We start from the raw sequence: 121896 nt of genomic DNA on the forward strand, positions 1-121896 counted from the left end.
GCCCTGTTGCCAGCTTGGGCTGGAGGTGGAAGATCTTATGAAGATATCAGCACAGAATGAGTATGTTCTACATGTGAGCCTTTTTGTATTAAAAAGTAGTGTTGATGGTGCTCCAATCTACCCGATGTCAGACAGATCGCCATGTTACATACAGCTCCCAAAGAGACTAACACAGGGCAAAACTTGGTCACAAAACTGCATTTTATTTTGCCTACAAGAGGCTTCAGAAAAGACATGCAATAAGGGAGGCTGTCCAGAAGTTGCCTGCAGATAAACTGGATAAATCATTTGATTAGGTATTAACAACTGCTAAAGAAAAGTACAGAAAGCCAAAGAAAGTTCAGTATCTCTGGGAAAAGTACCACCTGAATCTCTCCTATCTTGATCAATGTGGAGCTCATAGGCTTACAGATTTATGACTTCTTTGTTATAATAAAAATAACTTAGTACGAACATATTGCACATATGAACAGCAGCAATTACAATGGAAGCTGATACTTGAATTCCTTAAAAAAAATTAACATATTAAAGAAATAAGGCTGCAAGAGTACCTAGGCTTTGACAGGCTCCCATATTGCATCCTTCCTCTAACTCCTGTGGGTACAATATACACTCGAAGTAATGTTCTCCACCATAAGTGATCCAAATTAGGAAAGATGAAGGAGTGAGTGGAAGGAACTAGAAACATATTTGCAATACTAAGCAGTATGGCAAAGCTAAGCTGGAGGCAAAACTCCAGTCCCTATTCAATGACAAACATTTCTGTGCCATAGATTCCCTTCTGAGATCTCACCCAAGGAAGGTCCTTGAGATAACCTCATCATTTTAGGAAACTTTCTTTCAGAACCCTATGCCTGCTGGATAATCTGCATATTTTTTTTTTTATTCTGGGCCATTTAATTCTTTGGAGGGCATTGCATCTGTAACCAGCCAGATGTTAAAACTGACTTCACACAGGATTCAAACACCATTTGTCTTTACTTACTATGCTGCAGTATTTTTGAGAAAGTCCCTAGAGAATGTGAAATCATCGCAAATACTTTGGGATTTGTTCTCAGAAAGAGAGAGTTGTTTCAGCCCAGCTTAGCTCACAGTCTTTGACCCTGGTCAACAAAACCACCTCCCATCATATAAGCATGCCTGCATTTTCTCTCTTCCTGCTGAAAGTATTTTGTTGAATCTCCTCTAGTCTCTCTTACAACATCTGGTTTCTTTGTTCTGCCTTTATTAATTTTCCACTACTTCAAACCTCCTGCCTGCAGATAGGAAGAAAAAAAGCCCTGGCTTTCTCAGCCCGTTGTCACAAGCTATTTCCATTCTCAACAACTAACTTCCACAAGGTATCCCTGGTCTGCAAGGAATGTGGTGAAGCCCTGGTCAGCAGCATGAGAAACACATTTGAAAGGGATTTTTTGAAAATTAAAAAGTCTCATAACTCCATGAAGTCATCCAGAACATATCAGCTACACACAGATTCTGCAAAGTTATCAAAATCACAAATACTCGTCGTATGTGGGAAAGTTCAGCCCCCTGGGAAATGCCACTGATTTCCCTCCCAAACTTTATAGAAGCTTTATCCATGTGGGCATGAATAAGCACCAATTCCTGAACAATGAATACGCAAAGACAACCTAAATAAGTTTTTGCAAATCACTCACGAGCCAAAAGTTTTTGTTTGAAATGCTCTCTCAGCAATTTCAAAACAAGGAACAAATTCATAAAAATCTAGGTCTTGCACTTAAATAGACCGCAAACTGAAAAAGGGCAACATTTGCATGTATTATTTACTAGAAATGGACCATCCTTGTCTTGACAAAACTCTTAGGATAAACTGACCTTTTGTGCCTTTTCAGCTTCTTCCTCCATTTTACAGAACAAGGGAACATTTGTTCATGCTTCAAGCAAAAACCACTAAGGACCAGATTCCCAAAAGAATGCTGAAAACCCAGGCTGTGTGCATACAGACAGAATGCATATATGCAGAATATCTTTAAGGTAGGTTGCTCAACAGTCTGCTAAGTAGAAACAGATACGTGTCTGTAGGTACACACCTGTGTTCATGCCAGCGTGACATCAAACTAGAGATATATGTACCTCACTTGGTTTCAGCATAGTATTGCTATAGGAAACAGCCAAATCAGGCACATGTGCCTGGCTGTGGCACTGGAATGTGGACAGTGATGAATCCTGATGTATAAAGTGTCCATTCAGCTCCCCAAATATGCATGTGGAAGAAGTATGCATTTTAAATCTAATATATTATTGTTGTATATTAAAAACATATTTCCAGCATTTACAATATATTGTAACTATAATTAACCTGCCACTTTTAAATAATATGAATAATGTATGAGACAATGCTATATGGCACACATGCTTCCTAGAAATGAAAACAAAATAGGTTGGACAAACTGGCTTAACTGTTTTCCTATTCTCTCACTACCTGGCCAAGTAATGATTGAAACTGATAGGAGAGGACTGGGCCAAAAATAGCAGTATGTAGGTAACAGTACATAGGTATATGCAGGTAACAGCATGAAAAAAAGCAAGCAGAACATACACCCCTTGTTGCAAGAATTATGTGGGTACTCAATAATATTAATGTAATTGTCAAAATGTATGACTACATACAAATATTCTGACTATACTACAGTGCTTAGTATTGACAGTGTATACATTTTAGCAAAAAGAGACTCTGAAACAAAAATTTCTGTGCTTTTCAAGAAAATCCCCTACAAATACAAATCTGTAGAAATGTGATATTCCTATTTCTTCTCTTAGGGGAGAAAAAGACAACCCCAGAAAAAAAAAGCTATATATATTTTTTCTGGAACAGTGGGAAAACTATTTGGGGCAGAGCCTACTTTTATAAAGATGAATGAAAGAGTGGAGAATGAAGTGTAAAACAGATTAAAAATGTTATAAGGAACATAAGGCAGACAAAGGAATATGCTCTGAATGATAAAGACCATACAGTCCACCACCACTTCTGTTAGTATTGAGAGAATATTTGAAGGAGGAAATATTGGGAATCGTATCATTGGCGTGGTAAACGACACCTTATAATCCGCATTATTAAGTAATGATTAAAAATACATGTCAAGAGCAAAAGCTGAGCACCAGTTATGATGCACTATTTACACCTGCATCTTTGTAAGCTCCATGGATTCTTGTTCATTAAAGAACTTGTTTCTTTTAGGAACCAGCTGCAGCTGGTTGCTTGTAAAAGTAAGAACAATCAAAATTGCTAAGTAAACTCTTCTTCTTCCTCTTTTTAGAAAGAGATGATTTTCTGATTGTCAACATTATTTTTATGTGCCAAGTTTTCTATCATTTTATATCATTGACATTTCTGATGGGTTTTTTTGCTTTGCAACCTACCCAATGACCTAAAGTAAACAGAACAACAAGAAATACAACACTAAAATGGGTGAAGACTGGAATACAGACAAAAAGTGGAAAACAGATAACTTGGTTTTTTTAGAGGAGATGAGAAAGAATAAGAACTGTTGGTCAGATACAATTAAATAAAAAAAGGCAGAATCCCTGCTATACTTTTCCCATCTTGGAACACACCATTTTCTTCATTAACATTTAGATTTGAAGAACAAAGCCAAAATGAACTGGATGATAAGCTCATCAAAAATAAAGCATTACTTGCTGAATATTCTACACCAAAGTGTGAATTTTGGCATGGGCTTTTTTTTTTCCCCACTTGATTTCCTGCTGAGCTGGTGCACAATTAGAAATTCTGAAATCTGACTACGAATCATGGGCACAAGCTCGTCCACACTGCTCTTGATGAATCAACAACATGCTCTTTATCAGCAAAGCTCAGAGGCTGACAACACAGAGCTAATCTTGGGCGAGCACAGATAGACATACAAGTTTATTTGAAAGAATTTGACGTATAATGTGCAACAGGATCGTCCAGATAAAATATCTGAAGTTTTGCATTTCGTTTCTTTACAGGAATATGGTCGTAAGATTATGTGTTATCATGCACGACTGTGTAACTGCTACATCGTTGTACCAATTACACTATGTCAATGCTATTTTTCACATAAACAGTGTTGACAGAAATGTATACTGCAGCCCTGAGGCTGTAGAAATGTGCAAACTCCCAAATGGAGCTCTTATTTTATCCACATTGCTGTTTGATAACTCTGCTATTTGGTTCTTTTTGTTCTCTGTCTCTAGCCTGTATTTGTGCTTAAAGTACAACCCTGGCCATTACGGAATATTGTTACACAAGAGAATTATCATCTCAGGGAGGAAGATGATTATACAAAAGACATCATCGTTGTAAACTGAAGTGTTTGATTGAAGGTATTTTATTAATACAGCTAGGAGTCCTAATTTTCATAGCTTAAGGCTAACTCTAAAAAATTAGTAAATCTAGGAAAATATATTAAGAAAACAGAATCTCAATTCACCTTCTCTTCACTGTTGCCTTGTCCATGATGCAGGAAGCCTAACAAACAAGTATCTATTAAATCGTTCATCTCTGTAATTGCTTTTGTGTTTCTGTGAGACTGGAAAATGTTAAAATTGGGATTTTATTTTCTTTTTAATTTGGAAAACCATGTAATTTTTTCTTATTACTGTAGACCTAGGTCCTGCAACTATCTCTGAAACCAATGAAATACTATAAGTACATTGAATGTTGGATCAGATCTCACATCAAGGACTTCACCTTCTTTGATTTACATTAAGAGGAAACAATTGGTTTATGACTTCAGTGTCATAGTATTTGAACATCAAAATGCTAACTTAAGTTATAGTGCAGCATATACCTAGCAGGTAACTTTGGAATGAAGGATCAGTCCCAAGATCCAGCAGATCAGTATCCTAACATTTACAGTCACCAGCACCTGACACAGCAGAGTGGGGAAACTTTCCTTAAATCCCCTCATTAAACTAAGAGGATTCAAGCTTATACTTCCTACCCTCCAGCAAAGTGTCATAACACCTGCACTGGGAGACACTGGGAGAAAAAGTGCCATTCAGCATCCTTTCGAAGCTGGACCTCTGTCCAGTAAAGAATGCATCCAGAAGGTTGGTATACAAAAAGGAAAAACAATCGCTGGGCATATAGACAGCAGCACTGTGTCCTGGTCTAGGTTCATGCTCCCAGGATTTTTTCATCCATTTACTGTTTCATACAGAACTGTAAATAATCTTTAAAACAGGGAACAGAACCTTTACAATTACTGAAATCAGATCAGATAACTCTAAGTCATTTTGTTGTCTACATAAGACATGCCCATTCTTTTTTGACTCTCCACTTCCGATTTCCACGACTTCTTATGGTGGAGTTCCCAGTCCAACCACACATTTTGCTGGTATTTCTTTTCATCAGTTCTGAATTTGCTTCCTTGAAATTTCATGAATATGCCCTTGTTGCACTACCCTCTCAGAAACCTTCTTTCATTGTTTTATTGTAGCTATTTCACTTTTGTTTAAGGCAAACAATTCTAGCCTTTTCATTTTCATTTCTTTTACTTGCATGAGTAATTTTCCACAGGATAACTAGCACAAAGCATTATTCTAAATGATACAGCATAGTAGATTTCTATAAAGACATTTAATATTTTCCATATGATCCTTCACCCTTTTACATTCTAGCGTACAGCTTGCATTTTCAAACACAGCTGCATAATAAACTGTCTATTGTGACATCTTGACGTCCCTGGACCAATCAACACAAGCTATTAATACATATATTGAATGCAGTATTTTTGAACCCAGTATTTTATCAGATTCATTAATTAATCCATTCATGCCTAAATTTCTTACATTTTTCAGGTTTTCTCCATCTCTCCAGTAATTCATTTTTACCAGTCTATATAGTACCACTATACTCCGCCTGTTGATCCCTGTCATCAAATTGAATTGGAAAACCAAACTGTCAGCTCACTATATTGAATATAAATCCATTAGGAGGTGTAAATGGAAAGGGAAGGGCAGTCACTTAATCCTCTTCTATGTCTAGGTTGCAGATTTCTGATTTAAAGCAGAAGTTTGCTATGGAATAAAGCTGCTCCGGGAAACAGAATAGCTCGATTGCAGAATAGAACTGCGTTCCTTTTGCACTGGAAGCACACAGACTATGAGCACACAAGGGATGAAAGAGCATGGTTTGTGTCACTCGGGAATTATTCCATCGTCAAAGAAATTCCTCAGGAGCCACTGCCATTGTGTTCACAGACCCTCTGTGACAGGGCAACTAAACAAAGAATCAGGCTAATAAATTATGTAAAACGCATTCAGCTGAAATTGCCTGTTCAAAGATATAGGAAAAACACAGACTCACACATTTGACAGAAAATGATGAATGATGTGAAATTCAGTACAAACAGGGAAGACCCACATGTTCCTCAGCTGTTGTTACCTGCAAAACTCATTTGAAAAGGGTTTCTGATCTAATATCGAGGAGGTGCAAAATAAGGATATATTCCTACAGTTCAGAAAAGAAGAACCAGAAAGAACTAGTGCTGAGTCTACCCTTCTGAGTGATGGACCACCACGCAATAAACACCTTACACAAAGATCAAAATGTGCCCTACGTTGCACTGGCTGCTGTGTCCATAGCTGGTGATCAATGAGAGTTCTGGGTTGAATTTGATAACTGTGAAATAAACGTGTGTGTATTATTGCAACAGCTATTTTTACAACTGTTTGTGGAAAAGCTTTGAAGAAAGTGAGGGATCTGCAGGTCTCACTCCAGCTGCTAATACCAGTTCGCAAAATACCAGTTGGCCAGAGCCAGAATTTTACAGAGGATGTACCAGTCCTGAGAGGAGCCAGAATTTTAACCATTAACCATGTATACTATTTTAATATGCTCTCAAAAACAGAAATAAAGTTTTTGTTTGCAACTAATTTTTGCAATAATATGCACTCAAGACAGTGCCCAAAAAGCTTGTATAATTAGAACAGCCATCATACATGAGAATTTTCTAAACTCTCTGTACATGATGAAGTGCCTTATATATTCCTGACCTACCAGAAGAATTGTGAGCTCTCTGAAAGTTTATGGGAAAGATGTGTAGAAGAAAAGTATACAGCCAACTGGTGGAATTTACAGAGCTATAAATGCTCTTGAACTTAGTAAAATGAGAACCTCAAACTGCTACACTTCAGAACAGTACTTGTGCTGCTTTGGATCCTAAAGAAATCATTGATACAGAATAACAGTGAGAATTGTTGGAAACGCATTACTTGGGTAAATTGCTGAAACCAGATTCTATCTTTGTTATTTTCTATGTGGAGTGTTTAGTCATGTGACATATAGACAAGCTATTCCAGAAATTAATATATGAAACAATTGAAAAACATCAATGTAAGAAAAACAAGCCTAAGGGGCCCAGAAAGATAAACCAAAGAGAACACACTCAGATAAATGCCTAGACATGGTACAAGACCATGTTCAATTTTACCTGAGCTACTCAACAACAATTTGGCTGGGATAGAGTTAATTTTCTTTATAGTAGCTAGTATGTGTTTTGGATTTGTACAGAAAACAGCGTGGCTAATACAGAGGTGTTTCCGTTATTGCTGAGCAGGGTTTACACAGAGTCAAGGCCTTTTCTGCCTCACACCACCCACCCACAAGTGGGCTGGGGATGCACAAGAAGCTGGGAGGGGACACAGCTGAGAGAGCTGATCCCAACAGACCAAAGGGATATTCCACACCATATGACATCATGGTGTCATATAAAGATGGGGAAAGAAGGATCAAGCGATCAGGGATAACTCGAGACTTGAAAATTATCCAAGAGCGACACATACTGGTATGTAACCCTATATTTTCTCCGAGGTAAATTTCCCACTGACCTCAGGGACAGATTTTTCCCTCAATAAGAGGGAGAACCTCCTACAAGAAAGATCCTTAGTTGAACAATTTCTCTAGGGACCGAGAGGTTAGCAAAGGTTCCCCATGAGACCTCATCCAAATAATACGTCTCTGATATTTTAGCCTGAAGTAAATACCATACTTATTTTGAGAAACAGCAGCCCTGTGATATTACTGAGTTGCTTTTTAAAAAAAAAAAAAATTGAAACAAATGCTATTAAGGATTCAAAATTATGGCTACTTACATTACAGGACTAGCAAGAACATAACCCTGTGTGTTAGTATACTATTTTAAGTCATAACTTTCAAAGATGACCAATTATTGTGAAGTGTTTATTGTGACATACTTAAAGCATGCATGAAAAATCAAGCAAGAAAAATACCTAACCCTGAACACCATAAAACTAGCATGAAAAATCTCTCCCTCAAACTAGCATCAAACCCAGTCTGCTAGGCAAGGATCTCCAAAAGCAGAGTAACATCACAAATTATCTCTGAAAGTCTTTGCCTGAGTGATCTTCCTCTGCTAGAATTAAAGAAAACACTTCAACGCATCAGAATCTGTAACAAAATATGCTGAACACCAACACTTAAGCAATTTTAGTAGGAAAAGAAGTGACAGCAACTGACAGGAGGAGCAAAGTCCATTGCTGCTTTGAGGTATTTGATATGTACTTCACATAGGTGCAAAAGTAGGCTGGGGTAGTTTGTACACTCAAGTCACATTCTTGTCTCTTCTGTTTTCAACCTGATCACCTCCTTATGGACCTTTCAGCTGGCCATGCATTTTACATTTAACACAGCCTGGACTGTTCCTACATTGTCCCATTTAACAAAACAGTGTGCAATACCCTGTGATAAAACACCAGACATTATAAAACTTACTCATGCATTTTAAATATAAGGGATGTTAATCTGGTGGAAGAGGCTCCTATCCAGAATGCTACCCTTAATTAAATTGTTTTAAAATCTATTTACAATGCAAAGCTCATGTCAAAGAAGCAAAAAGACAAAGCAAACCTGTCATTATCAACAAAAAAATAAAAAGAAAAAGACAACTCACCACCATCCATCGCTTGGTTTCCAGGTGTCATTTCCTTTCCTGTTGAAACAAAAATGTCACCATGTCAGACACCTGACTTGACTGCTACACAAAGCATTCAATGGCTAAACATGTCTTGCTATTGATCTGTTTCCAATTTATTGTACTGCTTCTGTCCAGATTATTCTAAAACAGCTACAGAAGTATGGTGTCATCTGTTGGCAAACAGTGGACAAAGCCAATAGAGCTGAAGACATGATCAACCAGTATCCTCAGATAAGCATTTCCAGTTCCATCTCTTTCATTCAGTCTTCACATGGAGCACCCTCAGATCTTTCTTGCAAGCTTTCTTGTAAAAAGAGTTCTTTCTTAGTACTGCACTGTTGACAGAATGACAGAGCCTAATAAGTTTTTATTACAATTTGAGCATTTTCACCTAACGAATTCTGTGCAGCAACACAGAAGATTGGTGATGCCACGCTGTGTTCTTTTTCTACCATCTTAATTAATACAGAAGACCAACAAGCTAGAAATAATAATAGGAAAATTATGGGTCTTTTTATGCTATAGGACTCTAGTCCACTGCCCTATCTGTGGCCACAGAAACAAAAGAAAATTGTTTGTTTACTTGCTTGGTTTGTGTTTTTACCCTGACAGACGTTTCACATACAATAAAAATTCCTTGTAGAAATGTGCTGGTAGAATAATTCTTGCAGTCTTGGTTAAACACTAACTGTTCAAACTCAAATGCAGATCTGCACACCCCACCCCTCATTGTACAAACTACCAAGCTTTTTACATTGTTTTACATTTCCTTTATAGTTTTCTATCATTATTTGTTCAAATTTCTACAGTCCTTAATTATCCTATTTTTCACAGGCATCTCAACAGAATATTCTGAGGAAAATATATACCCAGATACACAGCTGGAGATCCAGGTTCATAAAGTGGATTCAATCGAAATTTTTGGTCACAAACATGATTGAAAACTGAATTGGAGAGCAGAATATAGGTATTAGTAACAAGCCAGTTCATTAAGAAGTATATTTAGCTCAGCATTATCTTTGCTGACAATTGCATCAATGCCTTTCAAGACATGGGAAAACTTTCAAGTGGAAAAATTCAAGCCTAGAGAGAGAAAACCTGCTCTACAGTGTGATGCATGAAACACAAATGAAAATTGAATTCTGACAAGTGCAGACCAGAATAAGAAAGCTCACTGGCATCTATAGTTGTGAATACTACCTGACCTACGAGGTTGTTTTTGCATGAGCCAGGAGAATAGCACATAGAGCTGAGACAGGTTAAAACAGTTGCACATTTCCATCCCTGAAGGTTTTAAAGAACTGTCCAGGTCTGTAACAAGTGCTTTAAATAGAGCTAACCCTAGAATCATGGAATCATTTCGATTGGAAATGACCACCCATAAGAACTAAGCCCCTTGCTTGCCACCAGTAGGATGACCCAGCTGATACTCCCAGGACCCTCCTGGCACACCCAGACTGGTATCTTGCCTGAAGTTGATATTTCCCTGTCACCACCACATTGTGTTTTCCCCAAATACGTCATACTTCAATACCTGCAAGACTACTAGAAATAAGTGGTTCTGCTACCACTGATCAAACCTTCCTACCCAGGAAGCTTGAGCAGACCCTGGCACCCAAGGAGCAATCCTGCCCTGCTGAAGAGCTCTAGCTGCAGTTCTTCGGCATCTGCAGCCCATTCACAGTATTCCCAGAATCACAATGAGACTAGAAAACTCACACCACTTTCAACAAGTCTCCCTGGAGTAATTATATAAAAAAAACCAGCAATGCACAAGATAAACAGTCCCCAGTTCAATTCCTGAACAATTACCGTTGCAATAATGGAATAGTAGAACTGAGATTTATGAACAATAATATTCAAGTCCCAAGAGATAAAGAGAAGGAAAATATCAGATAAGTGCATTAGACTAATTCCCTACACTCAGGGAAGCACCCACATTTGTTCTTGGCTTTTCATTAATCATATGCTCTGATGTATTCTCATCCAAGTAGATTTTGTTCTGAATATAGCATTTTTTCATGGAAAAGCAGAGACATTCTTAATAAGTGAGGTTTCACTTCTTCCTGAATCTTCAAGTGTTATATTTGCACATAGAACGTTCTTTGAAAAAAGGAAACGGAGCGAAACAACAGCTGCCAGGAAAATGAAAACTTTTGGAGTTAAGCCATTGCAATGTCTTTATTTTCCTAAAAATCTTTTGATGAATCATTACTAGTTTTAATTGGCAGTGGCACTGATAAAAATTATGTACTTTGAACAGCAAAGTATATCTAGAGTCTTCCATCAGGGACCAGGTGTTTTAAAATATATTCAAGGTGTATCCCATATGTAAGCTGTTTGCTGTAGATTAATAAAAGCATTCAAGGGGTAAAGGTAGGCAAGCACTATAGTGCTAAGAGACTATTTTTTAAAAAATAAGAAATTGTAATTTCCACACACTTATGGTGGTGTTCAATCAAACTGTAACATCATTTAATCCAACATAATAATATAAATCAGTCAAAGCAGTTGTCAGGTAGTTATGGATCTAGTCACTCGAGTAATCAAGGTCATTTGACCCAGGGAGCCTTAGAACAAGAAAATTATTAATAGATTACTTTGTTTCAACTAAAAGGACAGTAAGCCTGATCATTTTCTGTACTGCAGATTAAAACAGTTTCTTAAAAATACAAATGGATTCTTCTTCTTTCATGGAATTATGTAATACTACTTTTTAAAAAAAACAAAGGATAAGAGATTCAAACTATTCAAACTATAGAAGAAAGGACTCTGGTATCACGTGATTGTAAAACCTCATGTGGGCACTGTTTTGACTTCGTTTTTCATCACATTGTATGTTGCACACGGGTATTCACAGATATAAATTTTCATCTACGAAAATATTCTAAGTTACCTTTTCTACCTATAGGATTTATTTGTAGGCTCATATAACTGCCCAAAGATATCCAACCAAGAAAATAAGGTCATCTCATTAATTTTAAAATTCATATGAAGCAGTTCACACTCTGATGAGTGAAAATCCACAAAGAGAAATGAGAGCCAAACATGACAGTGGGAAAGACATGCTTAGCTCTTGCGTTTAAAGTTCTGAAACATATGAATTGGCCGTTTATCTTCCAAAACTCTTCATAGAACACCAGAAGACTCTTAAATTACTCGAAGCACTACTGCCATGTTTTCCATTTTGGCTCTGTACAGAGTATAATACCAAATATGCAAAGTTTCATATATGCAACCAAGAAACAATAAAGTCATCCCAAAACTGTCTACACTCATGTTTGAAAGTTCTAAAGTAGGCAGCTACAGTAAGAAAGAACAAAATAAAAGAGGCAACAAGTTGTCCTTTTTAATGAACTCAAGATCCTTCCCACTGAGTATTCAGGCTCTTTTTTCTGCTACAGCTTCAGTTCCAGCAGAGAGGAGAGAATCAGAAGTAGGAGAAAGGACCACCATCCTGAAAGCTGGAATGAGACGAAAGATGAAAGGCATGTGAAACTGGAAAAGGGCAGAGGAGCAGAGCAGCTCCTGAGTCAATGGCTATAGTGGCAGAAGTTTAGACTCTTGGTTTTCATTTCACAGGCATAAAATCTTTACTTCCTTCCTTAAGTCCATGTTTTAGACATTGTATTCAAAGGGTAAACACTAACATTGCTATATTTTACGTAAGAGGAAACAGTGTCTAGAAGAGAATCTGAGAAGCAGAAAAGGTCTCCTCCTGGCTCTGAAGCTGAATAGCCTTTGTACCACTGTGCTATAATACAATCCTTTGACTTTCCCTCTCTTTGAAGCCTTAATGTGCCTCTGTGACAGCCTATGAATGCTGCAGGTATTAATTTGGAATTTGGCATTTAAAAATTATTGTGCATAACTTGCATATTGCCTCCTGCATTATTATCAGAGCTACCATAGAATATTACAGGAGCCAAGCTACACAGTGAGAGAGCTTCTGGAAATAACCTCCCTAAGGGACCACATGTAACATTGTTACAGTTCACAGGGCTAGACCATCCTAGAAGAAGCAGACCCATTATTCCACACATTGTGGGTTCATTTTTCAAGTCGGTTTAGTTATGGATCACACAAATCTGCAGCTTTACCAAGTCCCCACGACATCTATCTATGCTGTTGTTTCCTCCTACAGGGAGAAAAGAGAAAACAGCCAAGGAGTGAAACTGATATGGCTCTGAGCTACCACCCTTAGAATTGCTTTGGTCCCATTCCCTGCTCTCCTAGTCTCTCATGACCTCTCTGCACCTCTTCACCTTCTTCAGGAGATTAAGTATCAAAAATAACACCTCATTATCTCTAGGCATGCTTGGGAGGACAAACATACTAAAGCACTGGGAACCAAAAGGTTCCAGGCTGGCTGCTCTGTATTTCGTAACAGTGGGATAAACTCTGTATGGATTTCATCTTACCCTAAGCAGGTTGTTTCAAATGCCTACACCCTACAACAGGCAGCAGAGAGGATGTCTCTGGGTTTGCTCCTAATCGCACTAGTGTGTTCTGGAGAACAATGGTTGTGAAATGTTTTCTTAGTAATACTTTCCATTTGATCTGCCACTGTTAATAGAGGGACCCACGATTTCATTACGATTCCCTCCCTGGCAGCCTGCTCAGTAATGGCACACAGTAGCTAGAGACAAGTGGACTAGCGGTTCTGGAATTGTGAACAGGAAAGATGAACGATTTGTAAATTAATCTCTTCTTCTTGTGGTAACAAACAACTGAACTATTTATAAAAAAAGCAGTTCTACACCAGTTCCATTTTGATGCACACTGAATAATGTCAACCTATTATGAAAGGTTTTGTACTATTCAAATAGTAAATGAGCTCCAGCTCCTTCCTGGAGTTCATTAGTCCATAAACTTGACTTTCATGGAGGTCCAAAGGAAAATAAAAAGATTTTTGAAGAAGCAATGCCAATTTCAGCTGGAGATTAATGTGCTTTATTCCTATTGTAAATGACACTGGAGAAGGAACTCCTAGATTAATTCCAAAATGTGGTTTGTTAGTGAGGTTGCACTGCTTACAGTATGTAGCATGAAAGTCATGCCTGTGAGAGGAAAAAAAAAATATAACCCACAAAATGTGGACACAAACTGTTTTTCCTTACTATAAACGTCAATCCTATTATTTCCATGACAGCTACTTATTTTTCTTTTGTTTTCCTGAACCAAACCTTCAGAAGGAGAATACTACTGATGTTTATGTGCAGGTGTCCTTTTTTTTTTGTTTTCCTAATGGAATAAAGCTCTCATGTTAAAATGCAGAAACTAGTCCTCACTTCAGCATCCAGATCAGTAGATGGGTTAATACATGTGAGGTGCCAAGCTCTTCAGAAAAGACAAGTCAGATAGGCAGCACAAAAGTCCTTTGCAGAGGAAGAAGAGAAGGTATCTTAAGGAAAAGACTGATGGTATCTTAAAAAACAAAACAAACAGTAAACCAAGCCTCCTTCTTACTGTTTTAAGCATCCTATTTGAGCACAAAATAATACACATTTTTATCAGTGTTTAAACCTTGACAGAATAAAGGACCAGCAATACAAAAGAAAGTACTCCAAGCATGAGCCATAAGGCATAGAGTGTTCTGGATAAAGGCAATCAGCTCTTCCTCTCTCCAGGACTCCATAATTGGACCCCTGTTACGGCTTTCTAAAAGGCAGAAATTTAATCCTTAATAGTATTTTTTTTTCTTCAGCATTTTGCTGAAAGTTCTATCTATAGGTATATGAAACTATACTTTCAGTTACTTAAAAGAAAACCAGTGCATGGTGTAAAGAATTAGGATGCTGTTTATGCTTGAGTGTTACGCAGGTTTGATGCAACCTGGAACCCCTAAACATCTACAAAGTGATAAATCACAACAACAACATTTAATTATTGATCTTGTACATATGCTAAGAACAGGTTGGAACTCAGGTCAGTGTATCCCCAATTGTGCAAGATTTCCTCCATACACATTCTATTTTTTACAACCATTATTAAAAAAAAAAAAAAAAAGAAACCTCAGATGACGGGGTTTAATCAGGAGAAACTATTCCACAGTATAATATATCTCACCATCAGGAAGTTTTTCTCCACCCAGATATTTTGGCTTGAATTTTTCAATTCCACTATTCCCAGTTATGGTTCTCTTTTTTTCCAACACTGAGTTCCTTGCCCTCTCTGGAATTTCCATGTAATAAATACAAAGCCATCATGATCTGTCTTGGAAATTGTTTGGCCAAACTCCCATGTTTCATTGCTTTTATCTTAGTATGTTCTTCCACCCCCTTGAACATGTTTAATTCTTGATGGGCTGAGATAAAAAAATGCAAGGAAGAAAGATGGTCTAAGATAACATCAAATTTTTTCCAGCTAAGTCCATAATTAGAACTTGTTCAAAACTGTCCTAGAATAAAGTTTTCTTAGATAGGAAACCATTGGTTATGAAGACCAACAACCAATATAAAACAAAGCAATTTATCCCTTTTGTTTGAAGCACTTCATCCTAACTACTTCAGGTGATTTCTGCATAGGAAACCAATGACATACGTGCTGGCTCTAAAGGACTGTGTGATGGAGAGAGCCAAAGGAAAGGGTCAGCACCACAGCAGTGAGGACTGGTATCTTAAAGATGGAGTGCATAGTAATAGTTATTCATGAGACAGAGGAAGAGCAAATATCTTGAAGGCAGATCAAATTATTTGTAGGGGCGGAACATTAAAAGCACTAAACCTCAAAGATAAGTCCAGTCTTCAATACAATATTAAGAGTTTATAACATAGAAACTTCAAAACTACATGTCAATGCTGTGTTGTGACAGATGTATTTTAGATGTCCCTGAAGCAGCCAGCTTTATCCTAGCCAGGGTAGCAAAGCATAACGATACAGCAGACCGATAAAACCCCAGCATATATTCAGCATGGTTCAAATATGTAACTCTGAGCCACGGAGTTTCAGATCCAAATCTGGATCCAGATACTTCATTTGGGGAAGTGGGTGCAGTGAACAAGAGGATTCAGAGCTCTAACGTGCAGCAATATGGGTAGTATTTGTGAAACTAACATGAATTTCATGCAAACAAAGAAAGAAAACAGGTATATTTACATTAAAACTAAGGAATAATAATTTTGATCACTTTAACAAAGGAGAAAAACTTCAGAGCAATGCTGTACAGGTGCCAGGTGTGTTCTTAGAAGAGCCATCTGTTTAGACTCAGAGCTGGATCACCTGTGAAAACTGCTCTTTCAATCAACTCCCAGTAAAATCACAACACACCCTTTGTGTACTGGTGGGCACAAGCAGCATTCCCATACTGTGGTTCATTTCCTTGAATGCAGGGATTTCTGCTTCCTACACCTGAACTGGGCATCTCTTAGAAATACTTAGACTACCAGGAAGAAACCTGCACATTATGCATTTTTTACACAGTGATACATTAGGCAAACATGATGTAGGACTGTTTTACAAGAGGGCAGAATTTCTCTCCAGTGTAACGGGCCACATTACACTGTTAACCTAAGGCAGAGCCAATGTCTGCAAAACATGAAGTCTCAGCATGATCATTCTTATTCCTTTTTCCAACCTGTTATCTACATTAAAAGAAGTAACAAGAGTCAAGAGGACTGTACCTAGGAATATACAATATAGTATGTTTTTAAAAAGCAAGTTCTTTTGAATACTATTCATCTTAAGTTTCCCTCTCTCTGGGCACCAGCCTCGGAGGTTCAGCACTGTGACAAGGATTACTTATGCTGAAGCAGCAGTCCATAAAGATAAGTGAACTTGAAGTCTTCATAAATAATTTTTTAATGGTGAGTTCCTGAATTTGATCTACTGATATACTGATACATTATAGACACAGTCTCAAATACATAAACTGAAGTTTCTTTCTCACCTGGAATATATGTTAAGAATTGGCAGAGTGTATTAATTCAGTATTTTAGCCAGTTTATTAATTGGCTAAAGCAGGAACCAGTGTTACAAAGTAAGGCAGAGGAATAATTTCAATATAGTATATGATCTGCAGTCCCATGAAGCAGTAAAAATGTCTCTAAATTTCTGCAGTGCCAAATTTAGGACCATCAGCAGGAGAAACACATGGGATCTGAGTTAGGAATACAGTCTTACACAGGAACCAATCAAATACATAAATAAAACAGGTGAGATTTGTGAAGATCAGAACATAGACAATATGCTTATTTACCAAGAACTATTATAGAAAAACACTTTAGAAGGAAATATGCTACTAAATACACGGCCATGGGGATGCTCTGACTTATCACATCAGGCTGTTGTTTTTAAGAGCCAAGACACAGCCCTGTAAAACCATCACAATACTTGAATGCAATTACTGGCAGGAGCAAAGAGATTCAGGATATAACGTGGAGTTGAAAAATATCCCTATAAATTTACAGAATGCTTTTAGCACCCTTTTACATATTGAGGTGGTATGCAGGACTGTAGTGTTATGTGTACACTTGAAAAACCTTTTAATGCCACTCAAAGGTCCTTATCACTGGACATAATATCTTCTACCAGTTCTTTATTGAAGAGCTGTACATGAACATCTTTCTATTATTGGAGTCATTTGCTGAAAAATATCACAGTGTCAAAAAACCTAAAGACAACCTGTGCAACTTTCCCCCTCCTCCCTAACACCTCCCCAGTGTTTGGTGGCATCCAACAAGTAAGATCAGACAAGCCCAGTGAAGGATTCATAAAACAAACATAAGATGTCTTGTGCAGCAGTATGAAGCCATTCAGTAAAAGCAGACGCATCAATAACATAAATGTGGGTGTTTGACAAAATAAGACAGATTTTTCTCCTTTCTGACCTGTTAGTTTTACCCGCCAAAACATAAAGCATTGTAAAGCACCCAAAGAACTAATGGACACAGCTAATCAAGAGAATGATAAAAGGACAGAGCAGGTCCACATGCATACACAGAACTGCAAGTAGAACACTAGAGAATCAAGAGCCTTTTCTCAAAACTGAGCTGAAGCTGTGACTAGCATAAAGACTCCTTAATGTAAGTTTTTCTGTATTAATGAGATCCAGCCTAATTTCAGCAAAACTTGGTGTGTTGTGTTTTTTCTTTTTTCTTAGTGTAACTTTGATTCAAAGAAATTGGAAAAAACACTGTGGTTTCTAGAGCTATTTAGTCTAACCAAATGTGGGCAGATCCTGCTGATAAAGGAATGATTTAACTGGAGTGAATTTCTATAATCAAAAATAAACTAGGCTAGAGAGCTCCAGAGCAGTCTGAATTAAAGAAAAGCTCAAAAACATCAATTATTTGTTGCCGCACAGTTAAATATTAATGCATCCTCTTTAAACTCTGTCCAGTCAATCATTTAAAAAATGACAAAACATGTGGTTAGAAGGGAAATACAATGTAACGTCTGGCTAACTTCCCCTCTGTGTTCTGTCTAAACATTGGAAAGGCCCAAATAATTCACACAGATGTAAGAGGACAGAACCCAAACACAGAGAAACCCAAGTTTAGTCCCTTTTTGTGCTATCCTGCTGCAGCAAGTCTTAAAGACAACTTTTTAATTCGGTTCCATGGTACAAAAAAAACACGGCCACCTTTCTGTCACCCCCCAAGAATCACAGGAGAAGTAAACCAAGGCAAAAATAAACCTCAACAAACCTCTCTCAGCATGCTCATGAAGCCTCTCCTCACAACCCAGCTTCCACACCACACTGCTGGCTGCAGCTGCTCACAGCTGAAAGCTGTGAAACGAGATGGGGAACACCTGGTCCCCCCTCCCCAGCTGAAACCTATCCAGTCTTACCCAAAAGGTGCCCTGCAGGGCATTGGTTGCTGTCCTGTAAACATTTTAGATGCTCTTTGCATGTTCAGACTAAGGTATTTTCCCCCTTTCCTAACCAAACCTCCAAGTTCTGTGAGTTAGTCATTCCCAACAGTGGAGAGATTGAGTAGAAGGGTGAAACAGGTCACTGTGAGAAGGTAGTCTTCCAGTATTACCTGATGGGAGGTATCACATCACTCTTACAGTCCAGAAACCTCAAGAGTTTCTTAGAGCTGTTTGTTTGTAATTTCGTCAGCCTATTTCAGCTTCCTGGTTACATCACGTTTGCAGGAGAAAATATCTTCAAAGCATTCCTTACCCTGTGAGCTATTTGGCAACAGGAGAATGATGACAACTCTTCTTTCTCTGGCTCATCTGAGAAAGCCTCTGTTTCCTTTGCTCTTTAGATGTTCTGAGAGGAAAAAAAAAAATAAAAATGAATTGTTCCAAACTTCTCTTCTTTCACCTGCAAAATTAGGGTAAAATCTAAAGTCTATGAAGACATTAACAAGACATTTTCAAATACATGTTTTCACATATGTAAGATAACATCTTCTAAATACATGTATTGCACAGATTACCCTATGCTTTCCCAGTTTTCACGTGCAGGATCATGTGTCTCATCAATGTTCCCAGTAACTGCCACTACCCCAGAAATCCTCCCACAAATGCAGCAGCCAGCTTGTCCTTCCACAGGCAAGTCAGAGGAAAGGCAGCAGCTGTGCCATGAGCTTTTTACTATCCCATCCATCTCTCGCTTTCAGCAAATTCCTGTTGTCTCGGTACGTACTTCTGAGAGGCACATGTAGGCAGCAGGTACCTCAAGCCAACTCAGAGGCCATCCTTTTTCCTTAACCAAGAAAAACACTTCAATTCTTGTCTTCTGTCTGTCTTTGGCCACGGGGACAAGCTTCAGTTTTCTTATACAAAGCATACAGCAGTGTGCCTGCACCAAATAGCCAGGGGTGCATCCGGGCTGGCAACTACAGTAACAACATAACAGGATTTTTACCTCCATCCGCTACCTTGAGCAGTATTGTCCTCACAGAAACCACTGCCTGCCTCACAAAATGGAAAGGGAACACTTTTCCCTGATGTACATCTCTGACTACCATTGTAGTAGCATCTCCAGGACTCAAACAGATGCTCTAGAATAAAGGAAAATATTATTTAAAAGTGTGCAGAAATACAAAGCAATGCAAGAAGAAAGGAATAAATTAAAAGTAAAGATGCCTGAAAGAGGTCAAGTGTTCCTCCATGTGCAGTAAGAATCCTTGGACTAGACCATTGAAACATGACCTGCAGTGCAGTGGAAATATCTGTTCTATTTTTTCACAGACTAAAGTTTCCTGAGTCAGCATATATATTCAGATATATATTCAGTTTTCCATGGCCATTTGCAAACAATAAACATCCCCTTATCCTGAAGACTCTTCTGACATAAGAATTTCACTTCTTGAATCTCAGTTAACACCTAGGATGGATTTGCCTTCCAGATCACATTGAAATTGTGATTTCCTTCATTTGAAACAATGTAAGAGTAAAACATTCTTCCCTAAATACCATTTCTAGAAAATTTCATTTTTTTTTCCAAAACAAACACTTGAGCAATATTCTCACATCAAGCAGTGAGGACTAGTTAGGTCGTTATAGATACACAGGTGCTCACTAAGAAAGGAGTAATTATCTTCTATGTTTCTAATGTCATCTATCATCCTTAATGATTTTTCCCAAAACCATTTTTGTGCAGATGTTACCATTAATTATAAGTGTCCTCTTAGTGCAGTTTCCCAGAATGCAAAGCCATTTATCTACATGTTGTTAACATAGGAGACTACATTGGTGTATAAAATTGGAGCTGATCTGAGCTGACTTTGGGCTTATCATTTCAGTGACGTTTTCCTGAATCAGACTAAAGGGGTGTTTTACATTAGCAGGGACCATTGAGTAAAAAAAACCAAGTAGCCTTCTCATAATGTTGTGCTGTCTCAGCACAGACTCTTAACAGTGCGTTTTGTGGAATGATTTATTCATTTATAATTGGATGTTGCAGCCAGCTGTAAATTTTTGACTGAAATCTTTATTGTGTTGATTATTATGAAAAAATTTCCTTTGGGGATTTTAACTATTTTTTTTTTATTAACTCAGAATTGTTTAAGCTATTTATTTCACACTCTTTTCAAATATCACAGCAAACATAAAACATCCTCAGATACAAATGTCTACACTTTTCCAATATGTAAAATCAGTCTTACAGTACAGTCCATGCAACACATAGACAATTTAATCATTTTTGCCTCATTTCTTCAATGTCCACAACTTACATCTTATAGTAAGGCAGTTCTGTTGTTATTTCTTTCCATAATATGCATACACCTCCACAATAAAAACATTCATTCCTATCAGGTGCAACAAAACAAATAAACATACCTCCATTTATGGCCAGTTTACCATATTTATTAGTCACAACTGACATAGTCACCATAATGCTAACATCTATTAAGTGCTTTGAACAAGATAAACCTCGTTCCTGGTCTACCTGCCCCAAGTCTTCAGATGCGTTTTCCTTTCTTGTAGTTAATTGTCATTTTGACATCAATTTTCTTAGTGTAAAACAGAAGCAAAACTGATTCTCCCTGGCTTCTCAAAAGAACAACCTGCTAGCAATGAATATGAAGTATGTCAGGCAACAGTGCATTGAATGTAACAGATGCACAGAAATCCCACCTTGCTTCAAACGGGGGGTTGGTCTCAGGACTCTCTCTGGAGCCTGAGACTGTGCCTTATTTCTTGGACTATAGTGCTGCTCAGCAGGAGCTTCTGCTGTCAATGACAAAGCCAGAGGACAACCAAACTTGAAGAACAATTTCCAACATGACATACGAGTCTTCATTTCCCTATGTTATACATTCTTCCACGTATATTTTAATAATGCGACAAGAGCAGGACTGTCACTCACTTTTGATCACAAGAAAGGATTGGTTTGGGGTCAACTCAGCTAAAGATTCAGTATTAGTCCCAGCTAAGCCAGAATCTTTCAAGGTCTTAAAGTTCAAAAGAAAATTAGCAGGAAGATAAGACTTCAAAGTTTCTTACTGATTAGATTACTGATTATTTTACTCATCTTCATTGAAAGTTCTATTAAAAGATAAAAAGTGCTGTCTCATAGAAGAGTTTGGGTTGGATGGGACCTTCAAATGTCATCTAGTCCAACATGCCTGTCTTTAATGGGAGGAATTTCAAAGCTTCCTCCTAAATAAGTTAGAGACAATGACCTTGCTGAGAGAGAATAGTGAGGAGACTGAAAGTACATGATGTCTTCAAATAACTTTGAGAAAAAAGAGCTGCTATGAAACCTCAATATTTCACCAGGAAGGGCTGCTTTCTGAGAAGCTCAGCCTGACACAAAATCAAGGGAAGGAGAATTGCTGACTACTTACATCAATCCGTTCAAATTAAAAAGACAATTCATAGGTTTTATTGTGGTGCAAAATACTTGAGATTTTCTTATATTCCTTAGCCTAAATTTTTTATAAAAATCTTTACTTGTGTTGTCTCTTTCAAATATTCTGCTTGCATATTACTGTATCATAGTTTGAGTTAAAAATAATGGGATAATAACCATTTGTTCTTCAACCTATGGTATGGAAGATGTCAAAACAGGTGAAGCAGGACCTATTAACAAGCGTTCAGCTCCCCTCCACATCATCCTAGCCTGTCCAAAACCTGTAGTAGCCTGTAACAGAATAGTATCTGTACAGACTGATTGTAGAGCTGGTGTCCCAAGAGTCATATGCAGAAAAATAATTTTCTAATGACCAGCAATAGTCAAGAAAGCCAATGAGCACATGGCAGAGATGTGAAGCACACCTGATCCTATGGACTCAAAAGGAAATTTGTAACATTTGAATTCTTGGGACCAAGGAGACCTCCAGGTCAGGTGTCATAAAACCATTTTTTTCCACAACTTGGACTGTGAAAGACTCTGTGGGAAAAATTCTACTGCCTCACAAATCACTGAGGAATACAGGACCTACTTGGGTTCCTGTCACTACAAGAGCCTCAAATATTGCTCTTTTCTGCCTTGAGTTAATCTCCTGCTCAGTCTGAAATGCGTTATAGGAAGCATTCAGTCTTGAAAAGGGATATTTGGGTGAGTACATCTCCTGCGATACACCAGATTTATGTCAAAATATTCTAAAATTTCCTTCTGAGGTGGGACCTTCTGAAATCCAAGCTACCCAATATGAATCCATGAGGCTATATAGAGCACTAAGTCTCCTCATCTTCCTCTTTCCAGGTTGCTGCCAAATTGTGATTCTACCTTTCTTCAGCCATAGCATGTGCCCAGAATTGTTGTTGTTCTGAGATGGCAGAGATCCATATAAACAGCTCGAAGTACTATTGTAGCAGGTAGTCCTAAGAAAGGATCATGGTCACCAGTTATTTAGAAGAATGGACTAATCTGGGAATGCAGCCTATGTGCCAGCACTTGCCCTGAATATATCCTACCTGAATGTTCTAGGTTAACTTATGTTGAAATCATGTAGATAATATTACAGAGTTAAAAATGAAGCTGTCTTGATAAAACACTGCTAGCTTAAAGTAAAAACAAATAAACTAATAGACTTGTTTCACACTGTTTAACAGTGGAACGATTTCTGTGCAATTGTTTTCTTAGATAGGATGGGTGCTTTACACTTCCTCAAAAACCCTGATAGCTTAACGGTTTAAGCATTATTCATTCCTTTCTGCATTGGGCTGGTAACAGCCTTGGAATGTGAGATCTATTAAGATTCTCAAAAAAATCCTGGATTTTGCTTTGTTCAAACTCTTCATTATGTATTCATTTGGGCTGAATAATATCCATGATATGCTTGGAGATTTTGCTGTGGAAAATCCTTTTAATAAAAATCAACATCTGAGATCTTAAAATATGCAGAAATATTTTTGCAGTCCCCAGAGTACAGAAAGCCTTGAATGCTTACCAAAGAGGGTGATGCATGTCTATTCCATCTCCTAAAAACAATTCTTCTTTCAGATTTACAGTCACTAAGAACACAGAGCAATTTTGATCAAAGCAGCAGCAGCTGTAAGGGAAAAGTGTTCATTTCTGATTGCCTCATCTGGACTAGAAGTGGGTAATATTGTAATTTTATTACACCAGATGCAGTGAAAGGCTTTATTTCCTTTAGTCTGGAGAACAGAGGAATTTGTCACATAGAGAAAATGAAAATAATCTTGTTCTTGTAGCCACCATCCAGGCATGACGGTTATTGACTGAGTCCACAGAAGAAGCTGGAGTATATGATGACTATTTACTAACTTTCTTCTGCATCACTGTCCTAAGAGAGCTGGTATTCTTTCATGCTCCAGAGACATCTTCTGTTGAAAAGTTATTCTTGTTTGGTATTTGGTGAAAAGCATTTGTTCTGGGAATGTCTGCTTCTGAGATTTGTGGCAGGCTTGAAGTTTCAATGCCACAGCATAGCATACTATTTGTTCCTTGGTACAGGCTTTATATTTAAGTTGGAATTTATTAACAGTTATTCTTGGAACCTTCTGTATGCTGAAGCCATTCTTGACTGGTGATGTACACTAAGAAACAATGGCCACAGATGTTTGGGTTTGGGGTTTTTTTTACTCTGCATCCTTTCAGAGATAGTACATATATCATGTCATTTATTTGTTTGAACTTAGTTTTGAGGGTTGTATATTCTGTAATTATATTTAAAACATTAATTCAATATTATGGTTCTGGGTAAAGTCCTTTTTGAGCAGGAGATTTGAGCATAGTTAAAAGATATGATCCATCCATTACCCATTTTTTTGGCAAATATATTTTAAATGCCACTGTTTCTGACATGTTAACATATCATGACTTCTTAGGACAAGGGACAATATCTATACAGAGTGGAAAGCAGGGGATAATTAAGCCCAGTATTTATCAATGAAGGAAGTCTGGGCAAAAGTATTAAGTGTGTTTTTTAGAATACGGAAAAGGAAAAGCAAAAGTTATTAATTCTTTTTTCCCCTAAAAGTAGAATGATAAGTAATAACTTGTTTTCAATGGACTGGCAGGTCCATTAACATATATTTGGCCCACAATGCACCCAGGAAATTAAGATCCAGATCATGTCCCTTCAAGTAGACTGTCCAATGTCATGATACCAGGTTGCTCCCATTCCAAGTCACAAGAGAGAACATGGCGGGCAAGTACTTCAAAGTTAGACATAAAAATACAGTTGTGTGTCTCCAGTCTAAAAGTACACAGACATGAAGTGACAGACAATAGACAACTTTCTGGAAGAAAAACAGACTTTATGAAGATGAGTGTGTAATGGCCATAAATGGTTCTCATGCAGAGTTAATGACACAATGCTAGGAGAAAAGAAGAAGGATTTTGCCAGACAGGCAATTTAGCAGTTAGACACTTGCCTCAGTTCAGCTCTGTCACCCATCAGCAGAAATTCTCTTAGTACTCAGTATGTTTCTAGGACATGTTCCTCCTGTTTTCTGGTGTCTTGACTATGGGACTAGAAACAAGCACTAGTGATAGAAATCGCACATAAACCACCCTCATACAGACACTCACAAAACATGGTGAGGCATAATTCTTTCCAACACCTCTTTATATCTCAATTTGCAAGAACAATCCTGCCTCGATGCACTACTTATGGTATAGCTGGAATCCCACTTGTTATTATGGCTAATGACATAAGAGCCACTTCACCTTTGGTATCTTCATAGCACTTACATTCTTCCCAATCTACTTAGTTTCCAAGGCCACAGAGGTGAACTTTGATTACAGGGGCTTCATAAGTATTCGGACAGGAGGGACGTTTGATGGCCCCATAATGATCTAATATCACTTGAAATCCCACCCTGTCAGTGTTTTTGTCATTGACTCTGCTTGCAAGTTTTATTTTTAGACCCAGAAAGATTACATCCTCTTCACCCTTTTTCACTGAAAGTTCTAATTTCATTTTCCTATGGTGTCTCTATTATTATAGAATTAACTCTTTATCACTAGTTACTAGTTGAAAGAAACAGAACATCTATATAGAAAGATGAGAGGGGTTAACAAAAGCACTGGGAGGCACTGGCTGCTAGTTCAGATAACAGAAAAATACAAAACAAACAGCTTCTGAAATATCCATCCATGGTGCAGTGTCCTGTGCCTGAGGAACCACATCTACTTTCTCCATTAACTGCACAGACAGTGGAGGTCTATCAGGTATGCATTATTAATGCTTCAAATCATACATTAGGCCCTAAACATCAGAGTTGCCTGACTCTGTTTTAGTTACTAGAGTATGTAGTATAAAATCACTGCCAAAATCCCAGTGTTCTGTTAAATAGTGTAAAATGAAGTCATGCTCTTGCTAGATTAAACTGAAAAGTTAGCAGCATGTTCTTACCTGAAATTATTTTGTACTTGGCACAGGAGAACTGAAAACCATTCTTAAAAAAAAAAAAAAAAAAAAAAAAAGATAAAAAAAAGATAAAATGCATTAAAAAAATCAGTCTGTAATTCAGTAACGCTTTTGTATAAAAAGCACTGGCTGTTTCTGCTTGTCCATAAGCTAGTTATTTCCTTGTACTGATTTCATTCACATCGGTATAAAATTTTGTTATATTTGAATGCATTTGTTAGGAATGCACTTCCCATCTCTGGAAGGTGCTTCCTACTGAGAATAGGATGTTAAGAGCAGTAATCACATCCTTTCCTGGACCATAGCCATTCCAAGGAAACTAATAATCGTCCTTATACCCAACCTAGCTTCACTGATCCCAAATCTTCTTTTCTTCTTATTATTTATTCTCCATCTCCCCGGTTTCATGGGCTATTACTCTGTTTTTAATCCCTGTGCATGAGAAGACGCTGATGCTACCAAGGCATCTACCGCAGCTTACACAGAACCTGTGGTGCAAAACTGAATCAGTGGTGACTAAACAGTGTATTTCGGGGATTTACACAACACCTGCTGTGGAGGGCAACAGGCACCATGGGAGCATCAAGCGGGCATTTGTCAAAGCTGAAGTGCCACTTTCCTTTCTGAATGTAAGAATATCCATACAAGCATGGAGCTGGAAAAGATGACCTCCTGCCGGCCTGTCCAACTGAAATTATTTTATCATTCTAGGAACAAACTGTCAAAGCAAAAGTATTCAAAGAATGACGATGTCCCACCCCCTAACTGTCAGTGCTATAAAGCCTCAAAGCCTGCTCTAGATGTGAACCTCTAGTTCTTTGTTTCTTTCCCTATACTACTGTGGCTAACAAAGATTTTGAAAACAGAATTTAGTAAACAATTGATGATACATGAGCCAAGAAAATATCAAATTAGGTATGTTCCACGGATTGCAGTTCTTGGAGAAAAACTTCTGCTGAGTACCACTTATCCAAAACTGTGTGTCTGGAAAGAAAAACTTTAATATTAATCTCTAACTATGAAGCCTCAGGTTGGGTTACCAGTTTCATGAGCGAACAGAGCACCTTCAAGAACAATAAATTTCTCATCTTTCCAGCTGAGACAACTGGATTTACTCCATGCTGAGGATGTATTTGTTTTCCACTTTCATTTCTGCTGAGAAACTGAATTAATCTGATGAAGAAGATACATTACAGAGTCAGAAAAATTGGTGGATGCCCACATGACTCAAAGAAAAGGAGAAGTTACACTGAGCCTGTTGAAGCAGATGAGCATCAGGTAGAAGGTAAGTCCAAACTAGTGATGAGAAGAGAGTAATCCTTGCCTAGGAAGGACTCTGCTTGGAAGAGGCTCTCCCAGGGCTGTGATGCGAAGTTTCCATGTCTCTAATTAGCCATATCACTCAGTGAGAGCAAAGAAGTGAAAATGAGTGACATTCGAGAATAAGCAGTAGACTGAGACAGGATTTTCCAGTGGTTCTAGAAGCAGCAGAAAGCAGCTGATGATAAATAGTTTTAAACACTGGAAAAAACCTGGAAGAAGCAACTGTGGAATAATTTTGAATTTGCTAATTGATATACTCATAGTTCTTTAATCTATGGTGAGCAGGCTAGTGCCTGAGCACAAACGCTGACTCACTGCCATTTCCCTGTAGGCAAAGGTAATACAGTAAGACATGGCCACAATGTAAAAACAATTCCCAATCAGAGAGGGAGAATTCTATCCCCTCACTTTGTGTTTTCACCTCGGATCCTCTTCTGAGAATGGAAGAACCACGTACACCTTGTTTCAGTCTCCTACCCATGGATAAACTTCATTCTGTGAAAACATAAAAATGAAAATGAGTAACACAAACCTGCCCAACAAATTTGCCTTCTATACTATGCATGTAGAAGCTACTTCCATGGTTGCCTTGGAAAGAGTTGTTTATCTTTCCTTTTAGGCTCTGAAGAAAATACATATTTGGCTAATTTTTCTCCAGACCAAAAAGATACATCGTCAATCCTCAGGGAGTGAGCAGCGGTGGCTCTGACTAATGACAGCAGACCTGAGGAACTAGAGGTTCTACCTGCTGGAGAGCTCTTCCAGCAAACCACTCACAGCTACAGCAGATGCTAAAGCTTTACAGCCACATTAGTTCTCTGTCCAGCAGCAAACTCACACAGTGTGCAGGTCTGGAGAACAACGGGGCACTGATACACGAAGAGCGCACAGGATACCATAAAGGATGTCCAAAGTCCTGCTGATGTGCTATTCAGCGCCACGCTCAGCCCAGCCTTCTGCACACTCAGCAGTTTCATGGCCGCACACCGAGAGAAACACACTAAAGAAATGCAATTGTTGCTTATTCTTCATTAATTTAACCAAGGAACTAATTACCATTCACTGGTTTCAGCACTGATGGTGTTTTATGTTTCTGAAAATGCCTTAAACACTTGCAAAGTAAGCTTTTGGTAGATGAGCTGGGTTTATGCTACCTTATACAACTTCACAGCTAGAACATTTAAAAGCTTTACAAGATAGGAAGCTGAGAGAGTCTAAAAACACAGACCCTGCATTACAGTCACTGGAAAACAAAGTGCACAATTTCTTAATGATATTTGAGTTCTATTAGTTTTAGGTGCATTTGTGTCGTCTTCTTCACAACTCACTTTCCATTGATACTCTAGCAAAACGTTTAATGGCAGACACAGCCACCAAAACAAGGATTTCCAAAAAAGAAGTATAGAAAGCACGCCTAATGTATTTTAAAGTGGCAGTTCCAAATGTCAGTGCTGAAAAATTTATTCTAGAGTTTGTTCTGAATACCGCTGAAGTCTGTGGAGATCATGATGGAGGGTTTGAAGTCAAGCTATAGAAATATCATGATTCGTGCTATTAGTTTGCATCACACTAACACTTAGAGGCCTTGTTTGTGATCCACAAACTTTTTGGAGTAAGGTATCATACACAAAGAACAAAATTTGATCCCCATATTAACATCAAATAATCTTCATTTGAAGTACATTTTGAATACTGACTACAAATTGCTTCCGAATAAACTACAAGCCAAACTACTCTGCAGACACTGTTTGGTGAATAATGCTGAATAATGAATAAATTCTAGAAAATTGCTAGCAGAAAGGCACAGCACAGACCAGATAATTTTTTCCTCATGCTTTGTTCATCCATCTCTCCTCAGCAGGTACTTCTGGGGCAAGTTGCCATGTGTGGTGTTGATTTATTTGATTAATAAATGTCTGTTCACTTCCTAAGCAACCAACGAAATAAATTCTCCCTGCGATAAAAGTATTTTATGTATTATAGTGAATTAAATGGGGTCTTTCAATGCCTCAAACAGTAATATATTTTTAGTAATCATGTTCCCATCACATAATTTTAGTGTAACTAGTTCCATCTTCAAATAATTTCTAAAATAAAATGAGATAGAAGTATAATGTGCTACAGCTGGTAAAAGAAAAGTTATTCTGTTCCTCCCATACTAGGTCAGTACTTTCAGGGCCTGAAGCATGATACAGGGCAATACTCCGTATCACCTAAGCATGATACAGAAGTCAAGCCATAAATCCAGTGCAATAGTTTGTTTTAGCATCAAAAGCACTTCCAGGTTTATTGTGAACCACACTAAACTTTAGCAAAGTCACCTCAAAATCTTCCACTTTTAAGTGTTCTTTTAACAAGAATACAGTGGGATATTGCAGATCAGAGATTAAATACACATCAACATTTTAAAACCAAAACATTTTAAAGAAGGAAAGTTGTATAGAAAATAATTTGTTACACATGTTTTACACATACAACACAAAAAGGGGTTTCTACAACAACATATGGAAAGTATCTGAATCATAAGACAATGACCTTCATAAATCACTCTAGGTTTCAACTTTAAATTATGTCTTGTTCACTCTCTCATGGGATATTCATTGCATCTCATACAAACTCATAGTTATGTGTACACAGTATTCCTAGATTGATAGGGAATGATGTCATATCAACACATACAGGGTATGTAAAATGAAGAGTAAACACATTTTTACATGACCCTGACCAGATGAACCCATATACTCCACTCTACCACTTCCCTTTGCCTTAAGGGATTTTTTTTTCTTTGTACATGATTTATTAAATGGACTCACCAAAACTTTTGGGGTTTCCTCTTTAGATTTTATTTATGTAGCAGCACACTGTGGGTGGCAATGGCCAAGATTAATGTGGGACAGAAACCCCATCTCCCTAACCCCAGGTATGCGAAGGCTTCAGGCTCATGCAAGCCAAAATACAATTGCCCATGAATAAAATGAGGATTTATGGGATTTTGATCAAAAGCACGTTACAATTCAGTTAAGACAGTTGCTTGTGGCTAGTCTTACCTTTCCCTTCTGGTCACAGATACTTTTACTGCACAAATGTAGTCTATAGTATTAGCCTTTTGTTTTGTCTTCAAAAGCTACCACTGGCCATATTCGTCTTCTAAAAATAATGTAAAAAGACAGTATGTAACTATGTTTTCAGTAAATGTCTACCTGTTCATCTTGTTTGCATAGTGTCAAATGACCACCTCACACTAGCACAACTTTGCCCAGTGATTTTAGATAATTACAATGTAGGTTTAATTGCCTGTTCAGAATGCTCTATTTCTTCCCTAGAGTTTTCTTGTCCATAAAGATCTCCATAGAAAACTTGTAGTAATTTTAGTCAGTGATAAAGCAGTCAAGTTGTTGGAACTTAGAGAAATGAGGTGCCAGTCTGCAGTACACAGATTATTCTGGTGTCTAACCTGAGACCAGAGATTCTCATAAAATAGCATTTGTCCTCCCTTTCAAACCATATTCTCAGAAAAAGTTAAGAATATCAAATACCAAACAAAAAGAAAGCATGATATTCAGAATCAAATCAAGATATAGTTCGGATGCACAGTATATAGGCAAAGCACAGCCACACTGCAATAAAGACAAATTAATAAACCACAAGTATACAGTGCAGGTAGCTGTGAAGAGAAAGAAAATACTACCAGTGCCATTTGTTAAGCAAGATAGAGTATTTTTTACTTTACTGGTGGTAGACAATTTTCCTCCAAGGGTGGCAGGATGCATCTCTTATTTTCAGAAACACAGATCAACTTTCTGGAAGTAACTAACAGAGCTTCGGTGGAAACATTGTGCCCTCTCCCAACAGCTGAGCGGACAAACACTATGAACAGCTGGTGAATGCAAAACTAGCCACTTGGAAATGGAAATTCTTGTTCATGCAGGTGGGTGCTAATGATGTTCTGAAGCATAGCTTTGAAATTCACGTTGCAGGTCTGCCTCTCTGCTTTTCTCTATGCAGAGCCAAGTTTAATCCCTTGGAAAACTCCCTTGGCCTCATTAAACCATAGAGAATGAAGTAAGGAACAATTTTCCTCTTTTTAACCTAACACAGATGAATTTTTCTATATATATCACTCAGTTAAATATATACACTGATTAAATAGCCAAAATGTAGAAGCTGGATTTACATTGCTAAAGGGTATATATATATATATAAGATCACATTTTTTTTAAACGCATTTAAGTTAATGGATCTAGAAGATTCTTCTTTGAGATTCATCATGACTAAATAAGGCAGTTCTGCCTTTCTGATGTCTGTTTCCCTTCACTGAGACAAGTCACATGAACATCACCAAATTTATCCCTTCTTCTTGGAATGTCTCATTTGTATCCTCTACTGCTCATGCATGTGCCAGAACAATGGGATCAGGACTTTCCCCACCAGCTTCTGCACTGACTTCCTCCCCTAATGTGAAGCGAACAGAAAAATCCCTGAATGTAACTACTAGTAAAAACCCTTTCCAACACACTATAGTGAGCCCATGCCAAGAATGGGGAAAGAAAAGGAATGGGGAAAGGAAAGGAAAGGAAAGGAAAGGAAAGGAAAGGAAAGGAAAGGAAAGGAAAGGAAAGGAAAGGAAAGGAAAGGAAAGGAAAGGAAAGGAAAGGAAAGGAAAGGAAAGGGAAAGGGAAAGGGAAAAGGAAAGGGAAACAATGAGAAATCTGGAAGCATAGAGATGGGGGGGTAAGGGGGGTGCTGTTTGAAAATTATAGTCTTTCTCTTTTCTCCCCCCTACCACCCTCTATTCAAAGGCTAAAGAACTTCAGAGATTAAAAGCTTTCTATGTAAACCAGTCCTCAATGAGCACAAAGGACTATTTCCAACAGAACGAATGATGTGGATATATGTGAAACAATCGGCACAGGGAACAAGAGCTTCCCTGACATAACTGACAAAAGTTACAGTCTTTACCATGCTTTATGTAGATTTCTCATATTTGTGTCTTATACATCTACACTTTGTCTTCAAGGACATGTTTGCTTACAAAAACAGTAGCGTGTTTGGTCTGTACAGCAGCAGGTCAACACCTGCATCACTTAAATGGCAACGATTTGGATATGCACCATCTTTGAAAAAATACTGTTAGTTGTGTTTTTAGGGGCCTAAATTCAAGCAATTGATCTGTTAACTTTTTATTATGCAAGTAAATCATAGCATATAACCAGCAGCTCAACTTGTAAATCTGTCACAGATTCTTTTTTTTTTTTCCCTCAAGACTCAGAGATGGTTCAAGTGACCAAACCCACATTTACAGTGTGAAGTAGCCCAAGTTCTACAGCTTTCTCACAAACCGGCAGGGCAGCTATCACATGTTTGGAATTCTCTGCACAGTGGGTGTGATCAGAAGGATCTGGACCCATAGATACAAACTCTTTCCCAGTGAGCACCAACCACCACTGCCAACAACTTCAATGCCTCCACCAGCTAGGAAGGTCTGGTAGGGAGAATATTTTCTTAAACTATAGACATCCAGAAGTAAAACTGCTGTCCTATAGACTTTTTTAGTTCTTCTGGACTGTCCAATGGCATGTGGTCTGTAGTGCTGAAGAGGAACCAATGAAAATGGATCAGATGATCATCAGTCATTTTCTCAAAAAAAACACCAAACAATTTCTCCTGTATAAACAACAACCCAAAACAATCAGGGGCTCTCCTAAAACAAATGTGCAACGCAAAATATCATGTTGCACATCCCAAAAATAACCTCCTTACTCTAGTATTTCAGGCTATTGACAAGTACCCTCATAAAGCACCACTTGCCAGCAGCATCTGGCAATTTTTAAAGTTCTGTAATAAAAACAAGAAAGGGTTGATCAATTTACTTGACACTTCAAAATAAATCTAATTTAGCCAGGGATTAACAGCATAATTTTTACCCCAAATAATTTGCCAGCAAGAGTTATACAGAAATAAATACTGACAAGTTAGATTTCTAATGAACTCCTGGTCCTAATTTTCATTTTACAGAAACTACGATATCTAAATAACACAGATTTCCTTGAGTGTCATAGAATCAAAAATAATTTCTTCTATGGGTGGGTGCTTTAGGGACCCTGGGTTCTGACCATGTGCAATTTATTTTAGGCTGTTTTTAAGCACAGGTTTTGCCAAAAAGTTAAAAGCCTCATTAGTTAGGCATGAAACCTGCTTACAGAAGTTGCAGGCTTCACAGGTCATGCCAGAAAAGCTGGTAAACCTCTGTGAGGCCTACAATACTTTTTTTGCTCATGCTGGTTAGAAACTTGTGAGGTCCTGAAAACTATAAATGGTGCCTTATGGGACGCTACCACTCTTGACAGCCTTTTGGAGAGCTGTCAGTCTCAGGCGAACTTCTGATGCAATGGAAATCTCCCTAAACCTAGAATTGCAAACTGTTCAGTCATTTCTACCATTTTAGTAAAGACAAAAGCTTTTCTTAACAAAAATGCTTACGTAAAACTGAATAAAGGCTGGTGATACATTTTCCTTTAAAACACATATCTCTTAAATGTCAGATAATCTGGAGATTTGTAGATAAGCTCCTTATCTCTGATCCTGTAACTTCACTGTTCTTCTTTCTCAAACCGTTTATGCTCAAGAAGTGGGACCATGCAAGACTCATGAGGTTCCACAAGGCCAAGTGCAAAGTCCTGCACATGGGTTGGGGCAACCCCCAGTACTAACACAGGCTGAGGGATGAAGGGATTGAGAGCAGCCCAACAGAGAAGGACCGGGGGGTACTGGTGGATGAAACATTGTTTATGAGCCAAAAATGTGCACTTGTAGCCCAGAAGACCAATTGTATCTTGAGCTGCATCAAAAGGAGCGTGGCCAGCAGGTCAAGGGAGGTGATTCTGCTCCTCTGCTCTGCTCTGGTGAGGCTCCACCTGGAGTCCTGTGTCCAGCTCTGGAGCCCTCAGGACAGGACAGACATGGACCCGTTGGAGAGGGTCCAGAGGAGCCACAAAAATGATCATAGGGCTGGAACAGCTCTGCTATGAGGACAGGCTGAGAGAGCTGGGGTTGTTCAGCCTGGAGAAGAGAAGGTTCCAAGGAGACCTTATTGTGGCCTTTCAGTGCTTAAAAGGAGTACTTGGATATCTTGACCTACATGTCAAGAGACTTCAGAGCCAATAAGAAAAAACATGCCAGAGTTAAACTGAAATGAAACTGGCTACATTACTTGTGTAGCTTTTACATTTCTCTCTGGCTGTCTTGCTGCTGATTGCTACCATTTGGTTTCAGCTGCTCCATCCAGTTCAAAATTAATTCTCACAGTGGCCAAAAAACTTAGGAGACTTATTCGGTAGTGGGGTCCCCAATCTGTTTCAAGAGATCCCATAGGCTCAGATCAGCATCTGCACTTTTTACTGCTATCCAAACTAGAACAAACCTTTGAATATTTTGAGATTCACACATCACCACTGTACTATTATTGCTCAGACACTCAGTGTTGTAAGTAGAAATTAAACGAGCTTTGTAACCTATAGTTATGGCTATCCTTGAAATACACAACATAAAGTACAATGCAGGGAATACAGATGCACTCACTTTAGTTCTACAGGTCTACACATTTTTGGCAGATTCTGTGAACTCCAATTACACTGAAATACCTTTCCTCTTGTTCATGGTCAGAAGTCTTTCCCTATGTGCATTTGTTCCTGTAATACACCGCACCTAGGGGATAGAAGGAGGATGACTGTCCCAAGAGCGGAACAATGGCTCATATCATACTGCAAACAGCAGTTTTATGGAAACAGGGTGACCCCCTAGCCTAGTAGTAACACACTATTTACCTGAGGTTTCTCAGCTACAAAGACTAAATCCAAAAACATCCAACAAGAACCTGTTCATTTTCTACGATTTTCCCACACCGGGAACAACTTTCTGGTTGACATGTGGGACATGATACTAGACACCTTCAGCAAGGAATGTTACACACATAAACACCAAGCAAAATGTGATGAGTAAGTAGGACATGGATCTTGATCTGGTGTGGGGAAAGCAGAGCTGAACAGCCACCAGGTTACTCGTCTCAAAATCAGAACAAGCAGGGAGCACAGCTATTAACTCCCTAAGCCGATCATGTTGTCTTTCACCTACTAACCACCACACTTCTAACTCGGCTTTTGAGAATAAGGCCAGGGGAAAATAAAGGGGTTCCAGCTAGTGATGAAACTCACCAGCACTGAAACACGTTGGCTTAAAGCACGGAAGGCTGGTCACCACCCAAAAGCACTAAAATTGTCCTCCCACCACCTTCCCTCTTGCATGTGGAAGCAAGGTGCACCGGGAACCAACAGAGGTTATGGTTTGTCCCATTCCCTGCTATTGATGGGACAGTTTGTGAAGTGATGTGGGTAGCAAGACTGGGAACCATGCACATGTGCTTGGGTCAGAGACCACCCAAAAGCTTGTTCTCACACCGCAGGCAGGTAGAGAGCAGCCAGTACCTGACATGGGCCTGATGAACACTTCTGAAGTAAACCAGCAATTTAAAAAGGGATGGGAGAGCTCTTTTGGAATAGGGATTTTTTTTTTTTTTGGATGGGTTAATGTTTTTTAAAATGACACTTCATATATAGAAAGCAATAATTTCCTATTCTTGTATTAAAGAAAATGGTCTAGATCTGTTGACTTCAAAGCAGCAGCATCAGTTTACACTGAGCAAGAACTATTTAAACTGTTTGTATTAAAACCGTAATAGTTTGAGCTACAGACTTCCTCATTTTTCCTGTGATCTTGTTCTAATTGCTCACTGATTGCTAATTTAAAGTGTTACCAGTCTGGGTTTTGTTACTCTCTTTCCATTTCCAATCAACATGATAAAAGCAACTGCAGTTGAGGAGAATATTTTTACGGTAAGTAAATGCAAAAGGCTCTGAAAGGCTCTAAAAAAAGCCTTTCTAAAAAGTGAGGTAGACATTTCTCTATCATTTAAAGTACTCATGGCTCAGAAGTTGACATATTTTTATGTGTTACCTTATTGGATCAGACATGGAAGCTATTGTTAAAGAAAGTGGAAGCAGATTGTGGGAAAGAATGTCATAACTGCAGACAAAAAGCACAATTCACTCTCACTGAAGTTTGTGGTAGTGATTGGTCTGACCCCAGGGTGTTACATGTACAGTAAAAGTGGACTGAAAGCATCTGAGACTGGTTTATACCTAAAAAAAATAGGAGATCTTCACTGGACCAGAAAAAAAATAAAGAACGAGCCTGAACCTTATTGTGAAGGGAACATAATGCAATTATCATTACCTTACACTAACTTCATGCAGATTTCACAAGCCAGTATCTTGTATTGATTTTTCAGCAAAATTAAATGTACAATTAATAAAAAAACATTTTGAGGCACTTGTATTATTTCATGGATCTATACATTAACAGCATCTGAAAAAAAGACAATTCCTGGTTGCAATTCATCCTATGAAAGCAAAATTCAACCATTTATAGGCTTAGCATAGCTTTTTCTCAACTTTTCATATGATCTGTGGTAATAAGAATAATAAAGCTTACCCTCATTTTCTTTTGCTCCTCCAAAATAAGTGAAAGCATTACATTAGCCTCCTCCTGAACTCTGTAGCTGGTGAAAAATAACCCAGGAGACATCCCTAAAATTTCTTTCCTTACAACTGGTGCACCAATCATACTGTGATTGTAATAAACTGTTTTGACTGAGACAGTTTTAATAAGAATAATCTCCTTCCAATTTTCTTGTGGTTAGTGTAAAGAAAAACTCTCTCATTCTATACAAATTAGGTTTTTATAATGAAGAAACTCAAGGCTCCATAAAGAAAGGAAGGCACGTTCCTCCACATAGTCACAAGACTGAAGTTTTGGAACAATACCCAAATAAAACTGGGAACATCTATTTCTAAAGGAAATTTATAGATACAAATGAATCTGCACCATCTGAATTACTTATGCATTCTGTATGATCTGTGTCTAATTTAAAACATAAAAATCACTAGTACTCCAACTCAGCTTTTTTTTTCTATTCCATTTAATGTAGTGTCCTGCTCAACTAGTCTGAAACTCAGCAGGAGCAAACAACAGTGACTCGTTAATGATTTCTAAGACATACCTGGCAAAAAAGTTTTTAAAAATAAATTTAAAACATTAAAAATCACAGCAAAAGTCATTGTCAGAGGTAGACGCAGGAATTCTTGTTTGTTTCAGAAAGCTGTTGTTCATACTAAATCTCCTTCACCAAAAGATTTGTTCCTTTCCCCCTCTTCTGGGTAAAACACTCATTAGAACGAATAATTTTTTCACAGTATGTACTTACATTAAAAAAAAATCATTTCACAAAATGCAGGAAAAAGTGAAAAACTTTCCAATTTTGACTCCTTCAGTGTGTAAGCAGCCTGGAAAAGAGATGACATGGACTTGATTGCCTGAAAATGAGAAAAGAAATCAGATTCTTCTACATGTCTCACATTGGAAACTTGTGGACTCTTTTAGCAAGACATTCAAAATCACTAGTCACTTTGGCAAATCAATGAGCCCCTCTAGAGTAGAACCATAAGACAAGCCAGTGCAACCGCAATCAAACTGAGACATCATGAGTGTTCTTTTCAAGTTGCAACCTTTCCATCCAAGTTCCTAAATGGGATTTTTTCATGAGGATGGATGCAATCATTTTTCACTATTGGATTGCAACAACCTGACAAACACTCCATGGTGCCTACATAGCCAGGTATTTATCTGCAGTATAATGACACAGAAATTATAAATCTGTCCCTTTGCGTTCTAAGAGATGCAGCAGATTCACTCACAGGAAGAAAACAATAAACAAAAATAACTTTGGGCATTTGATTTTTTTTTTTGTTTAGTTAACGGGGATATTACTTTTTATTTATATACATATATCTAGAAAAAATTAAAAAACACTAAGTGGGTAACCTTGTCATAGGAGGAGATCAGGTTGGTCAAACAGGACCTGCCTTTCATAAACCCATGTGGGCCTGATTGTCTGGCTGTCATAGACTCTGTTTATTATCCAAGCCAACAAAAATAGTAAGTAAACTTTATGACTTCCAATATGAAAAGAAAATAAAAACTGCCATTATAAGCTTTGTAAATAGCATTAGCAACAACTGTTCCATCTCACTCACTGAAGAATCACAGGTTTACAGATTTCTTTTTTCCCCCTGTACTCATAGAACAACTATTTTCTTAGTCTTTAAATAATCTAACCTTGAACTAGATAAAAGCAAAAAGTAAGACCCCTGAAAACAACACAGTGTACAATGTCATTTGTCCCATTCGAGAAAAAATGGCCACTGTTTCTGCAAACATGTTATTTCATACCCATTTGTGAAACAGAAAACAGGTTACCTGAGTGTCTCAAGCATATTTCTGTTATGACACTTAGGTAATGAATAAAATAAAACTATAACCTCGCACCACACAGGGTATGAGAAAACAGGCAGCTTTTCCCTGTATTTTCAGCTCAGCAACTGCTTTATGGATTGGCTCTATCACAAAAAAATTGAACGTTTCCAATAAGAACACTCAAAAAAGGGTTTTCCCTTCTCAAATCGAAGGTGATTTTTGCACAAGTACAGTTTACCTTTAAGACTAAGCCATAATGAGGCATGGATGACAGCATCACCCATGGTTAGAGTTGCCTCTCTATTTGCGCTATGACTGTTGAATACAGCTGGATTGCAAGGGAACAGCTACGAAAACGAAATAAAGATGCTTCTGCAAGCAGGTATCAGCAAGCTTTTATAAGAAGTGAGATCTTCCTGAGAAACACTCATGACAGAGATGATGACTAAGAGGAAAACTCATGTGACACCACAGACAATGCCACACTTCTGCCATCCACCATTTGCTTCCATTTTCACAGATGGTCTAGAATATGAAACAAAATAATTCACAATGATCACTTCTCATCCATCTTGTTGACAATGGCTGTAAGGAAGGGGACCTATCACATTACCTCTGCCCTCCATGCAAAAGACTAATAAAGAAGAAAAAACAATTGCACTACTCCACAAAACATACTTTTATAGCTTTCTACAAAGGCAAATCTGGGAGAATAAATGCATATGCTAGCTATACAATGCATGATCTCGTTTGCAGTGCATTAGAGAAAATATGCCCAGCAGCATATTGTTTGGACATATGGGTCACATTTACTTTTTGGCTGCTTAGCATTAAATGCCAAACATGGGCATGCAGAATAACATTTGCTGCTTTTATTTTTCATCTAATGAAAACCATTTCCTATAGGTACTTAAAATATAAGGATCTTAAGGAACACTAAAGGTTTCTCCTACTGCAGGATCTTCTTTTAAATGTTCTTTTTTTCCCTAAAAGGCCTGATTCCTGACATCAAGAAAGCAGCAGAAAAAAGAACAGAGGCCTCATTTCTGATTAAAGATGATAAATTGTCTGGGGTTTAACAAAGACAGCCCTATTTTCTAGATTAATTTTTAGTCTCTAGAGTGGACAGATTTTGCAACATAAAATAGAAAATGCTGGTTGCAGATCATATGCACTGTTTGGCATCATTTTTTCCAACCTATGGCCTGACTTGTGTTAGGATATGCCATTATGTCAGTGCATTCAAACAGGATAAGAGGCAATTCTTGCCACTTTTCAGCTTCTCTGATATTCTCTTTTGAGCCTGTTAGCTTTCAATTTCATTATCTGTGAACAGAAATATGTTCATATAATACTAGTGGTCTTCCAAAGAATACACCCAGTGCTTTCAACATGTTGCACAGATTCCAAAGGTGGTCAAATGAAAGGGAGATACAATGGTTCCTGTTTTTTCCTGCCCAGCTGAAGGAAGCAGGAGTGACTGCAGTCCAGCTCTTCATGTTACATATGTTTCTTCTTGTTGGCTCAGTTTCTGACATTTAAGGAGAATTATTATTATTTTTACCATGCCTTAATTTACAGAACAGGCCATTTATGACAGTTTTCTACATATTACAGTGAATCCATGTTGGTAAACATATTTATTGTAATAAATGAGTTATGACTAAGAACTTCAGAATGAAATGGTAATACTATGTAAGACTTTCTTCTTCAAAGCACAAGCCTTTATTACTCAAGCTAATGGAGAATCCCCATAGCCTCTGACAGCTACACAGTTACAACAGAATCCAGCCATAATCTCCTCCTGTTTAATAGGATTTCAGTCTCAAATATCACTGATGCTGTGCCTTTATGGACATGATAAAACAGATTTAATTAGTCATATAAGAAAACTTTTGGGCTTTTGCTCAACATAAAAATAACTTCCAAGCCTGTCTCAGGGTATTGAATAAGGATCTAAGCAATTAAGTTTAGATATTTAGTGCAGGAAGATCCTGTATTTTCTTTAGATTCATTTGCATCGTCTTTCCAACTGACTTTAGTCAAATTACAACATCAAACTTTTTATCCCTCAGACCCCACCCCATTCTAAGAAAAGCACTATCAGGTTAGTTGGCCGTGACCTACATTTAGTAAACCCATTTTATACTTAATTCCATACTCCACTTGCCTTCAAATTATTCTTTCCTTTGGAATTTGTTCCAAAGTATTGAATAGTATTGCAATGAAGCTCATAATCATCTCAAGTTTCCTTTCTGCCTTGCCTTAAATATGCATACTATCTGAGATTTTCTTGAGGTAGAACCAGACTAGATAGACATACTAAAAATACTTGGTATTGTACCTATAGTTTTAGAATCATATAATCATTTCAGTTGGAAGAGACCCTCAGGATCATCGAGTCCAACCATAACCCAACCAAACTCCAGCACTAACCCATGTCCCTGAGAACCTCGTCTAAATGCCTTTTAAACCCCTCCAGGGATGGTGACTCCACCACTGCCCTGGGCAGCCTGTTCCAATGCCTCACAACTCTTTCCGTGAAGAATTTTTTCCTAATATCCAATTTAAACCTCCCCTGGAGCAACTTGAGGCCATTTCCTCTTGTCCTATCACTTGCTACTTGAGAGAAGAGACCAACACCCTCCATGCTTTTAACATGAGCTTTTTCAGAACTCTGTGAAACATACAATCTAATTCTCCTCTTGGTTCATTAAGACCTGAATTTCACTTTTCTTTAATTATTGGAGCTTCTATATCCTCAATTCTATTTTCTTTCTTGCTTTTATCCCTTTGTTTCACCTGAATTTTGATGCAAGCTAAGAAAAGTATACTCTTGGGAAATTCACCCATACAATCTGTTAAACTCCTCCTCTACCTCCTTTGCACAGATGCGCAGATGTTGGGAAATTTATGATGCTGGTAGAATGTAAGAGCAGCCGTATGGGGTCACATCAACAGTCCATTGAGCTCTCGACCCTTTCTCCAAAAGTGGTCAGGTCCATGTTGAGAGAACAGCACAAGAACACAGCAAGCAGCTGGGGACACTGTTCCAGAGTATGCTTTCAGCTGCTAACATCCCTCAACTTGAGAGACTTCACAGGCAGTGTCTTCATAGTATGTTAAATTACTGTTTGCAGTAAATGATGAAGACCCACTGACCCTGTTGACTAATACAATAATCTGCTCTGTGACCATGCCAAGAAAAATGTTGTCCTGTATAACTTACATGGTACAGACTTCACAGGCTTGGATTTGATGTAGCTTCTTCCATATTAAGAGGGTAAAGTTACTCTCAGGCACATAACCACCAACCTAAATGACATCCTAAGCAAGTCTCTATTACTGTAATCAGAAGTTTTCCAGGAAGCAGAAGAAAAATAAAAGCCAGAAATACATAAAGTATCACAGTGGATAAAAATGCTTTATATCTCCATTTTATATTTTATAATCTATTTGTCTTTGAACTTGCTAACAACAACAAAGAAAAAATCTAAGATTAGATTGATCTGGGATATATTCTGAACGTCATTAACAACAGAGAAATCACTTACAAAAGACTTAGCGGGGTTGTAAATGCTGACATAAATACAGAAGGGGGGAGAGGGATGGAAGCTAACATCATACAGTTGGAGTAAAAATAACTGGAAGAAGAACGTATTGTCAAAGACAGTTACTATTATTATGTATTGCTATTGCAACAGTGCCTGGAAGACCTGCTGAGAACACAACCCTACTGTTTCAGTTGTGTAAAAATGAGAACAAAACCAAACCAAACCAAGCAGCTCACATCCAGTCCCCAAAGACTTCTTTCTCTGACAGCAAATCAAGAAAGCATGGCTTAAAGTTACATCATGTCATGGACCAAAGAGGTGGTCCTCCACTGTTAATTATGTACAAAGTCACAGCTGTTAACCATGCACACTTACACTGTGCCCTTAACAGTTACACTACTAGAAAAATATGATTAAACGGGAAAGAAATGTAAATATGAGAATTACAAATAATTTGGGGCTAATTCATATTGAAAAATTCAGAGTGCTAAACATTAAGAGTAGAGTATGATTAAAAGGTCTCTTCCAACACTGACAGTGAAAACTTGGAAATTTGAATGGAAATAAATTTCCGAAGTACTTTTGAAAGGCAGAGAGAAAACAGTTGATGTATTATTCATGTGAATAGACTGTCACCCTCAAGGGCAAACATCTACAGTACTAGGATGCCATGAAGCCATTAGGTTGCAAGTAACAAGATCAACTGCTTCATATCCAAGAGTAGGAAATTCTAACTGCTTTAGCAGATAGGGAGCAATGACTTCATAATCGAAACAAAAACAAATAAAAGGAAAAAAAAATCACCAAATGTTACAGAATCTGCCTCAATTCTGCATGACATCAAGAAAAAATTAGCTTATGTTAATAGAAAATTGCATTTTTCAACCCATACTATAGATCCCTTCCAGTATATTTATGTATATTAAAGCAGATCATGTGAAGCTTTGCTATTAGCTGTCTATTACGCAAACGATGCGGTATAATTTAATGCTTAAGTAGCTTTGAGTCACTTTGCAATGAGGTATTTGGGTTTGGAATTGTGCTGATCATAGGTTTGGAAACTGATTTAAAGAGAGATGTTTCTCTTGAGTTTTACTGCTGTGGCAGTTCTCACCCCTTTTAAGCTAGGCCTTATTTATTCCTGCCAAAACGTGCAGTTACATGATAACTAGCAGAATCTGACTCAGACTTGTATCCTCAGTGCTGACTTCCCAAGTGGCTATCACAAATAGGCACTGGAGGATGATTAACCCAACAACATTGCAGCGAGTGGAAAGCTTGCTTATCTTGTACTTGTCAGCATGTATATAACACAGCTTTCCTCTCTGCCAGAAGCCCCTAAAGCTCCGCAAAATTGGAACCTCCTGCTTCAGCTGATTGTTTGGCAAATTGTTCTTGTGCTACAGCTGAGCGCACTTTTTGTTGTTGTTATTTGCCACAGACTATTTTTACAATATTTTTAAAACACAAACCACTGACATAGAATTTTTTAAACATGCCATTTTCGTGCACTGTTGGCTAGTTTTGTGTCTTTATGCAAAGGCCATTCCAACAAAAAGAGCACTGTTTACTCCAACGGTTTGGATGTGGACTGAATGAAAATATTTATTTTCTGAATCACCAATCATTCAAAACACTTTAGTGAGGTCCATCCACTGCTACAATCTTTCATGAATATTATGAATTATGCAAAAGAAGCTGTAATGCTGTTGCAGGCCAGTTTTTTAAAGGAAAATCTATTAGAAACAACTCTAAAGTCAGTATCAAAGACAAGGGAAGATATTTTTAAATGTTGAATTAAATCACAAAAAATGTCGCATCCTCTGATCTTCACTCAAAGAAACTTCAGTGGAAGTTTTGCCTGAGAAAGCAGTTCAGGATTTGGTTTATTATTGGTCTTAGGATCCATATAAAGTTAAAAACTAGTGGGGATTATCTGCCTTGTCTCAAACACTGACAACACTATTTATGGCTTTCTGGGGCTGCAGAGAGTCAGCTTTCTGAACAGATTTTTAATACCTGATAAACTTTCAGATTCTTAAATGGTATCTGCTTTTCATGTCCTTTATTAATACTATAAATCAGTGATTATTAGGCAAGCGGATTAGAAAGCAAAGGATCTGGCATCTATTCTCACCTTCAACTGTTTGCTACGTATCATCAGTAAATCACCTCTTTTCCTCTATTTCCCACTCATTCATTTCAACTGTTAAGGAATATTGAAGAATGTAAAGAACTGTTTATGTTTGTATGATAGGGTTTTAGTTTTGCTCTGGTCATCTGCATTGTACCATTACACAGTGAAAGTGCTCAAGATCTCTGTATTTGCGTCATGTTCACAATTTCTCTGCTTAAACAAGAGCAAATGTAGCCCAAATAACCTCATATTCTAACGTGTCAGTGAAGACCCCTGGTTAGGTTTGAAAACTGTCTGCACTTAGGTACAGTGATTGCAGGTTCATGTTTTTCATTAGATTCTCTGAATAAACACATATATTAGGAAGCTATACTGAGATAAATATACCTGATATGTGCAGCAATACTCTCACAATGGTTTTGATCTAATCATAAAATCATTATTGGTGGAAGAGACTCTCAAGATCATCTAATAATGCAATTTTTCATGTCACTGGCTTGTAATGGCCACCAGATACAACAACAAGATGGCAAATCAGATGGGAGATATATTCACTAAGAAACTTAAATTTTCTAAAAAATAACAACAGCATTGTTAACAATAGGGGCTAACATCACTGCTAAATTTATATTGACCCTCATAAACTAACAACCAACTACTGTCAGTGGAAAACCTCCAGTAAATTCAAAATATATTTCTGAAGATAGGCAAGATACCACAGAAATCTTGTTTTGACACCAATACCGCAGTTTCCCATCCCTCTTAAACCTTTCCAAGCCAAGATTAGTAGTGCTTCAGGCATATTAGGGAACTTCTTTTTTCTCTATGCTGCCTAGTCCCATGTCTGTTCCCCAAAACTGTCCCTGAGGAATATCATACACTCTGAAGGTTGTAGGGATTCAAGATGAAAGAAAGGGCTGAGCCTGTGCCCCTTAGGGATACGCAACCCCCTACACTGACACAACTCCCACCAGCAGAACTGCACTGACCACACCAATGGAGCAGTTCTACTCCGAGTCTTTGCCAAAGAAAGAGGAGCTATGCCAGCTGTGGCTGTAAAAAGAAACATGTAAAATATCAACACACATCGTTTTGGGAGGGTTTTGGCATGAGCACAGAGAGGAGTAGGGGCATAACAGGGCTAAACCAAGCTTTAGAAAGCAAAATGTGTTGTAAATACTGTACTATTACACAGCTACTACATTAAAGCCACAATACCACTGTGATACTGATGCACTATTCATCGCTAGTTTGAACTTGAGAATCCTGTATATTTAGTGAAATAGAGTATAGAAGAGTTAAAAATTACTGAGGAGGCAGGAATAGTATAGTCATTTATCCTCTGCATTAGCTTTGCTAGATGTGTCTTTTAATTCAATGACATTAAGTGATGATCGTTTGTATTACAGCATTCAGTAGCAGCTACAGAAAAGTGGGGTCACGCCCACACTGAAAACTCAGCATTTAAATAGGGAGGAAAAGATTCCTTCTAGACAGAGGACGAAGAGACAGATAATGCAAGGCTAGGAACAATGAAACCAGTAGGAGATAGATGCCTAAGGAGGGATGGGTTCACCAACACGGCAGAAGCAATAGCTGTGGTAGGACAGAGCAGCAGGAGCTCTCTGTCCCGTGGGACAGCTGTATTCCACTCAGCCAGGCACCTCTGAACATCTGGCCACACTGTCTTGCTTCAGGTCACATGCAAAAGAGGCAGCGAAGCCAAATGCATTTCTTTCAAGATCCAGCCTGGTTCTTAATCATAAGACAGCCATTCTTTTGGGGGTTGACTTTAATATGTTTAGAATAAGAACAGTGTACCCAGAACGCTGAGACAAGAATGACACAGGAATCCTAGGACACATATGTACTTTTTATCCTCTTGAAGCAGTTGCAATTGCAGTCAAAAGGTTTAGGGTTCTTCCGTTTCAGGACTGTTGTTTGGCTGGGGAGAGGGAGGCTGAAGGGGTGAGTGGGAGTTGTTAATTTGTATTTTAACTAATGCATCTGATCTGAAGTTTTCAGCCATTAAAAGGTACAGTAAGCCAGTTCCAGACTTATTTCCTATGCCACAAATAACAAATGATACTTGTTATCAACAAGTAATCCACACCAAACAAATAAAGCACTGCAGAAGGACTAGTTCTAGTGGATACACAAGACATTCAGAGACATTACACAGACAGAAACCCAAACCATTCAGGCACTTGATGCAAACTCTTCACAGGGTTTAACGTTCATTGTCCAACAATTAGGTTACTAATTTATCAATATACATCGTGCCAGTTGTACAAAATTTCCTGTAACTATAACTTGGACAATAATTTTATGAACTATATGATTCATTAAATTCTGTCTGTTTTTTCATGTAATAATCCATATGACTTCCAAAGTAACAGGGTACTCGGTGTGACTGATGATGACAGTGACTTGCTCTTAGCAGAAAAATAATCTTTCCATTAAATTGAAGGGGTTTGGAAACGATAGGTTTCCTAGCAAAATGCAAAACCAAATGGTTTGATCCCCGTCCTCCTGAAATTCACTGTGGAACAAGTCAGAGATTTTGCCAGATGAGCTTAATAACTTCATTTGGAATTATTTATCAGCACTGATCCGAAAAACTTGTTGACATGAATCTGTATGTCACTGCTCAGGAGATTATCTACTTTTCTCACTTCCCCCGTTCCTTGAGCTTTCTTGCCTTTAAGCCATACTGAAAAGTTTATCAGCATAACTTCTACCTTTAGATCCTTCTCCACCAGCAGCATGCTTTCAGTCTCCACAATCTCCTCTCAGTAAAATGGTGGTTAAAATTGTTTGCAACAGGATTCACAAGTTGTTCTCATTGGTTCCTTCCTTAATGCCAGAACAACTGATAGCTGAAGTACCATATTCTCAGTCTTCATATGTAACATGAATTTAGTTTTGCCTTCCTTTAAAGATGCCAAAAGCTGAACAGGTGGTTTCGATCCATTACACAATTTATACTTTGGCTCACTCAGACAAAATTCAAACAGAAAGGTAATGGACATGGTATATTAAAATACTCAGGAAGCAACAGGCAAACCAAGAGTAAAAATATTTTGCAAATTAACTAAACTTTTCTCTAAGCTTTAAGATAGTTTCAAGCGTGACCCTGGCCCCCTTATTTCAGCATAAGCCTAACTGGGTATTTGTCACAGAACAAAGTTTAGGCTTCACTTGCATCCAGCTTGCTTACTACCTACAAAAAAAGAGCAAGTTGTACATTTTCATTGCTAATTAAAAAAACCAAAGTGTTCACAAGTCTTTGAAATAAATATTGTTCAAATGAGTCAGATAAATTCACACTAAGAACTAAATTAGTACTGTTCATGGTATTTTCTTAATTGTTTTTCTGTGTGAATACTTTCCAGGTTCCACCCAACTTCAGGATCTGGCAAAGATATTGAAATAAAGCCAGGAAGGACACTTTCATGCTTTTTCCAGCTCCCACCAAGCTCCTGGCATGTAACCTTTTCAGCTGTCTGTGGGATGAGAAGGAAAAAGTAGCAGTGAAAAGAGAATATGCATGACAGCAATTAATCAAAGTCAGCCCAATGAGCCCAGTTATGACATTCAAAGTAACAGGAATAAGTGGAAGAGAAAAACACATCCTAATCCAGTGCAGTCATCCTAAAATGTGATCTTTCTGAGTTGCCTGTTGTTCTATAACATCAACTGGGACAAGACCTAAGCCTTTGGCTGCTTTGTGCAACAAATGTGTCTGTAATTGACATTTTGAAGACACATTTGCAAAGGTTTGTTTTATATACCTTCATAAAGCTGATTCTGCATGATGTTGAGTGCTTTAGCCACCCTTGAGTTCATCAGAAATCAAAAATATCCAGTGCTGCTTTGGATGAGATGCTCTTAAGAAACTCAACAAGAGCTGAGAATTTGGTTGAAAACAGGTAGTAGCCTGACGTAGCTGCTATGTAACAGCTCATTAGTGTTTTCTGACTGCTCCAAGACAAGCTGGTAGATATTTATTTGGAATGGACACATGTGGAAACAATAGAATCATAAAAAAGGTCAAGAGAAAAATTAAATAATAAGACCTTGTGCATACAGTTGTCTAATACAGTTGTGCTCTGGTACAAAATACACTTGATGTTCCCTTTCCTGTAAAAATAAGAATATAGGTGACAGGAGTTATTTCTCTTCTTTACATTCCTGAATACAATGAGTTTCTAGTGGAAAACAAGTAGCAAAATATTAATTACTGTTTTTGACTTAGAGGTGCAGAAGAAACTCAGCTGCCCAACAAACAAATTAAAACCCTCCTCAAATTCAGATTCCTTCCTGTGCCCACAAAACGAGATGATAGCTTAATGTCCATTTTTCCTCTTCATGGGAACTGTACAGTGCCCTCTTGTGAGCTTCTCTTTACGGAAAAAGCCCATGCCAAGAGAAACTGGATTTATGCCTAAACCCTCTGTGACAGACAACATGATGGTTTTTTTTCCTAACATTTCATTGCTCCTCTAAGAAATCAGGTGGACAACATAGGGAGGGATGTAGAAGACTCTGCTTGGCAGACACAAGGCAAGATTGAAGGAAGAACGCAGGAGGGATTACAAGATGCGGCAGGCCAAAGAGTTGCAGGAGGAAGCTTCATATAGGGGACAGAGTCACTGAACTGACAAGGGTCAGGATGAGCCTGCAAAAATAGAGCAGGCAGGAGATTTGGGAGGGAGTGCAAGCAGGAGAATCTTTAAACCTGTCATGCCTCTCCCTGTCAAGCAGGTTTAATTTACTCAAAAAGTTAATTATTCTATTTTTTATTGTAGTAAAACTGAGCCTTGAGCTTAAAACCATTTGAGTCCATTTTATGGAAATCATAGGTCTAAGGCATGCCAACACTGAGCAACATTTGGCCTCAAAGCCTTTTCTTATAGTTTGCATGGATAACATTTCTTCCCTAAAGTAAGAGAAGACTACAGTGAGTAAACAATTAACAGTAGTTTTTGCCTTAGTTTTTCCTGAAGTTCACCTTTTCTTCCTTTCCTTTTATTTTTGCCTTTTATCCCCCCCGCTTTTTTTGCCACCTGAAGACACAGATTAACAGAGATGGTAACGCCCATGGAACACATGTTCTTCTACAGCTGAGGAAGGTGATACAGTACAAAGATAAATAATTCTGTTGTCTTATAAGATGGGGAAAAAAATCATACATGTATCTTTGTTAGAAAAACAGAATCAATTCTTTTTATTCCAAAACATATCCCTCAAAATGTCCAAATTTTCTTCCATGGGTCAGTTGTAACACTGCAACAAACAGTTTTCATAAAAGATTATTTTCTTTTCCTAAATAAACCCTTTTGTTCTTCCCTCTTCACCCCCAGGGTTCCTAGAATAATCTGGGTTAGAAGGGACCTCTGAAACTCATCTGACTCAACCCCCCTTTTCAAAACAGGTTACTCAGGACCTTGTCCAGTTGAGTTTTGAATACCCTCAAGGATGGAAATTTCACCTCCTCTCTGGGCAACCTTTTCTAATATTTGACTACCCTTGCTATGAATTTGCTTCTTCTAACAACAATTTCATTTGTTGACACTTGTGTCTTTTGCCTAAATACCTCCAAGAAGATTCTGTCTTCATCTCCTCTCAACCCTCCCATTAGGTGGCTGCAGACAGACACAAGGTCTCACTTTTTCCTTCTCAAAGGCTGAACACAACCAGCTCTCTCACCCTTCCCTGGTGCTTCACGTGCTCCAGTTCTCTGATGATCCCGGGCTTGCTCCAGGATGTCAATGCACGGCCACAGTGCCTCATGTCCTTCTTGTCTCCTAGGAATTCCAGGTCCTTTGGGGCATATTTGTCCCAGATCTTAACTTTAAAGCAAAAAAATGAGTTAATTTTCATAATTTTATGTAGGCATTCTAGTGAAAGATCCTAGTGTTTTACTTTACCAGGGTCTTAGAACTCTATTGGTTCTCTTCCTGAAGAGATTGGATTCAGTCTTAAATTGTGAAAAGATTCAGAGTGTGTTACAAATGCCCTTAGAATATAAAACCTACAATTATAGCACTCTTGCATGTGTTATTGGGGCTATTCTACCATAACCTTGCATGATGAATAATGAATCAGGTATCTTTACTTCTCAGTCCCATGTTGCATCTTAATAAATAATTTTTATGGAAAAAGGAATTGACTCAATGTGAATAATAAATAAAAGCAATAATTGCATTTTATTCATTTACAAATAACTTTGGGCTGAAATGAAACTATTTAAACCGTTGTTTAAAAAGGTTACCTAACCAATATTTATTATAGCTAAGGGACTCATAGCTTACATAATACCAAGACACAGGAGGAATTTATAAAGAAACTCTTTTGAAAGAAAGGCCTTCTGGGCAAAGAATTTTGCTGTCCTCATCATACCAAAAAAAAAGTCACTATTATTAGTTAAAGATTTAAGCAGCCTTTACAACATATTTTTAAAACATTTTAATTTTCTGAAAGCCCTGTATCAGAGAAGACTACTTGTAGCAAAAATAATGGATCCTAGTGGTGTTTGTGTAAATCTCTGACCTTCTCCCACAATTGTATCTAGCATTACTTATCAAGACTAATCAGATGACCTCCCCAGACCTTGTTCTTGGGGTAAATAACAGTACAGTTTTCTTTCAAGCATGGAAAGAGAATAGAAATACTTCAGCAGACTGCTTCCCAGTTAAATACACAGCATGCATTTCAGCAGGCATGTGCAATGTATGCCAGCAATAAAACAGCCATTGAGATATCTACAATTCCTATCACCCTCAACAATCTGACGTAATAACAGCACACTTTGTACCATAAGATTATAAAATGTTATCTTCAGATGTCAATTTAAAAACATAAATAGATACAATAGTCCGTATGCTCTGAATGGACTTGCCAGTATATTGAGTACAGACATGAGAAGTATTAAGTTAATGTACTTCAAAAGTATACAACAGTTTATGTGTATTTTTATAGAGATTTTTAGAGAGATTTTATGTAGATTTTTTTCAGATCTTTTAACGCAGATTTTTAGATATATCCTAATAGTCTACATTTCTAACATTCTGTGGCAAAATAAGTTTTTTTTTCAGAATTAACAGCACATTTAAACAATTACAGTATTCTATACAGGACAGTCGATATCAATTTGTGTGTGAGACAACTATATAGTGGGCAGTAATCAGACACATACATCCATTTGATATGAATATCAATGGGATTTTATACATATTTCATTTTTAGCCTGCTAATGATCCAGCCTTCAGATGGCAACTCTGTGATGATGAGTGTGTGCCTGTATGTCTGAATACAAGTACATACAAATGCCTTGAAACCATCTGAAAAATGGCCACCTTCAACCTTGGGTGTTTTTTGACTTCACTCCCCCCTGGACTTTCTCCTTTGTACCTATTAGTAGCACTAATGGCAACATCCAAATTCATACTTCAGAACCCTCAGGATTTTGATGAAAGGTTGTAACTGAGGATTTATTCAAAGTACAGTGTTAGGTTAGCAATGGAAATACTTCAATACTTTGTAAACAGTGCTCGCAGCGCAGAGTTTTTGCTTCAATCAGACTGGAAAGGTATTCTGATCACAGCAGGAAGAGGAGTTACTTTATTTCCCATCTCTGTCTCCTTGCACATACTCTCTGTGTAACAAACAGTAACATCAAACTGGCATAAGAGTACATAGGGTAGAGGATTTATATATATATACAATTATTTACATTCTACAATTTTTTCTACCACCAGATAACAAAATGACCTTGGTAGGGGCTGGACTGTGTGGTTACAACAAGCCTGCTGCTCCAAAAGAACTACGGATGTACACACATAACTTGGGTTACTCCTTTCAAAAGAGAAGTAACTTACCACGAGGCAACAGAAGCAAGAACTTGCACACACAGGCAATTTCCAGAGGGCAGCTTGCTCTCTCACTGCCAATATCACTGTTTTCCACCACCAGTTTGTGAGTTTGCACCGTTGACCTCTGTGGGCGAATCAGCCCTTTCCTCTTGAAGACACTTCGTATAATACAAGTTGTCATGCAGCAGTTCCACTTAAAAACATTAGTAAGAAGAATATGCTAAGAGGAAGAGTCACACTACTTGATATAAAACACTCAAGGATTTTTATTCTTCTTTCAACCACAATGAATAATAATTTGCAGTTTATGAGCAAGAATTTTCCAAAAATGAAGAGTTCCAGCCCTCTCCCAGCAAGAAAAATCACAGCAATCAGGGCTGGCAGCTGGCATGCTACATTTCAGCTGGGTAAAATTAGAAATGCCTCACATGTGGGAGCTTAGGAATTGAATTTGCCCAGCAAAAATGCAACAAATCTGCATACAAACACTTCTGTTCTAAGAGGGTTTAAAGTCTCTCAGTACAACATATGTTTATTTCCATCTTTATAAACGACAATGCTACTTTTTGTACAAGGCTTGTATTAATATCTTGTTACAAAAAAAAAGAATTGTCCTAAAGTAATTTTTTCTTTGCTATTACAACTTCTGTTAGGATTAGGTAAACATCTAAACTAAAAGTACCTTCCATCTTCATACATTTCCTGCTGAAATAAAGGAATGCCTCTCCTAGGTACTCTTGTTCATCTGACATTCACAGTAAACGGTTGCTGACACCAGTCACTGGAAACTGGCAAAAAAAAATGCAGGTGATTAACTTTCAACACAAAGCCAAAGGAGTGTATTAGAACCATCCATACATGTGCATTTCACACTTGCCAAACAGAAATGCAGAGTGGATAATACTGGTTAATAATAAACATATTTTCAAACTTCTAATAAGCTATTACTAACAACTGTCGGTAAACAAAAATTTAAACTTGACAATAGTGAGCAGCATTGTTTTTGAAAGAAGTCAAAAGAGCTAAAACAAAGTTTAGCAGTTTTAATCATGAAATGAGTTCTCACTAGAACTGCCTGCCTGCCTTCCTGCTGTTTATGATTTCCATATTCCGAGAGTTTTTCTGCAATGAAGCCACAAAACCACCAGGCATTTACCCCTATTGGCTCTTTTGGAGTTCAGAGATCCACCAAGCGGCACATTCAGGAAATACGTTGCTCCTCTTTTGACATCATTACCCTGCTTATGTTCCCCTCAGCCTTAAAAGGAAGAAGAATCTGGTGACAGCTGAACGCTTCTGCAAGTCACGTTCCTCTGTCACTGCAGTCAGAGCACCATATGCAATCTGGGAACATCTTGTTCAGGGCAACTTATAGTGCAGATGAACATATTCTGGAGAGGGCCCTTCCTGTGGATCAGCTGTATACCTTTGTACAGCTCCTCCACTTACCTATGGTATTTCACCTGGATACTTCTACATCATGCCCAGTTTTGCCTACAGCACCTTTCAAAGGCATATGGCCTTTTTATGAAGTAAGAAGAAGAGAAACCGTCACATCTCTAGGTAGTTTCTCCCAACTGGTAATCAGCTCACTACAAAATCCAGCCTTATTTCTCATCTGAATTTCTTCAACCAGCCACTCTGTAGATCAAGGACCTCTGTTCCTCCACAACTTTAACCTAACTTGGGCACTTCTCGGTTTCTTTTTGAATTAATTGAATGAATGGAGCACTTCAAATGTCTTTCTGTAGAATGTTTCCCTTTCTAAGTTTATTTTTATCTTACTCTGTTTTGGTTGGTTGGTTGGTTTCGGTTTGGTTTTGGTTGTTTTTGTATTCTTCCCTCCTGTGCTGACCTAAGATAGACTCTGATGCCAGTCGTCCCAGGTCCATAGAACAGAATCCCACACCCCATCCTACTGTTGCTCCTGTTTATAAAAATCAAGAACCACAATAGCCATATAGTCTCATTGCAAATAAAGTTTCAACATTTTTCTTCCTGCAATGCCATGATCCCTTTTAGCATTTGCACCCTACAGAATTTGCATGCTGTATTGATCTTTCAATTGTTTGAACCACAGCCCCTATAAGAAATAAATTATTAATGTACTGGCTCACATGAAAAAACAAATGTGCAAAGACACCAAAAAAACCAACCCAAACATCAAAAAAAAACCCCATAAGATGAGCCTCAGAGAAGGTTTAAAGAAAGTTCACTGCTCCTCCTGAACTTGGTAACTATCAATTATGAAGCATCAATTATAAAGAGTCATTTCCTGAAACATAAGAAACTTGCATTTTGTCATTGCTCTATAGAGAAGGTAGATCAGCTTTATTTTTAGAAGGTAAAAATCTAAACAAGGGCAATGAAATAATTTAGTAGAGCTCATAGTTTTGCATTGCAGTAAGGCCACCTTCCAAGGCTCACCTTGTAAGTTACATTTCATTTATTCTAAGACAAAAATCACATCAGCTCTCAATGAAGCTACGTGTTGATACTATGGTCAACTAGAAGACAAACTACAGCAATGGTGTTTAAAAAAGAAACCCAAACCACCACACTAAGTCTCGGATTCCCTTCCCTATAATTTTTAGCTATAGGAATAGAATTAATATCTTCTAATCAGACCCATATTCTGTAGCCTTGAGCAGTACAGGGACTCAAAATGCAAATGAAACGTAGAGTTCATACATGCTTTCAGAGGTCATGTGTTTTGGGGGTTGTTCCTTTTTTCTTATTTCTAGTAATCTACAAGACTCCTGGCTATAAATTGTTCCTTCTAGCAACCACATGCCATGATTTTGCTGGCTATTTTTATTCATTAATACCAGCTGCTTCACAGTGCCTGGAGGTAACAGAAAAAATATGCATATGTGTTTTAACCATGTGGTAAAAACTGATGAAGGCCTTTTATGTAGGATAACCCATATACCCGGGGTAAAATTCACTCTTATGGAAAGACCCGGCTAAAAGGCCTGTTCTCCATTTGAACCTTCAAGGACCAAATCATTTCAAGTTTCTGAGCCAAATCCAACTGTGTAAGTTTGCATTTGCTCCCATGAAGTCAGCAGAGTAACAGCCATTTCCATCAGTGCGGATTTTGTGACCAAGTGGTAAGCAAGTCTCTATTAGCCCACCATACAGGGACAGATTTAACATTGTGCCTAAAGCCAGAGAAGCATAAGGCTCCTTCTAACAGCCATTAGTCATGCTCCACTTTGGTTCCAAAAGTGTTCTGTTGCTACCATTGCTAAACAAATAAGGTTTTCTCTATCAAGTTTAACATATAGACAAAAATTAAAATGGGGATGAGAAAGCTGCAGAAATAATATATTCAAATGACATGTTGTAATCGTCAAAAGTATTAAATAAAATCAAGGACATTAAGTGCTAGCACATAATCAAGTGCAGAAGGCTTTACTTCGGCACATAGTAAGCTTGTGCACAATAACAAGTTTCATACTTCTTAACCACAATAGTCCCAAACACAGAATCACAGGGCACATCAGAACAGAATACAAGAAGATTAAAATATAGAGGGAAGTGGGGTTGACAGAAGAGTAACAACAAAAGCAGGTGGAAAAGAGTAATGGACAGATTTATCCAGGGGTACTATTAGGACCCCAAGTTAAACAAATTCCAGGAAACAATCTTGATTTCTTTTTCTAGAGGTTACAGACTATTCTATGTGACCCTTTTTCTTCCAGGATGATCTGCCAGTTCAGTTAATGGATTATTTCTAATTCATGACATTTCTGTTACATAGCAATAAAACAGGCTTTTTTTTTAAAAAAAAAAAAAAATACTACATACAATTGTGAATTTTCTTTCATATCAGTCTCCTATTTTCTCCTTTACTACTGCTTTCAGGTATGAAACATTTTCTTGTTAATGTTGCCAGCACATTCTCTGGCATAAGAGAAAAGGGCAATGAAGTCCTATGAAATCTTGAGCACTCATTTGTGCTGCAACCTGATTAAAAAACTGGACACAGAGAAAAATACCCTTATATCACCAGGGACACAATGTCTTCAAGATCTGCCATTGGCTTAAATAGAAAAAAATTCTTAAGTGTGGGAAACTTATACCTACTTAGAAACTTAATTCTCACAGGACTTCTCAGTGTTATAAAGAAGAATTAATCTCTTAAAATGACACCAAACTGAATTTTACCAAGCAATTCTCTCTGTGATATTAACTATTCTTTCTTTCACATTGTACATGCATCATTAAGTTAAAACAAAGCATTGCAAAACCAAACTGAGCGTGCTTCTCTGAGAAGGGAGGACACCACCTTGAATTCTAAAAACCTTCCCTGTGTGTTGTATGTTGACTTTGTTCCCTAAAGACAATATTAAGAAGCCTGGGAGGTATGTTCAGGTAACTTTGACAACTGAAGTAACCTGGAAGTGCTTACATAATATTCTGTATCATCCCTTAATCTGCAAGAAATATTCCAAAACTGGAAAAGATACAGTTTGCTCTTCCTGATTTTCATACTGCTGATTTTCAACATGCAAAGCTTGGTTGTATAGCATATATCTTTTCCCAACTGCCAGCAGAGAAAGAATGACAGGATTTGAAAAATAAGTTGTATTATTTCTGCCAGCAGCTAAGCACCTATCCTCTGCACAAAATATGCAGACTAACCAACCACTTGGCTGATTAAACAATATGGCATCCAGCTCATTCTTCCATATCTGTATTAGTCTGCAGTCCCAACAGGGATAATCATGTGGCTTTGTTGCTGAAGAAAACAGATGAAACTCAATAGAAACATATGTTGTGGTTAAGATACTTTCTCTTTTCATATCTCTCTATATATTTATCTATACATGTATATATACACTTAAAAATACCTTAGTATCTCTTGAATGTGAACAACATTGAACAAAAGAAATATACCTCCCAATTGCCACTTCATCATCAAAACATATTGCAGGCAGAGTTTTATGTGTTTCCTAATAAATAACACTTAGCACTAGAACTCTACAGAACCAATTCAGAAAGCCAAAAAGGATCGGTAACAAACTTGCCCCTTGATTATAAATTGGGATAAAGCTCATCTAGTTATAGAATTTCACCCCTCTGAGTACACCCTGCTCACCTGTCAGAAAACTTAGAATTTAAAACTTAGATTGAACTTGTTAAGTCACAAGTAAAAAAGTCTGGTTTATGGGTGATAAAGACAAGTATAGTTTAGTATAAATCCAGAAAAACCAAGACACCAAAAGTGACAGAAGCTAGATTTGGCAAGTTCTTCTGAGAAGAATGAAAAGCCCTGTCAAACAGTACAAACATGAATCTAGTCTATGTGTATACCCCTCACACTCGGATGAATAAGAATTCTTAAAGATGAAACTGAACCCTACAAAACTACATACCCCAGAAACAAATATGCAAATATTATTGCTTAGGACCCACATTGAGAGAAAAAAGAATAATTTAATCCATTATTTTCTTTACGACAGAAGTAGCTTGATGTCGTTACACTAAATGTAGGCTTCCATAAGAAGGAAACAAAGCAAAAATAACAACAAACCAAACATCAGTGGGTATCTCTTTCTTAAAAAGAGAAAATGGACAGCAGAAAGGACCATGTTTCAAAGTTCTCCTTGGATAAATACATACTCCACAACTGTCTGCGTAAAAGAAAGCTTGAATAAGCTTGTAATTAAATCCTATTCAGTTCCTGCTTTTTATTTGGGCAAAAGATCAGAGCAAATGCAAATAAGTGTGTCACATATGAACAGCAGGTCTGGCTGGTATTTAATTCCAAGGAAGACCAATGCAGTCCTGTTTGTTCAGCAGAACTCTGCAAAGGAAAGACTTTTTATTCTTCTACACTTATTTACAGAGAATGTTCAATTTTACCAAATAGGACAGAAGAGGAAAAAGAAATCCCTCAGCAACCGCTGAAGTTTTCGACAATATTCCAATCTTCCAATTAAGTCATTCGAATATACAAGACCGCAAGGCCTGTTCAGCAGTGTCAGGAAAAGATCAAGTACCGACTCCTGCAGTGAAACCGCAATGCCCTTTTTTTGCACTTAAAAAATGACTTTTCCAGGGATGAGATTCACCTCTGAACATAAGAGGGCATCTGCCAGCACTGACTGCCACAGAAAGAAGGTCCAAGTGGCTTGAAAGTTTACCAAGGCAAGAACTTGCTAAGCCAGCTGTTCCATAGCAGCCTGTTCTCACATAAGTCTGTAGCCTTTTGCACTGCATCCACGAAATCAGTCCCAGAGCACAAACAGCAAGGACAGATCTGCTCTTATCCCATGGGGAATGACACCTTCTAATTAGTGCAAAGTCAATAGACCAGAGAGCGGCTGTTACAGAGCTCACAGACCAGCTCATGTGGAATAAGTACCAATCTGCAGATTCAGCTTTATATTTTCAGGCTGGGCTGAAAACACTCATGGTACCAGAGACAAGGGAAAAAATTTAAAACATCAAGAAACTTGTGACTTTCCAAGTATGCTTTTCTGCCTGCCTATGGTTTAAAAGTACTATTGATTAAAACAAATTTCGCAGCTCTTGGATAATGGAAAGTCAGTTTAAAAACAAGAAATGGCAACAGTCAGTTCTTTGGACCAGCTTAATCTTGCAGCTTTGATTCAATGAGCTCTTCAGTAAAGAACCCTGCTTAAGACCAAGATCAGTGAAAACACTAAATTCCTTTAGTATTTTTCCTGTGCTGATTTGAAGTTTTAATATTCACCATTCCCCCACTCATGGCAGGATGGGTATGTCTCAACTCGGAGAAAATTGGGCTTCCCTTCTGCTCTTTCTTTCAAATGAAGCCTGTAACAAATACGCCTTTTTGATTATTACCCAGTTCGTGCATCAGTACCATGGATGGTGTTACAACAGTTCCGTGAATATTCTGCAAATGAAGCGCTACCAGATGCAGCTTGTCATACTGCAAACATGGAGGTTTTCCTCACTACCATAATTATATACCATTTTACCTCGAAATACTGAAGAATCACGGCCTTTATGTCATATTGGTAGCAACCAAGGTTTAATCTCTTTGGATCTATACTGGTCATCATGGAAGCATAGAGAAAACAAAACATAGAACAATGGAGAGATAAGGTCAAAAGATTACGTACGTATTATTAAGATACATGAAGAGAAAAAGGTAATTCAGAGCTCCTCACTTTCTTAATTTCAGTTCAGAATTTCAATTGTTTCCATGTTGCTTAAGTTTGTGCTGATTTTCCTCATTTTTGAGGAGGAACCATTCTGATTGATGTAATAACAAAGTGATATATCATGGCAAGAACAAAAAACCTCCTACAAATAACTGCAGTAGTCTACTGCCAGATCCGGCACAAAACCTTCCAGCAGGCTTCAAACTTACATTGCTACTTAGTGTTCCATAGATAGAAACAGAAGTAGAAGCATGTGGAAGTAGAGCAGTTACAAGCAATTGCAACTATCTTTACAATCTCTCCGGCTACATCAATATCTGCCCAATACAGAAAAAAAAAATCTCAGGATTTCTGAAGCTGCAGCTGCTCCAGCCTTCACAGCACAGAACCAAAGGGTTACTGGGTTTGGTTGGGATGGAGTTAACTTTATTTACAGCAGCACATATGGTTTTGGATTTGTGACTAAAACAGCATTGGTAACACATCAATGTTTTGGCTATTGCTGGACAGTGCTTGCACAATATCAAGGCCTTCTGTTTCTCAGCAACTAGGCTGTTGACTAGAAGCTGTAACATCACAAGAAGCAGCAGCAGCAGCAGCAGCATAGAGACATGGTGAACTAGAACAACTTCGTTCATACTAATGTAACTGTTGCTTTCAGCTCCACAAATATGAGGGAGGAGAGAAACAGACAAACAAACAATAAACAACCACCAAAAAACCCCACAGCCCCAAAACCACAGACAATGAAAACATGCTCCAGAGACAGTAAAAATAGCGAAGCTCACTGAAAAGCACACTCAGGAAACCCCAAAAACGGCTGTGAAAGAGATGTGGCATCTTCCACAGAGAGAAAACAGCTGAGTCCAAAGAGAACCAACTCCTGCAGCCTATAAAGATATATAAAGATATAGCTTTATAAAGATAGCTAGAGGCCAGGTGAACCCTGAATATGAAAAGTCAAGGCTGTCAGGCCCAAGAAAAAAATCCCACAGCAGCCAAGGTTAAGGCAGCAACCACATGGCAGACAATGCTTGCTTTGCTAGTGAGAAAAGCAAATGGAAGAACCTTAGTACTATACTTGATTTCTTCTTACATTGACAAGGTTCAACATTCTGTGTACACAAGACTCTTCTAGTTGAACATTCTACCAGGTAAAGTAGTGGCAGCTGTCTTGGCTCCAACTCCACATCTAAGGTACAAGAGATCCAGTCCCAAATTCAGAGTCTTGGGTCCCCTTTTGCTCCACTTTAACAGGAAGACAAGAGTCATCTTTCCCTTGACGCTTGTCTTCTAAGCCTTGGTTGGTTTGGAGCTGTTGTCTTAAGTTGGCTTTCTCTGAGTTCTTACTTGCATTTGTGGTAATGTACAAACCCAGAGAGCCAATATAGTCCAACAACTTTATTGCTCGTGGTGGATGTAAAACAGAGTTTGGCATAAATGGGAACATGCTAATTCACTCAAATACTGTCTACTCCATTTATAATCATCTTTTATTCTTTCAATTTATTTTTATTCTTGTTCCTTCAAATGCTTCTGTACTTTGTAATTTTATATAGACAAAGTTCATGAAAACTTATTAACTACTGTTCTAGAGCAATGGTTTTAAATTTGTGAGCTGCAGTTTCCAGAAAGGCTCACAGACTAGCATTAAAAGAACCTCAGAAGATAACTAAACAGTAACAAGCTTACAGGTTGACTAATGCTTACTAAAACAAAAAACAGCCAACCAACCAAAACCAACCAACCAAAACCCTACACACCTGTAGTAGTCTGCAAACCAAAATGAGATTGGAGGCCCCTGTTATACTGGCCCTGAACAAAATCAGAAACTCCATTGTCACAGAACACTCTCCAGCCCCTTCTCTCACAGTTTTCACGGCTGAGCAGTGAAACCGTAAACTGCAACGCTTCTCTCGGCACATCCAAGTCAAAAAAATGTTCAGCCTGAAACAGTAAACAAAATATTTTATGAGAAAAGGAAGAAAAAGATACAAGAGCGGAATGTACTATGAGCACATAATTTACTAAAACTGAGGAGACATTGAAAATTCCACAGGAACCAAGATATGCATAATAAATTCATACTGCATAACATCCTCTTTGATGCTGGAATTTTTTGCAATAGTGGTAGCCTCCCTGGGGGATATACACAGGCACAAATCTCTGGGTTTTAGTGGACAGGCCTTCTTTAATTTGTACTGATCATTTCATAAGCCACTAGCTAAAAAGTTCCTAGTTTACATTTTTGTCTTTATTTGGATAGTCAAGATAAGCCAATTTGTTTGGAAACCCCCATTGCATCACACTTAGGAGAACAGTGATTTAACTCTTTTCTATCAACATAAAAGGCTCTGTGTATTCCAACATTCAGTCACAGACTTGAAGAGAGAACTTAGCACACAGTCTTCAGGCTGCTAATACAATCACATGCATTTCCCCATAGGCAAACAAATCTTTCTTCAAGTTCACACTGATGAGCATCAATGATGTCTTCCAGTTATCGCCACAAAAATCAATGATGAAATGCACCTAGTTCCTCAGCATTAGTTTCAAGATCTACAGACACATGTAGGACAATAATCAAAGCAAAAATGGGTGAAGAGGTTTAAATTTGTTTCCTTAGTTACATGGTTATGTAGAAAAATGTGAAATGAGGAATTGTTGCAAGTTATATACACATGAAAAAAGTTAATTATGTCTAAATGAAAAGATGTTTGCTTGTTTGAAACTGTCTAGTGTATGAATGGTCTAGATAGACCACAATTTTCAGTTCATTGCCAATATTCAGCAAATATTCAAACTGAAGGGAATGCAACAGTTTGAATAAGAGAGAGAAAACATGTTGGTCCCCCATCAAGACACATCTTTAAGTATGGAAATAGAAAGATCAGGATGTTTATGTTTCATTTTTCAAGTATGTCAAAAGTGTGAAAAGGAAGCTTTTTTCCCAGAAAAAACACTGACTGAAGAACGTTCATTTGTTTCTGCACATCTTTTAGGCAGTACATGCTGCTTTGAGCTTGCATTTATATGCCAACTATGATTATAGAAAAGGCACAATATTCTTTTGAAAGAATTACATATTACAAGATGTGATCTGTCATCAGTGCTTGAGTGGGGCTATCCTGGAACTCTTTACCACCAACTCACCCTCTTTCAATACACTTTTCTCCAGCACATGAAGTACTTCACAAGAAATCCTCACAACACAAATGAAGGGCATCTCTGAACCAAAGGTTTGTATGAGAATGAAGCCAGCTATATGTTTAAATAGTTGATGAAAATTCTGTACCCAATCTCTACATAAGATTGACCTTTATGAGACTTTATTTTTTAATTTGTAGAGAGGAAAAAATGACCAAACTACTATAAGTAAAATAGTTGAGAATATTTACAAAGAAAAAAAATTAAACCTTTATTTTCCTTTGCAAAGCCATTTCATTGTGAAGCTCAGAAGTGTGTGCATGTATTTAAAAATACTCACAGCAAAGCAGTAAAAACTCTGAAGAACCACTGCCATTTTGAGTGTTGCTAACTACCAAGTAAGGCAAACAGATTTTCAGTTTTCAGAAAGAAGCAGTATTTTCCCTTGAAGAAAAACAGGAGTTATAAATAACTGTCTCTAACAAAGAAGTGCCAACAATACTTCGCATTTTGCACTGTATCTGATGTTGACTCTTGATGGCACATTTATTGCTCTGCTGTCACATAGTATGATAGGAAATTTTTGCTCATACAATTGTAATACTGGACCTTTCGGAGTTTATTCTAGTTTAAATATAAACTAGAATAGTGCTAAACTTTTTCCTAGTGGAAAGTTATGCTTAAACATGATCTTGTCTCGCGATTGTCTTCACTGTCTGGAAACAATTGAATCAAATTATCAAAATACTGGTTTTCACAGGTGGTAGGTGAAGTAGAAACAAGGCAGGACTCCATGACACAGGAGCAATCCTGCAAGCTTTCATGGACTATCCAGCTGCAGTTTTCCATTCTACAGCAGGCAAAACATTTAAACCCAACTTTTAAGGGTCAAGGAGTCTCTTCTGCTTTCATTTAAGCCTTTAAGAAAGCTGTTGAGGAAATAAAATTCATAGTACAAAAGCCTAAACATTTTCTCTTTCTCTGAGGAACACTCCCAAAATCAGAGAAATACTTTTATGTTAGAGTGCCTTAGTGCAGTTTCCAGGAGGGTGTGCTTCACAATCTTGCCAGGCACAGCAGTGGGACTGACTGGCTGTTGCTCCACAGCTCTTCCTTTTTGCCCTTTTTAAAAGTGGGGGTTGTGTTTCCCCTTTTCCAGTCAGTGGGAACTTCACCAGACTGCTACAGCTTCTCAAATACAATGAATAGTGGCTTAGCAACTTAATCTGACAGTTGCCTCAGGACCTGTAGAAGCATCTCATCAGGTCCCATGGACTTGTGCACCTTCATCTTCCTTAGATAGTCTCAAACTCAATCTTCTCCTACAATGGGTGGTTTTTCATTTTCCCAGTCCCTGCATTTGCCTTCTTTAACTTGGGTGGTGTGGCTCGTTTCTGAGCTTGAAGGAGGAGATCCTTGAATATTAACCAGATTTCTTGGGCCACTCTTCCCTCCAGGGCTTTATTCTATGGTAGCTACTAAGCAGATCTCTGAAGAAGCCAAAGTCTGCTCTCCTCAAGTTCAGGGTAGTAAGCTTGTGGTGCACCCTCCTTGGTTCCCTAAGGACCCTTAACTCCACCATTTCATGGTCACTGCAGCCATGGCTGCCCTTGAGCTTCACATTCCCCACCAGCCCTTCCCTGTTGGTGAGAACAAACCCAGCATAGCACCTCTCCTTGTTGGTTCCTCTATCACTTGGAGAAGAAAGTTATCATCAACACATTCTATGAACCTCCTGGATTGCTTGGGCCCCGCTGTGTTGTTGCTCCAACAGACATCAGAGTGGTTGAAGTTCCCCATGAGGACCAGGGCTTGTGAATATGAGGCTAGTCCTATCTGTCTACAGAAGACCTCATCCACTTGGTCTCCCTGGTCAGGTGAGCTATAGCAGACCCCCACTATAATGTCACCTGTCCCTGCCCTCCCTTTAATCCTGAGCCATAAGCTCTCAGTCAGAGCTCCACGTGCTCCTGCTGGTCATTGATACAGAGGGCAACAAACCCACCATGTCTCCCCTGCCTGTCCTTCCTGAAAGAGCCTGATACGGCCAAAATGTTTGTATTCTTCTCATACAATTCAATTTAGAAGGATGAGTGTAGGACTCCACAGACCAAACAGCTTTGTTTGCAGAGGATAAGAGCAAAATTTGGGCACTATTTACACCTTACTGGAGTTTATACTGAAACGGATATTTTTTTTTTCTCCTTTAATTCATAGGCAAGTAGCATTCTGACTACAATCATACTTCAAAGCATTGTGGAACTGGATTTTAACATGAAGGTCGGGTGACAGTCCTCATACTAAATCCAAGCCTCCTTAAGTTTTATGGCACATCAAGATCTCTGTATTCTCTGTTTTAAGTTGGAGCCATTTACTGTCTAAGAATTCCACATGTGGAAGCAGTGTTTTCTAGCATGCAGTGTAGTTGCCTTCCCCCCGAACTTCAAAATGATATCAAGATGAGGTTTCTACGGCAAACAGCTCTGGAAGTGCTGAAGGCATGATTCTGGCTCAGGCACATATATACTCTCCCATAAAGAAGAAAAAAGTCATTTTAATAAAGACTAAGTAATGAAAAGGGATACAGGTTAAAAGAACCAAAATCCTAATACCAAAAGAGCAAATACAGAACTTGCAGGAGACACAAAGAAAGCCCTTCAATGGACACTTCAGAAGCCTGGTAAAAATCCAGCTACATTAATAATCAAAAAGTTTTTGCAAATGAGGAAGCAAATTTGAAAGAGGCCCTGCTAGTCCCACACTCAGGCTTTCTTCAAGGTAAAATAGCCCAACTGAGCAGAAACCTTGGCACAATCTTCCTTCAAATGACATGTTTACCTGACACCTGTTTGGCTGCTAGCAAGAAATTCTCATATCTAATGAGTTGGCTATTGAAGGCTTTAAACTTACCCTTGGCAAACTAGCTTCTCAGCTCCAACTTGTAAAAAACTCTAAACATGAAAAAAATGGAACGAGTGTCACTCTCCTCTTTAACAGCATAAAAATCAGGAGTTTTGGCAAATAAGTTTTTCAGACCAATTAATAAAGAACAACAAAATATTAATTCTGAGCTATCAGTTGCTTTCATTCTAGTATTTAATTTGGCAAACTCACACAAGTCCCTATTATTTCCCCTATTGTTTTATGTGTGGTGGTGAAGGATTCTGTGCGATGTTTGAGGAGCAGAATACAGTTCCTACGTATTTCATACTAGCATTCAAGCACCACAGTAAATTCTATCCCTATGGATCGATAAACAGACATGCATGCAAGTTTAAATGGAGATTCAGTTTCCATTTCCTGTGGATTCTCCCATATTAAGTGAAGGAAGAGTTTTCCCTTTCCCTCTCTTTGGAGATGGTGCCATAGACATAGCAAACTTATCTTCTGACTCACATAGAAGCAGAGGTGAGAGCTTTTTTCTGTGTTCTTACAGTGTCTAGCATAAAAGTTTAAAGGTTCATGACCAGCAGTACAAGGGATGCCATTTATGTAAATACTGAAAGTGACACCCACACACACTTGTTGTTGAAGCTGGCATTGTTTACAGGGAAAGGGACTAATACATTGATTAGCACCTTTAATCCATCAGGAAGGGAAAAGGATCTGGACTACTCTGTTAGTATTTGGTTAGGATGCTCAAAGTAACTTCTATTCTTTTGTAGGCTGGAAAGGCAGTAAGTTTAACCTGCTGTGTGACCCACCTGTGGAACTTTTCGAAATTAAGGAAATATGAAATGCAAGGGAGGTCCAAACTCAAGCCAATTACAGTATTGGCTACACAGTTCATGGTAGCCCTGTTCTATTTCCACCACCACCATCACCATCAAGCCAAGACATCCACTCATTTCCTCCCTCTCCTGACTTGTACTGAATTATTCCAGATGTAGAAGCTTCGTTAGCTCCAAGCTACATCTAAAAAAGCCCCGTGACCTAGTCTACGTTTTCCATTTCGCATCTGATATGTTACTGAGTTGTTAGTGCTCAGATCTCCAATTGAAAGAAAAAAAATCAGACAGAAGTCAGCATCCTCAGCTTGCATCTACTGCTTTTCCATCGCAACTCATAGATCCTTACTTGAGCAGTTACCCTGAATATTCATGTTAGTCTAAAACAGGCATATGGGAGCTCACATAGGTAAACAGAATTCTCAGCCATCAGGTTATTTACAAAAAAACTTGCCTTTTTCTTAAGTTGCTTCTAAGTATTGCAGGAATCAAAGTCATCTGGAATTAATCATTTCACCTGGGAGAGGTAGTAATTTTGTGTCATTTATTTAACCCAAGGATTAGGTTTTGGTAATCTCTACCTACCTCATCAGTCCTTGTATTTTGGAAAACTGGGTCCAGATTGTCCTTATATCAGTCATATGGATCAAAGGTGTTGTTACTTTCATACATCACATGCCAAACACATCAGAATGATCAGCTAGAAGTGAATGAATCATCCTGAGACTACAAAAAGCACAGGATAGTAGCCATATATTATCCTGTGCAAGAGTAGCAAGTAAAGAACCATTTATAAGGTCAATCTATGTAGAGGCAGAATAAACACTTTTTGACATTTTTCATCATAACGAACAGAGTTAAACTCCTCTTGATTGTTAAAGCAAAATGACCTTTGGAAAAGGTCCATACTTGGAACTTTGATTTTGCTGTTCTTTGTAAGAAAAGAACACACCTATCTAACTGCTTAGATTAATGATTCATGTACATATTGGTATTTTTCCAGTAAAGAAGAGTTGTGTTAGACACTGAAGAAATGAGACAATGGAGCTTTTTATGTTCCTATTTGGAAAGTTAGGTCCTGCTTATAATCACGTCCATCATATGGTTATAGAGTATTAGTACTTTTGTAGGGTGTTTCTGAGGTCGTTGTTTGTTGGTGACAGAGTGGGAGTGCGAAGACAGGTGTTGGGTGCAACAACCATTACCTCCTGAGTCCTGTTGCTGCCTCCTGGAAGACACCCAACTGTTGTCTCAGAAAAGCCTCAAATGGTACAGCATTCCTACTGAAGTTGAACCTACTGTTAAAAACAGAATGTTAGGACTGGCCGACTGACAATGCTACCCACTGAGATAAGGCAGAGAAAAGCTACAGAGACACTAACAAAATTGTAATTTCTGGGGGAGCCCTTTCCTGTAAGCACAGCTTCCTTAAATAAGGCAGCTGTAGACAAGAGGAAAAATTTGAACTCTACAATGAAAACGCATATGCTACAGGAAAACATTGTTGCATAGAGCAAGTCCTGCCCACAAATTGACCAGATGCTCATGTTCCTAATCAGCATTATGCTGGGAACGCTGTGGCTGTTGTCTTGAAGTTAGAATAAACCTGAAAGCTTCTATAATGCAGAGCTTTGCAAGGAATGCTTTCCAGAAGCACTACAGTAACGGGGCCTCAGTATCAAACCAGCTACGTACAAAAACTAGATCTGCTTGTTATCACTGTATTAATTTGCTTGAAGGCATTCCTGCTTCTAAATTAACTTTAGAGGATGATTCACGTTCATGCTCACCACTACCACTTATTTTCCGCGCTTCATTCAGCATATGTAGTGTTTTTAAAACATTAACTTTTGTAGACTTTCACCTGTGTTCGCTATTCTGCCAAAACATTTTTATTATCTTTCATCATAGCCAGCAGAAGAATCAAACCTGGCAACAAAGAGTCCAAACTCCAACTTCCAACAGCGAATACCATTTTAGCAGCTGATAACTCCTGTTCACCTTCATAGTTAAACTTGAAGTTTTGCAAGAACAGCTGCATATAGATGAACTGACTCTTTCTTCTGGATTTTGCACATCCTGTGTATTTATACAATCTAAAAAAAAAGCCAAGTTTGAAGAAAATCTGTTCAGCAATTCTGAAGAAATAAGTTTTACACTACCAAAACACAGGCTCAAGTAATTATTGTGGTTTGCTAGTAAGTCTTTTCCTGATTCTGCCTTACTTCCTATAAGAGGTAAAAATGCTATTAAAAGATACTTTATACATTTCTTCAAAGAGACAGAGGAAGAAAAGAGAAGGAAGTAATGCTCAAAGCATTTGTCTTAAATACTACTGTAAACAAGTGAACAATGATTGCACATAGCAGTCGTCCCATTCATTACACAGGTTTCCCCATCACAACCTTCCCCTCGTCCAAAAAAAAAGTCTAGATGAACATATGCTTCATCCAGCCTCACTAACAGGCCAGTATCAACATTCTAAAACCAATTTTGAGCTGGTTACTCCTATATACACTGTTTAACAACAGAAAAGTAAGTTTCTGTGAGGATATGGGACAGTTTCTAGCTAATAGGGGTTCCACTGATTACTTAAATATACCCAATAAGTCAGTGTTACTTAACGCTTAAAGAAGTGTTTTAGTTTTCATTTTTATGTTTGCCTTTAGCAGTTAATGTTTCACATACTAAATTAAACAACTTCAGGATTTTTGAAGAATACTAGAAGAAGAACATATGCTTTTTCCTTCAAGCAAGTAAAGCTGACCCAAGAGAAGGAGATTAATTTTTGGAGAGCTTGAAAAATAGCCAGAAAATTAACCTCAAGACTAAGCATTTGTATCACAGGAAATACCAAGATATAAAGATTTTCTTTTTAATTGCAATAATTAAACATGAACTCAGGGTTGGTGTGCCATAATTCTCTTAAAGTTGTAGTCGGCTGAACAAGTATATCTGGAACCAAAAAACATCAAGTTATATAAAATAAAATAAAACGTTCCCTACTGACACTTATGGCAACAAGCACATACCAAAAAAAAAAATCTGCATTAGTTAACTCAAAGTGAAAACTAGAGATTTTCTTTCACTCATTACTTGGCCATCTTTACAAGTCCACAACAGAAAAGAATCACTGGACAACTCAATGAACTCCAAAACTAAAGAAAGAAAGAAAAAAGTTTAATCAAGCTACATTAAAAACTCTGCTTTTTGATTATATATAGTAAGAAATTAATGTCAAGTACTTCTGGAGATGATGATGAGATAAAGATGAGGACACTTGTACAGATGTTTAAAAACTTATTTAATTTTTTCAATGTATAGATAATCTATCCATAATTAAGGGTCTAACCATTACATTTTCTCCTACAAACTACTAAAACCAGAGACTACCAAGCAGTTTAAATAACATATGAAAAAGCCGCATCTATTTAATAGCTGCAGAACTCATAGGGCAGTAAAATGTAAAAAAAAAAAAAAAAAAAAAAAGTTAAAAAACCTACTGCAAGAATATTAACTGTAATAAAAAAGAAGACATTAAAACCAGCAGCTAGTTAGGTGCCAGGACATAATAGAACCCATAAGGACAGGCAAAGAATGAAGCTAAGTTAGGGAGAAAGAGTCTGTTTTCAGAGAAGAACTTCCTGACAGACACCACAACAAAGCAACATGAACGGTGACTGTGTGGTCCCCTTCTTGTAAATAAATCAGGCGTCAAAGGTTGATCTGCAGTTAATAAGAGGCCTAAGCCTTCTCCAAGGATTTGTAGTATTCTGTCAGCACAGTCCAAGCCTTAGGAGCCATGAAGCCTTCCGGTGGGTTTTGTCCTTCTCGAGCCAGCTTGCGCATGCGGGTCCCCGATATAAAGTCAAAGTCTTCGTGGCTGAGAGAGCAGGAGTGGGGGTGAGGGGGAAAGGGAGAGGAGCAAGGGAGTGGAGAAAAAAAGAACATATTTTAAAACCAGGCAAACTTGCTCATACTCCTTCTGCTTCCTTGATACTTCATAAATTTCTTCCTGGGAGTATAATGCTGTAGAGTAACTGTCATTCGGAGATACTTGGCCAGTAAATCTCCAGAACATACACCCTCTACAATATTCTGCTTAGGTAACTCCTGCCTGTGGACTGAACTGAGCCTGTTTTTCCCTCTAACCTGGCTTGCTCTCTATGAGCAAACAGGGAACTGCTGTTTAGAGAGAACCATCTTCTCCACCTCCTGTCTCAGCTCTCTGCCAAGCAACAGCAGCCATCCTATTGTGCACCTCACCCTGCCACGGCAGCAGACCAGCTCTATGTGCAGGATGAAGATGGTCATTTCAGTGCCACTAAAGAATGTGAAAAAACAACACTGCAGGAAATCTCAGTGAAGGACAGTTCACAGAAGAGAGACAGTAAAAGCCTCGGCATCTAGAGGCAAGCTTCACAGCTTCTGCAGCTGGGCCATCGCAAGTCACTGAGCATGCATGTACATACGTATGCATGTCAGTAATGTAGCACATACAGTTCAAAATAAAGAAAAAAGCAGGGGAATAGCAAAAATATCTTCCCCTAAAGATATTTTTCCCTAAAAAACGGAATACACTTGGACAAATGCACAAAAGAAGCCAGATCAGGATTGTTTATCATTGTTAACATGACAATCTAAATTAATGCTAACTTCTCAGATATCTGGTCATAAGCAGCAAAAGCTCCACAAGTTACTCTCCTACTCCTCATAGGACTGAAACAGTAAAAGCAAGACAAGAATGCCCAAGTTCTACCAAATGCTCCAAACCAAAAATTTATTCTTAAATTAAATATGCAATTTTACTTATGCCATTTGCTCAATTTGCAACATGTATGCATTACTCATTCTTTACTGTTTGAAATAAAAGCCAAGTATTGATCTCAGATGCACATGCCTTAAACAGAAACAAGAGCCAAGTGTGCACATCAGAGGGCAGAACTTGGCTGTAAGTGCTGAGCTATGCTCAGTAGGGTATAGAAGTCAGCAAGATGAAGAAAGCATTCCACAGTTCCCTTTCACAACACCATTAGCCCCATAACTTTTTGATTTGGATTGTGTGCATTTACACAGCAGCACTGCCATACATGCTCTTTTCTTATTGCTCTCAATTTGGGACTGTGGGTTCCTGAAGTGTCACGACAAGGCAAAAACTCAGTTGTGCTTCAATTGTACAAAACATAAATTACATAAAAATGAAAACCTGAAGTTCATGTAAGCCCAAGGTTATGCCACTGCTATTCATAAACAACACCTGAAACTTTTGTGTCTTGACAGAGAGATGCCTACTGTTCACTAACACTGCCTGAAGGTAACTTGAGTTCTTGCAAAGACCTATTTCTATAAAACGTATGCAGGGAAGTGCTAAGCCTGGTTAATTCCAGTGAAAAAAATACTAAGCCTTCAGATGATCAGGAAGAGTAAAGCAAGTGCTATAAATTTCTCCATGTGTGGTTTTCTCCACAGTGTGGTAGCAATACCAGAGTTCAAGCATAAAGAAAAAAGTCTTAGCTGCTTTATCCCCTCCTTGCCTGTTAAGTTTTCAGAAAAACACTCAACTTCCTCCCATGCCTTACAAGTGAAATAAAGGCACTAAGACAATATATTTAGCTTTGCCATATAAGTTGGCAATTGCTTTAGGAGGTTCTTATCCCTAGTTGCATAGAAAGCGGCTCTAGGAATCTGAGATATCAAGAAAAAGAGAAACACAAAAAAAGCTAAGGAGATCTACAGGAACTACAAGAAAAGGGAAGAAAAACATGAGTGATGATCATTTAAGAAACATATTACATTCAGTAACTCAAAATTTCTAGAAATGTTTCAAAAATACTATCAAAAAGTACAAAAATATTTATAATGCTCTGTCATTATCACAGAATCACAGAATGTTAGGGATTGGAAGGGACCTTGAAAGATCATCCAGTCCAGTCCCTCCACCAGAGCAAACTTATCCCAAACTTAGTTTTGAATGTGTTTTTCTTTAAAAAAAATTACCTTAATTAGTAATCACTAAAGTGACTCAAATGGAGCTTTGGCAATATATACTGTATGTTGAAAAAACACAGTAAATTTTGCCTTTTAAAAAATTATGGCATTTGCAATTTTATTGTTCCCAGTTTAATCTCCACCTTCATACCTAAAACATATTTGAATATCTACTCTATATTCATTGTCTTTACTAATGGTAAAAATCAAATCTCTTGAATATCAGAAACTGAGATTTCCACTAGCAGAAATACTTTAACAGTCCTGGCACTGTGGTGGGATATGAACCATGAGCGTTTTGAAATAAAATTTATCAGTATTAGTAACTGATTTTGTGGAACAAGAAATGGGAAAGAACAGTCAAGCAATTTCATTCACAGTGAATTTTGATGATATTAGAAGCTACTCTACATAAAATGGATTCGAGCAGAACATGAGAGGGGGGAAACATTTGACCATTAAAAGCTGCTATGAAATATACATGTCAAACCCATCCAAACTGCATTCTCAAGTGAGATTTGGAATGACTCTCAATTAAACTTAACCCAAGCCTTCTCTGAGCATGGGATTTAAGTGCCTTTGAAATTTTTATTCAGTGGCTTCTGGAATTTGCTTTCTTTGAGCCACACTGTATGCTAGCAAATGCTTTTAACACTGATTTGACCTTTTATTACCAGTTGAGTGTGAGAGTATTGACATAATATTCGGTGCCAATGCAATTGAAAGCATTCTCCAAAGAAAGAGGGCAGGAAAAAAGCAGAAATAAATCCAGAACAAAAATGTGTCAACAGAAAACCAGTCTTGAAACATATTACATTGAGACTGGTATTCGCTCCATGGCATAGTGTCCTAGAACGCTATGACACTCACTGTTAATTGAGAAACCATATTTCACATAGTTAAATTAAGGACAGTCAAGTATGCTTATCTCAGCCTCTTTACACCATTTCAAAAAAATCAAGTATCACACCACACAAATTTGGGAACAGTATGTACTTAGTTGGAACATCCATTCTGTAAGTATGATTTGATAATATTAAAGCTGTCATGACAACTATATTCAAGGTCCTGGGAATACACTATATAAAGTTAAAATCTCTCTCTTCACAGATACCCATGTTTCATTAATATTTTACAGAATGCATGATACTGCTCCAGTAACCTTACTTATGGGTTTCTTCTAGCCAAAATGATCTCAGCCGTTTTCTTGCAGAACTTAAAAAAAAAAACAAAAACAAAACCAATTTTTCCAGACACTGCTGTGGCTTTTTTAATTGCCAGACTAATTTCCTTTCTTAATTGAGTTTTTTCACAGCAGCAGTCTGTGGCTGCATTTTATAGGACTGATCTTCTGTAAAGAATTGGGAATCTCTGTTCACCCAACCAACCACCATTATTAAACCACCAATGCCAAAATACACTTGTCTGTGGTAACTGTTTGAGAGGCCTTTTTGGCTGAAGGAACACATTGACGTTTTTTGAAGGGATTTCAGCATTGGACAGAGATTTTTTGAGGGGCGGTGGTGCTCTTTGATGATTGTTTGGCTCTTTGGTTCTTTTTTCTTTACACTTCAGTCTAACAGTGGTTCACAGATCAGGTATTAATTTCAATTTCTCCATTATAGCTAGAATTTTTCTTTTCCAAAACATGATTGGACATATTCAATTATTAATCCAAAATTCTAGGAAATCTAAAAGGGTGAAAATTATAAGCAAAGGACTGTATCAATATTCATAAGTTTCCATATGTAATATTTCTTTAGAATTCTATGCAAGTGGAAACGCTCAAGCTTCCCCCAGAAGGCTTGCTATCTGACTTCAGCAACAATCAAAAGGGAATTTTTTTGTATTATCCTCATTTTGGTCAAAGGGAGAATAAAATGAAGTTAGCTCTACCTGTGCTGCTATACTTCACTTCAAATGCATTCCTCAAATCCCTTTCCTAAATCTTAGTTTTAGAAACGTATTTCCAAAGAAAAATAAGTTTTAAGACTGCAGTTCCATGAGATATTAAATCTAGTTCTAAGCCACCCAAGAAACACATTAAAAATTGTGGTGGCTTCCTGAGGTAAAACACAAATACAGTTTCAAGTCATTGGTTATTTACAGGTCTTAACATTTTAAAGTGTGTAAACTGCTTGACTGAAGTTACAAATTAAACTTTGTGCACTACTCTGCAACTACAATTGCTGTGCAGCTACTATAAGGGCTTTTACAGTCTTTTCACAGCCCCTTTCCACACACACAATGCTCTATGATTAGCCCTGAATGCAACCAGGACATCTCTGCCTTTCCTTGGAAACACCTGCTGCCTGGTGACTCCAGCTCCAACACAGCATCACAGCAGCTCAACATCATTAACCAGCAACATGAGGCTCTGACACTCAGAGTCAAGTCATGTTCTCCAGACTGTTCCCAAGCAGAGATACCGGGTTTACTGATGCTCCAAGGTCAGCAAGCACTCTGGAGGATACTAAAGGAAGAGTGAAGTAACTTCTGTATCAACTCCACAAAAGTGCATTTGTGCAGACACCTTTTGGAGCTGAAGACCTTAAGAACAATGACCTTTTAGAATCACAGGCAGCACACCTGAGAAGAAAGGGCCTTTGCAACCAATTTGGAGGCAGGGCCAGTGGTATGTTTTTTGATGCTTCCCAGGCTTGACACCAGGTCATGTATAACAACTTTCTTCCCCACATTTTCATGCTGTGTTTTTCACCAGATAAGTGGTAGGCTCAGTAAAGAACTCCATGAACACCACTATTTCACATCCAAGTCTCTTCTACCAGTCCTGATCCTCTCATATTTTGAGACAATCCTCTGTTCCCTGCCATCCTCCTCACAGAGTCAAACACCACATGGCCCAGGAGTCGGCCACATTTTCAACATTACGCGGACTATGTTGAAATGCAGCCAGCTGCACCCACCCAAGCTCTAGCTGTGTCTGGAGCCTACCACAGTGTTCTGTCTATGGCAAGCAGGAGCAATAACCACGCTCTCTTCAGGGAGTCTGTGTGTGGCTGCATTGCCATCTAGAGGATTGCTGCCACACTCCGGTCCACTCTGTAGCTCACAAACAGTATCTAGAGAAGGACAGGACAAATGATCTTACATTCTGACAGCAGGACGACAAAACTGCATGCTAATAGCAGCATGGTCTTTTTTACAAGACAGTGACAGAACCAGAAAAACCAAGGGGTTCCACAGGCAGGATGGAAGGATGACAGGATGCATATAATGTGGTGTGTGACAAAAGGCAAAACCTGTAACCACAGAAAACTTCTTTATCATTCGCTTTGGCTAAGGACAGAAATATAATTTTACTCCCCTTGATCTAAATAAAATCTATCCTGCTAAGAGTACAGCATCAATGATCATAGAATCACTATTCTTCTAAAACAATTTTCTGTTCCACACAATGGGAATACTGGCCTCTCACATTGCTACTCCCTTTCTATTCTAACTTAAGGTCTATCTTCCAAAACTTGCTGAATTACTTGGACAACAAACAGGACAAATAACTATCGTATGTGCTACAAGTGCTGTTCGAACCTTATAATGTACACAGGTTTGCGTAAAACTAGCAATATTTATATCACAATCTAGTTACTGTGCACAGCAATGAGGACCTCAAGATGCATCTCAAATAACAAAAGGCACAAGGGTAATGACATATTCAATAGCTAGCTAAGAGGCAATAAGTTCAGGAAAAGACTTTCATGTCATATATGCTGTGAGTATCATTCCTGCCAATTTTATCCCTCCTGATGAAAATACCATATATACCAGGGCATAGGTCTGACCCGATGCTACTGTCCATAGCTTCACCTGAGAAAAAGAAAACCTGCTGCAATGCCATCCAAAGAGAAGCTTCACAGCACTAAGGAGAACCTTATGCTGGAATGCTGCCTATATGGGAGGGAGAAGGAAGGAAGGAAGAACAGCAGCGAACTACAACTGCCAAATAAGCCTCCCTGATTAGCTGCAATTTTAAAACATCTGCAATGTACCAAATCATCAAATTTCTAAACACATATGGACGTTGTAGAGTAATACACAATGAAACTATTTTAATTCTTGTCAGGTTTCAACAGATTTGCCTTTATCATTCTGCTTATGATTCCTAAACAACAGAAGAACATACCATAAAGTTATATTTATTTATGTAAGAGATAACACTTTGCAGCTTTTAAAAATAAAGGCAGACTAACTCAGGTGCTTGGAATTTACTGCTGAAATATAAAGCAGTTACATGACTTGCAATTAAGGTTAAGCCAGCACACTATCTACTAATAAAATGTAATTAATGGAAAGAAAGACACAAGCTGCTGAATAAAACTTCTTGGTTGATTGTCACAAGCCACAGTGGCATCCTTGGGGAGTTTTATACTCAGTGTAACTGCAGCATAAGCAGCTGAAGAACAAGAGATAACAGGTGGGTTCATTTTTACAGCTCAATCCATCCCATGCGGATTTAATCCTTTCAAAGATTAACTGTGTTGTACAGACATCCTTCTTCAGTAGCAAACAGTCAGAGTAGGCAGTAGTAGTCAGAATAGGCAGTAGGAAACAGAGTATAAAAAACAAGAGGTTTTTTTAGAAACACACCTTGCTTGACAATTTGTGTTTCAGTACTAAATTCAACTGCATTTTGATGTAAAACAAAAGTACAGTGCAATAATCTGAATAAAGGGGCTTAAACTAAAATGACAAGTCATCTTCCCAGTCCCACTCATTGGCACCACAGCAATACACACAGCGAGTTTTGGACATGAGTGAAAAATAATATTGGACCATGCACAAGGTGAAATTACCTGTCCTTACTGTAACTGGGAAAAACAAACAAACAAACAAGAAACACAAACAAAACCAACAACCACCACCAGCTGAAAACCCTGGGACATACAATGGGCCAAGGGCATCTTCTAGCTATTTTCTCTGTTTAATAATAATGCAATCTGTCACCCTCTCTTGTCCACTATCTTCTCCCTGCTGTGCTCTCTCATTGCTTCTCTTCCATCATATCTGATGCATACCTGACATCTCAGAAGCATATTTAGAAAGATAAACCAGCAGAAAGCTAATCTTACCATTTTAATAACTAGTAATATTTTTCTGTGGATTTAGCTATCTGTGCCAACATTCCAGAGTTAGAGCAGCTCCAGTACCTGGGAGGAAAAGGGGAGCTTCCACTGGCAGCTAAAGCTGGATGTTAGTTGTGCTGTGAAACTGCACCCAAATCATGCTGAAGTTGCATTCACGATCTAAACCCACATCTAAACACTGCCATCTTTCAAGCAATATGAAGTTAAATAAAAACATTTTTTTAATGTGGGTGGGGGGTAAAAGGCAGCTATTGCTCAAGAAGTCTTAAAACAAAAACACAACTTACTGATCAGAGTCATAATAATCCATGCACTTCTTTTTCTTATTATAAGCTGCAACTCTGAAGGGTACAATTTCCAGTGCTCGGAGGCCTGGAGCCATTGTCAACACTTTGGCGCCATGGGTTGGTTCATATAGATCCTTCCCAGTGTCAGGGTGTGGCATCCCTGCTGGATCTCGCCCTACAATGTAGAAGTTAGCGCCGGCAACCATGCGCGATCTACAGTGCCACTGAACCTAGAGCAGAGACAGGGAAAAAAAAGTTAACAGAAAAAAGGTCACAATATCATTGAAATGTGCGTGCATTGTATAGTTACCACTTTTTCCCTAATGACACATAATTTTTGCTATAGAGCCACAGCAAAGCAATGAATCAGTTATGGGAATCACCACCAAACTTACAGCTATGACATACTATTCCCGTTTCATTTGCAAGTTAGGATACTTCAAAAGTTACTTCAGCACAGTGTTTGGAACAGTATAATCAGGGCAAGAAAGACAGAGCTCATCTTAGTTCAGTTCTTCCTGATGTTCTCACCTTCCACCTCTTTCCTTTTATAGAAAAAGATAATGCAAAAGCAACTGTTTTGGGAACCTTAGTGGGACCTAGCCACATATTGCTCTATTTTAATCACAGTAATTTCTCAAAAAAACCTCACCCTGACCAACAGAAAGCTGCCAAACATCTCACTGGAAGAAATACAAGATAAGATACTTAAAGAAAATTTAACTGTATGGTACAGGAGAAGTAAAATAACTATTACACTGCTTTAGGTAACAAAGACCCAGCACTTCAGAAAATGTCAATATGTTTCATATTGGGAATAAACCCACTAAAAGAATTGTCATACCATCTATATAGCTTAGTATCTGCCTAAGGATATTCAGAGAAGACTTAAACAAAACAAAACCAAAACAGCAAGTACGTAACAGTAGCGTCTTATATCTGCAGCCTTACCTTCACACAAAACTGAGGGGCCTATCCAATAACTACATAGTGTAAAATAGCTTCACAAGCTGAATAAAAAACCCAAACAAACAAACAAAATCAAAACAAACAAATCAACCAAAAAAAACTAACTGTCAAAACATCTGTCAAACACTAAAGAGAAAAAAAATAGGTGGCAGGAGGGGGAAAAAAAGCACAAATCATAGGACAAAGGGTTCTGACAATACCTTGTAATAAATGGACGATGTGATGGATACATTTTAATTTCATTCCAAAAAAAATTGCCTCTGTCTACTGCAAATCTCCACATAAAACTAAAATCACAGTGTTTCATATTTTAGTCACTGTGCATGCTGTTCTATGTTAATAAGCTTTAGGCAAGAACTCAAAAGTGATTTCTCAAAGTAGTAACTAATTGTTAGTTCTGCATTAGTTCTATAAGTAATCATTATAGAAACCATTCAAGGAGAAATTTTGCAGCCAGTATGGAAAGTGTTCTGTAAATCAGTAGTCAGATAAAGAAATTAGGAACCAGTCCTGAGTTATGAGAGTGCCACTGGTATCAGTTATCATCTTGACCACAGCCAGACGTTACACATAACGGATTCCAGTGCTATTCAAGCATACATGATGCTAAGGAAGCATCTGGATGCTGGTATCTATGCTAATAATTTTATTATTTATGTTACAAGCACAGAGTGGGCCATACACATGAAATTCCAGCATACCAGAGCAGTTAGCCGCATATTTTCTGAAACTATTCTAGCATAGTTAAGAAATTTCAATTTCATGTTGTCGTTTGGGTAACAGCAAGAACTTCCATTTTGAATAAGTGAAGCTATTTGACTACGACAATTTAGAACAATGTAAACCACATGTTTAAGACATAAAACTAGTAACCCTTGTCCCATTTCTATACATCTTCAGAACATATTTACCTTCCTAAGCAGGTGAATTTATTGCATTTTGATATTTTCCCTTACAGAACAGTTTCTTTACTTCCAAGGTAATTATCAGGAATGTTAAAAATACACAAATGCTAAACCAATACTTATGAAATATCTCCATTAAAATCTTTACAGACTGGAAGGCCACATCCATCCTGTAGATAACCATCCTAACAGCTGCTTGCTGTTCTATAAAGCACTTGTGCTACACGAAACAAAACTGGTACCACTGTCTTTTAAATGACTTATAGAAAATTATTAAAGGAAGAGTGTCTTTTATTACTTGGCTACAAACATTACTGTCAGGCTGCACTGTGAGATCACTGGAAATGCCATACAGATTAGGAGAAATCTCATTCTGTTCAGAATAAGAACTGTGGATTTTGTTGCTCCTCATATGATCCTGAATACAAGACTGAAGTAGAAGATTTCTGTTCATTCTCACAAAAGGTCTATGGGGAACAGTACAAGATTCCCTACAGGAACTCACATGCCTCAACTCAATATGGACTACAGTTTTTTCTCTGGATTGAAAGCCAGTGCAAGCTCTGTTTGATCAGCCAACTGGCCAGCACAAAATAAGCAACACCTGTCTAATTTAATTCCACCAGTGAGACCTCCTGTCCACCAAAAAGCTACCACAGAGTTAACCTCTTGAGGCTGGTCAGATTTTGAACTTCCTGCAACTCATGGAGGGAAAACAGGAAAGGAAAAAATAAAAAGGAAAACAAAAAAAAGTAGTGAGATGAAGAACCAACAACCCCTAAAAGAATGGCTCTCAAATGAGAGCATTTATGCTCTCTGCTGCTTCCCACAAACCTCTAGGGATTCCAAACCAAAACCTGGCTTCTAAATAAAGTGTTGCCAAATAATTATTTCATACAAAAGCCTTGAAACAATTCTCTCTGAATTAAGTTTGCCAAAAAATATACAAAGCCTTTTTTTTTTTTTTTCTAATTTGGATATAGCCCTCCAGCATACAAACTTTTTTGCTTAACAGTCAAAAAAATTCACAGAATCACAGAATGTTTGGGGTTGGAAGGGACCTCTGAAGATCATCCAGTCCAACCCACCTGCTAGAGCAGGTTCACCCAGATGAGGTTACACAGGAAGGTGTCCAGGCGGGTTTGAATGTCTCCAGAGAAGGAGACTCCACAGCCTCTCTGGGCAGCCTGGTCCAGGGCTCTGGCACCCTCAAAGTAAATAAGTTTTTGCTCATATTCAGACGGAACCCCCTGTGCTTCAGTCTGTGCCTGTTGCCCCTCATCCTATCATTCGGCACCACTGAAAGGAGTCTGGTCCCATCCTCTTGACACCCACCCTCGAGATATTTATAAATGTTGATGAGATCCCTTCTCAGCCTTCTCTTTTCCAGGCTGAACAGAAACTCTCAGTTTCTCCTCATAAGAAAGGTGCTCTAGGCTCCTAATCATCTTCATAGCCTGCCACTGGACTCCCTCCAGTAATTCCTTATCCTTCTTAAACTGGGGCGCCCAGAACTGGACGCAAACTCAAGTATGTTAACATTCAGGACAACTACTTGGTATGTTAACAGATCTTATAATTCCTTCTGAAAAAGACTGGAACAAGGCAGAAGGATTAATTCATTATCATACCCTTATCAGTGTAAAGAAAGGAGCACATAAACCCAATGTTGTCTCCCACCATTTCCAGCAAAATCCTTCAATACAGAAGTTTCTTCATAGAACAATGTTTTGGTTGCTGACAGAGGGAGCCTTTACAGTCTGGTTTCCCAAGGACAGTTAGTCTCCTCTCTCCATTTATAAAAACACAATGCACAAACATCAGGCATAGCACAAAATACTTTAGTGCACCATCAAAGGGCTTTTGTTTTCTTTTAAACTCTTGATGCATTTACCTCAGTTGGACCAGCATACATCATGGGGGAAGGGAATATAGCCACCACTGTTGTTTCTGGATTCAAGATTCCCTCCTCCAGTACTGCAGCATGTTGCTTCATGCGCCACATAAGAGGAACATCATCCTCTTTTGTCCAGCCCCCAAGTGGGTGCAAGAGTAAAACTGGGCGCCGGTAACCACGTTCCAAAAGCTGCTTATGAGTATCCTGCATCAAAAGAGCATGTCCATTGTGCACCGGGTTGCGTAACTGGAATGCAAAGACAGCATCTACAGAGAAAAAAAGAGACAAAAAATATAAGGAAAGCAAGTTATTTTATCAGGAGTTGTACAACCATATAAAAATATTCAAACAGTACAATCTTCCTGTAGAACTCTATTGAATAAATATAATAGTATTAGTAAGAGGTCATTAAAATATTATGAATTATTATAAAATCATAATCAATAAGCAAAACTAATAAAAACAACCATACTATAAAAAATGTAAAAAAGCTTCCTTCATTTTTGAGTTTTCCACAGAATTACTCCAGCTTCTCCAATAGCTATAATTTTATCTTCGGATTTTTCACTTGCATGAGCATATAATATAAAGTTAAATTCTAAGAGGAAATCACACTATGCCACCTGTCTTAAAGGCTCAGTGTATAACCAGAAGAATAAATGGACATGTTTGCAACAAAACAAATAAAAGGGGATTTAATGTGCCGTAGTAAGTTTCCTTCAGCGAAACAGCTCAGTAGAGTTTACGTACAGTGAGAACAAATCAAGGCTAATTGCTATCCCAATGTATTACAAACCCTTTGACAAAAATCCCTTACACAACCAGAATTTCTCCCTTCTGCAAATTAAGATGAACCAAGGTACACTGCAAAACAGCAAAATCACTATAACTTCAAGGTTTTCCAGTAAGGAACCAATGAAATCTAGGGAACAGGTTTTTTTCAGGTATCAAAGATATCCATTTAAGGGCTACATAAACCAAGGGTGGTATCTGAAACCTGCAGATCCTGGAAATACTGACCACGCTGAAAAGAGACAGGAGCTCGGGACCAATCTCAGTTTGCATTTGTGATATTAATCTCTTCCCTCACACCTAGAAGTGCTTAGGAGCTGCCTGCCATTCGCTGCTACAACTAAGGCAGTATGTTCTCTGCTTTATGACATTACTCAGCCTCTTATTTATCTGCCTGACATAACTGCTTTAGTGAGAAAAACTGTTCTGTTTCTTCTGCAATATAAAGCTAGCAGTTGGCTCACAATTTTTAACTGTGATGAATTCAACTTTGCACCAGTCTGCTTGCATTACTGTCATAAGCTTTGATCCCCAGAAGCAGCATGAAACAGAATTAAAAATAGAAGAGCATCAAAGCTCAGCACGCAACCATACCTCTATGATTTTAGCCAAACCTGACAATTTTTAAATCACGTTCTACCACATTTTAACATTATCTTTTCTTGCATTAGGAAAATGTCTAGTGTGCGTGGAAAGATAAAATTCAGAACTTCAGGCATTATCAGCTTCTCTTGTGTATTTAGACAATGCAATGCCTGAGATGATAAAAATTAATACCAGTAAAAGGCAAAAAATGCCACCTAAGAAAACATTCAAAATCTTCATCCTTGAAACAATGCTAGCCCCTGTGGTATGGAGGCAGCAGGCACTTTGCAGGAAAAAAAACAGAAGAAGAAGAAATTACTCACCAGCATTCATTTCCTTGAATTTCTGCCTTAGTTCAGCTGGTGTGAGACGGTACTGATCAAGTCCATCATTCCAATAAATACGATCAAGGACCTGTAGATCTCCACCAACGAGCCAGTTCCCTTGCTCCATAACCATCTAACAAATGAAACGAAAATCCTTGTTAGGATTGGTTGTCAGCTTCTCCTGAGTATCTAGAGCATTGCTATGGGAGCACATTTTACCAAAGGAAGAGATACAGGTTAATTTTGAGTCTCAAGTGAAACATCAATTAAAAAAAAAAAAAAAAAAAAAAAAAAGAAAAAGAAAAGAAAATCGATTACACATTAATAAAGAAGTAAAGAATCCATAGTTTTCACATATATATAACTACTAGCCACACAGATACTTTTAGAATACAAAGGCTTTCCCTTTTTAAGAGAAAGCTCGCAATTTGAAGTTTGTTTGATTTCTTTTTATCTGATTTTGTCACAGGTGTAAACAAAAAGATACTGTAAAGACAAACATCAAAGGAACCATATTTGGGCTCTGCAGAGCTCCAATGCAACACTCACGTCAACTTGCAAAACGACACAGCAATGAAATGACTATGTTACAACTAGAATATTTCAGTCTGACATACACGTAAGGTCAAGATAATAAAACATACTGAACACAATGGATTGGAAACAACTCCCCAGAGAGTTAAACAATGAACTCTCCAGAAATGGAGCCTATTTCAAAAGCATCCAAATCAGGCAGTTCTCACATGCTCCACATGCAGGCAGAATAGAAGTTTTCTTGCCTTTACAATGCATATATCCTCTGATTAAGGAGCTTTGATGATCCATCTGGCTACACAGATGGATGTGTTTCCTAGGCACACTAGAGGGCAAAGTTCCCTCTTCTGTAGCACAGATTCTACAGTAAATTCTAAATTCATTTCATGTGTACATATCGACATTAGATTTTCACACTAAGTACAGACTATTCAACAGCCGCATAGAACAAAAAGCTCTCACGTTTGTTTCTGCTCAAATGTTTTAATTAGTTCTCAAAGTCGTTTTGCTATCGAAATACACCAGTCACATAAATCAACTTCACTTAATTTGCAGCTCCATAAACAGTACAGCTAAAAGGACTGGATTTTCAACTTTTAAACACATACCTTGATATAAGGATGTTCCTTGCATGTTGTTCCCCATTGCCTAGCACAGCGTTCCTCTTTCCTGTGCTCGTAGAATTCAGGATTACGGAGAATGGCCACACGGCGACCTTCATACACCAGTGCAATTGCTGTACACCCGTCCAGTCTTTCTTTGTCCTCTTGAGTAGCTGTTAGCACTATAGGCACTGACAGATTAATAACTCCCCCTGCAGAGTGAAGACAAAAAAAAAGCACACCCTTATCCTCAGTAATGGTCATCAATGATATTATGAAAATCTACCCTCCTAACAAGTTACAGTGCAGGCTGTAAGTGTATCACACAGCAGGTAGTTCAAGAATTATTTTAACAAGGGTTGTTCTTTCCTTCATTACTATTACGGAATGCTATTATGGACCAAATCTTTCAGCGCACCAAGCTAAACAGCAATTAAATTGCAATTCTGAATTCTAAAATCAGTTTCTTCAAAACAAATTAGAAATGTGCATTTCAGGTTTAAATGTTCTTCAAAAATGAAAGCATTTGAAAAATAAAATTAGTAAAGGCAAAAAGACAGAACATTCAAACTCTGACATGATGATAGGTGTAAAAAGAATAAAACCATCAAGTTTAAAACTGATTATTGTAATATCCTATTCTCTTACCTCAGGTTGTGCGTGAGCCTGATAACATGTTATCACATCACCACTAAGAAGCTAAGCATCAACAATATTTTAGAAGTAGCATTTGTAAAACTGAGCAAATTAATCCTAAGTTTTAGCCTACCATCAAGGAGACAGTCAAAGTGGAGGCACTGCAGGTATTCTCTCTCTCTCATAAAACCGTTCAGGGGTGTTGCCCAACCTTCTGCTAGCACTTGCACCCACTGCATATCCACCTTGTAAAGAAATGGAGAAATAGAACAGATGAAAGTTGTTGCTTAATGATTGACATCAGATATGAATCATAATAGATCGTGATCTACCCATAAAATGCAGGACAGTATAAACAGAATATTTCTCAGTACTACAGTTTTTAATCACAACAAATTCTACAAGTAAGAAAAAACCCGAAACAACTGGTGCCTCGCTGTTTGTATTTTTGGCTATTTTCCAATCCCTACACTAGATCAAATTCCCATCTGTTAAAAACCCAAGCAACAAATAAATAAAATAACACACAACAAACTTTATTCCTAAATGTTTGATAAAGTTCATCTTAACAGGATTAGAGTCCCACTTGCATTTATTTTTTAACAAAGTAAGATAGCCAAGAAGTAAAAAAAAAAAAAAAAAAAAAAACAACAAAAAAACATAAAAACACCACATACCATTATCACAAAAATTATCAGAACTATGGGGGTGAATACTAAGATGTCTAATCTTAAACAGATTAGATAGAAAGGTTTTATTGCAGAAACTAGTGAGACAATCCAGAAGTAACATTCTCTCGGGACTAGTACTTATTTTAGTTTAATAGGTATCAGCCTACAGGGAATTTCCTTCCTTAGCATTTAAACAGTCACATTACCACTTAGTGTGTGGCCTCTATTATTTCTGCATGTGTATTACTAAGACTTGGTCAAGTCCTTGACAAGGACAGACTGCTTGTGCAAGGTTCTTTTGCAAAGAGCATGACTAATTTTATTACACTGTTTAATTTATACTGAGGCAAGTATGACACACATTTTCTTCCCAAGCTTACGTTATATACTTGCTTGATATTTAACAAACCATTGGCTGGGGATGGAGGGGGAAGTGATTTGTTCTTCTAGATAGAGAGCAATTTAGAACAGGATATTACATGAATTTAATAATGTTGACCTTAAATATTTAGTTCTTATCAAAGCAATAACTAGTTTTACAGACACATATGTGAAAGGAATCTAGCAAGATGCAGTGGAAGGAAGTATTAAAATTTGGTAGTAGCAGAGGGCTATGCAAATTTTAAAACTATTTAATTCAGTGCTTAGTATGTCATCTCAGTCTTTCAAAGTCAAATTACTCACTGCAAATGCTCAACTCTGAGCTTAGTCAGCTCCTAAATCAAACGCTTAGCTTAAAGGTCTAGTAATACTATCAAAAAGCCAGTGAAAGAACTCATATATTGTATCTGTGTTTAGGCCTAGTTCTTCAGTAAAAGATGATTAGGTAGAACAGAAACACAGCCAGAAGTAGCTTTGTCTAATTTATCTGAGTTGGAAAATAGTGCCTTTAACCAAAATAAGAGTTGATCAAGTTGATCCATCCTTTTCCACATCTGCTCTGCTGGAAGCTAGAGAAGTAGCACAAAGATGTTCTAAACAGAAGAAAACCGAACCAAACACAAAACCAAAAATCTACCAAAGTAGACTTAAGTTTGTAACTGTTTGAGCCTAGTATCTAAGTTTACTATCGTTCAGCTGAAGGTTACCAACAAGGAGAATCAAGAAGCAGCAACTGATTTCCTTCATATTTCTAGGTCATTACATTTCAAAATGAAATGGTTTGTGTAAGTAAAGTAAATAAGTAATTCTTCTAGAAGCAACTGCTCATACAAGACATGTCAGGCATGGTTTAGTCCATGGATGGGGTGGGAGGGAGCCATGGGAGGAAGTCGCTGTAAATTTAATGTCTTTGGATAAACTAAGTAACATTATACCAGACATTTTTTATGAAATTACCAAGATTCAACTTTTATCTCTAGTAAGTGATCAAAAAAACACAGATGCTGTGATTTATCTCAAGAAAAGATGGAAAAAGTACATCAAGATACATTCTGTAACAGTACAGGTATTTTGACTATATCTACTTCTGCTGAGCAACAGATTAGACTGTCTTTCAACTTTAGGAATAAGACAACTGAACACAAATACCTTATTTATTTCCAAGGTTAGCAGAGACTCAGCGTCAGTTTTGGCCAACTGTAGCTTGTTTTCCGGCACATAAAGCTCCTTCACCTCATAAGAGGCATCCACTGGTACAATGTCCTGTGTAAAAGAAGCAGAACTTAATGTTTGGTCAGAATGCTTCTTGGACACTGAACATGTGGCCAAGAAGTAAAATTATGATGTTGCACTACACTGTAGCAAGAGTTCATTCATTTCGTAATCTTTACTCATTTAAAAGCCAGCACTGTTCCAAGGTTATGATATATTGCTAGCCAAGGTGCTGGCTGCGTAACTAAAGCAAGACATTCTGACATTTTTTTCTAAACCTTAAGTACCCTATATAACATTTACCTAGGAAATATTTAACTATTGAATTAAGTGCAGTTTTCATAATTTATTAATGCCTACATTACCTACAGCAGAATAGAAGGCTCTATGCTTTTATACTAGCTAAAGAAGGAAAAAAATTCAGAGACTGAGCATTTTTAAGTCATTCACTATACAACATACATTAGAAGTGGTAACACAGAGGTTAAAAAAAGTCTTCCTTCAACTGAAAGTGATAATACTGAAGTCCAAATTAAAATAACTACCTACGGTTAATGATATAACACCAGTGTCCTAATATATATACAAACACTTAGAACACTTAAATGTGAGTCCATATGTTCATATATACACATATATGCAATGAAAGAAAACCCAGTTTTATAACCAGAATACCTTAGAATATCTCTTTAAAGAGTCTCCTCTGATAAAGGATTGTATAAAATGTCAAATACCAGTCAAATGTTCCACTGATATTCAAACAAACCAACGAACCACCACAAACCAACCAACCAACCACCACCACCAAAAAACCATACACATACACACAAAAAAAACCCACAGTGAAAAGCAGTTGATAGCTCTTTTTAAAACAGATTTTTCTACGTTTTGGAAAATTTTGTAAAGTAATGCTTTACTTTTTTTTTTTTCCAAAAAAAGTAGTTCACCCTTACAACAAAGTATATACAGACCCATAACAAGAATAAAGAAATTATCTTTATTTTTCCAGCATATGCAGCCCAGAGTAAACAGATATGCCTGTGGGCAACACAAAGTTTGCCCAAGCATTCAAGCATTTATCGGACATTAAGCACTACCTCCACGGAAGGCAAAACAAAGGGAATGGCAGGATAAAAGCAAGAGGGAGATAAAATAACGGCAGGAGTAAAAAGGCATGGTGAGTCTCACCGGCTGTTACGTATTTTGTATCTCAAAAGACAAGAGGAAAACAAATTGAACTAGCACTTAGAAATTCTGTTTTATCAGAAAAAGCTCAATCCATAACATATCAGATATCATTAGGGAAGTTGATTTTACTGGACAGTAAGTTAGGCAAAATATGCCTTCTATTTTCTCTGGCTGTGCTGCAGCACACTCCTATCACAGCAATAAGCCCAGAATCAAATAAAGGTAATTCCTGCTGTAAAGAACAGCAGACCTTACAAGCAAAGTGCAATGACTGAGTAGACATTATACTGCTTCACAGATATTCCCCTCTGGACACTAGTTCATTACCATGCTAAAATGTCCTAATTTTACAAACCATCAAAAGCTTAAAATAAATGTACCGATTAAGAAGGTCTCTTCAAATATTAACCTGGTTTTAGTGTCCCACTAACTGGCAAAACAATAGAGAAAACAAAGGTTTCATAATGCATTTTCTGTTAACGATCTACTTCACTATAAGGATGTAAAAAGCTTAAAGACAGTTCTACCAACACTGAGTCATACATCCGGAGAATTTGTAACATTAGTAAATCTATAACCCCTTGCAGACATAAAAATGGTATTTAAAGCAATATCTTAGATTTAATATTAAACAAACAAACAAAAAATCCACACAAAACCAAAACCAACCAACCAACAAAACCCCACCAACAACACAGCAACAAGAGGAATGCATAGGTCTTTAAACTGTATGAATTTGAGGAAAATGCTAGGCTAGCAAGCCATCTAGTGACCACTTTACGGTAGTAACTTTACTCAAAGGTTCATTGTAATTACACAATATTCCTGAGCATTTATTATTTCTCAAATGCATTCATATAAATAATGACAAAATAATTAAAAAAATAAACTAGATGCTTTCCGGGAATGTGCTTCCACAGACTATGGTGGTAGGTTTTTTGCTGAGGCCAACATCCTCAACAGTCTCTTAAGAAAGGGCCATCAAGCAAGTTTCTGCTAAAAGGGCATTCAGAAGTGACATCCAATTTCAATCACTGAATGACTAGTCTCATAAGTTCATATTAATTGAGGTGTGAGGCCACTGAATTATTTAGATATGTAAAAAAAACCCAAAAATTTGCTTGACTATTATAATCACTGAAGTATTAGTACCTACAGCTTGCAGGGAAGTTTGTCAATACTTTGAGTATGGGGAAAACTGACAAGTACAACAACCATGATTTAAACAGAGGTACAATTTTCTGGACAGAGGGCTTTTTCTCTGCCCATCAGTTGTGCTCTATCACATCTTAAATTCACTTGAGCCATAGAAACCCTCCTCCGCTTGTGCCAACAAGCCAAATTTCTGAGCCCAGCCATTCACTGCTGTTTCTCTCAAATGTGTAAAGATGCCCTTTACACATTTGCTTGCATCTAAATAAGTCATGTTTAGCTTAGATGGCACATCTGTTCTTTAATAATAACTCAAAAATTATACATGCTTTTTTAACAATTTGTGCTACCGAAATCTATTTCAATAACGTTCATTAGTATATTTTCAGAAGGAAACAACCGCAACCAAAGCACACATACCTCAAAACCAGAAAATCCATAACTTAAAATACAGGAAATTCTGCTTACTTTCCTAAGCATGAGGAAAAAAAAAAAAAACAACATTTTATTGATGTGGGAATTAGAGAAGTTTAATACACTGAGGTGTTTGGTTTTGGATTGATTGTTTTTGGGTTTTTTTTTTGTTTGTTTTGGTTTTGTTTGTTTGTTTTAATTATGCTTAAATGCTTATACTGGTTTCTGCTCACTCTTGCTTACCTCTTTATTCTTGTACCTTTAAATCTTCTCTATAACCGTATAAAACTAGTAGTACAACCTTGCACATCCTTTACACAGTGCATGTTTATTTTTTCCTCCAGCTTCTCACACAAAATAACTATCAGCCTTACCACAGGATCATGGAGAGGCCTCTGGAGATCATCTAGTCCAGCCTCCTGCTCAAAACTAGTCTGAGTACAGCAGGTTTTTCAAAAGCTTGGCCAACAAGTTTTGAATATCTCCAAGGATGGAGCACCCACAAACACTCAGGGCAACTTGTTCTAATATCTGATCATCTTTAGAGTGAAAGGTTTCATTCCCTTACGTCTCCTTTGAATTTCCCATATTTTATTTCATGTCTGTTGGCCCTCATCCTACCCTTGTACACCTCTGAGAAAAGTCTTCATTAGTCGTCTCTATACCTTCCAATTAGATACCAGAAACAGCAACAAGACATCCTTTAGTTGTCTCTTCCTTAGGCTGAACAAGTCCAGTCTTTCCCTGTACAGTGACATCCTCCAGCCCCTAACCATCCTGGTGGCCTTCTGCTCAACTCACTCTAGTACATCAGTGTCTGTCTTCTACCAGGTGAGGGAGAAGGGCACAGACTTGGATGTGGCATCCACATACGGTCTCACAAGTGCCCCATAAAGCAGCAGGATTGCTTCTCTCCAACCTGCTGGCTATGCTCTTGCTATTACAGTACAGTATGCAGTTGGACTTCTTTGCTGCACAGGCACATGGTTTCATAATGCTTGTATCTTCCTTGTCTCTTAGGAAGAGAGATACTTTGTTTAGTTATCAAAAAGATTAGTTATTCCATATGTGAGCATATATCAAAGTTAAAAGGTAGGTATGCCGCAAGTTAATGTCATCATACTGTATTTCATACAAACAGTTCCAATAGCATAAACCATTTTTAAAATCCCCATGGTCTGCACTTTGTCTTATGAATCCCAGTTAGTCCCACCCAGTTACCTTTCACTGTAGGTATTCGAACACTGTGTCCAAACAAGTAACGGTTATATTCATATAAATTTTCTGCTCAAAATATTTTGAAAGCAGGAGGAGACAGGAAACAAAGTTTCACATGAAATAATGATTCAGCACCCAGCTACTAGCTGGATATAATCGTGTCAAATAAACTCTACTAAGTGCCTAATTTACAGTCAACTAATGAAAAAAGTGGGCTGAAGACCTGTAATGCCTTCTCTACATGAATGCCAGACATTAAAATACTAAGCTCCCATGTTTGCAAGTTTCTCAGTAAAAAAAAAAATACTGAAAGATGTTTTAGAGTCTGCTATAATTCATGTTGATGAACAAGGTGATCACACAGAGTATTCCTTATCATGAAATTTTGGTAAGTGATAAGGAACTAGGCAAGATTGAGAACTTTGCTCCAGGGAGAATAACTGTGTTGTTACAATGATAGCTGAAGTATACTTAGAGGTGTAAAACACAAAAACAAAAAACCCCACAGATACGCAGAACCGTAGAATCCATTTCTACACATTTTCCAGGAACCACCAGCCTCAAAGAGAACAACCTTTTAAACCACAACAATGAAGAGCAACCCCTAATTTCTACTCTGCTCAAAATTCTCACTGCTCCAAAATACAGAATTTTAATACAACTGCAGGGAATTGTGTGAATATAGCTAGGAAATCAGTACCATAACATATCATGAGGACCACCTTCCCAAATACAAGTATAGTGCTAAGCTTAGATAATAATTTGGCTGTAACTGTTGGGGGATGAGTGCGAGGCAGAAGAAGGGACAGGAAGTTTACACCTACACTCACAGTGGACTGATCTAAACAGCAGTGGAGGTAAGTGCATAACCAAATTCCTGTTCGGGGTGTGGTACTCACAGAGCTGTCACAAGCTGATGTGACTTTTATACAAAGGTAGTTAAAATTTAAAGTTACAACTGGAAATGCAACTCTTTCCTTGTATGCTTTTGCACTTCCTTGACAATAAAGGTGGCATTCCTGAGCTATGACTTCTTTAGAAATTAGTGTCTGGGCTAAATATTGTGCAGTGGGCTAGATCAGCTCTATTTGTTGGCAGGGAAAACAAGAACAAAAACAATGAAATATTTACAGCCAAACACCCGCACTAGGCTTGTCTGACTCCATTGGCAAATTTCAGCAGATTGAAAGCCAAATCTATCATGCTCAAAAGCTACACAAGCCTTCTGACTGAAAAAAGTGTGCAAGCCCTGATTTGTACAGTACTGAAAGCAGTCGCGGAGTGGGAGGGGAGGGAGGAACTTTCCTTATAATTCAGTCTAGGTAGCTTTAGGAGATACCAGTATCTTGCATGCTAGGTCCCTAAACAGAACTTCAGAGTATCTATTGTATTTACATGCGAAGAAACCAAACCAGGTGACACTCAAAACAAAGTTATACCACACAAGAGCTTTTCAGATTCAACAGCTGCTTATTAGTCATATTTCTGTGTGGTTACCTCCCTTTCTCTTCCATAAAGGATTGAACATGTTTTTGGAAATGACAGATAAATTTGCTTCAGAGTTCTTTTCAAATACTATGAAAAATTCTAAGCAGCAAAGAAATCCACCACCTATACAAAACATTTCAAATTCTTGTTTAATAAATATGTGGGTATACCTATCTATCTCAAAACACATTTATACAGTTCCAGCTGTCTTCTCCTTACTGCCATTATTGTCTAAATTAGTATAAAACCAGGTCTTGAAATTCAAGGATTAACAATACTTCGAGCAGACTTCTTCCCAAAGTTTTTTACAGCTTTGAAACAAAATAAGCATCCTGAATTATTTTTAATGCTACTGGTTTAGTCTTTTTCTTTACTAATCACAATAGATTATTAAAGAACATAGACAGAGCTTATTCCAGTTAAAGGAAACCTACAGAAAATATATTCTGAGTAAGATATCTTGACATTCATGATACTGAAGCCTACAAAGAAAGAAAAAATAGTGCTAAAATGTGCCTTAAGCAAAGGACAGGCAAAGCTGACTGGCCAGGAACCAGCATTCAGCACTGTGTACCAAGTGTACTAATACTTTGGGAATCACTATCTTGGCACATGTGACGTTGGTTTCCACAATTACGAAACATACTGAATTGTTCTGAGCAGGAAGTGCAGAGCCTCCCACAGTCAGAAACCTGCCACCTCCCATTGGCAGGACTCCTACACAGCTCTCTCCTTTTCTCTTCCAAAAAATATTCAGATGAGTATTAGGGTAAAAACCTAAAATTCTGCTGTGGTTTTCTGCCCTGTCTTATCTCCTGAGCAACCTTGAGCAAGCAGTGATCTATTAACAGAGTTTTCTTGAAAATTTAGATACAAGAGACTGAATCTCTTCAGAGCTGTACTGTCATGGAGGATTAAAATCAACTCCATGCTGGCTAGCTACGTTAGAATGTCTTTTGCTTGTACCAACTTTAACAATTGGTAGACCTTTACTCAAGCTACTGCCTACACCCTAAACTTCCAGAACATCTATCTCACAAAAACCATTAATAATTGTCTGCTAAGAGTATCTAAATTAAAACAATTGTCTGAGACGTCATCCCACCACCTATTGACTATAGATAAGGATGTAAGGAGACATGTTTCTTCTACACAAAGATTAGCAAATTCTGCGGGTACTGTTTCAAGAGGATAAAGCCATCTCATTGCTGCCTTCACTTCTAGTAAGTTTTGGGTTCTCTGTCATTCTGTTTACTGTGGGTGGCTTTTTAGGGTTTTTTTTGTTTGTTTCTTTCCAAGTTTTTTGGTTTGGGGATTTCTTTTGTTTTGTTTTTGTTTGTTTGTTCCGTTTTTTTAGGTTGGGTAATGAGCTGAATCCACTTATCAGCCAACAGGACAAGGCCTGGAGGCTTCAAAAGGGATGGTGTAGAAAGAAACCTACCTTGTCAGACCATTAACTCAACTCAGCCATATCAAGATCAACTTCCTGAACTCGTTATTACACAATTGCAAGATTACTTTTACTAGCACAAGAAAAACAGTGGTAACAATCGAAACCAGACACAACCACGGCAGCTCCTACCTAAGTCAGCTCTAATTACTGTGTAACTGCTTGCCAGTCTCTTCACATGTGCAGCATATATTTGTATGCTTTAGAGACAAAGTACAAAGTTCCAGACTTACAAACACTAGCAACCAATTTTAAGTCCACATTCATCACTCGTTCTGTAATAACTGAGACAGCATTCTCTCCCTTCCAGTTACGATAATATAAATTAATTTTCCACCTGTCCAAATCTTCTTTCACTTAGAAATCAATGTTCAGGTTTAAAAAGGAAACATATAATAGAACAAATTTAAAACCTAGAATTTAAAGATGTGCAAGTGTTTAAACTCTTAAAAATTGTCTCCGCTTTTCCCAGATAATACATTTGGATTGTAGGTACAAGTGCTTTGAAAAAAGTTATTACAACATATGTGCATTTCTGCTCACCCTCTCTTGAAGAAGTTCCACAACTTGTTGTATACAATCATTCACATCACAGGAATCAGTTTTCAGCACAAGCTCTGGGGATTCTGGTTTTTCATACTCAGAGTCAATCCCAGTAAAACCTATAAAGCATAAGACAAAAATCTTAAGTGACTCTTCCAAAAGATGGCTCCATTTTAGCATTGTTCACAGACATTTTTCTAGATATAAACCAACACAACAGGCAAGAGCACAGTTTTCGCTTCCTTAATACAGGATTTCTTAGGGAAATCAACAGTTCTTTATCAGACCATCTGCTAATCCTACTACATGACTACATCAAACTTCATCCTGCAGTACATACCTACCTTATTTTTGTTGATTAAGTTATTTGATTTATACTATGAAAAAGGAGCACTGGCAGAACTGTGCACATCAACCCAGAATTAGCCATCCATCAGCTGTCCATTATTAGCTGTGATTGTTGTTTCGGTTTTGTTTTTTTAACACAAAGCCTGATGTGGATTAAACAGCCTATATGTAAATATAGGCTCATGCCACGAAACAGTACTCTGAAGAGTAAGGAATTCCAACAGCTATTACATTAGCTTAAATAATATACCCCCCCTTAAGATAGCTGTAAATGTACAGTAGATGTGTGCGTTTATATAGTTATATATGTTATAGCTATTGTTACAGACTGTACAAGCTACCAGTAACACTTGTTCTGGCCTACTTAGCTAGCAATCTGCTTTGAAACCTCTAGAGGAGATTCTGACTAAGCATGCATAAACAAGAAGGAAAAAACTCAAGCCCAAAGGCAAAGCATGTAAGCACTACAAGTCAGATCTGCAGCAGAAATTTCAGCTGAGATACAGCAACTGAACATCTGCACCCTCTACAATCACAAATGCAATCATTAAAACTCAGGTTTTTCACTTCAGACTTCAGTACTCTCAAAATCAGTAGCTTAATTCCCTATCTAAGAAAAAGATCAGTTGCTGCAGTGCCCCATGTGTTAAAGAAAGGCTGATATCTGTTCCAAAACCCATATATTTTGTAAGTATCTGATTACTGGAGAAGTGGGAGTAGGAGGCAAAGAAAGTGTCCTGTTACCATCACCAGAGAAAAAGATAACAGCTGCTGACATTCCTTGTGAACAGGCAAGTTCATTTCATTTTCATCTTTCCTATGTCAGATAGCTCATAAGATACAGTCGCTTTTCCTGCTTCGATTCTGAGCAAACCTCAGTTCAGCCTTATTTATTCCTGGTCACTACATGATCTGTTTGGTAGTACTAGAAGTATCAAGCAACCAGTCAAATGGAATATCTTAGATTTCTTGAATTTTATATGACTTCTGATTAATGGCAAGTTCGTCATTACAGTATCTGCAAATTCAGCCCCTGGAACTTATTACTGTAAAAACTGCTTTGCTTAATACAGGTAAAAACTGCTATTGTCAACCTCTGCAAACTACAATATAACACAGAGCAAAGAAGCACTTGAAACAATGCTTACAATGAGTTGTCATCTATTTAAACATTTTTTATTGCAGGCTGTACTTAAATCTCGATCTGAGGCTGGTGATAGGAAGTCATTTTCATGGGCACTAGCATAGAACACTAATTTCAAAACAAAAGTTAGTCTCTTCAGAAGTATTCTTAATGGTTTTCACAGAAAGATTGTTTTTACAGAAAGATCATGCTTTATTTCTTGGAAGAAGTTAGTAACTCTTATTAATGCAATTCTTTATAGACCTTTTGATGTAAGGATAGTCAGTTTTGCCCTTTTACTGCGCTATGCATTTAACTAGTCAGTTGCACAAGCTAAAAGAGGATGGCAATTTTCTGCTTGGTCCTGTCTGCACTCTATGCTGCCTTTAAGGGTGGTACAGTGACAGACTTGACCACAACCACTCAGGTGGAGTCAAATTACACAAATGTTTCACTTATGTAGAAAAGATGTGACTACATCTAGGTTCACCTTTAATTTCTCCAGCCCTGGCTTTCTTATAGAGTCCTTTAACATCTCTCTGCTCACAGACATGCAATGGAGCATCCACAAATACTTCAAAAAAAGGCAAACTTGCCCCTTCATGAATTCGTCTGGCATTATTGCGATCCTGAAAGGAAACAAAGGAAAACACTATAAGATTGCACCCCACATTGTTTTTGTCTTTCTGCTTTCAAAGTTCATTTTAAAGAAGCTGACAGTAAAATGTAAACAAGTTTTCAAAATTTGAAAATATAAACATGATTGAATCAACTGATGCCCTGCAAGCTACATCAGTTTAGCTATACTTCATGACATGGTAAAAGCTGACATCAATATCTGAGATATTTTACATTCTAAAAATACCCAAACAAACCCAGGCACAGAGTACAGAATTTTCTATACCTGCCTCTATCTTGGGAGTTACATCCCCAGCAGCTACATCTGCCTAGCTCACTAAAATCAGAGGAGGTGCTACCTGCTGCTCCTGATATGATTACCCTGCTCTCCAGTGCACCAGATTTCTCTAAATTTGTTAATCTGACAAAACTTGTATACTCCAAATATTCTTTTATTTGCATAGCTTGCCAAACACTGAAACAAGCGGTGAATTGCATTTAAAGAACAAAAAACTTTCAAAAATTCCACTAAAACCATCTCTTACTAAATATGGTCATTTTTCCTCATATCTAAAGACTTCTGTTTTACTGCAGGATCTTGAATTCCCCAAATCATTATCTGTTTGTACCACTACAACTGACAAAGTAACACATTCCTATGCTGTGAAACATCTGAGCTACAGACCGTGGGTCATTCTTCAAGATACATGGTGTTCCCATATCCTTCCTTGTCTCCCATCCATTTTCTCATATGTAGATGAAAGATGTATTCACAAAACAATGTCAACATGGATTTAGGTTAATTTTCAATATTATCTAATGTCATGTTGTATACACAGCATGAAATAAATTTTAAAAGAACTACAGGCAATAAAACATCTTTTCCTTAAGCCAATTGGTAAAATAACAGCTCACACCACTCATTCACTGAAGGAAAAGTTGCTTTTAAAAACAATTTAACTGAGTCTTCAGGATAAGTGTATACCTAATCTTCATATTTATAAAGTACTGGAATCCACATAGATCAAAGAAGACACTGTAATTTTAAGAGTGTTTCTTGGAAGATCATTTGGGTTTGTTCCTAACATTAGATTAATAATTCTGCCTAATAGACTGAACGACAGCTCCGGTTACAGGACTAATGTAAACTTTTTTTAATATTTAAGATGAATGTTTCTGAAATTTGAGTAATGATCTCTAGAAAGAACAAATGCACAAATGTCATTAAAATTAACAAGAACGCATTTGATTCTGGCTCAGTTCAGCTAGGGGTATCTATAACTAAAATTCAGAGTGACAGTTTGTATTTTCACTACACTTTATCTAGAGGGTTTTCACATTTACCTGAGTATAAGGAGAGATGAAACTAGTAATGCACACCAAACCAGCGTCTGCAAACAGTTTAGCAACCTCAGCAATACGACGAACATTTTCTTCTCTATCTTCTGGTGTGAAACCCAGATTCTTATTAAGGCCTTGGCGAATATTGTCACCATCCAGTGTGTAGCATGGAATGCCATGGCATACTAAATACTCCTCCAGTGCCATGCTCACTGTAGTCTTCCCAGCACCAGACAGACCTAGAATATTCAATAATATAAATACATATTATAAGCTTAGAAACAAGCTAGTGCAAATCATCGTACAGGTACCACTGCTGCTATGAAAAACTCAAAGTGATAGGCATCAGCAGCAATGCCTTTTGGTGACACTTACCTGCAATCTAAGCCAAGTGCTTTTTACATAAACAACAGGTATAGAGAGAGTAAGGCATCAAGTTAAGTGTGCAATTAAAAGCAGATAAAAGATTTTGGCCTTGAGAGCTTTGACTGGTTTCTCCTTCACTCAATTTAATGTCCAGAAGATGAAGACCAGTTTACTGAAAACATGAGAATATGTGTAACCCAGGACAAGTCCTACTTGGGAAATTAAGCCAATACCTCTCTGTCCATCCATCTCACAGAGTTCAGTATGGTTTGGCTCATACTCTAGAATGTCAAAAGATTTCTGACTTGTGAATAATGACCTATGAACATCTATAAAAATTACCTACAGTTTCTCAGACAACTCCAGTTTCTCAAGTCAATGCTTATCTGTCTACTTTGACAAGAGCAACAGCTACACATTATGAAGCTGAATGTTATGACTTAGGCCAGAACCAGCTTCCAAAAGCTGATGTCCTGCTCTCTTGCCCTCTCTTCTCTCCACTCACACCATCTTACCTGTATTATTCCACCACCTCTGGTGCCTGTTAGCCTACTCAGTCCGTTAATCTTTCCTCTCCTCCCTCCTTTTTTTCTTTTTCTTTTTTTTCCCTTTTTGTGTGTTGGGGGAAGGCTGTGTTAAGTTCACGGATTGAATCGTCTCAAGGTTGGGCTGGGCAAGAACTACAGCTTTTATGAGGCAAAAGAAGGAAAGCAAGATTGGAAACAGAACAGCCTTCTTTTGGTAGCACTTAAGCACACTCCCATCCTAGAAAATCGGCACGGCAGTGCAAATTAAGATTTCAACAACTTCATAATTTACCTTGATGCAGTCTTCAACTTGTCATTTTCGTCCCTACATCTAGCTTGCTATTCACTCAAATGCTCTAGCTCTTCACAGATCACTTAATCTCCGACATGTAATGAAATGCAAAAGTTAAGGTTACACAATGAATTTTAGAAACAGCTTTTGAGCTGACAAGCCTTTAAAATAACTTACACTTTAAAGCTGCATATTATTTTACTTGTGAAAGTAATGCTTTTCCATACTTTTTATACACTCCTCAGGTTTGTTTTTTTTTTTTTTACTAGGACCCTCTGACTCAACAGCACAAGACATTTGTTAGAATGTAGCTCTCAAAAAAATATTATCTTAAAAAATGAAAAGTGATCCCTGAAATAACTTTCTATACACTCCCACCCCACAACTGCTGATGAGGTGAAAGAATCCTGAAGGAAGTATACTACTGTTTCAGCTTTTATTCTAAAACCTAGCAGAGTTTTGAAGACTCATGTTTGCATGGTTCTAGAATGGGTAGTTTTGCTTACTTCAATATGTGCAGTCCATCTCACTCCCTAAAATTAGGGCTCAAAAATCTTCAAAAACCTAGCCTCCCTGACATGCTCTTCTTAATACCTCACAGCCTTCTTTCTTTTCTGTATTCTAGCACCACCCTTCTTCATCACAGAAAGAAAAAAGAAATTGGAAATTAAGATTAAATTTGTTTAATAAGAATGATGACTGGAAAATGTTGCTGTGCAGATAACTGAGAAAACATTTTTATCATGACCTTTTTCAATAGGATATTAATGAATTACCAGGAGAAATAGAAAGGCAACCTACCATATCATTCAAGCATTGAGACAAAGGCAGGAACTACGTAACAGAAACAGGGAGATAAAGGGCTCCATTCTTTACAAAATAACACGACAGCAACCTGTTGTATCAAATGTGTTTGGAATGGCTCTCAGCAAATTGTTATGAACTACCGCTTTACCTTTCACACACCTGAACACTAGTGGAAACAAATTTTACTTCACGTAATAGGTTTCTCTAATACTCTGTTAAGATCTTTTGTACTGCAATACAAAATGCTCTAATGGTTTACGAACTAATTAAATAACACATTGTTATATTTTTTATTTTCAGTTTTAACTAGACAAAACTCCAAAGGAAATATGTTAAAGCTTCCAGGAACCTTGTAAGACAGACCAAACAAATCCTCTCATAGTTATGAAATGAAGCTGTGCTCCAGAATTTAATTACCCCCTCTTAATTAGGTTTCATCTGTTAAAAGGTAAAAAGAACAGTAGAAAAAGCCAGAATGGGTAAAAACACACAAAAAAACACATCCACTCCAAAACTCACCTGGAATTAAGCAGTGGACAAATACACAATGGTCCTAAAGCACTGAACAAAATGCATTCTCAAGTTATTACCTGTCCTAGAGCAATTTCTTGCTAGTCTACCTAAACATAGTAAGAAAATTGCATGAAGTTCTTAGATTCCACAGGGATTCAACTTTGCATGAAAAAAGGAGCTACAGCTAAGTAGCTTTTCAGAAGAGTAACTGAGTGACTTTACCTGTTAACCAGACTGTACATCCACGAAAACCACTTCTTGTTCCTACCACTTGGCCTCTCTTATTCCTACTGACATGATGAGCTTGATAGGTAACATTGGTTGCCCTCTGCATTCCCTGTAAAAGAAGAAGCTGATTAAGTCTTTAACTTCTGAAAGCGTGAGCTGGGAAAACATACTAAAACTTATTCACAAGCACTGAGACAGAACAATGGAAGTAAAAATAATAATCCATCAGCTGCAGCATAGATCAAAGGACACAAAGGAATTAGAAAAGCCACCCATAGCAAATCACATCCCTTGTGTTCCTTCTGTGAAACTTGGGATTGCCAGGTTAGCCAACTACTACTTTCAAACACAACTTATTTAAGAAAAATCAACTACAAAAATAGAGATGAACTGCTACAGCTGCTAGACTTGACTTCAAGTCATTTAAATCTAAGAAGTTCAAACAGATTCTCTGTTCCGGAGATAAAGGTTTCTGTCATAAAGCAGCCAAACATTGGCTCATTTTTAACTCTTAAGAGGTCTTTTCATTGCAAACCATGCACATCTTGTCCAACTTTCGGTTCAGCAGACACACCTCCAAACATCTCCGCCTTTACCTATGATATCTTCAGTCTCCAGAATTGAGACAGTTATCATATATTCTGAGTGTTTAAAGAAAACACTATTTCCAAGCAACTTATTAAAGAATTTATACAAAAGATGGGATTTTGTAATATAATTTTAATTAAAACAAAGCCAGTTACAGAATTTCTTAAAACTATTTATTCATCATAACAAGCTGCTGTACAAATACCTTAAGATGACACTGCTGTCAAACATGTTTCATAATATAAGGCAAGGGAAGCTACAGGAAGATCAAGCCTCAGCATTCCCTTAAGCTTTAATGGTATCTAGTTATACCAACTTCGTTCATAAAAGATCAACACCTTAAATAACCAGACAGAGCACTAACAATCAGAAGAGAAGGCCTAAAAACAACAAAAAAGGGAAGGTGGGAGGGATTATTGGTATACATAATGCTGCTTTGTCTTCTCTTGCTTACAAACATTGCAAGATATTTGCAGTACCTTCTCTTTCATCATTGTATGAGGGCTACCTGGAAAGTAATGCACTTATGACATCTAATAAAAAAGAAAGAAGGGAGGATATTCATCTATGGGGTACTAGCAGAAAGCTGTTCATAGTTTTAGATACAGACAGCACAATGTAGGGTTAAGAGAAAAATGGTAACTACTTATGGCTTCAAGAACTGCCACTACATTGTTCTTCTATAGAAAAACACATCAAAAGTTTATCTATGACTTAGTTGGAAAGTATAAATTTGTGTGATTTTATGTCCCCACTTCTATACACAGCTGGGCTCATGGTTAATACAAACAGAAACTCAAGGCAGGAACAAGTCTTCAGGTTTTTAAATGCAACTCCATAATTCAGTGGTGATAGTCCATCTAAAATTTGATGAAGACTGAATACAAACCCATAAGAAACTATATGCAAAAAGGTTATAGCCACATAAAAGGAAGTTATACTTGCTGTTCATATTACATTCAAATAATTCATCTCCTGTGGTTTACACATAAAGTCAGTGTAATACAGCTAACTAAAACCAGAAGTCCAAGAGTCAAAAAAGTCAAGGAGCCTTTCTTCTTATAGTAGAGCCAATTTCATGTACTACAAACAACTGGAGATCTCAGCAAGCAAATGCATAAATTGTGGAATTAAAAACAACAAAAAGAATTTAAGTGCTTAGCCTTCAATTAAAAGAAAGATATACTGTGCATAATGAACATACACAGCAATTCAAACAAATATATTAATAGCAACATTCTTTCTCATTAAATCCAGTTGTACTGTATTGTACCAGGCACTGAATAAACAGAAGAGAGTCTCAAAGCACAGCTCCCTTGCCACTGTCTCAGTAAGCTCTTTTACATGAAAACATAAAAACACACATGCTTTGCTTTTGACCTCTGGCAATGAGTCTGTTATCAGACTCAAATACTTTGGAGGTCAAATGTCTCATCCAAGGAGACTTCTTTCAGTGCGTATTCAGTAAGTTATATCAGTTTTCTTTGTTTTCCAGAACTAGCAAAGCAGAAATTAAACTCAGAGTGTTGCACTAGGCTCACAAAACACATGAAACCCTGAAGAAGCAGAGAAGAGGGATCCTTAAAATTATGAAAAACACACAACTTTAAAAAAAAAAAAAGCATCAAGTAATGAATTAGCAGAGATGTCAAATCACAGCAATGCAAAGGCCAACGGATTGCTGGTGTACAAGGCACACAAGTGCAACTGAGCAGCCAGGAAGCTCAGCGGTGGGACAGCAATCCACCTGTACTTCAGAAGCAGGCACCAAAGACTAAAGGTTGAAGTGCCCAGTCTGGACACATTCAAAAACACACCCATCCCCAGCAGCCACACCTTTTGGTTATGTGCACATGCACACAAACAAGACAGCTCAGTATAGTACTCCTGGGAAAAGCAGTAGCAAAATCCTCCTTATCTTCCGATAGAAACCAGCTTTTTATAGAGGTACTCTAGATAATTTAGCAAGTCATTCTCTCTTGCTACAAAAAGTAATATTTGCTAATCATGTTCACTTTGCTACTAGATGATTCACTACCACCACTGAGCAACAAAAGCTGAACATTAAATCATTTAACAATGGAAGTTTTAAATTACTATCCCTGATACATACACTTACTATAAACATGGGTGTGTTACAGAAGATACTCAAGAGCAGAAATCAGGGCTGATATTGGTTGTGCTCTTAAATTACTTGGCCAGCCTTCAAATTCCTGTACATAAAATTTGTCGAGTATCAATTGATGAAATTAAATGGCCATTCAAAATGATAGCAGAAATAAAGAACAGCCATTTCCTTTTACAATATATCAAAGCACTGCTCACCTTGGAGAACCATATTACCAGTGTTAAAATAAATGAAACATAAGAAAATGAACAACAATGTGACGAGCAAGTACTCTTTAAAAAAAGCTATTTTAAACATCTTAGCCTAATTACATCCACTGTAATAGTCACTACTGAAAGGACATACTAGATTTTTCCAAAGGGGCTAATGAAAAAAGGGCATTAATATCAAAGGTCTATTTATCTGCTTTTTTTACAAGCATCAGAAATTCCCTCTCCGACTTGCCCACAGAAGTATTTCTTCCACCCCATTTTAAACATTGAGTGCTTCTGCACTACTTATACAAACACTGCATTTTAATATTTTCCATCCTACTCACCTTGTTAAATAGAAACAATGGTTCAGTCCACTGTGTTTCATTATACCAGTAATGTCAGCTGGGAAGGCTGACATATCCTTCCTTTTTTCTCCCCCACTATGCTAGTTTGTTTCTCATGTGAAATCTGAAGTGTTGTAATAGGCGAATATCTTTGTACTGAAGATAAAAAAAAGGGAGTATTAAAGCAACAAGCCTTTTCCAGACGTGAACTGAAGAGCTGTAATGGTAAGAGAGTAAGGGTGACTCCACGGCTTACTTTTTTTTGGCATAAAGGTAACCTTATGTATTTGCAGGTAGTTGACCAGGGAAATGAATATAGATATCTAAGAATCAAGGGAACAGAATAAAAAAATTTGGGACCAAAACAACATACTAACCCTGTCAGTTTCTCTGTGTAAAGACTTGCTGAGATTGACCTGACCCATATTTTTTCTTATCTTATTCTTGATGGTTTTCACAGTTGCAACTATATTGTTTTTGCCAAAGCCAAATCTGACTATCAGTGCCACACACTTTTGACATAAGAACTCAGATCAAACATCTAGATGAAGAACAAACCCAAGTTGTAACACAAAGATCAAAAGTCAGAAGAACGAAAATACTATTGCTTAATTGTTTCATAGCTAATGGACAGACCACTATACTGGCATAAATTGCATTTATTCTTCATTACTTCAGAGCAACAATGAAACATTTGCTTCTACAGCCAACTTACATCAAAGTTTAACTTTTCACAAAGCAAGACCTCTGGGGTAGGAAGTAGAGCTTCCAATGGCAAGCAGAGACTCCCCAAGCTATAGCACCAACTTAAGACAGCTTTGAGGTTGGAAGCATCAGGAAATAACTGTGTAAAGAACAGGCATGGTTTCTGTATAAACCATATATACTCAAGAAGCTGTGACTAATTCCATATTCTTCTGCTCTAAGATGACAGTGTTGATTCCCTAAGCAAACAACTCCCAGTAAGCTAACAATAGCAACGCATTCAGCATCACCTCTGAAATGAGTCTTATCTTTAATGCTTTTCCCATTTCCCAATCATCTTAGATATTTCCTAGGCCATTTGCTAACTTGCTTACTATATGCCTCTTACAAGCCAGGGTTACCCTGATAACAATATATTTTTATGACATTTATTTTTCAGCGCTGATAGCCAAACGATAGGTTTCTTTTTCCTTCTGAACTGCTCTCCTCAATAGCCAAACAGCAACTCTAGAAAACCGAACATTGCCCATTTTCTTTGTCTACATACAAACAAAAGCAAGGAGAACAGACACAGTTACAACATAAAAATTCTACTACCACGGATGCTAAAACAACAGTACGTCACCTGAGAGTCTGTTTATTCATGCATTTAGATGAGGTTTCAGGACATGTTCACCGAAAGATCTGCCAGGAATGCCTTCCAAGTGCTACTTTCTCAAATTCTGGTTTAAAAATTTGTGCTTTGATTTAGACAACTGTGCTTGGGAAAGAAAGGCAAGCCCATAAATTATATTTGAACAATAAGATGTTTTATAGTTATTAAAAAAAAAAAAAACAATTCAACAATTCATACTCTGCCATAGCCTACAGCGTTACATTTTCTCCCACTTACAACAAAAATTCTTACTTTTACCCTCACAACTGCCTTCAAGAACATCGTTTGCCACAGTGATACTGATACGACAAGGCACCGAAACACCTCTACAAGTAGCGCCACGCAATCTGCCAAATGCACGCTCTCTTGCTCATCTTTGCCAGATGTTCTGACGCTGGGACACTTCCAAAAATCACAGCAGCAGAAAGCAGCCAGAATCTTCTGCAGTGCTGTGGATAAAAGCAACTCAGTGATAACCATACTATAAGGAGTACATCTTCACTTGCCATCTCCTGGAGTAACAGCATGACCAAAAGCAGTCAGCTTATTCACCAGTGCTGGAGTGGAGTCACTGGCTGGCATCAGAGGAAATGGACAAAAATGAAGCCAGAAGTGCCTCTGCTGAATACGTTCTCAAATCCAAGAACTGTAGCAAGTTCTCACTGTGAGTTACCTGTAAAATGACGCAACACCTCAGTCACGTTAGGAATTTGAGCTACGCTAAATAAAGTGTTCCGCAAGCTTTCCTATCATGCTACTACAATGGCAGCATCGGTGGCTATGTTGTGTGCTGCTCTGTAACTTGGAGTTTGCTGTGCTCAGAGGTGGGCTTGGCAAATGGATTTCCACAGACAGAGGCGTCTTTTGAATAGTGCTGGATGCCCAGAGAAAGGCTTGAAGATGAGGCTCTGCCTACTTTCCTAAGGGCTGCCAATTCCATCGGGATATAATAGGTCACTTTGACTTTGCTCTCAGCTGAACAGATGCAGTCAGAAGAGCCAGAATATGTGTCTGTGAAGCCTGTGAATCTGAAGCATTTCTTTTCCCCAGTGAAGCTTACTGGGTTATAAAGAGCATTTCAGTTGAGGTCTTGTGAAGAAAAAAAAGGAGAAGCAGAAGACTTCCTCTGCTTGCCACGTAACACAGAGGGAGCCGCTAACCTCAACCGAACTTAGCAAACACTTAATGTCAGTTAACTTTTTTTTAAACATGCCATTTCCCCAGTTTGGACAAATCCATCTTGGCTTTGCTTTTCACAAATTAAATGATACAGAGTAACTTTTGAATACCCTTTGTTACCCCCCAGCTGCATATGATCTATTTCATTGTCTGCATAATGTCAGATTTCGCCTTTTCCTCATGGAAATTGAAAGAATGTAACTTACCAATTACTGTGTTACATAAACAAGCTTGAACTTGTACATAATGGAAGAGGCTTGGACAGGAACAACATCTACTGAATGCTTTTAAGTACAATACCATTTTCCCTGTTTTTCAGGCAACTGTGAAACTCTTTTCTCCTGCTTTAATAGATTTGTCATTTATAAGAAAGCAAGACTTCAAAGACTGTCTTACACTATTACTTTCACATCAAATGTATTCTGGATCTTATCTCTCATCTGCTTCAGCTCAGCATTCTTTGAAAGAAATAATACTTTTATTTTTTTTACTTGTCTTGCATCATCAAAAGTATCAAATGCTCTCAAAGGCCTGTAACGTATCTTCTAAATGGCTGCATTTTGCTCTTTGCTGTAAACCGATCTTCCCCCGCCTTTACGAACAAGAATGAAGGCTTTGGTTAGATTTTTTTAAGCCCTGTCTCGACAGTTTTCCACATAACACCCACCATACAAAGAACCTCAGTCTGCGGCCAGCCCAGGCTTATGAATGACCACATTGTACATCGCGTTCTTCCTTCCTCCAAACCGCTGCAAGCTGCGGGCTCACGACGGACGAGGCAGGGGTGAAACCCCCCGGTCCCCACCGGCAGCCCCCGCCTTGCCGAGGGCAGCGGCTGGAGCCAGCACGGCGGTCCGTAGCACGGCGGTCCGTGGCGCAGCCGCCCCTGCAGAGCCGCCCTGGCCGGGTCCATAGCGGCGCTCCCCTCAGGGAGCCCGCGCGCCCGGGCCGTTAACGGTCTCGGCTCGCGGCGCCCCGCGCGCAGCAACCGCCACCCGGTGCAGGGTCCCCCCACCCCGGCCCCCGCCCATCGCCACATCACCACCGAGCTCGGCCGCTGCTTCCTTCCCTCTCTGCTCCCCCCGCCCGCTCCGCACGCCCATCTGCCCACAGGCGCAGCGCTCGCCGCTCACCCAGCTCGGCATCCTGTTGCTCAGCTTGACTTTCTTGCACTGGCTCTCGGGCAGCTCCATGGCCGCGGGGGCAGCGAGAGGAGGAGGAAGAAGAGGACGAGAAGAAGAACGCGCCTTCCTCACTGATGCTCGAGGCGGATGAAGCCGCTGCCGCCGGAGAGCTGCGCCCTGTGCGCGTCCCCGCCCGCGGCGTGGCCAAAGGTGGCGCAGGGAGGAGCCGCGGCCGGCGGGAGGGACCGGGCAGCGGGGGCGGACGGAGCGGCGTGCGCCGTGACGCGCGGCAGCGGAGGCGGCGCCGCGGGGCGCAGCAGCTTCCGCCGCCGCCCGCTGCTGCCCCTGGTGGGCGGCGGGGCCGGCTTGTTCCCACCCACCGCTGTAACGGTGCCCTTGTGGATGTGCCCGCTCTTGCGTGTGGAGCTTTGGATGGCACAGGCTCCCGCTCGTTCGGGAACGGAGGAGGCTGCAGCGCCAAGGGGCCGCTCTGCCTCCCCCGCCGCCGGGATCACTGAGGCAGGATCCCCGGTGCTTGGTGATCTGAAAGGCTGTGTACACATACGCAGGCACGTCACAAGAAGAGCCAGAGGCCACGAGTGCATTGCAAAGAGCAAGTTTTATTTTAGTTACCTCTCTGCTGGGGGATCTCTGAAGTCGCACCTGAGCTCCCAGGCAGAGGTGACACCAGTGATTGTCCAGTGGCTGTTGTCCCCCTCAGGCCACCAGGAAAAGCTGCAGGATGGGCAGTGGTGTCTCATTTTTCTGTGCCAGGGGCAAGCTAAAGACATAGCCAAAGCAGAACACTGTCCCTGTCTTTGAAAAGACAGAGAGGGGAAAAAAAAGGCACTTTTCTGCAAAGGTTTGGTTTGGAGGTGATGAAACTCCGAGAAGCAGCAGAGTGGTGATGTGGTCATGAGTGACTTGGAAGGCAAACGTTTGAATTAAATCTCCTGCCTTACAAGGATTTCCCTGAGAAACAAAGCTAATCCTGTGCTGCATTCTAGGAAATGTTCCTTATTGTGACCTTAGAACTAGAATTTCTTGGATTCATCCTTCCAGAAAAGAACAGCTTTAGCACTTGGGTGCTAATCTTAAGGTGGAGGTGAAGCCATAATCTTAAGGTGGAGGTGAAGCCATACTAACGGGAGGTACCTTTGCTGTATAAATATTAGTCCTTTTATATTAGCTCAAGAAAGAATGAAAGCACGTAAGTGCTAATCTTGAAATGGTGCTGTGCTAACGTTAGTTTACTGTAAAAATAGTAGCCCATTTACAATCTGTGGATTGTTCTCTGACAGTTTAACAAGATACAAAAATGCCCTCTGTGGATGAATGTTTACTTCTGCTCTATCAGAAATACATCCTTCCAAAGATACTAATGTGTTGGTTTTAAAGCATATTTCAAAACTCAAATTAGAAAATTAAAACCCTTATGCAAGATAGATGACCTCTGTGAAACCAGGAAAAATCATTAGGAATACTCTCAGGCAATCTGAAGGTCAGGTAGAATTAATACAGCATAACTAAGAAATACAACAATTGCTGTTACTGATTTAGATTTAAACTGAATGACAAGGTTGTACAGCATGCTGCCCTGCAAGTAACTGTTCCAGAGATGGTCCCTGGCTGTATATGGACATTCTGACCATGACAAACAATGACAGAGGCAGGGCCTGGATTTTAATTAGCAAAGTCTCTCACACAATGCTCTCCCAAGCACAGAAAGAGAACCAGCATAGTGCTGTGGACCAGTGGGTTGAGGGCCGCCCCTGTTGACTGTTTTAATTGTGTTTAGGGCACGCTTGATTAACTGCGCTTTGCACAACATTGTTTTATGTGGCTTAAGAGTAACTCTAAACGTTATTTGCGTTCACATTATTTTAAAAATTCTACTGTTACTTTATTCTAACTGTATTGATATAGATTGGTACTGTTCATTCTGCAGTCTGAGACGCAATAGTGGGAAGACAGTAGTTTGCAAGAGTTGTAAATTGCATCAGAAAACACAGGCAGCCCACATAACTATTCAAGTGAGTTCTTACAGGTACGTCCCTGTAATACACACACATTAACTGTGAGCAGGACACACGGGATTTATTAAAATGGTCTGCATATGAGCTTTGCCCTAATCAGCTATTTGCCAGCAAGGAGTTCCATTCTATCATGACTTTTTTTTTGCCACCTACCTTCTAAAGAAATGGTGTTGGATTCTGATTTGAAGGTTGAGAAAACAAGACTTTGAGCACTGCTCAAGTTTTAAGCAATGGCATTTACAGCTTAGAAAATCACAAGAGAAGAAAATGCCGGTTATTAATCAAGATGTATGCGTAATACTGCCCAAACACACCAAATGCAGGGAGCTGCATGATTCCTTCCACAAAATAACGCAAAAAAAGACAAGTGGGCCATATACTAGTGAAATATGAAGTGTGACTGCAAATATCGACACCAGTGGTCAGAAACAGATGACATAATCTTAGAGGTAATAAAATAATTTCTGAACAGTAATTCCTAAAACAGATCACCTTTTATGATTACACTAACATTCTAAAATAAAGTATACATACATATGCATATATAATATAGTAAAAGACTAACTGTATAGCAAATCCATGTGCGCAGATGAGGTATATCAGGCAGTTACCAACGTTTACATATTTTACAGAGGCTGATGTCACATGCATAGGTCATATTTCATCAGGTCTTGTCAATGCTGCTTCAGTGAAAATGCAAATGTATTTTTGGTGTACAGAAGTTTGACATATAAGTTCATCCAGAGCTGCCCATACATTTTGCCTCTCCAACATCTTAACCTGCTTAAACTATTAAAGACAGAGATGAGAAGAGCATTCCTTAACCATAGGAAGCAAATATATGTTAAATTATACAAAGATTTGGGGAAAATGAACATCCTAGGATTCTTTATAAGGTTATATGTAAGTTCTACATGGCTATTAAGGGGTAAGTTCCAGTTCCACTTTCCTGAAATCTTTCATGATGGATTGATTTCAATACCCAAGCCAGGTGCTTTCTGAACTTCAAAAGTAAATGTCTGTGGGACTCCGTAGTGAAATTCAAATCAATAAACAATCTCTGACAAATTGTTGTTATTTCTGAATCTGCTTCCAGCCTGAGCTCAAGGACTGTTCTCATGGCAGCAGGTGCTCTTGCAACCCTTCTCTATGGAGCTAATGTGCTGTGTGCCTCTGTAAATGTACATGCCTTAGTAAATGTTAGAGTCTGGTAAGAGAAAGACATAATATCATCAGGATATAGCATTCTTGAGTTGATTGTGATGCTGAATACATAATAATAAACAACCATAATAAATATACATTTAACATTCTTGCAGGAGCAACAAACCCCAAACATCCACCAGTGTTGTGCTTGATTTCAAAAAAGGGAAATTACACAAAAACTGAGGGACTTGTTAAAAAGGAATTACTAAAATCTTCATAGGCAGCAGGGGACTAGTTAAAGAAACTGTGTTGGATTCTGATGTGAAGGTTGAGAAAAACAGGCTTTGAGCACAGACAAAGTTCTAGACACAGCAGCCTATACTCACATAATACCACTGAAGGACTGACAGCCCAGAGCAACTTCTAGATATGGAAATTATGACCAGACCAACTCAAGGAAATCCTTTCAATTCTACAGAGGGATAATGCCATAGAAAATAATTCTCTACTGAGTTAGCTTCCGCACAGCCAGTTATACCAATACCAAACAATCCCAAACCTACAGTAAGAGTCCCCATGTGCATTATTTAATGTTATCAAACAGAGAAATACATAGTACCATACAGTTTCAATCTCCAGTAAAATCTGAGCTACTGGCCACATTAAAAAAAGATGAGAAGATTTCATCTTAGGTTATGGTCCAAAGAAATGTACAAATTACATGGAAAAATCAGCTTTATAAAGAAAAAAAAATAATATTAAAAAATTATGCTGTCTGATATTTACTTTTTAATATAGTGTTTCACCAGGCAATCTATTCCAAGATGTCAATTGAAACAACAGAGTTAAGTCAAACTTTAGGATGTTCAAAAATAGACAAGGTTATTTTGAGTAGCTTCCAGACATCAGCTATAACATAAAAGGAATCTGTGAATTAGACACAAATACAGACAAAGAATTCTGTCATTAAAGACTGACCTTTTACTTCTATGTGACTGATATACAAACCCATACCTATAAATATTATCTTTAAGGTGCATGCTTTCTTATTTCTAGGAAGAAAAACAGTATTATTGAAGCATTCTCTAGAATCCACCTACTGTAGCCACTTTCAATAAAACCAGAAATTTGGGTACAAATTCCTTTAGTACTAGAATTGCTTCTCTGGCAAGCATTATGGTCAAATTCTGATGACATGTCATGGTCATGTAAAGATGTATCTCTTCAATATTTTTAATTGAAAAATAGCCAGAGCGATGTAACTCCAGTAGTCACGCAGACTGTCTGCAGGTTTTTGTTGTTGTTTTCTTTTTTGAGAAAGATACCATCTTCAATGTAGATGATGCTCCCTACATAGAAAAGGCTCATCACTGTTCTGTCAGGATTGTTTCCAAACTTTAATGCTCACAAAAATCATTCTTCCTTTGAGACCATTCTGTTAAGTGAGAACTTCAGAATGCCTTTTAAACAGATCAAGCATTGGTTCAAGCTCTTCCCAAAAGTTTTTCAACACTGGAAGTAGGACCACGAAGCAATCTCTAGCAGCTCCTAACCATAAATTTGTTACTTAGTGGTCTCCTGTTGGAGGTGAGATTTTTTTTTCTGTCACAAGGTTTGTGCAGTGAACAAGATGACCACCAAAAACTACCTGAGATTAACAAAATTAATATGTGGATACTTCACCTGTAATGCAACTTGGATTGCAGACAAGATACGTTCATCTATATGCAAAATACACAAATGCAGGAAGTCCTGTGTAACTCCCATATTTGAGAAAGATGGGAATAGGGGAGATACTTTGGGGAACCCATTCTCTGTCTTTAGCAAAAGCTTTTAATAAATTCTTTAATATTTTGACTGATATGTATGTCCGGCAGAACAATCTGGCCTGGCTATTTAAAGAAGCCCCAGAAAGATCAGCAGAAATGCTAATAAAAACCCTGCGTGATGAGAATACCATTTGTTTCCTGACATACTGCTGAACGTTCAACTCAGATTTCTTTTCATGTCCCACAATACTGAGGATTAGAGCTCTCTTCCCAATTATGTTGCAAGAATTCCATCTGCTGAGCTTGCTCTTTAGACAGACAAACTCACTCGATGTGCTCAGAACAAAGTGGTCCATTTTGGCCAGCAGTGAGAGATGACAGCTGGTGGCCAGTTCCAGGTAATACACTGATGTTACGAGAAGCTGAACAGGTGTCATACAAGGTGGCAGGGTGCACAGCAACGCTGCGTTGGCCCATGGAAGGCTGTGTCTGACAAAGTTCAAGGGAGGTAGATCAAGGGAGGTACTGGCTAAGAAACACAGCCAGCCAGGGGCAGTGCAGATACTAGAATATGGCTTAAAACTCCCGCAAAGTTCACAGGGTGTTCACTTTGTAAAGTGAAATAAAATATTATTTTAATAGTGACGGGGTAGAGCAAAAGTGCATAGTGCACAGTTTGGGGAAAGCTGATCCTCATCTCCTCTAGAATGCTCCGAGAGCTGGCATTTCAACCGCTGTAAAAGCTGTGAAGACCACTAGAGGTCATTCGATGAATAAGAAATAATTCAGACTTTCAGTTTGGTGATTTTATGATTTGGGGTTTATTAGTTTTATTTTGTTCTTTGTCATTAACAACATAGTTAACCTTACAAGAGAGCTAAGCACTAGATTTCTGAAGATAACTGACTGTGGGTGTTCTCTATAAGTACACAGGGACTGTAGGTCAGTGCCAGTTAACGCGACTGGGAGCCAGACATACACCTAGAAACCTCAATACTTTGTTCTATGCTTCCCTGTGTCTTTAGGTAATTAACACCCTTAAAATTCTGGTCCTAATTCCAGCATTCAAAAATGTTTATCTGTATGACAAATGCATATTTTCCATATAACTTTGTCTGTTTTAAATTTAGGTACTACATCATTTCACCTTGTCTTTGGCAGATACAAGGAAGGACAGGTATATTGTCTACTTAAACATCAAGAGCAAGACTGAGAAATTCTAGACAGAGACACATCCAGTGACGCTGAAGACAGGGTAACTTTCAAGGTGTTTTATCTATTCCTGTTAAAGTCTTTATGCAACGTTTGAAGAAAACAACTGTTCTTTTTCTATCTTTTTCCACATCTCTGGATGTAACATTACATGGGAAAACAAAACAAAACAAAACAAAACAAACTTGCGGCAAACCTGTCAATAAGCTAAACCTAGTGGGATCTCTCAGATTAGGAATGGAAGAGAAGGTTATCTGGCAGGAAGATAGGAAGGTGCTTAGAGAAGAAAACTGGGAGAGAGACAAGCACTTACAGCTCCTATCAGGTGAGCAAAAGGTGAAGAAGCAAGAGTTCTTACTTGACAGCCCAAGAGGGACCAGCTCAGCTATGATCCTAGTAGGAGAGACAAGCTGAGAAAGTAAGTTAATCTGAGCCAACAGTTTGTTTTATTAGGGATGAGGACATCCAGAGGACTTTCACACATCAACAATCCCAGGACATAACGTTCCTAGGACTGTTTTTGCCAAATCACAACTGTCCAAAGAGAAGTTCCTTCCAAGAGTAGGTGGTTTTCAACTAAAGTAAATCTATTGTACATAAAGATTTGTAAAGTAATTTCTAATGTCACCGTGCTATTGAATTGCTTTCTCATCACCTAGCAGTATTCTATCACTTTCTGTTTGCTACTCACTACATACATCATTTAGCTTAATAATAGTTTTTGTCATTAGAATACAAACAATTTTTTCTTTCATGAGGAAAGCCCTTTCTCAGAAATATTTGTAATACAATTTCTTCTTCCATCATTTGATTTGTTGCAAATGGAAAGTGAACCATTAGAGTGCTTTTCAATAATTCATTGCTCTCAATGTGCAAATCCACCTCCTAAGAATAACATGTTTAGGAGAAAAACATCTATCTTGTCTTGAAAAGACTGCTAAATAGAGGGCTGTATCACAAGCATACCCACCTGTTGGAAACAACTGTAGCAGCCTGACTGTTTGCCAATGCAACCATGGTACATTTTGAGAATTTAGCCAATGTTTACCTCAGGAATTACTTATTCTAAAGAAATTTTCAGATAACTTATTTTAGTTGGTTTTGGCAGTTTTGGCAAATACACGTAATTCCAAGCTCTATTTTTTTCTAAATGGAACTAGCAAGTTCCAAGATAATTCATAAATAGAATGTTGCCCACAACCACTTTAAAACATGGAAAAAACACTATCTGAAAGTGTTACAAGGGTTGTACACATGCATACTAAAAGATAGAATATGATTAATCATTTTTTTACTGTAGCTACTTAAATTGAGGAAAGTGCTTTGAAACCAAAGACTTTTTATATACCCTAAATATTACTGTGTCATATACATGTCAAATACATTAAGTAAAGTTATTCTACCACAGTGGCATTTACTAATATGGAATTATAAAATGTATTTTGGTGGCCAAAGCTAACAGAGACTTAAAACACATTTCTAGTTCAGTTCATAAGGTGCTTAAATTCAGTGACTCAAGAACAGGGAAAACTCTAACCTAAAATATTTAATCAAAATCCAGACATCTTCCTAAAGGTTAAAGATATGGGATTATTTGCCAAATATGTAAGTCTGATGCAACTTTAACTGAAAGATTTTCTTCAAGACATCCCCAAGGAAGTTAAAATTCATATTTTCCCAGAATAAATGCTTCAGTCCCCCATGGGATACAGGAACAAGCAGAGTAATGAGCAGAGCTGTGGCAAGCTGTCTTGCTGATACTTCACTCCCTGTGTCCCCTCTTGTGGTTCAAGGTGGCAGCAGCAGAAGTCGGTTGGTGGGTTAGTTAATTAACAGCTAACTTGGTTCCTGAGAAGCAATTTCTCACCTCAGTGTCTCGCACAGATGCTCGTCTCAGCCCGACTTTACTGTGGCTTTGGCCAGAGTGATATAGAAAACAGTCTGCAAAGTGTTTGTAACCGCGTGTCTCGCTGACCTAAGTTAGAACAGATGATTAGTGCACTTAATCAAATCAAAAGGAGCTGAAGGTTTTAGCCCTTTTAAGAGGCTTTCAGCCCAGCAGCTAACAGGATCAACCTCTAAATGCTAGTCATCATTTTTTTCCGTTTATTCCTTTGGATGTCTGAGAACAACACTCTTCGCTATGCTCACAAACACAGCAGCAAAATTAAAATAGGAAAAAAAACAACATAAAAAAAATGCAGGCAGTTTAACTGTTCTTTCCTGCGGGCACAGTCAGTTTTGGTCAGACCCATTTATCCAGTCACCTCAACTCCTCTCTGTGTCCTCAAAAATTCTCTCTGTTGACTACAATGTAAAAAAAGGGATAGAGAGTTTTATAAAGTGTCTGAAACACAGACCTTTCAAGCCTTTTCATGTTTGCAATCTCATTGGAGTAATCTTTTGAGTCACTAGAGGTCCCTGAACAAAGAGCTAAACAAGATCACAAGGGTGTCCCCTGGAAAAAGGTCTGGAATTATTGTTACTGTCTGAAAAAGACCACGCAATCTCTTGGGCAAACTCTTCAGTGAGCAGACCATACAGGATTGCATCCAGAATCCGACATTCCATTCAGCAACAGCAGATGATGTTTCCAGGCTGGTACCTGTCTGTTCAGCAAAGCTTCAATTTTGAACTGGGGGAAGAAATCTTGAAAAACATAGCCCCAAGAATGGTGCTTTGGAGGCCTTCAGAACAGGACACGTTGAGGCAGGAGAAGAATAAAAAGAGCTCCTTTCATGATCATGTGAAGACCGGAGAGAGAAAGGGAAACAAGGAAATTGGGAGAGGAGCTATACATCATGGGCGAAAGTTTTGCTGCAATGTCTCAGCATGAGTCATGACTTCACGAGCACTGTAAGCACATGTCCTTATCATGAATCTCTCTTTGTTGTAATATCTTCTCTGCCATAAACTCTTCTAATCAGATCAGGTGTTCTCCTCAATATCAAATGGTTCGTTTAATATAGAATCCAATCAGATAAATCAGATGACGGTTAAACATTGTTATGAATATACTGTGTCCATGTAGAACACATTTGTACTCATGTAACTGTCATAAGGATCTGAGTAATCTGATTACAAACTCTGTTTATCTCAGACCTAAAACATTGATTGTAAGCCCATTTGTAATATTTTTACCTGCATTTTGAAGCAGAATTCCAATGGAAATTGGCATAAGGTCATAACATTTTGGCTGTTATCTTTTGGACAAGGAGATGTATTACAAAACACGCTTTCTGGTCTGCAGCAGGAGAAAACGATGGGGTATTTAAGCTACAGATCACCCGGTTGCATAAAGTGATGACAACAATAAAGAAGCCTTATGGAAGAGGGGGTGAGATCTTAAAAAAATAAAAGGACAAACCTACATAGGGATTTTCACCCAAAGCAAGTAGAGCAATTGCAGGAAGGAGTCCTGTCACATTGAACAAACAGACTTCCAGTGACTTGAAAGAAAAAAAGCACAATGCATTTAGATACCATTTTCCAACCAATAAATCTGCTACCTTGTAAGCAAAGATAGATCTTATTTTCTTTTTTATTGCTGCTCACTAAGTCTTTGCTTTCACATCTATGTATGCCCAAGGAACTAAAACATAGCCCAAAATGTCCATGCACTTCAAATTCTTCTTGAAAATGTGCTTAAGCAACAAAGAGGCTAAAGATCCAACAACAGGCACAGGAGGCAGTTTGTTGGACTGTATGCTCAGTTTCAGAAGGAAGCATGAAAGTTTGCACCCCACAATACAAACACAAATGAAGCACCTGGAGTCTCTTCAGACTCCAGAAGTTTAACACAGACCAGGCCCAGTGGGCTGGGAGCAACCAGCACAATCTGGGCAGTGTCCAAGGGGCAGACTGACCTGGTTCGTGGCAGCGTTAACTCACATTGTGTTTCATTTGGTCATGACAGATGTGGCTGCATTTTGTTTGGTCTTTCTAAATCTTTATAAAAGTGGTGTCTGTATATGGCCTTTAAAATCCATGGTTTAATATGTATTCACTTACATGTTAATTCACACAAAGGACTCAAGTAATGTTCAACAGTATGTCTACTAGTAATTAGAGAAATCTTAGGTGATTTATTATTGGGATGAATAATTTTTCATATTAACATTGTTACTCAGAGTTGGAATGTAATGATATAAAATGCAGCCACTCAGGAAAGGGAATGTCTCAACAATGTGCTTTTGTTCTCTAGAAAACTGTGCCATGGAATCATCTTTCAAAATGTTACAAGGGAACGAAAAACAAAGCTCACAGTAATTTGAAAAAAAATAATGAAAAAAAGAGGAACATTTGAATAGGAAGGACAAAGAAGCAGAACGGAAGAAATTAAATAAGGTAGAAAACAAAGAAAGCTTTGAATTTGTAAAGCAAGGTGTACCTCTGTCAGAATCGTCACTGTATTCATATCCAAATTTTCCTTTATACAAAGCCTCCTATTTCAGTCTTCTGTTAGTCTGGAAATTAAAGCAGATGATGAAGATAAAATTACTTGAAATGCAGGCATTCGTTACAAGAGTGATCCTTTCAAGGAAATTGTTCTTCCCAAGTAAATTTTAGAGACAGACCTCAGTGCTCCATGAACATCATTGCAACATTTCCAGTGTTTACACATTCACTGATGATTTAGGGTAATAAACACTGTGGTTGTTTTGACTAGAAGAATGGTTACATCTAAGTTTAACTTACCACATGTAAACCCAATCAATATACCTCAACTGGCAGCCAATCAATGGAGTGCTACCTAAAGTCAATCTATGGTATAGAGGGAAAGAAGCATGAGGATTAGTTGGTTAGGTTCTAAAACAAAATGCTTCTACATAGAGCTCTGACTTCAATAGTTTACCTAAATAATTACACTGACTTGCTTCAGGTAAGGCAGCTTTAAACTCCCTCTCGTTGTGAGGCAGAGTGATGAGCATGGTCTTGTTAGTAAAAAAAGGTGGAATATTGCCAAAGGACTATTTTATCCATATTTCAACCAACTGGGTGGGGAGAAGGTTGTCGAATAGAATTTTGTCGTACAAAGGTAACCTGCAATGATCAGAGAAAGGGTCATGACAGTAAATACAGTTATTTCTTGTTTATGTTACTATTTATGACATTAAAATCTCCAAATTAACCAAAAATACAGCTCAGACGGAGATGGAACTTAAATTCCTTCTAAGGGAATCATTTTAATTTTGCTTATTAAGTTTTTCTTTATCCTACAGACCACCTTATTTGATTTAGGGATAGTATTTTCACAGCAAACTCATTGGACTTTGCTTCAACTCACATTTATTTTAGTCCCTTAGCTTGGTAAAGTTGTTACTTGACTTCATCCAGAACATGGTTTCAAAGCTGCACATGAACAACTGGTTACCTGCTGTGGACGTAGCTCCATGTGATCCTGAGCCTTTGTGCTGAATCCCTTTGAACTGGTTAAACTGACCTGTACCGTAAAATAACCTTATTTCTTGCTGCCACTCGCATTCACCCTGCCTCATGTGCCTGGAACCATCTCCCTTTACTTCCATCCTAAATATTTGTCTATACATACAGTTTTTCAGCAGAGTCATAGTGACCAGTTCCCAGTGTGTGGAGACAGGATTTACCAGCAGAAGTTCTTGTTTCTGAGGCTGATTTTAGCTACTGGCTGTTCTCTCCTGATTTTTCCTGTTTTGGTTTGGTAGAGCTAAAAATGAATGCGGGGGGCTTTGTGGAACCTGTCATTATGACACTCAGTGAAAATTGCACCAGATGAAAGCCTAGAGCAACTATTGTGGGAAACCACATCAAGAACCGCTCTGTGTATATTTACACAGCAGCCCATAAAATTTTATTCTGATCTGACGTATGATTATGTCCTTCATAATCTTCCTGTGTAATTTGGAACTGTAGAAGTACAGTTTAAAGTTTCTTTTTTAGCTCAGAGAACACATTTTTTTCTCAGAGAATTTTGTACATTTCTTGGGAAATTTCCCAGAGATATAACTAAGGAGGGGTGGAATAATTTGTCAAAAACAGAAGAGAAAAAAGAGAAAGCCAAGAAAACAACTCACAAACTTGTCTTTTAAACAATCTCTATGTCTGTGTATATCAGGGAAGTGTAGAACCTGAACCTTTATATTAAATCCACAGAATCACAGAATGTCAGGGATTGGAAGGGACCTCGAAAGCTCATCCAGTCCAATCCCCCCACCGGAGCAGGAACACCCAGATGAGGTTGCACAGGAAGGTGTCCAGGTGGGTTGGAATGTCTGCAGAGAAGGAGACTCCACAACCTCCCTGGGCAGCCTGGTCCAGTGTCTGTCACCCTCACTGAGAAGAAGTTTCTTCTCAAATTTAAGTGGAACCTCCTGTGTTCCAGTTTGTACCCCCTTGTCCTACCATTGTTTGTCACCGAGAAGAGCCTGGCTCCATCCTCGTGACACTCACCCTTTATATATCTGTAAACACTAATGAGGTCACCCCTCAGTCTCCTCCAAGCTCCAGAGCCCCAGCTCCCTCAGCCTTTCCTCACACGGATGATGCTCCACTCCCTTCAGCATCTTCATTGCCCTGCACTGGACTCTCTCCAGCAGTTCCCTGTCCTAACTATAAAACTGTCCTAATGGTTCCCTGTCCCAACTATAAAACTAGTCGTTTCTTCTCTACAGACACTATGTCACGAGAAGGCTCAAGGTACAATGTTTGCTGCCAGATCTTTCATGCAGAAGAACAATTTGTTTGACACGTAGAACACAAACTTCTCACAGACTCTCCCTTGCCTTTAAACAATGCAAGCTTCTCATGTTATTTACTCAGAAAAGAAAATGTAATTGAGAGCCAACAGGTGGTTTCTCATTGCTTCATACTGCATAAGATTTGCAGCTTAAAAAACCAAAGAGAGCCACCATCTTATTCTGAGATGACACGGTGATGCCTTTTCTGACTCAAGGATCGACAGTCCCCATACAAAGCAATTCAGGCACACTCCTCCCGACTCCTGGTTGTCAGAATCTATATAATTTGGCAGGTTTGGGTAATTTCCTTTGCTCTCCACTTCAGCCTCACCCTTTCCATCTAAGATGGCAATTTGTGGGCCACAGGCTTGAAAGGCTGTGTTGTAAACCTAACATTTAGCAACCCTTGTGACATATCTAGACAAGACAGGCCTCTCTTCAGCATCTGTAATCTCTCACTGCAGAGCTCATATTTGAAGCCCTTCATTCATTGCAGATTAAAAAAAAACCCTTTGAAGCACAATGCACTCTTTGGCAATAAGGAAACCCACAGGCTTCTGGCCCTTTTGATCAATGTCTCCGATGCGTAGGAAAGCAGAGGCATTCCTCCATCTTAATTGGCATGTCCCTGAAATAGCAGCCATGGTACACGTTGGCTGCCCATTGACATTTCAGGAGGACTTTAACCAAAAAAAAAAACAGCAACAAGGAGACATTGTTTTCGAAGATGTCAAATCAGCTACCACAACTCCTCGATTACCACTGATGAAAAAGGAAAGGCATCAGACCAGGAGAGCTTTCTTTTCGGACGCTCGGGTTTCAGGAGAAACATCTCTGAAGTATTTGTGACCAACAAGGCTTTGTACTATGAGTGTTAAGAGAGTAAGGCAGACAAAAATGGGAGAGTCAGAACTTAGTGGGAGACATTAGGGCCTTCCATATTTCCAGATAAATGGTCAAACTTTAAGGCCATGCTGCACAGAAATTCTAACTTCAAGTGTTTCTTTACTAAGCAAAAATCAGATTTCTCTGGAGTCATTACTGGGGATGCTAAATGGCTTCATTTACAGCAGATATTGCAAAGAAAATTCCAGTTCCCTGTGCAAG

At 38.2% G+C, this 121896-nt stretch overlaps 1 protein-coding gene and 1 long non-coding RNA gene across 3 annotated transcripts; both read right to left on the reverse strand.

Annotated features, from left to right (window-relative positions):
• Positions 1-69774: 69774 nt before the first annotated feature.
• PAPSS1 (3'-phosphoadenosine 5'-phosphosulfate synthase 1) lies at positions 69775-108152 on the reverse strand. 2 transcript variants are annotated; one of them, XM_082051443.1, is made up of 12 exons: positions 107920-108152; positions 100988-101102; positions 98264-98499; positions 96792-96930; positions 94831-94949; positions 87315-87428; positions 85247-85358; positions 84484-84689; positions 83339-83474; positions 81636-81904; positions 77868-78097; positions 69775-70370 (listed from the first exon to the last, which is right to left on the reverse strand). In XM_082051443.1, the coding sequence occupies exons 1-12, from the start codon at positions 107977-107979 to the stop codon at positions 70232-70234; spliced, it is 1875 nt and encodes a 624-aa protein (XP_081907569.1). In that variant the 5' UTR covers positions 107980-108152; the 3' UTR covers positions 69775-70231. The 2 variants fall into 2 exon arrangements, with proteins under 2 accessions (XP_081907569.1, XP_081907570.1); XM_082051444.1 differs by lacking the exon at positions 107920-108152 and adding an exon at positions 104248-104370.
• Positions 108153-118461: 10309 nt separating this feature from the next.
• On the reverse strand, positions 118462-119572 carry LOC309439094. Its single transcript, XR_014183926.1, has 3 exons — positions 119448-119572; positions 118929-119116; positions 118462-118539 (listed from the first exon to the last, which is right to left on the reverse strand). It is a non-coding gene; the product is annotated as an uncharacterized lncRNA (long non-coding RNA).
• Between the last annotated feature and the right edge of the window lie 2324 nt (positions 119573-121896).

This window comes from Streptopelia decaocto, assembly GCF_964273445.1.
Source record: "Streptopelia decaocto genome assembly, chromosome: 4".
NCBI lineage: Eukaryota > Metazoa > Chordata > Aves > Columbiformes > Columbidae > Streptopelia > Streptopelia decaocto.

Excerpts from the sequence above, each read along its gene's own strand:
- PAPSS1 (XM_082051443.1), bottom strand. The coding sequence starts at position 107,979 with ATGGAGCTGCCCGAGAGCCAGTGCAAGAAAGTCAAGCTGAGCAACAGG. Across the intron at positions 98,500-100,987 it reads ATGTACAGTCTGGTTAACAG|GTCTGTCTGGTGCTGGGAAG; the intron begins GTAAAGTCACTC and ends TGAATATTCTAG. Across the intron at positions 84,690-85,246 it reads CTTTGACTGTCTCCTTGATG|GGGGAGTTATTAATCTGTCA; the intron begins GTAGGCTAAAAC and ends TTCACTCTGCAG.